The 144,179-nt window shown below is 40.7% G+C and overlaps 2 protein-coding genes across 10 annotated transcripts; one reads left to right on the top strand and one right to left on the bottom strand.

The window, feature by feature from the left end:
- Positions 1-12,403: 12,403 nt before the first annotated feature.
- LOC146386502 (caM kinase-like vesicle-associated protein) lies at positions 12,404-54,890 on the top strand. The gene is made up of 11 exons (XM_084927600.1): positions 12,404-12,698; positions 43,840-43,947; positions 44,045-44,176; positions 46,248-46,322; positions 46,811-46,949; positions 48,422-48,542; positions 48,640-48,715; positions 48,877-49,013; positions 49,212-49,290; positions 51,892-51,979; positions 52,176-54,890. The coding sequence occupies exons 2-11, from the start codon at positions 43,853-43,855 to the stop codon at positions 52,536-52,538; spliced, it is 1,305 nt and encodes a 434-aa protein (XP_084783726.1). The 5' UTR covers positions 12,404-12,698; positions 43,840-43,852; the 3' UTR covers positions 52,539-54,890.
- Positions 54,891-66,697: 11,807 nt separating this feature from the next.
- Positions 66,698-128,395, bottom strand: LOC146386501 (semaphorin-3F-like). 9 transcript variants are annotated; one of them, XM_084927595.1, is made up of 19 exons: positions 127,939-128,394; positions 125,827-126,006; positions 87,878-88,038; positions 87,475-87,537; positions 86,873-86,992; positions 85,517-85,606; positions 83,727-83,820; positions 81,557-81,676; positions 81,162-81,301; positions 80,056-80,170; positions 75,118-75,187; positions 74,872-75,016; positions 74,421-74,643; positions 73,270-73,358; positions 73,102-73,143; positions 72,303-72,460; positions 71,862-71,929; positions 71,475-71,623; positions 66,698-69,585 (listed from the first exon to the last, which is right to left on the bottom strand). In XM_084927595.1, exons 2-19 carry the CDS (start codon positions 125,942-125,944, stop codon positions 69,133-69,135), a joined length of 2,418 nt encoding a protein of 805 aa, XP_084783721.1. In that variant the 5' UTR covers positions 125,945-126,006; positions 127,939-128,394; the 3' UTR covers positions 66,698-69,132. The 9 variants fall into 9 exon arrangements, with proteins under 9 accessions (XP_084783721.1, XP_084783722.1, XP_084783716.1 ...); XM_084927596.1 differs by having other exon boundaries at positions 71,490-71,623; XM_084927590.1 differs by having other exon boundaries at positions 71,862-71,954; positions 72,304-72,460.
- Positions 128,396-144,179: the final 15,784 nt, after the last annotated feature.

Here is a 144,179-nt window from a genome sequence, read left to right as displayed (position 1 = left end):
AAAATCCATTGCAAGCAGAACTTGATGGATGGATAATGACAAAATAAAAGCGTATTTCCATAAAAATTCCATGTTTTCCATCTAACAATAAGGGATTGCTGCCTCTTTCTTCTCACACTCTCAATGAGTGCATGAAAGCAAGGATTAGCTGTCAAGTTATCAGAATCTTACTCCAGGGGATGTGTTTGTGAAATTGGATTTAGCCTGTTATTTGATACATTATCTTCTGTGCAATTTGCTCACACACTGATTCTACTTAGGGCCATATTGAATTTGTTTAAGTATGAAATATGTGTTGTGTGACAAGGTTGGCACTTTCCGGAACACCCAGTACGAGCTGAAATTCATCCAAATCATTCTGCAAGCACATGTTTACGTTGCTTTCCGTCTGTATCTGCTTTCTAATTAGACTCATCGGGCACCGTGGGATGCTCGTGAAGCAGTGTAGTACAGTACAGATTTGATGATCTCATAGGAATAGGAATCATTTTGAACTTCATCTCACCGTCAATAAAATCACCGATCACTCCCCACATCATTCATCCAGTGTTCTCCACTCACTTAGACTTTTGACAGCTAAACGGCAGCTTGGTTGAGGATGGGGAGCCTTCTCCAGCTGCTGAACCATGAATTGAAGGGGATGAGAAGAACTGCTGATCCATCGAGTCTATGGACACATCGTGTCTATGTGGCACATAACTTCACATATTGCTCAAAAATTCATGAATAGTCCTGGAAGTTGTTTGTCTTAAAAATTCCTGTACTTTTCACACAGTCGCATTATTAAATGAGAAAATGCCAAACAGGCTGAGGTTTTGCAACATTGTCCTGAACCAGGCCCACACGATCATCTTCTGTATCCCGGGAGACTGCTGGCAATTAAGTGCAGAAAAAGTGTCCTCCCCTTAGGTCAACTCCTCTGCTCCTTTGTTTTCTCTTTCTTACAAATAAACCCTCTTCATCTCTTTTGTTACACACACACACACACACACACACACACACACACACACACACACACACACACACACACACACACACACACACACACACGAGCAAAATAGCCTCTTAAAAACTCTATCCCCCATCGCTTGCTTTGTAAACTTTACATACACATAAAAGAAGAATTTGAAGAGACTTGATGAAAATGTGCAAAACTAGCTGTCATTTTCAGGAATTCCTCATGCTTTAGTGTGAAATCCTCGCACTACATCTGAAAAAGGAATAAAACGATAATCAGGTTTTAAATGGGTGAAAGGAGGGTGGCATGTTAGCGGAAAGGTGCTGCGTTCTGAAATGACATTTACTCTCCCTGTCGTTCTCTGAGTGCCCCTATTCCACACCGCCCACCTACCCACACACCCACAGCCACCAGCTCTTACACACACGCACACACTGTGTGCCGCTCTCTGTCTTGGTCTCCTCTATGGTCTGTAGTGTTAATGGACAAGCCAGCTGAAGAAAATATGACACAGTTCAATCGCATCTTATCAAAGGGGCGCCAGATGGCTTTAACAGAAGCTAAACTCTCTTTTGCTCAAGCTTGCATGGAAGTGCTTTACAAAGTTTTTTGGGCTGCTCTGCCATGCATGCAAACACAAACAAATTTCTGTGGTGACTGTTATCACATTTACCTTGCTGGGTTCTATGCCCTCAATCAGGGAGACGGAGCTTGATTTTTCGCCTCACCCTGTGCCTGCTTTGCCACTCCCACCATTTTTATTGCAATCACTTCTGCTCTGCAGGTACTGGGACATAACAATGAGCATTATGCAACCAGGCTGTCGAGACCCAACTTCAACAGCCTATAATGATGCTGGGCCCTGTACTGTAGGTCGCCATGCATGCATAAATAAAGTTGTGTCATCCAATCTGTAATCGTTCGATTTAATTGTTGGTGCTTATGAATCATGTCTAACGCTGGTATATATAGGATTAGTGAGTGATTTGTTATGGCAGATATGACAAAGATACATATAAATGTGGGTCATGCTTTCAGTGATCTAATGCAAGCATTTTCTCGGTTCTATGTAAGATCATAAATCATATTAGACAGGGTAAATAAGAGGAAGGGAGAGAGGGAGACAAAGGGTGCACAATGTACAATTTTCACAGCCTTGCAGCTGCTGGGTAAACTTATCTTGACCCATGCATTTTTTGGTTGAAATTCAGCCCCTCAAGTGAAAACATAATAAGCTGCAGAAAGGTAAAAAAAAGTATTTTTAAACTTCTGTTTTCCATCTAGCAAATTTAAATTACTCTGATTATCATTTATCTCACATATTCATAACTCTGATAACTTTAGTCTTTGTGCCATTTTTTGGCGGCGCATCAGTGGAAGCACCTCGATATGAGAGCTGTGTACACCAAATGCAATTGGATTTTGATTCACAGCGACATAATTGCCCTCCACCTGAATAAACCCGCTGTCATTGTGCAAAAACTGACATCCAAATTTCACAAAGCAGTGATAGAGTCGCACTCACCAGTCTATGACTTATTAAGTAGGTGGCTTTTTATTCCCCCTTTTGATCGCTTTGAGAGAGCTTATCAAATAATGTTGCCATGGAAACCATCCGTCTGTGAAGCAACCCTGTTGGCGAGGTAGCTGTGATTCAGAAGTAGTTCACAGTAGGGCAACTCAGATCATCTAACTATAATTTCAGACATGACCTCAGGTATGAGCCCAAAACTGTCATGCTGCAGACTTGATCAGAGTTTAATAGAAAATAAAGGCGCAATAACAAGATTGGTTGTATCAGGAGAAACTCACGACCTGAAAATGGCGATTCACGACTGTTCAGCCTTCTTATAGACTGTAATAAATTACACCTGCCTTTCAAAGCTTTATCAGAACCTGACCTCTATTTCAGCTTGAAAATGACACTTTTTTTTTATAATGCTGCCATTACACAGCACAGTGAGCATGACTCACTTTAATAGCTGCAACTGTGCAGGACATTCATTCCCCCGGAGTTTTCTTTTCTGAATTTTACAATTTGATTTATAAGAGATGCATCTGATTGGACTCAAGTCCATTTTCTCCAAATGGAATAATTATATTGCTAACAGAATCGTGTTTCTCTTTTACATCAGCAGCAACTATAATTCTGCTGTAACAGTATAATAGTCAGAACATAAGGGTACTAGTGTGGCAGCAAAAGGCTGATTTCTAAGTACACTGCCATGCAAAGGCTGCAATAGATGTTTGGGATAAGATCATAAATGTTCTGCAATAACAAGAAACACCACAGCTAATATATACTTGGCCATCTCCTTTGGCACCTCCAACTCTGCTCAAACAGGGTCTATGGTTACACTCAGAAAACAAGCAGATTTTAGTGTTCAACCCTGAAACGCTGCACATCAGGTCAGGACTACAACCATTTGTATATTCCTACTGTTTAAGATCCCTGTGCACTTCTTTTTGTCATTGCTAGCACCACTATTGTCTTGGGGGCACTACAAAGCCCAGCAAGTCGCCTAGCATATGCAGATTCAGTGTCACTGAAAGCTACAATCCTGTATGCACTGTGTATTCAGTCCCCCACCCCCCTCCTTGTCTTTAAGAAAACGCTGTCTTGAAAACAGTTTGACAACAGTAGCTCTTATCTTTGGATTCTCTGTTTCATTATTGTGCTTGAGATGTATTTAAGTTTCAGCCTCTGTTATAACACAAATACATTTGAGGGCTAATAACTGACGTTAATGTCGCTTGTAGTTGGTTATTGCATGGTCAGAATATCTGCTTCTGAGCTTACTAATTTTGTATGTTAGCAAACAAATAAGTAGCTTAGAAATGAGCATGTGGAAAACGATTATTCTAAGTAGAGTCAGGGTTGGCAAAAGTTAGCATTACACAATTACAGGGGATTCATGCTTCTGCATGAAATCTACGCAGTAGGTACGTTGTAGCCACAGACAGTTCTAAAACCATGCCATGACCTACACTATAGCCAAGCTCATCACATGATTGCACCTCCCTAGAAATGTGTCAATACAGCCCACAACTATTCTGATTGGCCTGTTCAGTAGCGTCGATTCCTCCAGTGCATTTCCTTGATTTCAGTGTGACAGAATAATAACAAATCAGCTCAATATAAGAACTCCCACATGTCTGCAAATTCTTCAATGGGGACCTCAAAAACTATTAGAATGGGTGTAAGGGAATGTGCAAAGAAGTGGAAAAACTTGAGGGAACAAACGTGCCAGTCACGTTTGCACTGGTTGCATACTGGTTATTTAGGCAAATTACCTTTGCAATACCATAAAACAAGCATCAGGCTAAACAGAGTATTGTGGTGGTTTGAGATCAGTAATATTAGAAAATTTTTCAGAAAAAAAAATCATTAAAGTTGCACTAAACCTTGAATCATTTGTTTCATTCATTCTGTTTCCTGGGATGCAAATCGGGTGTTAACATCACAAACAAACAAACAGGAATGTGTTTGAACTTTTGCCACAGCTGACGTGTTTTGAAATCCTGTCTCACAGTATTAACAGTGTCTGTACAAATTTGAGCATCTGAGAAAGCTTCAACCTCATTGATCTGTCATTCAAAGTGGACTTAATGGATTATACCTCGTGTTGCACTGCAACCTGAATCAGCACACTCTCACCATCATAGTTTACTGCATTCTTTTAACATGGACTTTGACTAAATACCTGCTAATCCAGTGAGAAGGACATTACTATGGAAGCCCGTTTCCGCCACTAAATAAAAACAAAAAAGCTAGTATCCATAACTCGAAATTTTGAGTTATTTTCTCGAAATTTTGAGTTAGCTCTGCCAATCAAAAATATACGTGAATGAGGTCGCTTTCCGGAAGCATATGGCGCAGAGGAACGCGCACTCAAAAACGGATCCCAACAAATTGGTGCTTTCGCGAGTACGTTTGCTGATAGTAACACCATGTGATTCAGCTAATAACACAGGGATTTCATCATTTGTGAAGCCAGACTGAAAACACTCAGCAATCTGTGTATTCACGACTGGATGTAATACCGGTAGCTTAGCTGTAGCATTTGTAGCTGAGGGCTTCAGCTTCCGGGTAACAAGGAAATGATGTCATTCACGTAGATTACTGATTGGCAGCACTAACTCGAAATTTCGAGTTACTTTTCTCAAAATTTTGAGTTAATAAATCGAAATTTCGAGTTAATATGTCGAAATTTCGAGAAAGTAACTCGAAATTTCGAGAAAATAACTCGGAATTTTGAGAAAATAACTCGGAATTTCGAGAAAATAACTCGAAATTTTGAGTTATGGATCCTTTTTTTTTTTTTAGTGGCGGAAACGGGCTTCCATACATTACTTCTCAATCACTAACAGTTGTATTCCTAGATAAACTAGGCTGAAGGTACTTGATAGGTGGCTCTTTGGCCCACGAACCACATGGACCACAAAGATGTCTCTTTCTGCTTGATGATACCACGAGCTAGGAGGTAACTGCAACACATGTGCTTCTCTGCCTTGAGAGGGGCATTAACAGCATGGCACTGAGAAACAGCTATTACTATGGATGACCTGCTCTTCGCCAGAGGCTCTGCAGATGGTCGCCCCAAGCAGCGAGCGCCCCATCCTTCTCACATGCTAGCCCTTTCCAAAGAACTCTTCATAGTCTGAAAGTTCAGTGTTGGAAAGCTGTTTAACTAGATCCTGGCAGTCAAAACAGAACACGAGTGGTAATAGTGGAAATGTGTGAATCCAGGGTTTTCTGAGTGGTTCAGTCCTTCAGTTAAAGCTGACTTGGTAATGACTGTTAATCAGGATCTGAGTGGCCATTCTTTTCATTGGCTGCAATAACTGCACAGTTTTGATTGCCCTCAAAAGATGACGATGTAGAGCACTATGTCTTTTGGCCTTTATTAGGTTTATCCCACAAAAACAGTATACAGTAAGATGATGTATAACACAATCAAACATCCTTTTATGATAATTTACATCCATCGGTTTGTTGGCAGAGGATTATTTCACCGTTTTACTTCCTTGTGCACAACAGGATTACAACAATGTTTGGCAGCCCTTCTGATCTCGTGGTATGATATCAGTCTGACAGATGGACCCAAAGAGTCTGGCACAGGAAACTGCTGGTGACTTTTACTGTAGCTCAGCAGAATTGCAGGATACTGTTAAAAATCTGAATGTGACTCATCAAGCCTTGTTCCCTTCAAAAGGACACAAGAACAATAGCTAGCTATTAACATCCCTACTAATCACTGACAGCAAACTTCGGGATATGAAGGGGGGGTCCTGTTGAAGAAGGAGCTTTGAAACTAGGGCTCCTACAAGCTGGATGAGCTTTAAAACATTTCCAACAGAGAATAATTTTTCTTTTGAATCCGAAAACTTAATCACGTTCATCTAAATTTTATTTTTGATAGATGAGAAAAAAATATTTCTTGGGAAGAAAGCTTTTCACTGACTGAATTTTGCCTCTAACCCCTGGCAGTTGGTTATAATAAAAATAAAAGAATATAAAAACTACTCTGAAAAGTAAATCCTGTCATAATTAATGCATGATGAAGTAACCCTCAGATGCTCTCTCTCTCCCTCCCTCTCTCTGTCTTTTGCAGACACAGGACACATCTTAAGTCACTTTGAAACACCATTGTTATGATAAAACCAATTGAAGCGCACTATCCCTCCCTGTAGTTTGCATGCCCCTGCATGGTAAACTTGCATTATTTTACTTTTTGTGTCAATTCAATCCTATGTTGCATCTATATTCTTGTTTCAAGCTGTCACTTCAAACCACTTTGCCTGGACTTTGATGGACTTTGCCTACAAAGAGAGCCCAAGGACAATGAATGCCAAATAAGAAATCAGCTGCAGGGCCTCTGCCTATATAAAGATGTCCACAGCTGGTGTTTTGTGATGACAACTGCTGTTTTCCAAAGTGAATACATTATACATGCATAAGGACTAAGGAAAGCACAACTTGTGTCAGAGGCTGGCTTCTTGTTGGAGTATATGCTTCTTTGAAGGAATGCCTCTGCAGACATATATAAATGCTTGCTGTGGACCATCTAAAACTCAGCCTCCAAACATGATGCTGAGTGTCATCCAAGTTCCCTCTCGGTGCTCAGGCTTCCTCCCACAGTTGAAATGCATGCTTATTTAGTTCATTGGTGATTGCAAATTATGAATATAAATGCGAATGAATGAATGAATGAGTGAGTGAATACAGGCAGCATGGTGGTCCAGTGGTTAGCACTGTTGCCTCACAGCAAGCAGGTCCAGGGTTCAATTGTGCCATCTGTGGAGTTTGCATGTTCTCCCCATGCCTGTGTGAGTTCACACTGGGTACTCCCTCCCACACGTAGTGGTGTTAGGTTAATTGGTGAATCCAAATTGCCCATAAGTGTGAATGTGAGTGTTGTGAATGGTTGTCTAACTCTCTCTGTGTTAGCCATGCAGGTACGATTCTGATAAGAACTTAAAAAATCACTCTCATGGAAAGCCAACACAGCTTTGGTTAAAAGGCGGTGCTTAAAAGTTAAACTTGAACACAAGTGGCAGAAACAGGGCAAAGCAATGCATCTGGCTGTCCAGGGAAGAAGAGGTGGGTGCACTGATGCCTGAAACAGGTTTGTGTAATAAAGTATGTTGAGCGTTTATCTCTATGGTGACCATAGTTTTCCATTCATATAATCTAAATGTGGCCCTCAAAGAACCTCGCAAAAAAAATGAGCTTCCTTTGTTTGTTATTTCAGGGGAACCAGAAATAGCACAGAGACTCTTGGCAAGTACCGATACAGTACCTGCCATAAATAAACAGACATGAAGACATTTGAATGCTGAACAGCTTCTCCACTTGGCTGTGTGCCTGCACTGAAAACCCCTCTGAGCTCTGGCGCTTAAACATTTGATGCCTGCACACTCACCTGCTGGAGCGTAATCAGCTTTACGAGAGAGGAATGGTGAATAAGGCTCCCCATGAGCGGCTTTTCATTTTAGCAAGAAAAGAAAAAAACAAAACAAAAAGCATCTTTTGCAGCTATCTAATAATTAAACTCTACACTACATCGCTCAGTGTAAGTTAAAATCTCTCTGCTTCTGATAAAATATTAGATCTAGCCTGGCACACTGGGATTTGTTTAGTACTCAGAGACATTACCATGTTGAAACCCTTTGAAGGATTAAAAGACACATTGCAAAGTCTCAAATTTTGATTTGTGCATTTTAACGTGAGCGGCAGAGGCACCTCTGGCTGAGTGTATTGAAAAGAAATGAAAAAGCCCTTTGAGGTCAGCAGGTTCTCTCATTGCTTCTTTGCAACTCAAATCATTTGCCATTGACATTATTCAAGAGTATCATTATGTAACACAGTGAGAACCAGATCCTATATTTACCCTCTGCTGCCTTTTGGTTGTTCTAATTTTAATTTCTTTTTCACCATTAGCTATGATGCAGGATGCTAAAAAAAAAATCTTGGGCAAGTGGATAAATCCACTGGCTGCAAAGAGTCCTCTAAGTGCTGTGATGGGCTGTGATGGGAGGAGGTAAAATAAAATAAAAAAAAGATCAGCTTTCCTCTGGAGAGATGTGATTTGCAATGACAGAATCCACAGAATTGTTTAAATTCACATGGTTTGCTCTTTCAATGATTTATAATGAGAACAATGCTTTCTTATCCAGAGAGAAAAACTGAGGACCTTAAAGCTTCCATGACTGGATTTGACATTAATACTATAGCCTGTATCATATTTGTTTGTAATGTTTTAAAAATGTAATACTGTACTCTATAGTACTCATTTATGACAAAATTACTTATAAACTATGTTTTGTTACCATATTGTTCCTCACAGTCTTCCCTGCACAAAATCTTAAATTTACTGCATTTCAAAGTGCATTGCAATCACCTTAACATCTGCAGTGCTTATGTTCAATTGCTAAATAATAATATAAAACTTACATTGCTGTTGATGCCTGCAGCTGTGACCTTTACAAGTGACAGCAGCACCCCCTCCGCAGGGGCCACACCGAATCACACTGCGCCCTTCATGATTTCGCGTCATCTGAAAAGCTTGTTTCAGGAAAATCTGTTCTGTGGCAGTTTGCTGCCAGAGGAACCATTTAATCATGGATGGCTACCAAAAAAATCACAGCGACATATTATACTGATTACATCAGATTCAGTGTCCTGGCATGTTTTGGAGTTAAGGAACAATAACAGGTTGACATTTATTACTCTGCAGGCTTTTAAAATGCCTGGCGTGCTGTGGGGTTGCGCTTGCACAACGCTATCAGGCTGATGACTGATTAAAAATCATCTTTTCCCCATCATCTCCTCAATATGTTCACAAACACAGAAAAATAACCCCTCTGATCACCCGTTGCTATAGCAACTCCAGCTTTAGCGCCGTGATGCTACAAGGCCACGGATGCTGTGGTGATATCAGGCGTTTGCGGCAAAACAGCACAGTCTGTGAGCAAAAGTACTTGGCACGCCGTGAATAACGACCGGAGAAGATAATTAGGGACAGAAATACAACAAAGAAAAAAGCGTGAGTAGGGAGGACACAGAATATGATAATCACGCTTCATGTGGACACTATGCAGGACAAACCCTTCATAGTTTCATGCTGTAAATGAATTAAAAGGCTACTTGGTCCTCTACCTTAAGAGCACGTGTCAGTAAGTGTGCACTACAATGAAAAGTATCATCAGAAAAAGAAACGATGTAGACTCTAAGACATTTTTTGAGACTGCAACACAATGAGGAAGAACATGATGTTGTAGTGACAGATCCCCGAGACTCTCGTCTGTCTCTGAGTCGAGATGACAGCTGAGTCTTCATTCTGCACTAACTACTGCTTTGCCTCATTACATCACAGGTGTAGTCGTGACTGACAACAAAGTGACTAACTGTTAAACATGTCAGATGTTGCTCTGTGCCACTCAGCATTATAAATCCTGTCTTTTTTTGCTTTATTCCTTTGTTCGTGAACATGCAGAGAGAGATAAGAAGTATATTAATGTCTCCTTAAACAGGTAAACTTTGTAGCAGCTCAGGAAATAATGCTTAGTTCTTGATGAATCCTGGGTTGCTTTCTTGTCAAAATTTCAGTAACTAGACTGTTCTCAGTGTCGTGTCTGCTAGAAAGAGGGAGTAACAGGTAACAGGTGTATCCAGAGGTCAAGCTTAACTACTATCACCTCTAAGTATAAAAATCAACATGTACGCTTGGTTAAAAAAGATTAGTGTTTCATAACACATGCTTCTGAGAAGGCTGAGGTAAAACTATTCAACACAGTGCACCGATCCCTGGAAATAAATGATCTCGCTTTGCTGCAAAGCTCCTCTGCCACGCCATCGTCAGAGTGATCGATGCTGGTGAGCACATCGTGAACAGCTGAAAACTCGTGATCCCAGTTGGCACTAGTTATAAATGACCAGTATGACATGTTGGCTTCTCTCAGTATTTCCAGATGGCACCCAGCAATACCGCGGTCAACGGTCTGTCTGCGACCCAGCGAAAATGTTCGTCCTGGGTGGGAAGCTTCAGGTTTATTTGGCTCAGCAGATTTCTGCTGAATCTATTTCTTTTTTGCACGAGGTGGTAGAACAGTTTGTAAAACAGTTTGTTGGGAGTCTTTAGAGTAATTCATTTAGATTAGTTATTAAAAATCTTTGTTTCTATTAAATATAATCCTGGACTCTTTTGGCCTTTTATTTGTGAGCACATATGGAGCATTGAATGTCGTCTCCAGCCATTTGTTGCTTCCAGTACCAGGTTTTCCGTTAGCCTATATGTTCCCCCCACACTTCATTTCTAATGTTTGTGGACATTAGGATGTTTCAGGATTTTTAGAATGTTAGAGCAACATTTCATCTCCAATAACAGTCAGATTCTTGAATTAGCTTCATATAGGTTCCTGCATCCCAGCGAAGAAAAAAAACAAAACAAGAAAAAAACAGATTTTCTCATTGTACTTGTGACATGGCAGTGAGCCAGAGAGAGCACTATACTCCAAAAATGGTTTGATGCAATACCTACTGAATAAAACATAAAACTTTGCCAATTGTGTCACAAAAAAGCCACAAAAAGGGATTATAAAGATCTAACTAAAACTCCACATGTTAAAATGCAATAACTTTAAACGGTTGAACATACAGAATAATCACGAGAATGAACTAATGATCTTAGTTCATTCTCTAATTAAGAGATTTTAAAAGATCATTTTGTGATGTGATGGCATTATTTTACTATAACTTCAGCTGCTTCTCCTCAGCTCTGCTAAGAATCATTAAAGTGATGGTTGTGACTTCCATTCAGTCAGTCTGTCAATGAATCTATTAAAACAGATTATCATGGATTTCAAAATCTTATTTGGTTTTCATTTGTACCTATTTTCAGTGATATCATCTTTAATAGCAGGAAATTAACTAGGCATATCCTTTCTTTTTGGACATATTTTTCAATTAATCTATATTTGACAACAGTACAGTATAACTGGAATTTGTATTTTTGGTGTGCCATCCCAGCACTTTTAGTCGCTCCCCACATGGCCACACTTATGAAAAATGTCTGGAGGTGCACCTGATTGTACAATACTTATCATTTATTTATTTATCATCATTATTTACAGATTTAAAAACAATTCGTTTAAGATTTTTTTTTCTTTTTCACAATTCCTCGTTTATGTGCTCATATACCTGTATGGGCTTTAAAGGCTATAAATGCAGGTCTCAATGAAGTGCATTTGTTGATTGTAAAAAAGTCAACCTGTAACCTCACAGTTGGATCAACACCTCTCTTTCAAAAAAGAAAGAAGGAAAAAGAAAAAAAGGAGAAAACATTTTAACAGAGAACAAGACACAAGCAAACAAACGATGGTACAAATGAGTTTACTTCACCTAAACGGTGTGGAGTCTGAAAGGAGGCACTGGAACATTAATTAAGAAGGCTTTTACAAAATAAACTGATTGAATCTGTATTTAAGTGATGCACTAAAAAATATAAAGATCATTAAATCTGTCAGTGTTGTTTCCGTACTCGGTAAATCAAGGTAAATCAGTCCATCACACTGAGCCATAGCAGAAGCTTCATGGCTCTGATTTGCTGCCAGCACATCGGTCAGAGTCATTTTTTTTTATTCGTGTCATTACATCACCCACACCCGGCGTTCCCTTCCGTTCTGACGGCTAAGTTTGTTAACACAGTTGCTGGTAGCAAACTTACACACGCATAATACATTCACACCGCTTTTATGTGTCAATCAATCACTCGAGGTTACAATGGTGTGAGCCTATCTGAAGGCTACATCTCAACTCGCTGAATCCGTTAACCCTAAATTCACTTTTTTCTTTTAATTTACTTCTTTTCTTTCCGCTTTTCTTTGTTTTATCAGTATATCTGAGATTAACTCCTGTCTCTGCGCCCCCCTCCTCCTCCTCCGTACCCACTGTGTCCTATTCGCTGTGCCGTGCGCTCAGGACCCTTCGCTCCCTTTACTCCCCTCCTCCCCTCCTTTCTCCTCCTATCTCCTCTCCTGCTCTCCGTGCAGATCGCACACGGGCACAACAGATGGTACAGTACCACAGGCTGCAGGAGCGCTAGAATCGGCTGTAGAAGTACTTTTTATTTCTCTGAACTTCACAGGGACGTAAAGTGTAATAGGAGTGGGGAGTGAGGACAGACTCGACTTTGACAGGCACTGGATCCTACGTTTAGTGGCGGAATTTGGAGTCAAGGTAAGTTGTGGTGTTTTTCTTTTCTTTTCTGAATAGCCGTCCACATTTAGGAATGGGAAAGAGAAGAAAAAGCGACCACGTACACGCTTTATTTTATCGATCTGTTTAGTAAACCCAAACATTTGGGCTTGTTCTGTAGAATGTGCTGAATAAACTGACTATTGCAACCTGACGATTTTGACTATATATATATATATATATATATATATATATATATATATATATATATATATATATACACATAAAGTTATGTGACATCATTACCACTTTTTCATTAGTGATCGCATCCACAAAAAAAGCTGGATTTGAATATGTAACGAAATCCGCCAATAATAAGAATATAGAAGAATGAACCGGAATCCTTACCACCTCTAATCCTTGTTTAATTATTTATTTATTCTTAACAGCAAGTTTCAATCTAGTTTCTATTCCCAGAGTTTATTACAGCACTCTATCTTCACTGGTTCCCCGGCACAAACACATGCACAGTACGTGCTGATGCTGAACGTGCAGGAGATGCTCTCACATCACCCAGATAAATTAAATCATAAAACGATCGGTGCTGGCGATTGCCACTCCGCAGAGCAAACGTTCACCGTGGGGAAAAAAAAGCTGGCAAACGGTGACATGTCAAAGGTCAATAATGTTCCTGTGAGACCTGCTGTTGAATGAGGTTTACCTTAAGTCATTTTGTCATTGCTCAGAAGCAGATGAAAACTTCCAGATGTGAATGCAAAAAAGTGACTTAACCTTCCTGTCGTGTTCGGGTCAAATCGGGTCAAATTAATCAACAAAAAGTTTTAATGACATGTTTTTCATTATGCCTCACATATGTCATGAGGGGCAAATGTTTTAGGTAGTGGTAATTTAAACCACTAAATTGCACTGATGACCTTTGTATTAATTCAATTAAGTTTAGTTTTGTTGGAAATCTTTGATTTTTTTTAATTTTTTTATGCTGAAATCAGGATCTCTCAAGAACAGCTAGCAATGGATAGAAGCCGTACCCTTGCCAGATGATTGAGTCACACTCAGAATTACATAGGAAAATAAATACTACAGCATTTCCATTACAGAGTCATGCCATTCATCATTAACTCATGTCCTTAAGGTACTTTAAGAAGGGTGATGCACTGGTGAGCTGTATGTAATGATTTGTTTAGTCCCAGAAGAGGTCCAGACCTCCGCTTAACCCCATGTGGCCCCAGTGGCAGCAGGAAAGTGCAGCAGATTACCACCTAGCCTTGCAATTTGTACACAATTAGATCTCCGGGGAGAGAGCTGCTCCAACTTTGCATTGCAACTGCTCTTGACTGTGCGTGAGCTTCTGGCACAATATAGATGTGGAAGGTGCAGCGACTGTTTTGAAAAAGGCAAATGCAAATGTACGAATCTGTTATTGTTGGTTTATCTACGAGGACAACAGTAACATTGCTAATTAATAGAAATAATTGGGAGAAGAGCAGAGCTGGTTCCCCTGGTCTGTAGAAGTAGCTGTGGGATCACTTTCACGAGGTTTGCTCATTCAAATCTGTGCTTTTTCTCAAAGTACTGCAGCACATTCAATTATGTAATATTACACTGTATCCTTTGTCTCTGAGATAGTTTATTTGTGCTCATTAAAATTTTTGTGGGACCGCTGAGAGCCACTAATGTGCAAGACCAACATAAAAAGCTGAGTTGTGCTGAGCGCCTGTACTGTGTTTAGATCTGAACACAGAGTGAGCCACAATATTGGTACATAAATTGGTATGTACTGCAGTGAGATATCACACAGAGGACCGGTGAGATTATCATATATATATATAGCATTTCTTTTCTGCTCTAACAAGTGGAAACAGTGATGTAGTGATGAGGAGGAGCAGAGGAGTTTGCTCATTTTGGAGGAGGCTGTGCTGCTTACACAGATGCTCCCAGTGTGGTATTTTTCATTACATTGTTTTCAGTGTTGTGAGAAAATAAACATAGTGGGCGAGGGGAGTTTAATGACTTAAGTCAGAAGAAACATCCACCGAGTGTGGCAGGGTTAGAGATAAAGTAATAAGAGATGGGACGGGCTGTTTTTATGAGGACTGTAGCGTGTGAGTGCGGTCTCTCCTTTTGAAGAGCGGAATCAAAAGGCATGTGGATACTCAGCCACTGCAGAGGCTGACTGTTGTATTGACTTTACATAACACAGATGTGAGGTATGCCTCATAGATACACATTTTTACCATTTAAACTGTTTATTTCACTTAAAAAAATATTTTTCCAGACTTAATAAGCATGCCAAACATATTAAATGCTACATTTCAGCAGAGAGAAAATTAAATTGCATGATGCATTGTTGCTCATTAGAAACCATTTCCAAACAGCCTGCAGACCCTCAGTTTCATAAATGTGGTGCCATGCAAATATGATGTGATGCTCACAGCAAACCATATACTGTAAACAAAATAACTCATGCTGACTTCCACTTCCATGTACGTCAAATGCTGCCACTATTATCTCTGATTCAGGGTGCCCTGTTTAAATTAATATGCTTCATTTGACGGCTTTCCTAATTTTGCTGCGGCTCCTGTCCGCCCATCAAATTGAAGTCGAAGCTGGCCTCACATGACTCAAGCGGCCAAGCAAGAATAAGTGATACCACCAAGTCAGAGACTAAATGCACAGCGGCTGCTGTATCCGTGCTTGTAGCACTCCATTTACAGTGAATCAATACCCCACTGTGACAAGTGAGTGAGAGGAAAATAAGGGGTATACTATAGTAAAAAATCCTGCAGTGATACCTGTGGCAGCTGTTAAGCACTCACGCAATGCAGCATCTAACATTAAGCTGCTAATCTCAACATGAAAGAGAAGACGCTCACGTTTGTGACAGAGAGGGAGGTTGCATTTAAAATGAGTACACTGAGCATACAGTGTATGCATACATTACTGGTTGACTGTAAGCTCCTACGGTAGAGCTCCTATAGTAATGAATTTTCAATACAAACAGCCTTCCAGATCATCCTCTGACTGTTAAAACACCTCACAGCAGTTATAATAATAAATGTTATTACTGATTTATTATTATACATTGGGAGGCTGATAAAAGCAGAAGAAGAAAATACATCTGTGGAATTGACCATCATCACTTTCACGAGTGGCATGCAACAGTCAGCGTCTGGAATTGTGCACCGATGTATAAAATCCATAAAATATAAAATCAGTCAGGTGGACTGTCAGCTGCACTGAGCATCATCCTCTGTTTTTAATCACGCGGGACATTTCATGTTTTTTTTTTCTCTGTCCTTCTATCCAGTGGGAAGTTGGGCGACTGTTTGAAAACGCAGATGCAAAAAAACTCTTTGTGCATCAATCCAGTATTTAGAATCTAATTATGTTCTTTTTCTTTTTCACATAGACTCTGTATGAAAGATGGACATAGCTTCTGTGAAAAGTAAACTCAGTATATTCTTACTAATCAGTGAGAGACTCCTCACAAAAGACCTCTTCCCTGATCTCTTCAAGTCTTACTACATATGACATGATGTTGGAGTCCAGACTGGTTTGACTGGCTTCAGAAACTAAGATGCAACGATTACAAGTTACTCTGACCAAGGCTTTAAAAGTCACAGTAGTTACGTCCATCTTTCATATACAATCAGTGAAATCCAATGAATCCACACCCACAGAGCTCTAATGATACGCATTAGATGAGTTTATTTAAAAAAAAAGAATTAATAAATGGAACTTCAAATATTTTGTGAAATCTGCCTCAGCTAATGTCTTTTTACTTGTGAGATCCTAGTCTAATATCAGAGATCAAGTTTTCAGAGGCTGTAAAATAGGCTCTGACATCTGCACGCCTCAAGAGTTGTTCAGTATAATGATACTTCCACAGCACTGAGCTACAGGCTGTAGTTGCACATGCAATATGTATCAGGAAACTATTTTTGTCCATGTTTCAACTTCCACACACCACTGACTGTGCAGTGCCTCACATGGATCATCGTTTACTCTCACCTTTACTTTTTTAAGATGCTTTGTTTGTTTCTCTCTTTAGTATTGCAGCTCTGCTTATTTACTGCAACGTGTTTTGTAATTTGGTGTTGTGAGGGAGGCGGAAGCTGATGGGAAAAGAAAAAAAGAAAGATGCCAGTGCACACTCTGTAGAGCAGATCAGCTGTGGATTGTCAGTCTCTCGCCGCTGCTTTCTTATTAGGCTGGTTTCTTCTCTGCAGGCACTTGGGACAAGTTGTTGACATGAGTCATTATGGGTCGTGCCAGGGGAAGACACGGAGCCTGGTTGTGTTGTAACATGTCACGCTGCCGGCTCTGTTTACGGAGAGGAAACAATTAAGAGCCTTATAAATTGAGAGAGTGTGTCCATGTGGAAATCACGCAGGAAGGAGTTGTTTCTATCCTCAAACCTCATCTTTAGAGAAAGGGTTACCACAGCACCACGAAGCTTCAAAGAGCCACCCTGCCTGGCCATCCACAAATAGAAAATTTAAAGGGGAATTTTAAATTGAAGCAGATTAATATTTCACCTCAGGATTGATTCGCTCTGCCGTTGTCTGACATTTTCATCCGCAAGTGAGTTGCTTATGCAAAAATCAGGCAGTGACGTTGGTGTGGTCCTGATCTGGCACATCTCCTCCTTTTCACACTGCATTAGAAGTAACAGGCTACCTGTTGCTGTCATTGGCAGTTTGTCACCCTACTTTGCCTGCTCTGTTATTTTCTCATTCACAGTAGTGAGAAGAAAAAGGGGAGTTAAAGCGATGTTGATTTGTGGTGTTGCATCTTGAAACAAAGTGTTGTTTCCATTAATATTTGAGGGTCTAAAGAAAATTTAGACGTTGACATTTTGCACATCAGTGCATGTCTGCAGTATGTTTCTGCCCTATAGAACAAAACACTGATGAAATGTGTTGAAATTTCTAGCGATATTTCCTTTTAATTTCTGAAATCAGTTAAATAAAAAAACTACTGTCGATGTAACAAGATTATTATCTGGGACAAAAAAATGAAGCACTTTCATGTTTGTTGTGTTCTGCGCACGAGGAATGTTATTGGTTTTTCTGTCTCTTTTAATACTGTCTTGCCTACATGTGGCTCTGGTCCCTGTTGCATGTTGCACAGTTGAAGTACAGGGGCAATCTGTTTTCATTAAAGTTGTATGACAGGACCTGAATACAACGGGGCTGTTGCGTGACTACAATCAATGGTCGTTTGTCACCATGGTCACGTGGGCAGAGATGTGCCTTGAGTTGCCCCCTGAATCAGGACTTAATGAGAGTCTGAATTCAGCCTGAGGGATAGAAAGTATTTTTTAGACACCTTCAAATGGAGGCGTATTTCAGCTTGAGCAGGCTGTATTGTCTGTGTGTATTTTCTGACTTCGCTCTGGATTTCAAGCAAGATGACAAGCTCAGATTTGTCAGTTTGCAGTTTTCAGAAGTGCAACACTGCGGCTTCGGCTTCTGGCAGAAAAGAGGAGAATGGGGAGGAAAGGCTCGGTGATAGAGCTGGCAGCTTTTAAGACAGTGTGCAATTAAATCAGAAATGTTAAAGGAGGGCAAGGATTTTGTTTTTTCTAAAGGAGGCAACTTCAATCATATGTGAACTGCAGGCTTAATCACTATTGTCTCATTGTATATTCTCAAATTAGTAATTTCCAAATGGAAGTAGGATTCTGATTTGTAATTGTTGTTTAAATAGCTTGGCATTGGCTACTTGTATGCAGCTGCCATTATCTTTATTGCCTCAATAAAACAGAGCATTAAACCTGGGTTATCTGAGGGGTTGTTGACCACTTTGGGGGCCCTGGAAACTGGTTGTGAACACAACACTGACCAGATGTCACCTTGAGAGAGAAAGCTAAAGCAAACAGTTGACACCAAGCTGTTACGCAACTTCATAAAAAGCTGTATAATGAACCACATGAGAGGAGGGCCTGAAAAACAGGACCCCAGAAGCAGAGGGCCAAAGCCAAAAGCTTGGGGTGATGCTCAAGTGATAGTTCAGCACTATAAAAGGAGGTTACAGAACAGAAACCTAAAACCACTAAAAAAGCCCACTATTCCCTCTCTTACCTCTGATCTCTTGAGGAAATTAGCACTCTTTTTAGGTGCTAAATGTACATGTTTGCCTATCTTGTGTGGGTGGAGTCAAGCTTTTTACTTTTAGAAGCAAAACAGAAAGTCATCTAACGGCTGATATCCTTATTAACCTTGTTATCCTTATTCTCAGAGTGTTTAAGACGACACAACCTTCTCAAGAAAAGTTATGTGCGAGATGATTTATATCATGCAGTGATTTATATCAATGCATATAAAAGCACCGCCTTGCATAGAAGATCCAGTGAAGCACGGTGGACAGCTTGTGAGAGGGGCTCTTACAAAAAATACAAAAAAAGTGTCCTTCCCTGATGAGCGCCTACTTATCTTATATAAAAGAAATAAATTCTCAGCATCGGGAGCTGCCATTTCATTGCTCTAAAGGTCTTTGTATGGTGATATAATCCTAAAAGACAGAGCGATTAGAGCTTTAAAGCCTTGCATTTGTTGACACTATAAGACCTGCAAGTAAGCCTTCATACTGTTTTGAATTATGACTATATATTATGCTCCCAGGATCATTTAATACTGTCAGGATTCCAGCACAAAGAATGAGGCTAAAACTGACTTACGCACTACAAGAATATATCAAAGCAACATATTTAATCACTGGAATACACAAGTGTGATTATTGTTAGATGCTCTTCTTGTGCCCTATTGATGGAACAGTTTGCCAGTTTTCTCTCGTGGCTTTGTATGCAGCATATAGCTTTGAGTTCTTGAGAGAAATACACAGCTACACTTGCCTCTTTCACCTCTCACAGTTAGATTCAGAACACCTGGGTTCACAAACAGCGTTGACAACACCCTCATGACACCGCTTAATGGGACTGTGAATTTTGGGTTGAGTAAAACCCAGGATATCCCGAACTTGCTGGCTCTACAGCACATATCCCAGCTGGAGTCAGTTCTCTTTCTCTGGTATTAGATTGGTTTGGGTTGATCTTGTGTTTATGTTTATTTCCCGTTACAATTAGATATTTGTTTTTCCATTTAAAAGTTTAAAGTAAATCTAAATTTGGATGTTTATGAACAGTGGAACAGTAGGACTGCTAACAATGGCCCAAAACAGTGTGTTTAGGTAAACAATGAGCCGAACTCAACAATAAGTTTCGATATGCTAAACAGGACCGCACATTTAGGTGATAGTTCTAAGATCATCACTGCAAAAGACCCATCTATCCTTCATACATGTTGTTGTATTATAACATCCTGATGGATTCAACCATATTCCAAGATTTCAGACAGTAGTTTTGTCTCAGTCTGTCCCATATATGAGCAAATTTGTATCCTTTGCTAATTTGACAACCTTCTTCTTTAATAAGAAGTAGAAATCTCACATTGAATGAATCCCACTCTACTACAGATAAGGGAGGAGGGAAACTGAGCCGAGGGAGCAGGTGGTAGACTTGAATGAGCAGATCTAATAAAAAAATCATTCAAAACAACTGTTCCTGCTCTTCTTGCACGAAAGGCAACAACAGAAGCACTTATCTGCGCTGTAATGTACATGAATATTTTATCTCTACTCGCTGTTTGGTGACATAAACAAACGTCTCGGACATCCAAACGATGAAAAAAAAATGTCTTCCAATTTTAGTAATATGCTGCGTGCAACACACACCCTTCTGCTCAGTGCGCTTCTCTGCATTGAGCAGGATCGGTACTGTACTATGATACCACACTGACTGTGTAACCAAGGCAACTAACAACAGGCAGAGTGAATGGTCAGATTAGCTGCTGAAGTGTGAAAAGGAAGCGTTTCAGATTTTACATAAAGAAAAATGGTCAAGCCGTCGTACATCAAAACAGCCCGTGAAAAGCAGAAATGAACAATTTCCAATAATGCACTTTATCTCATTTTCTCTGTTGCATAAACAAATACCACAGAGAAGATCTGGAAATTTTGCAGATTCTCACATTAAAGCAAGAATATTCAAACGCCTGGCTCAAAAGATGAAGCCCTGTAGCCTGACATTAGGCTGGAGATGAGCTAATCGCAGACTTCAGGAAGAGAGGAGTTGGTGGGGGTGGATGCCTCCATTAGCGATTCGGATTCACACCTCAGTCATTCATCTCACTGCCTCCCACCGCAATGACCCCCCTGTCACATGTTCTGAGTCACCTGGCCCCTCGCCACTCCTCCCTGCTTGTTTTCTCAGCGTGTATATACGCTTCTCTCCCTTTCATTCTCTTCTTATGGAGCGCAGCAGCACACAGAGAGGAGATTAACTGTATCACTGCCTAGACCAAGCAAGAAAAGAGAGGAAAGTATATTTAGGTACAGACAGCTACTACTGACTGGAGAAAGGCCTCAGAGGTAGGCTTTCTTCATTCACGTGGGAGGTAAAGAAGCACCATTTCTAGGGTTTTTTTGCAGTTAGCCTGTTCTTAACTTATACCAAAAAGGCCAAGCAAGCATAGGAGGACTGACCCCATGGGTTTTTAGTGTACCCGCTCCTGTTTTCCCAGCACACATTCGTATACATTCACTTGCCACCAACCATCATAGAGTTAAATGAGTCAGTCACTTCAGACTGGCTTTGTTGTGCCTCAACAGTTGCATGTTGTTTCTGCCAGGAACATTGTCGTCATGAGAGCATTATTAAAAGAGAGCCACATGTCAAGAAGCATGCATCCTTTTAAAGGACTCTGATACATAGCAACAGCAACGAGAATACTTAAATCTGCCGTACATGTTCAAAAAAGTGCCACCGGATGAAGAAGTGCTTTAACCTCAAGGGCCTTTTTGCAACTCTCTTCAGAAGCTTTTAGTCACATTACATGAGCGTTATCGAGTCTGCTCTATTTCAGTGGGCAAGTTATTACAATTGCAATACAATGTAACAAAGCATTAGTGTGCTGCTGCTTTCCCATAGTTGCCGTTATGTGTTTATATCTGCTTATAATTAACGTCGTGCCATCAATTTCAAATGCAATAGACAGGAGTTTTTTTTAACCAGCACATGTAGAAGTAGTGCTTTTCCAGTCATTTACAAAGGACTCCTCTGAGCCAGTAAGTGTGTTGCACTATGTTACTGTATCATCAGCTCATAGGTTACAGATTTACTCCGTCTGTGTGTGCATATGTGTTCAGTGTATTTGGCAAAAATCTCTTCTTATTTAACATTAAGTACAATGAAGACATTGTTAGTGACAGTGTTGGGTAAACAAGGCTTTAACCAAGTTAAGTTATTATCTTACTATAATGAGCCTATCGATATATATACACTACTAGTCAAAGGTTTGGACACACATTCTCATTTAATGGTTTTTCTTTATTTTTATTGTTATGACTATTTACATTGTAGATTCTCACTGAAGGCATCAAAACTATGAATGAAAACATATGGAATTATGTAGTAAACAAAAAAGTGTGAAATAACTCTAAACATGTTTTATATTTTAGATTCTTCAGAATAAACACCCTTTGCTTTGATTACTGCTTTGCACACTCTTGGCATTCTCTCGATGAGCTTCATGAGGTCGTCACCTGAAATGGTTTTCCAACAGCCTTGAAGGAGTTCCCAGAAATGCTGAGCACTTGTTGGCCCGTTTGCCTTCACTCTGCGATCCGTCTCATCCCAGACCATCTCGGTTGGGTTTAGGTCAGGTGACTGTGGAGGCCAAGTCATGTGGCGATCCATCACTATCCTTCTTGGTCAAATAGCCCTTACACAGCCTGCAGGTGTGTTTGGGGTCATTTTCCTGTTAAAAAAAATAAATGATGATCCAACTAAACACAAACTGGATAGGAGGATGCTGTGCTAGCCAGCCTTCCTACCACACCATCACACCATCACACCTCCATGCATGTAGAGGCCATCCGTTCACCTTTTCTGTGTCACACAAAAACACGGCGGATGGAACCAAACATCTCAAATTCGGATTCATCAGACCAAAGCACAGATTTCCACTGATCTAATGTTCATGTCTTGTGTTTCTTGGCCCAAACAAATCTCTTCTGCTTGCTGCTTTTCCTTAGTAGTGGTTTCTTAGCAGCTATTTGACCATACAGGCCTGTTTCGCTCAGTCTCTGCCTCACTTCATGAATGAAAATTTTAAGAATGGGTTTTTGCTAATAAAATGAATGCGATCATTTACTTTATGAATTGTTAAATTGAAGCAAATACTTAACAACAATGAATAAAAGGTTTAATGTGGTGTGAATTAACTGCTCATTGTGTTGCTTTGTATCAATATGCTGTGCGGAAATTCCACATTTCAAGACCTGCAGACTTTTGTGTACACAGAATGGAAGAGGAATCTGCTTAAATTAACAAGGTTTTTCCAGATATGTTTGATCTAATGAACTTCCTTTTTGGGTCATCCGTTAGTACATACAATAAAATAAGTAAGGCTAAGTTGGAGTGCTGTGCTGGATCTGACGTGGTTGGAGTGCACTCTCGTCTCCTTTCAGAAAGACAAATGTGATCACACTGTGGGTGTGAAACATGCATGAATGCCTAGAACAATTTAAGCATTGGCGGAAATGCAAACTGAATGACGTTTCTTGGGTGGCTCAGCGCTTGTCTGTGTACAACAGGAAGTATCGCCTGCAGAGAATGAGTTTTGCTTTTGGCTCTGCCAAGGACCAGGTGGGCCTGGGCTGGTGGGCAGGCGCGATTCCACCGGGGCTATCAAGGCCATATGAGACACAGCTCATCATCCCTCACTGGGTCCATATGGTGGGTCTCAACACGTACTCACCCCAGTCTGAGGTGTTAGAGTGTGTTCCCTCCAGAAGGCAAAGTTCTTTCTCCACCGTGAATATGTCATCTCTTACAGATCGAGCTCCTGTTCCATTTCACCCATGTGAGTACTATGTAACCATGGAGACTGCACTTAAGCTCTTGTGGAACTTGTAAGCCACAGCACTGTGATTCTGTTTGCAACTGAATTCTCTTAAAGTCGGTGTCTCAAACATCTGCTTACCTGCGCACAGTGAGAAATGTAGCTGCTCCACTCAGCTGCCATTTGTAAAGCAGCTACAAGTTCAGTGCAAGCCTGCTTCTCTTTTTAAGCATCCAAAAGCATACAGCAGTGACACCATCCTAATTTTCATGAACATTCTGTCAAGGGAGATTATGCATTCCTCATCCTGCTGCCCCCCCAGAGAGAATAGCTGGTAAATATGATGATGCTGTGGTGTACATTGCAAAAACGACCTACTTACTTAGACACTACACTGTATGTAGGTTTCTGTGTTACGAACTGGATCTTTGATATTTTACAGACAAAGACAAAAATGTTATTATCCCTAGTTTACATTGCACTAGTGATTACTGACTCTGCAGAAAAGCATTTTAACAAACAGTCTTTGCACAAGCATAAAGGCGATTTCTCTCAAATAGGACATGAAGGTTGAATTAATCTGCTCTGTGGCAATGTTTTAAAGACCTCGGCAGACATTCTGCATATTTATGACTGCAGCAATGTCAGATCTAATTATTGAATTTGTGGTAATTTACTAACTCTCTTTAACAAATTTGCCACTTAGGCCCTCGTGCCATATTTTTTTTTTATAACTGCTGAGCAAGAACTACTAACTTTCCCGCTTTTTATCTTCAGTAGAGATAAATTATCCTCACAAGCTCCATTCTGAAAAATCTACTGTCCACCAGAAAGTACACATAGACCAGCCTGTTTGAAAAAGGCATGCTTTCCTTTGTGCGTAGTTTTGTTGGGTGTACAGTATGTGACTGTCAGAACAAAGTACTGTACATGCATACTAATAAGGCCTCTGCCTTGAGCTGCCTGGATGATTCCTGGATTCCAGATGTAAATCAGTGTAAAGATTTTTTAAAAGGAAATTTTAAGAAACAGTTTTTGCTATCTGGACAATAATGAACTTATTTAATTTTTGTTATAACGATTTTGCCTGTCTGTGCACAAAACTATCGTAGCTGCCAGGTATATTGATTTTAATCATTATTAAATAGCCACGCGTCTGTTGTCCGTCCATTCGTACACAGTCCACAGTGGTATCACCTGTGGTAGCATCTGCTTGCACATAATGATCACCCAATCACACAATAATTTGGTCTTTACCCCATATTGTGCTCCAGGTGAAGGTCTCATTTGTCTTCTTGCAAGCAATAACATATGAATTGTAATTATTTCATTAGAAGGTTCACTAAACAAAATTTGAATTCTCTAGCAATTATTCCATGGTTCAGACTGTAGAGGGTTAACATTACCTTACCTTAATTACCCTAAAAAATTGTATCAGCATCTGTTGAAACCTACACTCCATTAAACTGTGAGTTGAGCTACACACTCCCACACAGCGTTTCTCATTTCTTTGGCTAATTAACCACATATTATTCCTTATAGCACTGACTGTGGAATTTATGCATTGTTCAAGACAATAGTTAAAATTCTTGCACTCATAATTTATACATTTACATGTACCTATACTGGATGGCATATAATTTCATCATGAAATCACTGGCCCCCTATCATCTTTTTAGCTGTAAACCATAAATGCTTAAAATGTGTAGGCTATGAACCATTTCTAACCGAATTATGTATGAACAGTGGAACTGATACTGTGACTGATACTGATCAATATTGCTTCCTTTTGGTGCACAAGTATTTGTATTTGGTTCACAAGTCTTCAAAAACATCAACAATCATTCCTAAATCAATCGTTTGCTATAGATTCTCTGGATGTGGATGCCAGACAACAACAGTACCCTTAGAACATGCAGCAAGGGAATGCATTTGTCATGTTTCGGCTGCGTGGCAGGCAGGAATTGGACCCAGATGCAAACTCACGGGGACAGAACTTGAACTCAAAAGCACAGCTTTATTGCTGGAAAACAGATCACAAACAACACAAAACTAAACTGGGAAAAGCTAATTATAATGTACACCAGGAGACACGGGGAGAATCACACACAGCATGAGGGAGATCGTGACACTGACACTGAGAAATACAGGGCTCAAATACACTGGGAAATAACGAGGGGAATGAGACACAGAAGGGGAGCACAGCTGGGAGAAATCAGGACTGACGAGACAAGGGAGCAAAGTAGGATACACTCACATGAGACACAGACCTTCAAAGTAAAACAGGAAGTAGCACAGACGCAAACTAGACTAGGGGAGACAGAGCAACTAAGAAACACAGAGAACAACAACAAAGAGACACAGAGGGCAGCTACTAAATACTCAGAGAACTAAACAGAATACAAGAAGGCCAAATTAAGACACTAGACTATAGAATAAACTGGGGCAACAAAGAACTAAGAGCATAATACAAAAACTCAGAGACACAAGAAACTCAAAAACACTGGGTCACCGACCCAAGACCGTGACAGCATTCATGTATTGTTGTCACAATGCAAAATACTGCTTGGGTCCTGGCATCCATGTGGATGACATGCACAACCCAGCTAAACATTGTTACAAAGCAAGCAGACAATTTGGCAAAGAGTTCATTGTGAGCTGAATCATCAAAGCAACAGCACCCTGCCAAAATCTGTCTTCCTGTCCTCTTGTTTTTGTGTCTCAAATAAAAGCAATGTCAAACTAGTGAAAGCTAGTGTGCTCTGCTGACTGACTCTGAGCCTAAATAATGAAGGAAAACTGGAACAGTTATTTCCTTTGTAACCAGATGCTTTTTAAAAATTTGGCAGGTTCATCTGTGTGACAATAAAGGGAAAAAAGTTTATGGTTCGTGACTGAAATAAAACCTCAAACCTTAACTAGAAGGCTGTGTGTATTCCATTTCAGGTGGTAAACATTTAGCGTTCATGTAATGATATGCTCTGACTGTCCTTATTGTACTTAACATCTCCCTGCAGGAGTTTTGCTGTAGATAGTCATCATTAACTGATATAATATCCCCGTTCCATTTCTAGGCTTTTCTCCAAAGCAGCGAGCGTTAGAAACGTCTCTTTGATTTCACACCAAAGCCTCAGAAAACAACAGTTCTGTAACACTCATCCCCATCAGTTTCTATTCCCTCCAAGAACCTAGTAGCACACTTCTAACAAGCAGCGGCATGGTGCCCTGACCACAAAGCCTCTTTATGCTGTTGAGTTTTATTTGCTCTCTCCAAATTAAAGAGAATTTAAATGAAGATGTGGATGGCTTTTAAGGCTGGACTTGGAGGGAGAGCTAACAAAATCTAAAACTGGTTAATTCTAGAAGAATGAGGGAGGCCTGTTTATGAGACTGAATCATTATCGCTGGGTTGGTTTTCATCCGTTATACTGCAGTGTGTGCTGATTTGATGATGGTTTCCTGCTGAAAATGAGTGAGCCACGTCGATTTCACACCTATGAGATTGCTTTCCTTTTACACAACAGTGTTAAACTTCCCACTGCAGCATTCCTGTTTTTGCTGACTCACTTTTTTTAGCTGAATACCTAAATCTATTTCACCAGAGCTGATTTATGGCAGTTAGACACAAATCCATACTGCTCAGATGCATTCAAACACTTAACAGCCTAGCCCTGTTTTGCAGCTGTATACAGTATTATTTTTAGCATGCTTCTATATATCATCTTGCCATATATCTATATATATATATATTATCACGATGGTATGTGATCTTTATGTATTTTTAAGGAGCATATTTTAATGTCAGTGTCTGCACTCTCTGTGGATTGATGCTATTTTGTCATCAAATTCATAATAATGACTCTAAATCATGCAGATTCCCATATCCTCATCACACGTGTTGCCTTTGAGCAACACGCTGTCATGTGGCATTCAGTTTCAGATGTGCAGGACTTAACACAAAAGCCTCCAGATCATCCTTGTTTTAACCATCAGGCTCTGGGTGTAGCAGGAGGAGCATCAGCACTCCCCACCCCCCGTCAGAGGCTCTAAACTTCCTATTTACAGTTTATCCAGTTCAGTGAAAGGATGATATAATGGGAGGAAAAGAATCCTCTGCTCCCAGATGGGAGAACAGGGCTGTTCAAACTGAATGAGAACAGAGAATAAAAGATGAAGCCAGCATGCAATGCTATGCAGAGATAGAGCAGGAACTAATGAGAGTATTAGACCCAAACTACTCGCCTTACACTGAGTAGAGGAAACAGCAGATTGTGAGAGGACACGGGGTGGTGCAGGAAAGAATTGGATTGTGCTAAAAAAAAAAAGACAAAAAGAAATATTGGGCTTTTCCTCCCCTTTTTATCAAGACCATGATATCAGTCACAGAGACATGCCAGCAGTACAGTCCAGGATTGTAGTGCAGTGCATTAATAAAGTTGTATCTAGGAGTATTTTAGTCTTTGTCTGTTGATGAAAACCCCTTGGAAATTGAAACTGAACTGGAGGGCTCCAGGCTAATTTGCGTTTGCACATTTGTCTTGAACTGGAAGGCTTGGTTCCTAAAAGATCACCCTTAATGACTTTGGTGATCCCCCTACTCTTCCTTTTGTACTATGATGAGATTGACGGTTTGAGTCTTTAGTGAAATGTCTCAGCAGATATTAAATAGATTTCTGGTGGTTAGCCTTGAAGAGCTGTTAGTGAAGTAGGACAAAAAAGATGTTTTATTTTTCTTGTTGGACTCCTATGTCTTTAATGTGGAACTATTAGCTTTAAGCCTTTGAATGAACTCAGGGCTGCTCAGGGCTGCAACGATTCAGCTGCTCATATTTCTCCCCACACTTCTCTTTATTTTCCCCCTCTTGTCAATTTATCAGGCAGATTCATTAAGCCTCAGGTTAAGAGAAAATTATCCAGTCATTTAGAAGCATTTTTTAATTCCTGCAGATGTATCTTCACTTGTGTCTGTGCTGCCCCAGGCAGGGTGCTTATATATGCATGTCTGTACTGTCTTTCCATGGACTGTATGCACCATCTTGTTATACTGTATACAGGCTAAAACTGAAGTTTTGTTTTATTTATTTTTTTTATAAAAAGCTTCAGTTTTGATGGAAAAACAAATCAGCTGCTGGAACTCCTAGAGTTCATAAAGTACTGACATTCTTGGTTTTAGCATTTCTTCTTCCTGAAGACAGGTGAAAGTAGATTTAGCAAAAGGATGAGATTAGAGTCAGGGGTGGCTGTCGCTCCTGGTGATGACTTGATGGATCTTGAGACTACGAGAGTAAGACGGGGCATACAGTGTGTTGGGTTCTGGGCCAAAGAAATAGCAGTTTTTCATTCAGCTAATTTGATCTGTTACATATCCAACTTCAAGAAAAGGAACTGCTATTTGAGGTTTTTAAGAAGTCTCTCATAACTGATCAACATTCTCCTTTTTTTGAAGGAAGCCATGTAGCAGGAGCAGCGTTATGAAACATACAACTGACTACCTGGCTGTGTTAATATAATGCTATTTAATTGTGGCTTCATTGTGACTTTAATCTACCTTTTATGTTGCCAAACAAAACAATATTATGTAGAAAAAGAAATGTCATGAATATCAGCCTGAAGTTGATTTTTTGCTGTGTTTGTCATAGAAAGTTATTTTTTCCACTGTTTTCTTTCTTTTCTTTTTTCTTCTTCTTTTTTAACAGTTGTTTGCTCTAAATGTGACCAATTTACAGTCTCGTCCGGTCAGTTTTATTCATGTCCTATCATAAATTTACTGTTCATAATTTGTGTCTCTTTTGCTCTGTTAATTTCACAGTCAGCACTCTAAGGGGACTTTCAATTAGTGTTAGCTCGACATTAAAAACAAGTCCACTTTATTTATCACTGCTTCTAGATGATATTTTTCATGTAATGTCGATTTTATGGGTAGCAATTAAAGTGTCTGTCCCATGAAGCAGCTTGCAGGAGCAAAGCAGTTAATGAGGTTGGCTTAGTAAAGACTTGGGTGTTGTAGAGGAGAAGTTGAGGAGAGGAGAAATCTCCCAATGAGTCTCCAAAAGGCACTACAGCTTTATTAAAGTTAATTTGTTTGGAATTGGCAGTCATGATTATTAATCTCATGTAATTTAACTTTTGCATGATTATGGATGGATGGATTGATGGATGATTATCCTCTAATAAATAATTTAAGTGGTATAACTTTTGTTTTAATGGAAATCATACAGCAATCATAGCTTATGATATCTTTAAGGGTGCAGGAGTCAGGAGGTAGAGTACAGCTTCTGCCAGTCAGAAGGTCGGTGGATCAGTTCCTTGTTTACTCCAGTCTGGATGGTGAAGTATGTTTGGACAAGACAAGTATCCTTGTCAAGGCAAGACAAGTTGCCCTCAGTGAATCCATCGGAGTGTTAGTGAGTGTCGGGAATGTTAGAAAGTGCTTAGGTAGGTAGAAAAAAAGTGCTTACATGAATGTGTGTTTAAATATATATGAATATGCTGACATCTGCAGGCAACATCTTTGGTACTGGGAGTGTTGTGGTTTACATTCGTTGTCCTATTAATGACTTTAGTTTTACTGACGACTGATGTTTAAGCAGGTTTTGGTTCAATGAAAATCTTGCTAGAGGTTTTGCATCAGATACCAAGTGGCTGGACTGGAAACCCTTTCAAAAATAGGCTGTTGCCCCCCGAGACAAATCACGTTAGGGTTCTTAATTCCTTCCACTGTGACCCGTCAGCCATAAAAGTCTAATGGGGTATTGCTGTCACATCACCAGGCATGGACACCGTGAAAATGCTTGAAACTCGGTGTCAGTTTCAAGCATTTTCAAAATGATGCCATGGGAACATCTACTAAAAATCTTGGACGAGTCCAAATCTTGATGATCAAGGTCATGTTTTCTGAAAACCTTATGAACACGATAACTCAAGAAAGAGGCACCTAAGATTTTAAAATGTATACCATAAGTGCATTTACTAGAAGGCTGAGGGCTAGCATGGGCGACAGCCAGTATCTTTATAGTTATTTTGGAAATGAATTGGTAGTCAAAACTGTCCCTGACTGTCGCATCTTCTTGTGAATCTACTTTGTGCAGATTTGTGTGCATATTCAGGCACATCTGTTTTCTGCACCAATGTTAGACATCACCAATCATTTGTGATAGTATTGCTAAGACTCTTGCATTAGCCTTTCAACCTTAAATTCTCCCCAAACTTGTATTCTTCTTATAATCTTTGATGTGTATCTACAAAGAGTACAGCCGGAGAAGACATACAATATGTTGTGATTCGTTACACTCACAATACTTTTGTGTATTGAATTACAAGTGACATAAAGGTACAGGAGTGTTGACAGCAGAGACATTTCTTGGGCTAAAATTAGAAATTGTGGCTGTCTCCAATGGAAATCCGAAAGGACACAAATTCTCATAGAGCATTGCACTATATGGTTTCACCGTGCATTGCACAATGGCAGGTGTGTATTCAGGTATGCACTCATATGTATACAAACAAACTATTCTCCTTCAGGTTGGATTGTCTGCAGCTGTTTCATCAAAAACAAGCCAACATTGTTTCTCACGCACTCTGTCCATAGGGAATGTGCTTATGAGCCATGTTACCTGAAGACTATTGTGCATACCGTACACTCATATTGGATGTCAAAAGTGAACATTTGGATTGCATTTCTAATAATACAGTTTGATCCTCTCAGTAGGACGTAGATATAGAAGTTAATTTTTTTATGTATGATATCTAACTCTTTGTCATTTACATACGCATAATAGAGATATAATCAGTTTTATCAGCTTTTATCAGCATTTTTAGCTGTATGCTTTATTGGAACAGCTGCCATCAACACAACTCTCACTACTTTGCAGTTTCATTTAGCTAGTTTCACTAGAGAAACTACACCTGCAAGAGACAGTTCTACATTTTCTAGTAGAATATATAACATTGTACAAAAGTCTTGAGCCACCCCCTCATTTCATTATAATTTGTTCCAAAGGAGTCAGAGTTTCTTATAATTTTTAAAAAGTGGTCTTGAGCAACATTTTTTCAGGGTTTCTGAAGCTTGTTTGTCTTTGGCTCTTTTTTACCTGTCCATTTTTTATAGGTCAAGATTAAGGCTACTGAAATGGCCTGCAAAAGGTGGCTGCAAAGAACCATTCAAATGAGGTGAACAAGGGGAAAAAAGTGAGATATGCCAAATTACACAAGAACTTGACTGAAAAGTTGTGGCAGCAACACATCCAAATTTGAAGTTTTTGGTTCAACTTGTTGTAAATATGTATGGAGGAGGTCAGGAGAGAGTTACCACATTGTCTACAGCCTTCAACAAAACGTGTTGGAGGCTCTGTCATGGTTTGGGGAGGCATTTCACCCGGTTGGTGTTGGAGATCGAAATTGATGGAATTATGAACACAGAATCTTTTGATTTACCATGTGGAAAGCATCTGATATGCAACTAATTCATTTAACATTCTTGAATGATCTCAAACACACTGCCAATGTAAAAAAAAAAAACACAATAAAACACTATTAATCATGGATGGCCTCCCCAGAACCTGAACCTGATCATTATTGAAGTCAGCATCCAAAGAAGAGCTTTGTGTGTTCTTCAAGGGGCTCGAAGAAATATTCCTGAAAGCTACTTAATGCACTGACAAGAAAACTGTCTAAGAGAGTTCAGGCTCTGCTGAAGAATAAAAGTGGTCATGCCTAATATTGACTTTCAACCTTTTTAGAACTGTCCAAACTGTTTTTGGCCTATATGCTGCATTTCCTTGAATGTTTGCACATTTTAATGAAGTGCTCCACCTATTTCCCATTGTCCTAACAAAAAATAAAGAAATGAGGGCTGGCGCAAACCTTACTGTAGTATGCACATAACTGTGCAGACTTTAAATATAGTAAAATAGGTATTGCATTCTAAGTAGAGCTGGACCGATCCGATATTACGTATCGGTATCGGTCCGATACTGACGTAAATAACTGGATCGGATATCGGAGAGAAATAAAAAATGTAATCCGATCCATTAAATATCAAAAAAGCACCTCACAAAACTTGCGACACGGCGTAACTCGGCTCATAACCGTAGCATGTGGGAGCAGTGTGCTCACGTGATAGAGCTGCTGTGTGTATTTGTAGCCTCGCTACCAAACCGGCATTTCATCTCCGAGGAAGTTATCCCAGAGAGATAACAACCGATATATGGAGCGACTGCCTCTTCTCTCTCTCCCTCTCCTGCTGCTACTTCAATCATGAAACTGATTAATGATCAGCTGATCGGCTTTTCTGTCGCAAGTCCGTCTTTCTTCTTTGTTTTTGGCCCACTTTGCACCAGAAAGAGGAAACCAGCGGCTGAACAACAGCAGCACGTTTAACCTTGATAAGCTGTTGTTAGAATTTATTTAATATTACTTTGTAGACCAGGATCTTTTTCTATGTAGCTGACGGCTGGTAACTGTGCAGGGGCGGATCTTTAGTTTAGCCAGGGGGGCCGATAGGGCATTAACAGGGAAAAGGGGGCACAAAGACATACTTTTCTTTCTTATTCTCATTTAAAATGTCTAGCTTTTAATAAATGATTATTTGAATCTTACAACCAAAGTTTTATTCTTATGTAAAATATATAGAAGTCCATTACTGTATATAGTAACTGTTAAGTCTAATATACCCTAGTAAGCTATACTACTAAAATATTTTGGGTGCAGTGTATTTTTTACATACAGGTATAACAGAATGGCTTTAGTGTTGTTGTTTATTTAAATCTGAATATGAACTTATACAAAATGCAGCAAGATATTAAAAAAAACATTTTATTGATTAAAAAACACACTATATCAGATTCATATGGGTATCGGCAGATATCCAAATTTATGATATCGGTATCGGACATAAAAAAGTGGTATCGTGCCATCTCTAATTCTAAGTACATTCTAAATAGGTTCCCACTTTTTAGGGAAATATGGTTAAATTACTTTTAATTCAAAGCTGGCCTATTTAAAAATTCTTTATAGTTTTCACTGAGTATTAAAACACTTCAAAAGTTTATCACACTTGTAAATGAACATGTATCATGAGTATAACAGTTTCTCTTGTATTCAACAACAACAAAATGGTCTATACTGTGTCATGATGGATGTGCTTCTTTTGTACATGGTGGGCATCAGATGTAAAAAGGGTTGTTTGCCGGTCCTGGAAGGGTTGGAAATACATTGACCATATAACTGTGACTCTTTGCTGTATGTGACACAGTCCTGTTGTCTCACTTCCTCTCTAGAAGCTGCCGTAAGAAGCAACTGTACTCTGATTTGTCATGTGACTCTTGTAAGGTGCAAAGTTAAGCTCGTGCTGTTGTTTGCTTAAAGTGTTTCGCCATGAAGCGTGGCTGCGAGAGAGCGATGGCACAGGATGACAGAAGGAAGTGGGAAGGAAGTGAAGTGCAAAAGTGCGCGTACTCTTGTGCTGATGAAGCCGCTGCAAAGTGTTCTCATTCAGAGAAGAATGCAGCAGTGTGAGTCAGATGCACAGCTTTTGTTTTGAATGAATGAAAGCACATCGTCACCTATTCTTTAAAGTAGAGATGGCACAATACCACTTTTTTATGTCCGATACCGATATCATAAATTTGGATATCTGCCGATACCTATATGAATCCGATATAGTGTGTTTTTTAATCAATAAAACTGTTTTTTTTTTAATATCTTGCTGCATTTTGTATAAGTTCATACTCAGGTTTAAATAAACAACAACACTAAAGCTATTAGTTATACCTGTATGTAAAAAATACACTGCACCCAAAATATTTCATAGTTCAGCAATACTGATCAATCAGATAAACTTAAACCTATGCCATCCTTCCTATTCTGGTATTTTAAAGAGTACTTAGCAGAAATATTAAGCAACCTAACTAATAGGGTTGCAAACTCCCAGCAAAAAAAAAAAATAGGGAACCACCCCCCACCCTCCACCTCATGATGCTTAATTGACATAATCAACTTTAATTTGATGCAGTGTGAAAAAAATTGCACAGAAATAAATTAAATCAATCAATCAATCAATAAATCAATAAATCAAGAATAATTAAATAGATTCAACATCTTTCTTCAACAGAATTGCAGACTGCACAGATGGTATCTTCCCAAAGGAAAAAGTAGTATAGCTTACTAGGGTATATTAGACTTAACAGTTACTATACACAGTAATGGACTTCTATATATTTTACATAAGATTAAAACTTTGGGTGTAAGATTCAAATAATCATTTATTAAAAGCTAGACATTTTAAATGAGAATAAGAAAGAAAAGTATGTCTTTGTGCCCCCCCTTTTCCCTGTTAATGCCCTATCGGCCCCCCTGGCTAAACTAAAGATCCGCCCCTGCACAGTTACCAGCCGTCAGCTACGTAGAAAAGGATCCTGGTGTAGAAAGTAATATTAAATAAATTCTAACAACAGCTTATCAAGGTTAAACGTGCTGCTGTTGTTCAGCCGCTGGTTTCCTCTTTCTGGTGCAAAGTGGGCCAAAAACAAAGAAGAGAGACGGAGTCGACAGAAAAGCCGATCAGCTGATCATTAATCAGTTTCATGATGGAAGTAGCAGCAGGAGAGAGAGAGAGAGGCAGTCGCTCCATATATCGGTTGTTAAGCTTAACGCGGGAATGCTTTACAAACATTCAGAGATGAACTTACACACTTGTTTTACTTCTCTCTGGGATAACTTCCTCAGAGATGAAATGCTTGTTTGGTAGCGAGGCTCCAAATACACACAGCCGCTCTATCACGTGATGCATACTGCTCCGACGCGTTTTGTGAGGTGCTTTTTTGATATTTAATGGATTGATTACATTTTTTATTTCTCTCCGATATCCGATCCAGTAATTTACGTCAGTATCGGACTGATACCGGTACGTAATATCGGATCAGTCCATCTCTACTTTAAAGGTGACGGAGTGATTAGGATCCAGGGCCTTCAATAAACCCTCAAAAACTTTTCATTCCTCTGTGATGCTACGCAAACAAACGAGAGATGTAGTGGATCTGGAGAGACTGGCCCTGTGTGAGACTGATGCAGACACCGTGAGCAGTATTGTGTACTGAACTAGGATTAAAAGAGGGCTGAGTAGAGAAGGCTTGTAATTATTATTGTACTGCCAGACCTGCCATGCTTCTGCTCCTAGCACACTGTTTAGCAAGTGCCCCAGGACACAGAGATTCCTCGATACAAGAAACACACGGATCACAGGCCCAGTGAGACACACTGTGTAAAATGAGACTGCCAGCCATGAATAATGAATTCAATTGTGAATTCGCCGGCTTTTTAAAACCTTTGCCACTATCTTTTTATTCTAACCCTGCTCTACACATGCTGCGGATTAATGCAACTTCCAGTCCCTTCCTGTGTTCCCTGTCTGCTGTTATTACCCTGCCTTCCTCCTCTTGTTATAGAGCTCTCTCGTCCATGTTCTTCAGCTAGCTCTCTAAAGGTTGAAACAGCAAGATTTATACGCTGCCTTGCAATTTTAATTAGTGCAGTAAAAAGCCTCAGAGACATAGCATGCAAACTTTTTTTTTTGGTCAACATTTCTAAGAATTCATTTCCCTTAATCAAAATGAAAGAAAAAAAAGATGTAATTCTTGTGCAGTGCAGTAATGAGGCAGATGTTGCTGATGCTCTTCCAAGTGAGTTTTGGAGAAGTTCTTTTATGAATGCACTCATATGCCACTCAGTTAATGCGGCTTGAACTGTATACTGTAAAATACCTTTGAACTGGTTTCCATCTTGGTTGGCCCATTTTTCTGGGAATAGTAGCAGCTATTATTCTGGCCTCTATAACAGAGGCACTACCGGGGTCACTTACTGCCGATGTAGATTTATTGCATACCATCAGTATTCCACCGCGTCTGCTGGCCTCTCCACACTAATGGATTGTCTCGGCTCTTAGCTGAAACTGTTTATAAAAGTTCACTTAGAGTTGGGCAGCTTTACATTAATGGATAGCAAATGATTTCAGTGCAGTGTCTATATTTGCCTGTATCTTTAATTCATAACAGCTACAAGGGTAAAATTGCACATAGGTTTTGAGTTAGAGTACCACGGCTGGACTGCCTTCATGTCATTTTAATGATTTACTTCCTGTAGCTTTCATACACCTGTTCACCCTTCACAGCCGACACATCCTTTTGTTTTATGTGTCTACACCCGACTTGAAAAGTAGCTGCTTCACAGTCTTGGTGTTGCTTAAAATTATTATTGCACCTTCAAAACTTCACACCTGCAAGTAAAGTCAGGTTTCTTTTTTGAATTAGTAACGTTTCACTTAGAAAGCAGACGTGACAGGTGAGATTTACAAAGCAATTGTTGGTCATTTTTTTAATATAGCACTCGTCTGACCTCTGAGATTGTGTTTAACACGTGACACGTATATGATGTCATCATAAACAGAAACAGAATACAGTGTATGCCACAGGTCGGCATAACAAGGAGCATAAGATTAGACAACACCTGGGTTAGTAAAAATGTTGATACAGTTATCGATGTGAGTTACAAAGACAGGTTGTGAAATGCTGAATTGAATGTCTGTAGACACTGCTTAGGACTGGAAAATGTGCTCTCTGTTTCAGTGCTTTATATTGTTCTACTGTTAGTCAGGAATGAATCGAAGAGCACCATGGTCTTTGTAGTACAGATGCAAATACAACAATTACACAACAGAAGCTACAGAGGTTCTGCGTATTATATCCCCCATAGTAACCAATCCCATCGCCTGACGCTGACAGACTGTGTGAATCTCAGTGAAGGTAGGATTTGAAAAGAATTTTGAAATCATTGTTTGAAAGTCGTGAAAACATGAAGGAGTCGATACATCCTTACTGAAACTCAAAGTTAACTGTAGCCAAAGTGTTATTTATAAGCCCATTAGTTGTCCATTGTTTTGGCACAGCTAAAGTTGAGGGCTTTCAGACCTGACTTGCTGCAATCCAACAGATGTGCTTTCTATTAGCTATTACAGATGTGCTTTCTATTAGCTTTCACTGCAAAAAGAATAATTTCCTTGCACCTTTCTGCAAAGGTTCTATTGCAGAAAGGTGCAATAGAACCTTTCTGCTCAGAAGGAGGCTTTATTAAGACTTACACAATTGTCACTGTGCCCATCTGTGCTGCCCTTATTGTCTCTTTTTAGCTGAAAGCAAAGTGCTCTCGCAGTCTTTTGGGCAATCCCAGGAGGAGATCAGTGAGGATGAAAGAAAACGAAGGTCAAGAATGTTTATTTCCAAAAACCTAGAGAGACGCGTCTTTTTAGACTCAGGCTCCAACCAGTCTTTAGGAACACAGAGAATGGAGAGATAATGAGAGACCGAGAAAGAGATGATATTTTATCTTAGCCTTGTCAAAACAGAATTAGTAGTTTGCCCAAAACACTCAAGTAGTGTGCTTGAGGGACTCAGCATGGATGGTATTTGTGTGAAAGATGAATTTTGACCACTTATTCATATGTTCTCTTGGTTATGTTTGCTACCTAAAATCTTCAGAAGAGCATTAATAGTAAATGATCGGACTGTGACTGCAGAGCTTCAGTGAAACATTATAAAGCTACAGTGTGTTTCCTTCAAGGTCTGATATGCCACACTGGCTGCGCTTTGGCTTCTTTAATAATACGGTGGCACACCAGTGTTCAACTATGTCACATTTAACCAGTCAAACGCAGCTAACTGCATGTAACGGTTTATCCTTTGGTTTCCATCTGCCACATTTTGGTGGCTATCTCTGGGTTACCCTCAAAGCGTGCCTGTGATCTCTCAGCTGTAGAAGAAGGCTAAATGGAGAATGGGAACTTTCCTGCTGTTTGAGTGAAACCTCTCTGTTTGTCCAAGGGTATCTTATTAGTATATTAGTCTAATTTTTTTGTCTTAGGTGCGACATAAAAGCTTTTTATATTTCTTGATCCTGAAAAATGTTTTCAAATGAGAAATGTGTGATATTAAAAAGATATGACACGGTTTTCAATCATGTGTTATGCTGTTATTCTTATATAAGATGAGCAGTTATGTGTGTAAAATGTGGTTTGTGCATAACTGTTGCAGTTTAGCACTGCTTGGGTTCGCTTCAGTGAAGTATGTAATGGCCTACAGTCAGCACAAGCGTAATGTATGGGATCTGATCTTTACTGTGCATCCTCATTTAGTAGCTACTGAGGCAGAGGGGGAGTAAGGGTGTGAAAGAACGCCGCACAGAGAGTCAACAACTAAACATGAAGTGAAACATTTCTTAAAAACAAGGAAAAATGGCTCACTTAAGTAAGCTAACTATACCAACTACTTCCCTGTGGAGTAACCCTGCATTATATCCCAGTAGTAGCTAAAATAATCCCCCCCTTACGTGCTTCAAAAAGCCCTTTCAGCACTGCCTTTAGTCTAATCCCTGGCTTTTCCAGGCACTGCAAGAGTTTCATCAAGCACAAAGAACTAAAACGACTCATTTCCTGATGGCCTTGCCTGGCTGAAGGAGGTATTGCACTTTCTTAATAAGCCTCCATCTTTTTTCACTATCCATCTTCTGTCCTGTAAATCCTCACAGCACTAGCAGAAATTCCTTGGTGATATAGCACTGTGTCCCGAGGTGGGCCCACAGCAGAGTCACAGCACACAGTGGCACATAAAGCATTAAGAGCCATTGAGTAGTGCTCCCCAGAGGCAGATAACAGTCAGAACACGGGGCGATAATGCTTGAATGTTGCTGATGCCGGTCGATTGAAATGGACCCATTATGCAGCCTCTGTTATGTGATATGGCAAGCATCCTGCTATTTCTGCTTCAAGTGCTTGACAAGTTCTTCTTCCATTACATTGCTTCATGAGTTCTTTGAAGAATTACATTATCTGGTGTTGAATTTTTTGCGTATGTTCTCCCTTGTGCTTCTTATGGCTTTGCAGGCTCAAGATAAACATTTTCAAAAACCGCAAAGGTTAATTTTCTGGATTACTTCATGCAATTCATTTCTCAAAATTGTGTGCCCACTCTTTTCTTCTCATGTGCATTTTTCCTAGAATGTCACGACTGTGGCTACTTGCTGAACGTAAATATTTCCTAGCATAATGTATTTTTCGGACATGTTTTGGCCTTTTTCTGTCTGCTAAACCTACTCAGAATGTCCTCCATTTAAACCACCATCCCTGCAGAACTTTCCTTTCATCTTTGCAGCGCAATTTTACTGAGCCACAGCATTGATATACAATGTACTGAGAGTGAGAGAAAGAGAGGGACCCAAAAAAGGTCAGCTCCTCTCACTGACTGCACAAGTCAGTGTTGTGCTTCAGTTAAGAAAAGGAAGTGAAGTGAGCACAAAGTTTTCTCTTCACAGTTTTCTCAGCTGAGCCTTGTTCATTTAGATTGGATATCAGAAGCTGCAGAAGACAAATTTCCTTCTTACATAGTAAGAAGGTTCTCATTTTCCCTACTACCCTGCGTCACAAAGTGACAATACAAATGGTTGCTTCATGGATAGGAAATTTATATTTTATACCGTATGTTCATCTCTAGAAAATGCTGTTTAGGCATTTTCCACTACTGCTTTACATTCCTAGTTTTGCAAAGAGAATATTTATGCGAGTCCAGTCAGCAAGCATGCAGTGTTGTGGTTGCTGGCCCCAAGGTATCTGCACTGGATTAATAAGTAGTATGATTCCTTTTTAAAAACACTAGTAGACACAGAGAGAGCCACTGTTTTCTCTCAGGATTTCTTGAATATATCAAGGGATTTCATCCACAGTCTTGCTGATTCCATTTCTTTTGGTTTAAAAATAAAATAAAATCACATTTCTCAATATGTTAGGATTCTCATACCATAGGCATCCTCATGACTTATGTTGATGCAGAGAGCTATTCTTTAATACTGTTTTTAACCACTGGAGGCAGTGTTGCCAATCAATGAGCACAGTCCTTTAAGCGTCTCCATTTCTCAGGTATTAAAGGTGCTAAATTAGCGAAACACAACACTACTTATGTTTTCACAAGATTTACTATCATGTGATATAGAGGGTATTACTCAGGCAGATACCGTCACATAAATCTATAGAGTCTATGGGGAATGGGGAAAATAATGATAAAAGAAGTTTCCATTTGTGGTCCACTTTTTTTTTGATCCAGGTAGTTTATTAAAATTATTTTTCCAACAGTTAAACACATAAGCATATACCGATAAATGTACAACATTGCTCCCACCTCTCAATAACAGATCTCAAGTGAAAAATAAAATAGTGATATATACGCAGAGTATACACAAAACTATAGGCATGTAAGACAATGGGCCACTGGGCTATATACATTCAACATAACAGAATCATGATTCCATATCACAGGATGACATTTTGTCAATATAACTAATGACCGGTTGCCAGGAAGGATGAAATTTTCCAGCACACCCTCTGATGGTGAACTTAATCTTCCTTAGATGAACATCACGTCTCTAATCCACAGGCCAAATGTTGGGGGCCGAGGGTCCTTCCACTTGGTGAGAATAAGTCTTCTGGCCAGCAGAGAGGTGATAGAGCAAGTTTATTCAGGGATGCTTCAGAGGGAATCACACCAAACATTTAAATCAGAGGGGTTGGGTGGATCGTTTGTCCTGTTATTTTGGAGTTAGTCTCAAAGGTTGAGCTCCATCCATGTAACTTGTGTAAAACATGTAAAACATGTGCAGCAGAGTGGCTGGAGCTGTCTTACCCAGGCTGCATGTGGGGTCCAAATCAGTGGAGATGATGTACAACCTTAAAATGTATAAGAGATCGTCTAAGAGACACTGATGAGTTGGAGATATTCATTGAAACCTGTAGCCAAGTTGTCTCTGGTATTGTTTCTCCTAGTTCCCCTTCCCATCTATGCTTAAGGCCCTCTAAGCTAGTCAGCTTGTGGTCATTAAACACTGTATACATTTTACCAATGATCTTTTTCGAGTCCGTTTTGTTTTTAATTATCAGGTCCAGCAGAGAAGTGGAAGGGTGCATAGGGAAACACTCAGAATTAGATGAGACAAAACATCTAATTTGAAAATATCTAAAAAACTGAAATCAATTAAAACTTTTTGAGACAGCGCTTCAAAAGAAACAAACCTCTTATCTATATACAAATTGTTGAAAGACCGTATCCCACACTCCAGCCAGCCGTGAAATGCTTTGTCCATAACCGAGGGTGTAAACAGGTGGTTTTTCCTTATTGGAGCACCAAGTCACAACTCAGTAAGATTAAAGGCTTTTCTGAATGAATAACAACACGGTTGTGTGTATATGATGGTTTTTAAGTGGTCCACTTTTTGCCCCAATTCTAGTGTTGAGTCGTTTTGAGCAAGTTCTGGTTGTGTTAAGCATTATGCATGGAGAGCAAATGAGGAAACTAGTCTGATGAAGTCTGGAAACCGTTGGGTTTGTTTGGAATTAATTTAGTTTTGATTTAGCTTTTTTAAAGAAATAGGAAGACTTGATTTAAAAAAAAGCCCAAATTCTCGGGCACCCCAAAACTAGTGAATGTGTTCCCAGATTGATAGGAATATTGATAAGCATTTGCTGCTGCATAACTTTATTTAAAAAGTACAACAGTTAGAAGACTTTTTAGTGTGTTGCCACTGAGCATCATGTATGGCTTTTAGTTTGCTTGAGTTTAGGTCCTTGTGGAATAAATGCTGTTGTTGTCTGGTTATTGATGTCTTTTTGAATGAGTTGGAGTGATAGGAGGGACTAGACTGAGGTTATTAGATGCCTGGCCTTAAATTCTAAAACTCTGAGTCATGTGCTTGATACACTGTTATATTTGTGACGATCCCTAATCTCTTTTTCATTACCAGTTTCATATGACGCAGAGATACATTTCTTGTTAAACTAGTGAATTTATTAATTGTGTGTAACAGCTTTCTCTTTTGTGTTTGATCTGTTTGATTTGTGTCTGATTTGCTATGAAGGTTACTGAGAAGAGTTAGAGTTGAGGTTTGAGATAATTAAAGACACGTAAAAAGCTGATTGAAGTCTGTGAAGTGTTTGAAGAAGGATTGGGAATTTTTGACTTCAGACACAATTTTGCATTTGGCCATAAACAAAAATACACATGCTAACCGCAGCGAACCATGAAAATTCAGAAACAGCTCGGCTTGTCATGGTCTTGGTCTTGGGTTTGCTGCTCCTGACTTTACTGTGCGGAGAGAAGATTACAAAGAAAAAAATCATTTTTCCTTTGAACTCTACAATAATTATAACACCTCAGCTGCAAATAAAACCTTTAATGTGTAGCAGTGATGTGTAGTGACTTTTGTAATAAAGCAAGCAGAGAGAAATACAAATAAACAAGATAAAATAAAATCTTCCATTACTTTTTATTAAGAAAGTGGACCACAATTAAAAAGTGCATGATTTTATGATGCCTGCCTTGCCTCTTTCTGTGTTATATAAAATATTATTACTTCAAAAGATATCGTCAAAATATTTATCATTAGCCGACAATGAGTGCTGGAGGATTTTTTAAATCATAGAATCCTTTACTAAAAATAGCAATAGAAAACTGTGAAAACTTGCCAACATAGTTAATAATAATTAAACATGTTACGCACCCCCCCCCCCCCCCCCCCCCCAAACGAGTTTGAAATTGAAACTGTTAAAGAGAGTCACAGAAATACTGTAACGCAATTAGATATTAAAGTGCTGATTTAGAGCTTAGAAAATACTTGAATTCCCTCAACACCCTCTCTGGGTGCTCTGCCGGTAATTGCTGGTTCCCTTTCTTGATTGGAAATGCTTCAGTTGTTGCGGGATTCACCTTACTGGGCTCTGTGTTTGAATTAACCGTTACTCCTGCTGCTCCCTGACCCCTGTGTTTTGTAAGTTTCTGCCCACGGAAAAGTGCTGGTATATTCAGTGCAGACTTTTCAAAATTATGAGATGTAACATAAAGGTAGGACTGTGTAGCAGTTATGCCTATGCCTTTATTCTTATTAATGCTGGATCATGAAAGCTCTGTTTAGCAAGTTTAAAACAATCTGTTGCACTCATACTGCCTCTGGTGACTCTTTAGTGCTCACACTTTGGAAATGCTTTCTCAGCATTACTGGAATAATTATTTTATGGCTGAGGGAGGGATATGTTGCAGCCAAGTCATCATCCAGTGTAAGATTAAGGATCTGTGTGAGGGAATAAATCAGCAGTAGTTGGAATGACCTGACAGATTGAAATGATTTTAATCTTTATTCTTATTTATTTCGCTCTGTCTTTTTTTATACCACAGGTCAGGAGTGGCCATGCCATTTGGCTGTTTAACAATCGGGGAAAAGAAGGATTACCACAGTCCTTCAGACGTGACAGATAAATATGACCTGGGTCAGATCGTTAAATCGTAAGTATCTCGGAAGGTTTTTGCTTTTGAACTTGAATTATGCTTAATTCCATTATGTTGTTTAAGAAAAACTGAAGTGCTGTGAAAATCTTTTCAGGGAAGAGTTCTGTGAGATATTCAGGGCCAAGGACAGAACTACAATGAAGATGTACACATGTAAAAAATTCCTGAAAAAGGATGGGAGGAAAGTCCGTAAGGCTGCAAAAAACGAGATTGCCATATTGAAGATGTGAGTTTTTCATCTGATTCATCTTGCTGTGTGACTCTCGCTTTATATTTAATTTTACTGAAATTGATTTCACAGAAAACATCTTTTTATGAAGAAGAAGAAACAGCTCAGTGCTCTTTAAGAATGCAGAAAAGTGAACTTCATTCTGCTGAGTGATCATATGCAGTCACTTTTTAAAGCCTTTATTATCAGAGATTTTCCTTCAGCTTCTCTTTGATGATCTGACTTTCTGGTAAAGCCCACATTAGCATAACCTGAGCCTTATCAAACAATTTGTCGCTGTCAGCAAGCAAAGCAGTAGAGTGAGATTACCATAAAAGTGCTTTTTTTTTTATAAGGAGCCTTTGAAAACACCGATTATTCCATTCAAAATTAGACTTTAATAACAGGGATGTGCACTGCATCCACATTTCATGTTGTAGTCATCAATGAAGGGGGTTGAGCAGTAAGATGACAGTGTCAAAGCCTGTGAATAATTGCTGGCAAAACATCAAATTACATTTTGAAGAGACAAATTTGGGCTGACATTACAAAAGAAAAGAATGAAAATGGAAAAAAAAGATTACTCTTTCAAGTTACCTTCTTCCATTTGTTTTGTTGTTACTCAAGATAACGTTCAGTTGTATGTTCTGTCAGTTTAGCTTCTTCTTGTTTAGTTTCATGTTTTGGTGCCCCTGCAAATATCCTGGATTTGAGATTTAAATCTCAGTTTAACATGTGATGCAGCCATAGTTTAATACGGGCAAAGTAACAGATCTAGTAGTAGATCTAGTACACATCTAATTGGTTTGGTATGGAAACATTAAAGAGGTATTAATGATCAAAGAACTGACCTCACAGGCCATTGTTCATTCTGTGGTGCTAGTTTCAGGTACTGTTTATAAGGTTAGGGAAACCTGCAGTCAGCTGAGACTGAAGAAGTCACTTGGACAAGTGGTGAAATGTTTCTCCCACTGAAAAAGCTAAATCCAGTTGAACAGAATTCTCTTTTTCTCTTACTTGGATGATTGAGTTTACATCAAGACATTGGGTATAGCTACTTAGATTTGCATGATCCAATATCATTTTAAAATATTATATACTATTTTTTGCCACTGAATTGTAGCCTTAAAATTCCTTACCAGAAATGCTCAACAGCATACACCTTAGTATCTTCTGGAAATATTTTTGTATCATACTGTAAAACATAAACTGTCACTATGAAGCTGGACATTGTTCATTTGGGGGTGTTTGAGGATTGTCTCACTTTTGGAACCAACCTCAGGTAGCCCTTCCAGGAAGTGCAGTTTTTAGGCATCATTGATTATTTTAAAACGAAACTAAATATTCCAGTCCTAAACAACAACAGAAAAAATAGTGTTTATCTGCTTTCATAAGTTGTTACAGTAGCTAATAGCTGGTCTGTAATATGCTGGACTGCATCTACTTTCTGCCATTTATTTCATGGCAGGTTTGAAAAAGAACATTTATATAACACATAATGAGTATGTGCTCTTTAAAAATTCTCCAGTACTTCACAGCTTGTGTCTGGATTCTGATTCAGACATGTAAATTATGGTTACGAAACACAACACCTGTGATGCACGATGAAAATCATTCATAAATGTCCCAAATCTCAATTTTCCATTCACAAAATTAACTTTGTGCTTGGAGTGATTGAATAGGGAAGCAATTAAAGACAGAGCTTTTTAGCAGACTTCCACAGTCAGCACTGTGGAAAAATGATCATGAAAATAACCAGTAGGCTCGTGAATGTCCTTCAGAGTTTCTTGCATGTTGCTGTGGTTGTTGAAGGCATAGTCAATGCTCATGATATAAATGTTTGAGATATATGCCCATATGGATACATCAGATTACACAAATCTGCGTATCTATGGGAATTTAAATATGTCTTGCAGTTTTTGTCTTTTCCTTTCTAATTGTTCCCTCTCTCAGATTTCAGAATGCATGTTGTTTATGTGCATTAAAATTAAAAGGTATTTACATTAGTCTTCTAAAAGAATGACTGACTCAGATCTTATCTGATATTTGACTTGATTCTCTTCTTATGTTTTTTGACACATCTTTTCAGGGTAAAGCACCCCAATATTCTCCAACTGGTGGATGTCTTTGAGACCAAAAAAGAGTACTTCCTCTTCCTTGAACTGTGAGTTCCGATGTCTGATGAGCCAAGGGAAAAGCTTTCTGCTTGACTTGACCGTAACTTAAACTTGAAATGTATCTGTTTATATTGTTGATACTTGTGGTGAATGAGCCCAAGGTCCTGTAGATACTTCCAGTCACTTGGTATTCATTGTGAAATTAGCTATTTCATGATTTTGTAATCTTATGTACTGTTTTCCATGGAATTCCAGAACATGGGATTCTTTTTTTGTGATTTAAAAAACTTTTGGTTATACGGAAATCTTTTATGCAATCTTGTTAAATAATAATCAAATTAGGATGCCTTTATTTCAGTTTAAATTACAGATGTATTTTTTTTCTTTTTTCTAAACTGTTAATAGTAGAGAGCAAAGGAAGAAAAAGAATAGAACAAGACAGAAAAGTTTTTAGTAAATCTTAAATTTAAACTGTTCGTCAAAGCTTTTACTACTGAAATTAAATTGCATTCCTAATTTCCAACAACTTCCACAGTGCAACAGGCAGAGAGGTGTTTGACTGGATCCTGGATCAAGGCTACTATTCAGAGCGGGACACCAGCAATGTGGTACGCCAAGTGTTGGAGGCGGTTGCCTACCTCCACTCACTCCACATTGTTCACAGAAATCTCAAGGTAATATGCTTCAGGATATCAAGTCGTATCATCAAATCAGAAGTATTCAAAACAACATGACTGTACTGGAGTTCATTAAAAGAGACAAGAATATACAAAGAATATCATTTTTAAACACATGTCCTCAGTTAATCGGTTAAAAGCTGTTTTCATCACATTGAAATAAAGAGTACGATGCAAAAAGGTTTCCAGCAACTTTCAGGCCAGTTTTACTAAATGGCTAAATGACTTTTTCCTGAAAAACCAAATCGAAAGACATTTCTGCACCGTTATCAGTTTTCTCAACAACAAACCTCAGCTTAGAGAAAAGGTGTGCAATCCAAAACATCTGCTTCTTGGAATTAATTTCCCTTTCTGCCAAGATACCTGCCTACTGTGCATAGTCGACAATTGTTCCACCCTCTGACAGCTGCCTCCTGCAGCGGGATGTTGCACACACCACTTTTCTTTCTTAAAAATGACGTATTTAATCTCATTACACTGAAAAATGGCGAGTTTCAGGTTTGTTTTCTTAAGAGAGCATCTCATGGGTTATGTATGTCCTTCACAGCATAGAAAGCAGAGAGCAGGCACAAACATCTAGTATTATTTCCCCCCCCAATGCTATGTTTGACTAGTTTTCAAATTCACATAGGCCACCTCGATGTGATGCTGGTACAAATGTGTTCATTTGTAGATAACACTAAGGAAACAAGGCTTTCAGGATCAATGACGCCTTTTTATTGACGTGTTTTTCTGTAATGTTGCTTTTTGGTTGTCTTTTATTGTTATTAAAGCTTTTGTTGTCTTTATTCTTTTATTTGAATTTTTTGTTTGTTTGTTTTAATTTCACTTTTAAGCATTGCAACTTTTTCTTCTTCATCTTAACTCACTAGTTTAATTGTGTTGTCTTACTTATCATAAATCTCAGACCATATGAGATAATGTTTAGTCCTTGTAGCCCCTTGTTGATAAAGTTAGCATTTTTCTACAAGATAGCAACATTTGCTATCTACAAGATAGCAAATTCAAATTCAAATTTTATTTGTCACGTACACAGTCATACACGATACAAGATAGCAGCACCTTAATTTCTCACCAAATACCTCCAAAAATAATGATTATAGGCTTCATAAAACTAAGACACTACAATATAGTAACCATGCCAAACATTAGCTAGTGTTATCATTATGAGCAGTGAGAGGGATAGCATTAGCATGTAGCTAAAAACCACTGTCTCGCAACTCATTAGTATGCAAATTTGAGACAATTAGAGAACGGTAGGTGTTGTATGATTTTGGACTTTTAAATGTGTGTCAGTGACAAATGCTGTGAAAACGGTTGAAATCCCACTTCGTAATACATAATTAAACATTTACATCGTTTAAGTCTTCTCTTTATTTTTGTTTTGAAACCACTGGAAATTTAAACTCGCTTTTTTTAATGCCTTAAATATGAATATTACATTAGCTGCAAAACGTCACTTTTCACAGTTGGAGAACCTGGTTTACTACAACCGCCTGAAGAACTCAAAAATAGTCATCAGTGACTTCCATCTTGCCAAGCTGGAGAACGGACTAATCAAAGAGCCCTGTGGGACGCCAGAGTATCTGGGTGAGAATATTAAATTTCACAACATGCAAATGAGGCAGTGCTTGTTCTGATTTACAGACGTGTAGAAATTTAGTGAATGTCTTTTTTTCTGGTGCAGCTCCAGAGGTAGTTGGCAGACAGCGATATGGCAGACCTGTGGACTGCTGGGCAACAGGCGTCATCACGTATATTTTGTAAGTTATGTTTATGAGACTTAAAGGCTTATTCTCAGTCACATGTGGAAATTTGATTGATCTGTAATGCTCTGTTACAGCATAAGCTTGTTTAAATATGGGATGAAGGCTTTTTTTTGGACTCCACATATTCACTCTTTTTTCACTCTATCCTACATCAGGCTGTCAGGCAACCCACCTTTCTACGATGAAACTGATGATGATGATTATGAAAACCATGACAAGAACTTGTTCAGAAAGATCCTAGCAGGAGATTATGAGTTTGACTCTCCGTACTGGGATGAAATCTCTGATTCAGGTACTTTTAGGATAAAGATAACATTGTGAAGCAACACACTGACAGCTTGCTCGGTAAACATTTCAGATTTGGAGAGTTTTCTCCTCTTCTTTCCGCTACAGTGTTCAAACATATGTCATATTTATGTTCTTGTCTGTCGGGGGAATATACCTGTTCTTTGTTGAGTTTCTTCTGTATTCTGATATTTTTCTTTGACAGCTAAGAGTTTGGTTGCTCGTTTGATGGAGGTGGATCAAGACCAGAGACTGACAGCCCAGGAGGCTATAAACCATGAATGGTAGGCAACGGAGCTTTGATAAATTGTGCATTTAAATGAGAGGACTCTGATCCGACCATATTAATTTGACCTGAAAGGCTTCTCAAAAGTTCATTTTGTTTTTTGGTAGAATCATGCAAAGAAACAGCTGTTAACATTTCCAGGATTGTTACTGTCCTGAGCATTAATTGGACTTTCTCAGTGCACTCTCTGACAGTCAAATTCTGCACAGGTGACAGCGACACATCAAGCAAAAATATTTATTATAAATGTTTTTTTAAGCATATAGATGTTCACTATAGGTGCAACAATATTTGTGCAAAGTTTGATTCAGATTAGACCACCCATTAGGGAGCAGATAGGGTACAGACAGATATATATATATATATATATACATATACATACATACATATACTACGACCATTATAGTAGGATTATTAGCAGTTAGCCAATTATTATTGGCTGCGTCTGAGACAAAGATCAGGCACAAACAGTCTTAAAACTTGGTTCCCTGAAAATATATTGATTAACATTCTTCTGAATCCCATTTGCATGTCTAAATGTGCTTTAATTGGAGTTACCTGTTACATTTCTCTATAAATATAATCTCATGTTATCAACTTGACTTTATTACCTGTATACAGCTTTTTAGCTTCCCAGTTACCACTGCTTATTTATATTTCACACGTCTAATCTATGAACACAAATAGACTGTCAATGCCAAAACTCCTGAAGAAAAATAGCCAAGATAAAAATGATCCTTAAAGGTTAGTTTGTCCTTAGAAAAGTTTGCCAATTTGGTTGTACTCCAACCCACCTCTGGCGCTGGTGCCCTACCCTCAATTTTAAATGCATTTAGACACTAAGGGTTTTCGGGAGGAGCCGTGCTGCTCTCTGAGAGGAAGCTAGTACCATGCTCTCCTGAGTTTTAAATGCACTTTAGAACAGAACACAGCAACACTACATATGAGCGGGCGTAGGGAGGTTTGAGGTCTTCACTCACCCCGGTTCTGTTAGCCGTCAGGGCTGGGGGGCTGGGAGGAGGTGCTGGCCGTCAGACTGGGGTCTGGGATGCGGGGCCTCCCTGCTACTGAGAATAAGGAGGTGGTCCGCTTGCCTCCACCCCAGAGAGAAGGGTTACATCTCCTGGGTCTAGGTGCGGCTTGCCCCTCTGAGGGCGGGGGTACCTGGACCTGGGATATAGAGTATGCTTGGGGAGTGCGACTGTCTGTGCAGTGTCTATTTGTGTCTGTCTACACGTTGGGTGAGTGCCGAGTATTTGGTTGTGCATATGGGGTGGGAATGCACGTCTGTGTCCGCGTGTGCCTGTTCGTCTGTGTCTATATGTCAGGTTGGGTCTTAGACTCAACCTCTCTGGGTACATCTCAGGCCCTCTAAAGTACGAAGGCCTATCTCCCCTCACCACACTCCCTGCCGGTGGCTGATGCCCTCAAACGTTGGTGTGTTGGTGGTCCTTGTCGTCTGGGGCTGGGCGCTCATGCATGTACCGGCTCACTCCTGGTGGCCGATTGGCGGGGCCGGGCGCCTGTGGCCCGGCTGGGCTCCTTCCGGGGGGTGGGATGCCCTCAGGCCTCTGGCCTCTGGGCCTGAAGCTCGGTCCTCTCTGGCACAGCTGGCTGCCGGCAGAGTCCGCGGGCACGCCACTGCAACCCCCTCTGGCCTCTGCTCCGTAGCTGCGGGGTGACCTCTCGTTTGGGGCTCTACCCAGCTCTTCCCAGGAGGGTGGCACGGTTCCCCCCCTTTGGTGGTCCTCCTCGGGTCCTTGTACTCTGGGGCCTCTGGATATCTGGGGCCTGGATCTCCTCCATACCTGCTTCATACCCTGGTGGACGGGGCTATGGCTCCCCACACTCCCTAGCAGATCGTTACATGGAGAAACCTTTGGAATACAAGCATGCTGATCCACACAGGTGTGCACACAGGTGTACACACGGGTGTTCACAGACGCGGACTACACCTTTCTTGGCTGCTGCCTCAAAGCACATTGTGCGCTGTCTATCTTGCGTGCTGCACAATATCGTTTATTATTAAGTATCTACTGTTATCTACTGCTAGCTAGTTTATTGTGATGGTGCTGTTTTTTTTTTATTATGTTGCTCTTTGTTGTTTGCTTTCTCTTCTGTTTTTTTTTTCTCCATACAGGTGATCCAGGTGTTTTGTTTGTTTTTTTTTTTTTCTTTCTTTCTTCCCCCCCTTCTCACCGTCTCTTCTCCCCTTTGGTTTTCTTTCTCTCCCTCTCTTTCTTTCATTCTTTCTCCCTGTCCTATCCCCCATTCATGTCTGTCCCGTTTGTAGCAACCGAAAATAAAATAAATTCATAATTATAATAAAGGTCAATCAAATGGACCAATATGGCAAGGCCATGATGATCCACTTGGTAAAATAAATCCGCTTGGCATCTTTCTTGGCCTTAAGACAACAATTCTGATGGCTAAAGATCCAAACAGGACACAAAAAAAAAGAAAAGAAAAAAAAAGTTTGCCAATCGATAAAACAAACAGCAAATTGAGTTATACTGTGTGTAGCAGCCCGTGGCACACGAAGGTAGGGATAATGTGAATCTCTGTTGTGAAGTTGTATTTCTCCTGTTTTGTGCAACAGGATCTCTGGTGGTGCAGCCTCAGATAAGAACATCAAGGAAAACGTGTGCGCACAAATAGAAAAGAACTTTGCCAGAGCTAAATGGAAGGTGAGCCCTTTTGTTCTCTCTTTCCGGAAGCTTTTCTTTTTTTCTTTTTCAAAAATTTCGACAATAGTTCTACTGTCTTTGAACAAGGATATACAGCAGCACGGTACAGTGTTGTGCAACTGTGAGTTGCATTTTTTTGGGGGGGGGGGGGTTATAGCACCAATTTGAGTTCAGTTTGATCTTAATTCTCCCACAGAAAGCTGTTCGGGTCACCACCATCATGAAGAGACTGAGAGCACCTGAGCACAGTGACGCAAAGGCGGCGAACCCTGCAGCCGGGGCCCCAGCAGACTCCACAGCTCCCCAGGCTGCTGCCGACCCTCCTGCTCCTTCATCTGCCACAGCACCTGAGGGTTCAACCGCTCCGGTCACAGAGCTCCCCGCCGGAGCGGAGAAAAGTCAACCGGCACCAGAGGCCTCGGCCGGGGTGGCGCCCTCAGCCGAAGACCAACAGCAGCCCAGCCCGGCTCCACATGGGGACGAGCCCACATCACGTTGCAACGGTGAAGCTTCAGCTGCCCTTCACACACCTGATGAAGCTGGTGATGAGCAGGGTTAAAAACCAACCTCCCACCCCCGCCCCGTGTTTGACTTCTGCAGTCCCCACCAACTCCTGCACACTGTACATTAGCTGCTAGCATGGTGACACTGACTCTGCTTCTCTTTCACTTGCAGCATTAGTATCATCTCATGGAAGCTGTGTGCTACCTTTCCTGAGCCTGACTGCTACGTTGCCTTGGCTTTTTCTGTTTTTTTTTTACCCATGTACGGTGCTTTTTTCCCCTGACCTCCCCCAGTGTGCGTCAGATTATATAAACACTAACTTCAAAATCTTTAGTTTTAGGGCTAAAACAATTTGCTGTCAAGCTGTGGCTTGCAGCTAACATTTTCTTTCCATTTCGTCTCATAGTGATAAGAGAATAATGGAAGACATAATTGTGCTGAAGACAGCTTTGATTCCTCTTTAATGAGCCGACTTGGGAAACTTCTCCCTGCAGTTATCCTCGCAATTCCAGTATTTGTTTGTAGAATCGGTAGAAAAGTTTTGCTTCTTAACATTCGCACCTGAAGAAGATCACGAGCACTTCTCTCACTTGACACATATGGCTATCTTTACCGTCTGTTGTATTCTCCACTTACCAGTTAATGGGCTTTTAATCAGCGACTGGGAGTTTTTAAGCCACTGTTGCGTTTAGAACGAGGCAGCTGCACACATAAGCACACACAGACACTATGTTTCTTTGCTAAGTTCCTGCTCAGGAAAGAACCTCATAGCTGTAAGTGTAAAGATTCTGTACATAGAGACCTTTGTAGAAGTAGCCAAAACAGCATGCTTTCTCACTTTTGCTGTTCATTTTACACCCACTTGGTGGATAAAGATGTGCTACAGCCAGCTTTGTCTTATCACAGGCCACAGCATTGTCGTCTCTTGCCACAAGCCATGTGAAGGCTAATGTTCTTTTCAAAAGCATACTGTACATTACGCTATCAGCTGCTGCTGTTCCTTTGGCGCCCCCGCTGTTAATGTGAAACAACCCCACCACTCTTTTCCTCCCATTTTTACATAGCAGTTCTATGCATCCAAATTTTTTTGTAGCTTTTCTTTTTTAGACGCCCTCGTGACATCCTCGTGACATCTTTGACTTGTTCAAAACATTTGTGTTCAGATACCGACTCAAAATACTTCATGCACTGTGGTGACTTTGCTGTAATTAGGGCACCATCACTTACTCTTTGTTGACCTGTATTGTACTGAGATGTGCAACCACATATTTACACTGTGTTTTTTTTTTTACTATTTCTATTATCTATTTATTTAAAACTTTATGTACATGATCATTTTGCTTTTTTCTATGTTTCTTTTTATTTATTTGGCTCTTACTCTCTCTTTTTATTTCATAGATTTTTCAGCTTATACTTGATAAACAGTATTAACAATCTCATCTTTTCTTATCACTGATCCCCTTGAGTTTTAATAATGAGCTACAGAAGGAAACCTCTGTGATCACTCTAGTGGAGTTAGAGCAATATTTGACTGGCTGCAGAAACTGTGATTCCTGGTGTCCTTTCGATACAGTCCACATACCTGTAAGTAGAAGTCTGTAGTCCTTTCTCAGCTGTCAGGCCCATGAGGGCCACTGACCTACATAGACACTGACATATGGCTGCTGTCAAATTCATATGTGTCTCAATGGGTGGACTGTAAGTTCCCATGAGCCCGAAACACGGGCCACATGAAGACAGTAGCCACTCTGCCAGTGCTATGACTTAATTCAAGTGTAGTATGTCATGGCTTATGCACAGCCAGCTTGTCTGATTTCCCCACTCTGTTGTCAAGAATATTTACTGTGCACACCTGTCAAATTATATAATAAAAAGATATATTTCTCTATTTGAAACTAAATGGGAAGAAAAAAGAAAAGGTTTACTATAGAATCTCAAGTTTGACCTTTTTTTGTTACAGTCGTTTACTCATAAAAGTATCTCTTTGAATGTGTTTAAAGTAGATTAGTCGAAGCATCGTTCAGATTGCATCACCATCTTTCTTACATTGTTTAGGATGAATATTTCATCTTTAAGAAGATGCTTAGTCAGAAAGATATCAGATTTTTTTAATGTGAATAGATTATTTCATGTAGTGTGTTCTCTTTGTTTAGATGGCAAATAAATACTGTTCATATACTGTTGCACAGTTTGAAGCAATGCTTTTTTCCAATACATACTCATAAACCCTGTATTTAATAACCCATGTCTGTTCATTTTGCCGAGCACTTCCAGGTGTATTCGTAGATGTGATGTTGCTAGGACCAGTGATCATCTGTAGGTCCTGTCCTGCATTTGTGAGCTCTGTACTGTACTCCTTGACTGAGTTGATGACTTTGATGGTAATAAAATTGGATTCATCTGTTTATCCATGTGCGATCAGCTCTTATTTCTCGTCCAAGCGCAAAGATTGTGTACAGCATCTTTCAAACCAGTGAAGATTATTTTGAGAAAATGTGGGAAAGAGCCTGCGTCATTACACTCTGCTTTCCCCCTAACCCGGAGGAGAGCATCTGTGTTACACGCGCTCAATTAGCACCAGCTTAGCACCCATCCTCGTGGGGTGTGAACTCGTGTTTCGAAAAATCCCAGCAGTGCCATTTGGTGACACTTTCCAAGACACTTGAATTGCATCACACTGGAATAATAATGCAGAGAGCTCACTCTCCAGGCCCTCCGGGGTTTAAATAGGCTTCCTCTAGTGAGACTTTCTCTTTTTAATGCCCATTTTGCAATAGTATGCAGCCATTGATAGAGCCATCAGGGCTCAAGGGGATCCTAACTCTGTCTTTTTGTCATTGGATGACTTCATTAAGAATGGTAGGATGAGAGACGCGTCTTTTTCCTCACTCTCTCAAGCAGTTGCGTGGAGATGAAATGCCAGTGATCAGAGTCCGTCCTTGCTGAGAGGAGAAGAGAAATTCATATGGAATACAAAAAATGTTCTTCCTCTGGGCAAAGCTTACATATAAGCTAAAAGCTAAGACAATAACTGCATATTGTGAACTAAATTTTGCGCAATTAATGTGCAATTACAGCAACAAGCAAGAATGAATCTCTTCTTTTTATTGATGGTCTTTTTGGTCTTTTTGTCGATGTTACTACCTCTTCCTCAATCTGGTAGTGATTAACAGATGTGCTGTAGACTCAGTTATTGGCATGCAGGTTAAAAAGAAAATCAAACAAATCATTCCCATATGAACTTGCTTACCTCCCTCTCACTCTAAAATCCTACAGAATACACATATATGTTTCAGTTGTTATTATCTGTAAACAGTCTATAATAACTTTGACAGTAAATAATGTTAAATAAAAAAAAATGCATCTAAATTAATGCCAAGAAATATTTTAGTAATATGTTTTTACAGTCTATATATGATATTTCTAGGGCAATAAGGACGCTGAGTATAATCTGTGGTATTTTTCCAAGATGAATCAAATATATACTGAAAAAAATTGTCAAATGGCAATATATAATAATTGATACATACATATTTAAATATTGTCAAAAATAGACACTTTCACTTAAGTGCTATACTTCTTATAGACATGGTTTTACAAATTAGGTCCATAACTTATAACTTATCAAAGACCTATTTGTTTTAGTTTTGTCTCTGTACACCACCACAGTGGACTGTAAATCAGTACAGACTTGAATTTTGAATTGTACAAAAAGTTTGCACTGATAGTTTTGGCATTACAGCCGTTTTTACACATAGTCCGCCATTTTCAGAGGCTCTCTATTAAATTTTGTTTAGTTTTAAATACAAAGATTGCTTTTAATACTTTGATGAAAATTGTTTGCAGTAAGTGATTGTCTGACATCTGGAATCCATAGATGTCACCAAATGCTTTGCTTCCTTCATTGAGATGCTTTTCCAGAATTTTACTGCTACTTTATTTGCTCCAATCACTTTTAAACTGTGATGTGCTGTCTGCTCAGTTTTGCAAAATGTGGTTTAATCTGTGCAGAGAGCACAGCTCTCTATACTTCACAGTTCATCCTGCTGCTCACACGAGCAGTCACATGATCAGTAAACATCAGTTCCAGTGGCAGCTACACATGCTCATGACATAACATCTTTTTTTGTTTGTTTTCTGTTGTTTTTAAGTTTTCTGGGAAAGCCTGATCTCATTCTTCTTTTTCTAGAGTGTAACCAGTCCTCTGCATTTCCATTCATGAAAGTATCTCTGGACTGCAGATCTTGACAATGACTGGCTTATCTCAGTGTTCTTGACTTTGCTAGATGATGCAAGGTTGTTTTTCTAAACCAACAAAATTCTTCTGCCACCATGAACTTTGTCTTGTGTGATCTTTCAGACATTTCGGTGTTGCTGAGCTGTCCAGTTTACTGTTTCACATCTATGATTCTATTGTTTCACAGTGCTTGACTGATCTACATGAAGCACAAGATCTGAGGTACTGCCTTAAAAATATATGGATTTTCAGGTATTTCAACAATGGTCTAATCACAGAAAGATGATGTTGGATGTCGAAAGAAAGAAAGCACGAACAGTGTAATCATTTACAAATGCAAATATACCTGGAGTGGAAAAACAGTCTCCACACTTCACTCCAAATACTTCAGTCATGCTGTAGAGAGCTGGTATGGTATATGAGAGAAAAGCTGACACTGCCCTCTGGTGACCAGGGTTGTTTCTCTCAGCAGTCACGTCAGTGGAAGGAACAGCAAAATGCCTGCAATGCAAACATTAAATACATATGCTCACATTGAAGTACCGGCAGTATAGAAGTTTCTTGAACATACAAACGTGCATGTGTGAGCTAAACTGATAAGGATGCAACATAAAATTCAATTAAGTTAATTTTGAAATACTGATATTTGTCAGTAGACAATCTCATAGATAAACTGACTGAACCTATTTAGTGTAACTGGAGCCGTGAATCACTCCTTGTACTCTTATTTATCTTATTTAACTATTAGTATTTCATGAAAAAGCATTTTAAACAGAGAGTAAAGCTAAATGTAAACAACATGTTCCTTTTATGTTTCCCACTCATTTTTATTTATATGTGAATGAGTGAATGAGGCTAATAGGTTAAAACTATCCAGTTTCCCTCCCCAAATACAAAGTATTATATACACAAATATATACTTAATTATGTTGTGCTTCTGAATTTTTGGGAGGACTACGCCAAAGAGCTCCGAGAATAAACTAAGGTGCCTAACAGTAGCTCAGCTTGACCACTCCAACATCCTTAACAGTTTATCGTTATATTAGTAGCAATGATACTTTTTTATTGAATAGATTTAGCCAATAATACCTTATTTAATTATAGGGTTTAGGAATCCAGCACTTCAAGTAGCACTGGGGGATTTGGTGCGAGTACCTCTACCACAGTTATGTGATTTATTCAGCAAATGTTGCAGGCAACATAAAATCATAGAATAAGTTAAAGTGTTATAGGTGTCATGTGTTTTTACTTATTTTCTAAGAAGTTGATCCCCCATGAACAGTACTGATGACAGCATGCCACCTGCTGGCTGATAGCATGAAATGTATGTGTGAGCAGGACCCCTGCTATGATTGCATAGATGCAGCAGAGAGCAGTGGTGCTCCCTCCCATTCCTCTGCCTTACTTTGACAGGTGATGTTTGTCTGCAGCGGTTGTTTCGCACTTTCCCCTGAGCCTCCTCTGTTTGTGTTTAGCGTATACGAAGGTCTGACAAAACGACGGCTGACAGTTTACAAAGGCCAAAATACTGTGTAAAATAAAACTGCCAGATACTTTTAGAGGTGAATTCTTTAACACGTTTATGACAAGTCCCAGAAAGCGACTTTAAATTGCTGTCAGTTCATCATCTCTCCAACAGACTGGCCTTAGTTTTTAATACTGCTCCGTTGGTCCTCAGGAGGATGCTTGTGAACAAGAACACAGTTTCGTGCCAGACTTCTGCCTCTCAGACTTCTGGGTTTTTCCTTCCTGACAATGCAGGCACTGTCCGACAGCTCTCTCTGTGGGAGCTATCCAGAGAATGACTCTCCTGCCTCTGAGCTGCAGAGTACCAGATGAGACTCGCTGATAAGACAGAGCCGAATTCCACATCTGAAAAGTCCACTGAATGATGCCATAGCTTGGCACTATGTCATGTGATTTGACTCTTTGGAGATAATTCCCTACAGTAACACATCCCTATTGTGTTGTAAAGAATGGAGCACAGAAATGTCCAATCAGATTGTAATAGGTCATCCTTTTGTTGTCAGTGGTGCTGAATTCCCAACATGTAGATCAGCTTCTTGGTTTTAACTGGTTTATGATTCAGAGGCAGAGGTGGCTGAATCAGAAGTGATCTGCGTGTTGATGACATACATAATTTTGACAGCCACAGCACAGGAAGCTGACCTCAGTTACTGGTGTCATCTATTCAGCACCATGGGACTCCCAACCTAACACCCCTTACATCCTCCGCTGTACGCTGGTAGGAATCAGATAAGCAGTTGGAACAGAGCCCTGTCTATAAGGGGAAAAAGAGACGTCAGAAGTCTCTAGAGCCCAGACGCCATCTGATGCTCTCTGAATGCACTGTGATGGTTTTTCAAACAATCTGATATGTTGTTCCTTGTATCCTGAAACAAATCCACCCTGTTCTAAAAAAAGGAGCAGGCATGTTGTCATTGTCACTTATTCAGATGTGTCATTTAGTCTAAACTGAGCAAAGAAAGTTCTTTTTGTAGAACAGTCTCAACCACCTTTGTGACGAGCACTAACAGTCAAATGTTTTAGAGCGCCCCAATTTTTCTAGTTATTTATTGCAGTTCAAGTTGTACAAGTCCAGTGAATAGTTTGAAATGGTACAAAGGTAAGTGGAGAACTGCCAGCAGTTCTGCAGCAATGAAGGTTGATCAAGCCTTAAAAGGTGGTGTTCCAACTTTTCTGGAGTTCTTGCGATCCCCTCTGTCTGCATAAAAGCAGTGGTGGAACACACTGTAGTACCATAGCCTCGTGAGCATCCGTTGAACATTATTGTACTGCAGAAAGTGTTGTGTTGCTACAAAAATGGCAAGAAAAAGGCAATTAACAATGGAAGAGAGACTGGCCATCATAACACTTAAAAATGTAGGTCTTTCCTACAGAGAAATTGCAAAGAAAGTCAAGGTGTACAGTTCCCTTCACCATCAAAAGGCACTCAGAAACTGGGGCAAACTCTAACAGGAAGAGGTCTGGTAGATTCAAAGCCACAACTGAATCAGAGAACAAGTTTCTGAGAGTTAGCAGCTTAAGCAATAGGCAGCTCACTTGCCAACAGCTTCAAACACAGCTTAATAGTGGTCACAGTAAGAAAGTCTCAGTTTCAACTGTGAAGAGAAGACTTCGAGCTGCAGGTTTGACAGGACGAGTTGCAGCAAGAAAGCCATTGTTAGGATGTCAGAATAAGACAAAGAGGCTTGCCCGGGCCATTAAACACTGCCATTGGACTACTGAAGACTGGAAGAAGGTGTTATGGACCAATGAATCAAAATTTGAAAACTTTGGTTCATCACGCAGGATTTGTACACCATCAAGTAGGTGAAAGGATGGCTCCACAGTGTGTGGCACCAACTGTCAGACATGGAGGAGGAAGTGTGATGGTCTGGGGCTGTTTTCCTGGATCCAGGGTCAGTGAGAGGCAAGATAATGACCCAAAACATAAGTCCAAGCTATGCCAGAACTACCTCAGGAAAAACACGATGGTCTCCAGACTTAAATCACATCAAACCGGTTTGGGATGAACTGGACAGAAGAGTGAAAGCAAAGCAACCTACAAGTGCCACATTTATGGGAACTTCTGCAGCAGATATGGGAAGAACTTTCTGAAGAATATTTGATTTCTGTTGTGGAAAGAATGCCACGGGTGTGTTCAGCTGCTATATCTGCTAAAGGCTACTTTGATGAGTCAAAAGTTTAGAATACATTTTGGTCTATAAATTCATTCCATGATTTATTTTTTTTATTCCAGTTGCTTGGTTGTTTGCTTTCATTTCAGAGAGCAACAAGACATTAAACTGCAAAATTTTTATTTAAAAAAATTGAAAAACATTGGGTGTTTTAAAACATTTTACCTGTAGTGTACATGTATGCACTTATGTATGAACATCTGAGAGCAAGTGTTATCTGCATTCTGATCCTTTTTTTTTTTTTAAGTCAAAGCAAAATCTTCCACATCACTGACTTTGCTTGTTTGCTCATTATGATTTAGCTCCCATCAATTATGAACCCTTTGAGTTTGTCTGAGCATCAAAGGGACATGAAGCCTTCTTTATTTATTTACCTCCTTGCTTGTCTTAGTATTCATGTGGAAAACGTTCATACTTAAAGGTGTGCTTGTACTGTATAACACTGGCTGCCAGAGAACAACCGCAAACATCAACCAGGCTTTTAATTAGTTAAAGCTCACTACGACCCTCTTGGATATTCTTTTCCCTTCAGAACTGCTTTAATTCCTCATGTCAGAGATTTAACAAGGTGCTGGGAACATCCCTCAGAGATTCTGGTCACATATTAGCATGATAGCATCACATAGCTGCTGCAGATTTGTCATCAGTTTGAGGTTATCTGAGCTTTGTGACATGGCCCGCTATCTTTCTGGAAGAAACCATTAGCAGATGATTACACTGCGGTCATGAAGGATGGACATGGTCAACAGCAATACTGAGGTTGGCTATTGCATTTAAATGATCTCAGTTGGTACTAAAGGGCTCAGAGTGTGCCAAAACACATGCCCCACAGCATTATAACACCAGCAACAGCCCGAAATGTTGATGCTAGAGATGGCACAATACCACTTTTTTTTTATGTCCAATACCGATATCATAAATTTGGATATCTGCCGATACCGATATGAATCTGATATAGTGTGTTTTTTAATCAATAAAACTGTTTTTTTAATATCTTGCTGCATTTTGTATAAGTTCATACTCAGGTTTAAATAAACAATAACACTAAAGCTATTCTGTTATACCTGTATGTAAAAAATACACTGCACCCAAAATATTTCATAGTTCAGCAATACTGATCAATCTAATAAACTTAAACCTACTCCATCCTCCCTATTCTGGTATTTTAAAGAGTACTTAGCAGAAATATTAAGCAACCTAACTAATAGGGTTGCAAACTCCCAGCAAAAAAAAAAATAGGGAACCACCCCCCACCCTCCACCTCATGATGCTTAATCGACGTAATCAACTTTAATTTGATGCAGTGTGAAAAAAATTGCACAGAAATAAATTATTTTTCAAGAATAATTAAATAGATTCAACATCTTTCTTCAACAGAATTGCAGACTGCACAGATGGTACCTTCCCAAAGGAAAAAGTAGTATAGCTTACTAGGGTATATTAGACTTAACAGTTACTATATACAGTAATGGACTTCTATGCATTTTACATCAGATTAAAACTTTGGGTGTAAGATTCAGATAATCATTTATTAAAAGCTAGACATTTTAAATGAGAATAAGAAAGAAAAGTATGTCTTTGTGCCCCCTTTTCCCTGTTCATGCCCTATCGGCCTCCCTGGCTAAACTTTGCTAGATCCGCCCCTGCACAGTTACCAGCCGTCAGCTACGTAGAAAAAGATCCTGGTGTAGAAAGTAATATTAAATAAATTCTAACAACAGCTTATCAAGCTTAAACGTGCTGCTGTTGTTCAGCCGCTGGTTTCCTCTTTCTGGTGCAAAGTGGGCCAAAAACAAAGAAGAGAGACGGACTCACAACAGAAAAGCTAATCAGCTGATCATTAAGCAGTTTCATGATGGAAGTAGCAGCAGGGGAGAGAGAGAGAGAGAAGAGGCAGTCGCTCCATATATCGGTTGTTAAGTTTAACGTGGGAACGCTTTACAAACATTCAGAGATGAACTTACACACTTGCTTTACTTCTCTCTGGGATCACTTCCTCGGAGATGAAATGCTGGTTTGAGGCTACAAATACACACAGCCGCTCTATCACGTGACGCACACTGCTCCTACGTGCTACGGTTATGAGCCGAGTTATGCCGCGTTGCAAGTTTTGTGAGGTGCTTTTTTTGATATTTAATGGATCGGATTACATTTTTTATTTCTCTCCGATATCTGATCCAGTAATTTACGTCAGTATCAGACCAATACCGATACGTAATATCGGATCGGTCCATAGTTGATACAAGACAGAATGGATCCATGTGGTCATGTTGTTTAAACTAAATTCTGACTCTATTCTGTCACAGCAGTGACTCATGAGACCAACATTTTACTAATTTTCTGTTCTCCAGTTATAGCCTCAGATTCTTGATCTTTGCTGGTGCCCAGTGTTGTCTTCTGTGGCTGGAGCCCATCTGCTTCAAGGTTTGATGTATTATGCTTTAAGAAATGCTCTCATGCATACCTTGGGTGCACTGAGTCTTTATTTGAATTACTGCTGCTTTCTATCACCCCAAAGTCTGGCCATTATCCTCTGGTTTCTGGTATTACCAAAGGTTTTCACCTAGAAAACTGCTGATCAGACCAGATTCTCTGATCAGCAGTTTTCTCAGATCTCTGTAAACCCTAGAGATGGCTGTGTTCAAAAACTGAACTTCAGCAGTTTGTCCTCAACTTGTCTACATACTTTAATGCATTGAGCTTCTGCCATGTGGCTGTCTGATTAGATATTTGCATTAGTAACCAGTTGAATAAATGCACCTAAGGGTGTCCTAGGTGTCTAATGCATGTATATCTAAAGCCCAGTATGTTTGTTCTTCTTAACCACAGAGGTCCACTGTTACCCAGAATAAATCCCAATGCTAACCCTGACCCACAATCACTAAGTGACAGTTTCTCAGTACATCACAGTAAATGACTTAACTTCACAAACCAAGTATATAAAACATAATTCCTTAAGTGTGTGATGTTGGAAAACATTTTCTGTCCTTTACAAAATAAAATGTTGTTTCATGCACTTTCCATGTTTTATATATTTAGCATCAAAAAGCAGGGAAGCTGAAAAGAGGATGGATGGATGCAAATCCTGTGAGGATGTATGTGAGAGGTTTTCATCATCCAGTTATTGTATTACTTGCTTTTACTTGTCTTGTGTTTGTTTGTATAAACAGTCATTTTCTGTCGTGGGTTTATTTTCTTGTCTTCTTCTATTATATCTACTTCCAGCTACCTGCCAGCTCCTCCAGTGGCTTTTGCTCTTTGTCCTCTTTTATCTATCTCTGTTTCTTCCACTGCCACTTTATTCTGACCAAGATTGTTGAGAGAAAAAGTGAGTCACTGTTGGGCTGATCGGAGGTCAGCTGTGCCATTAAGGCTTTTATGAGGTGCAGAAACTCTGGTCTGATGTAACTGACACCGCTCTGGCCTGTTCCCCTTGGGTGCTGTGGGTCACAGTTTGCCTCCATGAACTTCCATTAGCTCGTAACATCTGAGTCATTATATGATGGAAATATTAGTGCTGAGTAAGGGGACTTGAGAGAGCTGCGATTGCACAACAGATGAACACAGAACAATGGCAGCTCATAATGCCCTCATGCGGTCTGAAAAATAAAGGGTAAAATTCTAGATGAAACCTTTTCTCAAAGGGCAAGAGAGTCATTTCTGATTATTGCTAGTGACCAAAGATTTCATATCATGTCATATGAATATGTCAATATGAATAACGGCGTTACAAGTAACGACGTTACTAACTGCGTTACTTTTTTCAGTAACGAGTAATCTAACTAATTACTATTTCTATCGTTACAACGCCATTACAGTTACTAACAACAAAATGCGGTGGGGCCGCATTACTATTTTTCAACAAACAGACGGTTGAAGCTGTCTTCAGCTTACCGCACTTTATATCAGTTAAGCGGAAGTTGCTGTCTATGTAAGTAATCCGGGCGCTACAGCTTTAAGCAGCTGCGTGCGCTCCCGTGGACGGCAATCGCTTTCTGCCTGACGATCACTTTTTGGCACAACACCTGGAGCTAAGGGGGCAAAACAATCGCATGAGTGCTGCTGTTTGATTGAGGAAGAATAAAGTAGTCGTGGTAAGCCAATCACACGACCACTTTAAGACAAAGCAACAAGGTGAGATGTACCAGTTTTTAAATTGTGTTGATAGGGCACATAAAACCAGAGTCATGATAAACAATATATACACGGAGTTTTTTCCTCAATAGTTTCGTCACGTTTACTGTCTAAGGACAGCGCTAGCAAGCACGCTCTGATTATGAGCAAAAAAAAAAAACCAAACCTGCCCTTTCGTGTTGGTGGAAAAATGCACCATGTCGACCAATCAAAAAATGGCAACATGACATTTGGCTGTTTAGGAAGAGGTGGAAGTTTTAGGAGTGACGTGTTGTCTTGTGTAGTTAGTGTGTAGTGTTGTGGATAGTTTTGTGTTGTGTGTCAGAACAAGGAGGCGACTGCTGTCTCCAGGTAGAAACAGGAGGAGTGATACACCTGCTGCTGTCAGGCCTGCAGGTATCAGGCTGTGATGTTGTTTGCAAAACTTGTGCATATAATTTTAAAATTGTCAATTTATATTTGCATTTAAAGTTATGAAATATGATTCATTAAACATGTTTGTGGTTGTTACAGTAAAAAATATAACTTTTTCTACTCGGATTTTATGTTTTTTTGTCTGATTTTCGATCAATTGTGTTAATACAGTATGTCAAAATGAATGTAAATCGTTTTCAAAGGTGAAATGTAGAGGTAAAATCAAAGTAGTTAAAAATGGCCAATTATACCCTGGACCCCAGAGGGTTAAACTTTTTTTTTTTTTAAGTAACGCAATAGTTACTTTTCAAGTAATTAATTACTTTTAGAATCTTGTAACTCAGTTACTAACTCAGTTACTTTTTTAAAGAAGTAACTAGTAACTATAATTAATTACTTTTTCAAAGTAACTTGCCCGACACTGCTGAAAACACAGTTGACTCAAACATGATCTTATCAATACATGATGAGCTCACTGTATAAGGTGAAATCTTGCTGCAACTTATTTATTAAATAGAAAGTAGTTAATAAAAAATAAAAAGGATTGCAATATACATTCTTAGGTCAGTTTTTATAGCAAACAGCACTATGTTACAGATATTTTAAGTCCTGAACAAGTTCATGTTTTGAAATGAGAGAAGTTAGCTCTTGGCTCTCATAGTTTTTCTGCCATGCCTTCCTTAACCCAAAACGTTTTCTCTCCATCCTCCACTTTCCACAATTTTAGACATGAAGCAAGATCCAAGCTGTTGTTTAGAAGAAAAATTATGATGACATCTGTAAATTTTTGTCTGTTTTCTCTTCATATTTCATATTAGTTCAGTTTACTTTTGCTTCATAGTTTTGTATTGATCCATTGAGGACTACAGCTCTAAAGAGAGAGACCCAGACCCACTCGGTCTCTGCAACCTTCTTGGATAAAGTTGGACTAAGCCTTTATCAAAGCAGGTATTTTTGTTCAGCTCTATTTAAGCTTCTTAACTCAGAGCAGTATCATAATGAGCCGCTGAATCGGCTAAATAGAAAGCAGCCATCATTAAGCTGTTCACACATCTGCTTCTTTCTACAGTGACGCATCAAAAGCGCTATTTTAAACAAACAAATTGGTGGGTTTTCTCATTTAAGTTCAGATATTATTGTTTGAAAATTCTAATTTTAGTTTACTGGTTGGTTTCAGTATTAGTTTCAGTCTTTTTACTTGTAATATGGGGGGTATTTGTTAGTGGCAGATTTAAGAAGTTCAGAAGCCATGTTACAATACAAATAGACACACTTTGTAAAGGCAGTTGACTCAGAGTCATGCAGGCTTCCTCAAGTCTCAATAAACAATTTCACCAAAGCCTCCTCGGGTAGGTTGTGTTCACAGATGTGACCAAAGCCTAAAGACCTAAAGCTATTTCTGATTTTCCTCTTTCACCAGAATAGATTACATTTTTATTTTTCCTAACTTTAATAACCTTGTTTTGGAGCGTCTGTCTTTCTCAGGAAACAAGCATTGATTATCAACCCCTTAAGGCGCTTGCAGTGTTGTTGACTGTCTAGCACTTTGTTAATGAGCCTTTAAGTACTGATTGAGCCTGGACATATTAACCGATGCGGATTAGGAACTTGCATAATCCATACTTATTAGGCCCTGAGGTACAGATGCACAGATATAAACAGAGAACAAATGTACTTCATTGCAAACTCAAACGAATTGCGTACATTTTATAGAAATGTGCATACATATCTCTTTTACAGGTACAACTTTATTCCAAGGATCCAGAGGGTTCTAGGCAGAACATGGAAAACATTCAGCATCAAGCGAATCACAATGAAGGGGGGGAGCATTCCATTCTTATAAAATATAGAGCTTTAATTTATTAGTCAGCAACAACAATGGAAAGGGAGGATAAGAGTAATTTACACAAGTCATTACAATAACATCACCTTTGTGCATTTTCTTTTTCTGTTTTTGTTTTGCTTATTTTTTTTTTTCATAAAGTCTGGATGATGCAGAAAGAAAAAAAACATACAAAACAAACAAAACACTCAAAAACTAAAGACACTTTTAAAAAAACAGAAATACTCAACAAAAATGGTACAACCTTTCTTTGCATTTTTTTTCATATTTCGTCTCCTCTCGTTTAAACAAGATGATCAGGAGCTTTGATTGATTCCTGGGAATACAGACAGATCCCAAATTAAGGAGCAGATACGGATACCCATGTATGAATTATAGATGCATCTTCCCCGAGGCATCCACACTGACTTTCACACTGCCTAAAAAGAAGATATACTGGAAGCCCCTTAATGTTAAAGTAACATGAAAATAATATATTTTAAACTTGTTCCAATTTTTTTTTTTTACAGAGGAGACTCCAATAGTTTTACTTCCTGTAGATGTGCTGTATTAACGTTTTCACCAGAACTGTCTAATAGAGGCTCTGTGTAATTAATATGATGCTTTCTTTCTATTCCCATTTAAATGACTCTCACACATATATCCTATCCAAACTTATGAGCAACATAATTTTACTTTACATTTTGACAAGATCTATAACGATGTCAATAAAAAGATGTATCGTGCTTTTTACAGGGAATATCTGAAATGACGGCATCTTTAAAGCATTTATTTTCCCCATTTTGCTGTAGTTAAGTTGGTCAGACTGCACTGTACACCCACAGAGATGAAAATAAAACAGAAGAAAAAAATCCAAAACAACCACACACTATCGTATTATCTCAGAATTACAGTACAAATACAGGTTCATGCACACAATGAAAGCCAGCTTCCCAATATTCAATATTTTGGTTAGTGTCACAACATTGTTACAATGCTCTGTTGTGTATACGGGCTATTACTTTTTTTTTCCACACATGAATGTCAAAGAGAAAAAAAAAAGAAAAAGATGTCTTGTGTGCCAAGAACTGCTAACAACTGCTGCCTGATCCGGGCACTTTCCTCTAAATGCACTGCAATTGTTTCTTCCACAATTGTGCCGTGCCCGAGTGTGCTTGTTGCATATGGCCCCAGCCAATGTCCCCTGAAATGTAAAAGAATAATGCCCAATGTGCAAAATCCTCAACCCCGTATTGCACCTCGGTCTCAGTTCAAAGGAGGTTTGCATCGGGAAGAAAAAGTATTTTTATTAATAGACTTGCAACATAACTGATCTGATTTTTGCCTTGTTTACTTTAAAAAAAAAACTTGGATTCATAGCCAGAAGAAACTGCAGGTTACTGAGAGTAGAGTACAGTAAGATTGTTATCACTGCTAAACAAATGGAAATCATTTTCAGCATGATCAGTGTCTCTGCTGGCGTGTAGCAGTGGTGCTGCAGATATTTTACAATCCGTCCTCCAAGGAAGAAAAAAATAGAAGAAAAAAACAAAACAAAAACAAAAAAAGGGCAAGCACAAGTTTCCTGTAAAATGACCCAGTTACAACTTTGATAATATTCGAGTAGTCTTCTGTAAGTCTGGGTTCCTATGGAGAAAATACTGTTTCTCCACAATGACCGGGACCATAAGTCAGTGGTCCCCTTGCAATATGAAGTCTCTGTCTGCGTGCAGCCACAGGGAGCGTGCATCACAGGTGTTCCTGCAGTGTCCGCATATACAAAACTCCCGGTACTTAGTCAAAGCAAGCGAAAAAAACAAAAAAACAACAGAGATCCCGTCACCTCCCGTCAGGTAGCTCAATTCCCCGTTACTCAGAGCTGCCTGTAGCTCTACCCTAACAGCTCAAGAGCCTCATAACACGTTTCAAAGAGTTGCCAAAGTCATACGATGCTGGCAGATGAGTTTTGTAATGACAGTAACAGCAACAATAAAATTAACAATATCAATAATAACAATATTTGCCCCAAAGGTACCTATACACAAAGAGCATGTTTTTTTCTGTAAGTACAAAGAAATCCACAGAATGATACTATATACAACCTACAATAAATACTGTGTATCATATATCTTACTGTTTGAATGGATGTATTGGGTGTAGTGGGGTTTACTCGTAAGCCTCTTTTTTTGTCAGTTTCTCAGCTTTTTTTTTCCGGTTTGTGGATTTTTTTTTTTTTCACGCTGCTACTTTCATTGAGTCGCTCCCAGTTTTCATGGGGTGGGGGAGGGTTGTGTTTGGGGGTGGGATTGAGGGGGGTGCTTCAGACACAAAGTCGGGCTCCTCATGTCTCTACTCCCTGCTGCTCCCTTTCCTCCTCCCCGTCCCTGTGATGTCGGCGGTTGCGGGGCTTCTTCTGCTCCTTGAGCTCTTTCAGGTCTTTGGCCTTAAGGGGGCCCAGCAGCGGGTCTCCAAACTGCCAGTAGTCCTGGCAGTACTGATTAATCAGGCTCATCTCTGGCTGGCTCAGGATGGTCAGCAGGTCCTTGTACTGGCCTGCGCTGGGGGTCCACTGCGTGCTGCTGGAGTGGAAAGAAGATGCCATCAAACCTGCACCGCCCTCCACCAGTGCACTGTTGACAGCCCGGCTTGACAACACCACCAACTGCAGCTTGATCAGCGTGTGTTTGAAATTCTTTTCTGTGGCCGTGCATTGGTACAAGCCAGAGTCAGAGGGCTGCAGAGATCGCACGAGCAGACCTTGTTCTGTCTTCAAAATCCGACCATCTGAGCGCATCTGCAAAGGAAGGATTACAGTCCATTAGCAAAAGTAGTGCGATAACCTGTGCAAAGATACATGTGTATTTACTTGGTTCACAAAAATAGTGCTACATATATCTTAATGAGGTTTTGTTTATGTAGCATGTTTAAGTAGATGTAACCAACATCATCTAGATTGTGTCATTTGTAGTCATCATTCTTTTGTTTCATTAATAACTGTAGCTTAATTTTTTTCCCCCATTGTGTTACTTACATGTCTAATTGTCTAATTTGTAGGAGTAGCGACATGGCCAAGTGCCAAACATGCAGTTCCTCTAGTGGCCACTTGAGGTTGTCTACAAAAGTGAGTCACCTTTAGACCTTAGCTTTTTTTTTTTTTTTAATTTTTAAATAAATGAAATTAAAATTCTTTGAAAATTTAAAGTTTTGCATCATCTGGGTCTTTTCAGTAACTGTCTGCCAGGCTTCACCTCGGTTACTTCAAGTCACTAAACCAGATCTTTTGAGTGTATCTGTGGTGTTGATGTCCTTTGAAACAATTTTTCTTACAATTAAAAAATAAGTCTATGCGCTGGCTTTGGAGGGCAAAACTCTTGTTTTATGTTTGTTTGTTACTTAGCAAAATCAATACACTAAGTTTTCTAATAAAGCCTGCTAGCCTTAGCTGATAACAATAATCACAGAGGCCAAAATTAGAAAGGCTTCAAAACAGCAGTCAACAAACCAATGGGAGACAGTAGGTATGTTCATATCAGTATATCGAACAATTTGATCTCCATCTATTGCTCCAAACATCTGCGACTGCTGGAGGTAGTGCTATTAATGTGCTAGTTTTAGGTTTTAAGATAATCAGCAGAAATGAAGACGCTTAAATTTGAAAGCATGTTATAGTGTCACATAATAACAGCAAACTCATCTTCCTGGGACTAATAAGTATAAAATTGAGTATTTGATACTCTCAGCATAACTAAATATAGGCTTTTATCAAATATTAATAGAAACAGGTCTTATCCTTTAAAATGTAACAGGTGGAAACGATCCATTATGATATGCTGAGTCTATCATGTACAACAGACATGATATCTTATTGATTTAATTGCGTTATTAATTGCATTTCTCCCTTTTGCACTTCAGGCTGAATGTGTGAAGCTGATCCTATTTATTTGTTCCAGCATTTGATCTGAGCTTCACTGTTTGTATTTTTATATCAGGTGTCTTCACCATTAATCCTGGTCATGAGGTAAAAAGGAAACAAAGCCAGCAAAAATTGTGAATGAACTGTAACTACATCTGTATGTGTATCTACATATAGAAATCTGATTGGATGAGGGGAGCTTTGTTTCTTTTCTTTTTTTTTTTTGCTCACCAGCAGCAAAGACTGCTCTGCTTTTGGGAACAGACACCATCCAACAGAATAGTCAATAAAAGAGAGGCAGCAACATTACATAGCTTCACAATAAAACTTTAACTAGATCCTGAGGGTTGTATATCACAACAGAGAGCTTTTTTTCCACAGCTCCCCTTTATGTGTCCTTCCCTCCGTGCCTCAGGACAGCTGGAGGCCTGTGCAAGAAATCAGGCATCGTTCAATCACAGCCCAAAACACTTAATCACGTTAACAGATAATCAAGAGGAAATTACACTAGAGTTATTTTTCAAATGTGTCACACTGCACATAAATCTCTCCTCTTCTCCACAACAACATAGTGAAGAAATTAAACATTGTGGTGAGCATATCGAAAAGGAAATCTGTGGAACTGCTCATGTGTTACCAATGAAGGGAAATCCAAGCAAATTCAGTGCTTCAGGAAGTCTATGTGACATTAAAAATGGATAATTATGTATTTGAGTGAGCTACCCTGTAATATAATCTACATGTATAACAAGAAAAATTGAGAAACACACTGTTAGGCCGCTCACTTCTTTCCTGCGGTCACTGTTATCCCTCTGCACGTGCCATTTGATGAGAGCGTGTGGAGAGCGGGCCTGACACTCCAGGAAGGTACTGCTCCCCTCCACCCCATACTGCACCATCTCCAAAGTGTTCTTACTGGCTGCAGGGCACAGAGAGAGATTTCCATGGCAACCAAAACACTCATTACCATGAGCTCCGTAGAACCAAAATCTCAGTTGTGGCAAATTAGAAAAAAAAAAATCCTGCCTTTGTAATTACTTTAACAGGTGCCGGGATACAGTTATACAGTTAGCAGCAAAAATGAGCCAAAATGTCAACTGTCTAAATTTATTAATAAGGTAACAGCAACCCAGGAGGCACAGGAACACATGTCTTACCCTTGGAATTGAAGCCTCTGCACTGGCGGATGGGGTTCCCGTACTTGACATCCTGCCTCCGGCTACGTCTAAATGGGTCAGACCAGTATTGCCAAATAAGGAGAGAAAAACATCATAAAGCAACTGCAAGCCATTCAAAGCTGTTTGACAATACAGAAATGCAGTAAGGTACTCAATGCACATTGAAATTACCACAAACCATCGTCATGTTAACATCTTTAACATCTGTGTTGTGTGTTTTTACTTGTTAAAAGAAGATGATTTATTAGTGTCATCAGCCACAAAGACCAGGACATGAACACAACTGATTAGGAATGCCACTGAAACAGCCATTCAGCCATCCAGGCAATCTCAACTGAGCGTCACTCAACACGCACGTTAGGTCAGTCAGTTAGTTATGAAGTTAGCGTAGCTCATGCTAACAGCGCTGTTGGTGCTTACCTTTTCTGTGAGGCGGAGTAACGGGAGCAGGACTTGCCATCCCAGGCGCAGTAAGGATCTCTGGCCAGACAGCAGTCAGCGCAGGCCTCGCCGTACATGTCACAGCGATGCAGAGCCAACTGGGTCAGCCCTACTGCAGATGACACATACAGCTGTTGCTGTTGAAAGAAAGAGGGCAAGAGAGGTATTTAGACTTTTATAGGAGAACTGCAAATCACACACATCAGGTATGTTTTTTAAAAAGTGCTCTATATTTAGAAAACTACACCTCAATGTAAATGCTGCTGAAATTCCAACATTAAAGCATAAGAATAATTTGTGTGACAGCGTTTATTTTCTTTCACATAAAGACCTAAACCCAGCTGGATGTGATGAGCATCCATCCCACACTAAAACAGCAGCAGTCCCTGGATCATCGGGGGCAACACTGAGCTCATCTCTATCAGGTTGCCATCATAATTTTATGATCAGCTGTTGACATTCATCAGTCTGGCAGGCTTTGTGTAACCCTAACTCCATCTGCAGACTCGTGTCATAACGTGCAGAAGAGGCCAAGTATCTGAATCATTTTGAAAGAAAATACGGAGCTTTTAATGTCTTTTCCATCTTTTCTTTCTTCATTGTCTCCCAGACTTTTCTATGAATTATGAGGGAGGGGGGAAAAAATAACGGGACTACAGCTGTAGACATGTAGCTTGTGACCTTTTTCGAATCACATCATTAATTTCTTTGGAGGGCGGGTTCCTTTTCTCCTGTGTGAGCAAAGGTTAGATAAATCAGTTAGTGCAGACAGGCTTACCCTTTTGGACGAGATCTTCATTGTAGTTATAGGAGTGGGGACCTTGATGTAGAAAATGAGAATGGGGAGCACAGTGTGTTACAGTCAATTTAAGCACAACAGACACACATAGCAAAACAGAAATAAAAAAGGAGGGTGACAGAGAGAGAGAGAGCAATCAAAGCTGACCTTGAACACCTCGACTTCCTCCAGGACCAGCTCCTCTGTCTGAAGGTCATCTCTAGGCAGCACAATGACTTTCTGTACCGTTCCCTTGTCTGTGGACCACAACACACACACGTCAGTTACACACCGACATCCTCACACCCCCGCTGCTTGTCAACGGGCCCTTGGATTTCCATTTTATTTTCTCAGCAACCTTTAACAGGAGATAATCCTCATATCAACAGGCTGCACTGTACTCTGTGTTTCTGTCACACGGCTCTCTTTGGTTCCCTCAGTGACACGAAGCTCTGTTCTCCTTGGAATACTGACTGCTGCCGCCATGACAAACCTTTCCCGTCATTCTTGCCTTGACCTATTCATTTGGATGCCGTGAGATGTTCTACAAAGAGTTCCTGTGAGAGGGGACACCTGAGATTTATTATGACTTCTGCTCTAGCCCCGGTGCAGGACTGAAAGGCTGCCTCTGACAGCAGCTGAAAGGACACACATTCCTCCAAAGTGGCTGCCGTCACACGCAGGCCCATTAGTCTCTTCCTCATAATGCACAGACGCACAAAGAAACCGGTTAGGAGGTGTTGCACACGACATGTAAAGGCAGCATACTGAGCTGTGGCGGCTGTCACACAGGGGCCTTATTAAAGGCTCACAGACAAATCTCTCTGACACCAGTGGGCAAGATTAAGGTGATGCGTATGCTCACTGTACTCCTCCTTCCTCCCTACTTTCTGTTTCTCCGCTTTACTCCCCCCCCACCCCCCTCACCCCTGCTGATGATCCACCCCCGCCCTCCAGGTACAAATCTCCTGTTGTTTACTCCATGAGAAGACAGCGAGGTAAAAACCCTTTGATTGGTTAAAGTTCCACTCAAGCACAAAAGGGGAAGAATGCTTTTCTCCTAATGATAAATGATTGCAGGGGAGCCAAGCCCTCCACTTACATGAGATTTATTTCCAGGGGGCTGGGGCATTCTGTTCTCCATTATTCAGTGTCCCACTGACACTGTCAGTCACCATTCCCCGACTCTAATCAAAGGGGTCGCGGGTTCAGACTGACTTCATTTATACACATTCGTTACAAATGACCCACAAATGGAGAGCTGGCTCCACGGATCATTTCTAACACATAAAGTTATTGCACTTTTAGAAAGCACTCACCAGTTCCTAAGAAGAGCACTTCATAGTTGCCGTCTGCAGCTGCCACCTGGTCCACTGTAATAGTGGTGAACTCATAGTCCACGTTGGTCCGAACCACCAGGGGGCGCTTGTGCACTGGGTACACTGCGTTGTGCATGGCAGGGTGATTCCTCATAAAGTTAATCACTTCATCTGGATAGTCCTTAGTGGACTTCATGTTGGGGGTGAACGTACCTCCGGGGCACTGGAAGGGAAACATTAACATTCTCTGCATGAGTACCACAAGCCGAAAAAACTGATGTGAATAAATAAAAAAATGCCTGGTGAAGAGCCTGTCCTGCAGTAATATTTTAAGTTTGCTTATGCTGATGCTTGCATCTAACTCGAGCGGTTTCTTAAGTTAGATAGAAGGCCCTGTTATGCCAGCTTGCCATGGGATTTATGTCCAGGGTCAGCGAGAGGTGAAGCTTACCGTGCCAGGTCGAGGGTAAGGTATCTTCCCGGTGTAGGCCACCCACTGGTAATTAGGTCCCTCCTTGTGGGCAAAGGGGCCATTGAAGACCATCCGGATGTCAGCCATAGAGTACACACAAACTGCTGAGCCTTTGAACACGGAGCTGTGGAGGAAACACAAAGTGAGCCAAAGACAAAAATAAAAGGGTAACTTAAAAAAGAAGCAGGAACAGAGCCTGCTCAGGATCTGGTGTGGTGCACTAACCCAGAGACAGAGAAGACTCCATATATGACAGGATTTTTTATATCCTGTGTTGGTCGTATGTAAACATCTCCTGTGATGGAAAAAGAGAGAAATCAGGTCAGTGCAAAGCGCAAGCACTCTTCTTTACTAATATTTACAGTTGTTTCAGTGAGTCCAATCACTCTCAGCTAGTGGGGGGGGGGGGGGGGGGGGGGGGGGGGGCGACGCCTCCCCGGAAGAACCGATCCCCAAAAAAGATGAACTTTCAAGCAAACAGTACATGCTACAGGATTTGAAACCAACCAGCTTGTGTTAAAAAAATACACAACTGCATTTTTAGGTCTTAAGCATGGCTATAATAGTTGATATTAAGACATCTATAAAATCCATGTTAGTAGTGCACATGATGTGTTATTTTTTTATTGCATAAACCTGGAAAATCTGTGCCGGTGCCTTATATTGCATGCATTTACACATCCAGCCTTTACGTAATCAAATAAAATGACACACAGGAAATGAATCTACTGTAGTATTTACAAAACTGCGGGAGCTTTTTACAGCTTCAAAGAACTTTAGCAACCACAATATTATAACCTATCACCTAATCATCCCATATGAAGCAATCCAAGCCCCAAACAGGCATTTAAAGTCGAGCTGTGAAAGCAAACAGTCTGGATATCTACAGTCTAGACTGGAGGATTGCTAAACCCCGAGAGATTTCCCAGTAAAATTTATACACGGTTTTCTATCCTTTTCCAGCATCCATAGCTCACGTCTTCCAATTTTAGAGAAAGGAAATATCTCTTCTCTCCCAAAGGAGAACTGCATCATACAGTATGCGTTCAGGCCAGTTTTAGAGGTATTTAAATCATAGATGCTCACCTCCAGGCCTCTGACAGCAACAAATAGGAAGTAAATGCATGATTAGTGATGAGTCTCTCTGCTCTTTAGTACCTGGCCTAAATAACAGTCCCAGGAGGCATATTCAGTCTACAATAGCAAATGGCCTTCAGTTTGAAAAAGAGAATGCACTCCCAACCTAGCTGAAAACGACCAGGAGTAAAACTGAGAAAATCTTCAAATATGGCTGTTAGAGCTTGCAACGTGGGAGAATAAGGGTGAACTATAGAAGAAGCTATACCAGTCAAGATTTATGCACTCTCAGTTCCATATAGACCAGCATGAGAAATTAGCTGTCAGACTGTTATGTAGATAGAATGATACATGGGTGAGATAAGTTATCTTTGAATCTGAACTGCAGGGTTTTGGGCTTGTCCACATTAGCGCGGCTGTACAGTCTTCCTCTGGGGACTGCGTGCAGCTGTGAACTCATCTCAGGAGGAAAAGGATACAGCTCAAAGATAGCGGGCACTTTGCCCTTCTTTTTGAGTGGCTACCAGTTTCACACCCATCCACACACCCGCATCACCACGCCATCTTCCACAGCTGCCAGAGGCAGAGCAGGGAACGGTCACGGCTTTAGCGCGTTCACAGCACGATGGGTCGTCACGGGTGTCACACAGCAGATGATCCTTGTCATGACACCCAGCTGGTGCTGTTTTACTTTCATGCAACGAGATACAAGTGCGTGCACATGTAGACAAGACAGCACCGAGGCCAACATACAGTAGAGTTATACAGTCGCTAAAAACAGATCAAGGCTTCAGGGGAGAAAAGCTACGTGATTTCCAATAAAAGCTAGTCTGACAGGACAGGGATGAGTTTGCTCCAGGGAATGTAGCATGTTAATAACAACTAGGAAAGGATCCACATACCACAAGCAGCTCTTTTTATTTTCATTTGGCAATAATATCTCAGCCATCACGCATCCAATTTTATTTAAAAAAGAAACAAAACAAAAGAAAAGGTTTTCTGTTTGAGTGAACAATTACTATTCTTCTCTAGCATATCTCACTCCTTCACTCGTTTCCTCTTGCTCTCTGGCTTTTCTTCTCCCTACCTATTGATAAGAAATGCGTTTTAAAGCATTGCCTGTATAAAACATAGAAGCTTTATAATGGTTAACACTATTTTAGATAATTGTGGGTCATTTAGGTACAAGCTGAAAGACAGAGCAAAGAAAATGTTACATGTTTCAACTGCAAAAACTCCCAAGGTCTCAGACGTGATTTGCCAAAACGTTCTACATCAAAGACAACAGCTGCTCTGGATGTTTGAAAAACTCCTCAGTAAATGGAACGGTACTTACGCGGGGTAATAATAAGTTATACATTCATATTTTAAAGACTCTTAGAGAATGGCAGGGTTAAGAGTCTCCTCACTCAAGGATATCTAGCTGAACTGAGAACGTGTCCCGGCTTGAAACCATTTTCAGATGCGCAGTTACAGTACTGCTTTTATTCGACACGATAGTGGATGTTTGTGCAAACTTTGGAAAAAGACTTTTGGCCCAATACGATTTCATGTCACACAAGAGGTAGCCTCAACATAGGTAAATAAACAACACACTGCACAAAAAAGACATTGTTTAGATGTTTATGTTGTAGTCACAAACTTGTCTGGAAGACATTAATAATACAGTCCAGCAGTCATAAATAAAATCTGGATCTGACAAAATGTTAACAGGGACTGAATGAACTGTGGGTTTTTTTTCTTCTTTCTTGCAGATGTTTGTAGGAGTCTTTCATCTGAGTTTATTACATAACTGCAACTGGATCTGTAGAGAAGTCATCTAACTAAAAGAGCTGTGCGGCAGAGTTTCATTTACTTGAGATTTTTAGATTTATGTTCTGAGCTCTACAATAAAAGGTGCTGGGCCTTTCTAAATGGAAACTACATGTTCTCCCTGTGCCTGCAGGAGTTATCTCCTGGTACTCCAGCTTCCTCTAACAGCCCAAACCTTAACTGTTGGCTGTAGGTGTGAATGTGAGCGTGAATAGGTGTCCCTCTGTGTTAGCCCTGCAACAGATGAGAGGTGTCCAGGGTCTACATGACCCATGAAAACTGAAGAAAATGGATGGGTTTAGTATTTAGTGGTTCTAGTAAGTGGATATTTGGGCAGGCTAGTTACTTTCCCTGTTGTTTTTTTAATTATTTATTTTTCACGATTATAGAAGATGCCTGTTATAGAAGTGGATGTCATATTCATTCATGAGAGTTGCACAAATGTTCTCATCTAACTTTTAGGAAGAGAACATTTTGTTGTATTTCCCAATGATCTCCATTGTGCTCAGTAGTTAAAGGCCCTCTTAACATCCTAAAATTGCCACTTTTGTCTGCAAAGACTAACTCTCCAGCTAAAGAGCTTTTCAAACATTCAAACTAGACAGTAAATGTGATGCCATTTGCATGAAAAAATTGTGTCCCATTTATTGTCTCCTCTAGGAGTCCTTGGCAGGGATGCTTGCTTTGTGTAGCCGTTCCTTCTCTCTGGGCTACTCTGGCATGCCTGTCCTTGTTCATTCACCAGCCTGTTCCATTAAACATTTACAGCCTTATTCAAGAAATATCCAAAAGATTCATCATCGGCGCCAAACACTGACAGCTCCCCGGCTCTCTCACAGAACCGCTCTACAATGCACAGTGTCTGTTTCAACACCGACTGAACTAGGTAGCGACAGAAGCCTTGTTTGTAATTGCAAAGGCAGCTCATTCCTACTTGTGATTTGTGGGGAAGAGGCTGCACAACACAAAAAGGCCACCGGGTTTTCAAGTGTCACTTTCCAAATCGTTCAGAGGTATAAAATAAATGTCAACTTTTTTTTTTTAACTGCAGTCAGGTGATGATAAAAGCAAGGACTGCAACGAAGAGAAAAAAAAAACTATCATGGCATAGCACTGTTCTTTCTTAAAATTAGTTCAAAAGCAACAGCGGGCACACAGAAAAGCTCCCTATCAGTCTTTGTCTCCATTTCCAACCAGTGGTGACAGACAGAGGACGAGTTTCCCTCAGACAGTCTAATAGTCTCACAGTCACAGACATTCCTGCTCGGTGACCCCATTCGTCCACCATCAGGCCGCCGCCTCCTCACTCACACACATGCACACAGATACACACACTTACTTTTGCTTTTTAAAAAAATCTCGAAAGTAAATGACAACTACAGTGGTGGGGTTATGGGTGTCAGTCCTATTACAATACGGTGAATGGGCCTACCATATGGTTCAAAGACTGATGTGTGTGGGTGTGTTTGCACTCTTGGCAGGTGCTGCAATAGAACCAAACCCTGCAGAGAACTATTGTCTACTCACTATTTCAGTTGCGATTGTACATGACAGAAAATGAAAATGAGCACGTCTCAAATAAATCCAGTCACGCCATTTTTTTCCTTTGCCATTCAATACCCACTGTCAGAATGATTAACTGCACAAAGAAGAGGCATGGCTTCTGTCAAAACGTCGGGTGTAACTAAAGTTGTGGGAGGATGCGTAAGTAATGCTAACCTTTTTCTTTTTTTTTTTGTTGAAAAAGTGGAATTTCTGTGTCAAAACGACTACATTTAAACACACACATTTAATTTTTACAGTGTGTAATTAGAGCAATTACAACAATTGCAACTTGATTTAATAAATCAGGTGCACTAACTATTTCAATCATGAGTTAATGACTTCCCTCATATTACTTGAAAAGTGCCAAAAGACTTACGTGAGATTTAGGAAGGTGATCCAAATATGTTTTGTTTTTTTTTACTTTTTTAAATGTGTTTTTCTGATTCACACAGCTACACTGCTGATAGAGATGCTAATCTGCAGACTAATTGCTAATAAAAAATAACTGTGAGTTAGCAGCCCCAAATGTGTAGGATGTAAACTGAAAAATAAGCAGTGAGCACCACCGCCCACAGAGAAGGCATTGCGGAGCTTGCAGCACATCTGATTGACAAGGAAGTCTATAAAACATCACCCCACCCCCACCATGTAACCTACTCATTTCCACATCAACAAAAAACAGTGGAAAGAAACACAGCACGATGCGGGTTTACAGTCCTTTGTACTCACTGAGCTCGTCGAAGTGTGTCTCCATGCCGTCGGCCCCGGGCACAGAGCAGATGAGCCTGGCCTTCAGGAAGGTGCTCCACTTGTTGACCAGACAGCAGTGACCTCCGTCGTCGTTCTATTTTTTGGGAAGGGTGGGGTGGACACAAAAATACAGTTTCTCCATCAGTTGCATCCTCATTAGCCCTCACCCCACCCCCTCCTGATTTAAAAATAAAAAAAAGCCCAGGTGGAGCCACCCACACATACATGTCTCTGATTTGCAAAGACAGGAAGCTAAGGGGGGGTGCTGATGGGGTTAGGTAAACACAGTTTCCTCCTATTTAGGCTCTCCCATCTGCGATGGACTGAAGCCAGAATCCATACCAGGATATTTCGAGAATGTGTCACACTTTGTAAGAAATTGTCTTTTTTATAGTAATTTTTTAAGGGTGGCCATAACCTTCACTCTCTTTATGCTTTCCCATTTGGGAAGTTAAAATGTTTTCATACTCTCTACCATAAATGAACCAAGTGTAGTTTTGGTGGTATGCACAGTGCGAAGAAATGCAAAGAGCATCCAGATGTGTGGCGAAGTAAGAGTGACAGGCCGGGGTCTTCATAGCCCACCGAGAGGGGGATGAGTGTTTGTCTGTCGGGTCAGCACCTGACCCCAAATAAATACAACAGTGAACAACTGAGGCGCACATTTTGTACTCCGAACCATTCTCATATTCCTGCTGTTAGGCTCACACGTGCACGCAAACTTGTAAGACAGGAACGTTTAATGTGTAAATACAACCAGCTCAGTAAGATGACACAGTGTGCAGGCCTTGTGATCCTGTGTTTTAGGACTACTAGTGACAATATCAGTGCAGAGGGAGATCCTGTGATCAGAGGTCAGAGGGCAATCTGACATACAGAGGGATCCATTGTTAGCATGAAGGTTAAAGACACATGTGGAGTCCAGCAAGTTAACAAGAGGTAAATACAAGTCCTTAGCCCATACACATTTAAAGACAGTGGGTGCTTCTCACTGGGAGACTCCAGACTTTTATTAATCACGCTGCAGTTTCTCTTTTCATCAGGATCACACCTCAGTGGAAAAATGCTCCTCAGTGTATACACACCAGGCAGATACGTCCGATACGGGACTGGGTCACAGGAGTCTGGCCCATCTCAGAGGACTTCTCTCGGAAGAAGAAATACAGCTTGTCATCATTTCTCTCGGCACTATCCGGGATGAGGTGTATGTGGACAAAAGTGGGGTCTGTGGGGAGAAGAAGTGGTGAGATGTTTATGTGGACAGTGATCTGGGGAAAACATCTGGTTTGAGATCTTTTCTAAACTTTCAGCCTTTCCTGTTTATCACTTGCTGAGGCTTTCTAAACATCTTCAGAAAACAGCAATCTTTACATTTTAGCTATATTTTATAAGCTTGTTTGGATAGCACGATAAGGAGCTGTGCACAAAAGGCCGCGATCAGAGTCTTGTGTATCATTTATAGGCTAAATAGGACTGTTACCGTTCAGCCATCTGGAGTTGTACTGATCTGTTCGCATGGCAGTCTTTGTCCCCAAAGTACGGAAAATGGCAGAGTCTGTTCCCATAAAGTCAACATAGACCCCAGCGTACAGTTCTCCATCTGAGAAAGAGAGAAAACACTTGAGTTTCGTGAGATTCCTCGACTCTGACATTATTCCAGCACCACCCTTGGCACGAACCACCAGCTTTTATTTCAAAAAGTATATTTAGAAAAATCATGACGCTCTTCAGTTTCACAACACAGAAGCTAAGCATAACAAAGTCATCATCTGCACATACGAGTGGTCAGGACGTGGTTGAAACTTGAGACGTAAGCAACTGACATTTAAATGGCTGATAAACAAGGTAAGCCTCCACTGTTCTCATTGCCTCCTAATAATATGTCAGCATTTTGGGGCTGTACTGCTTTAAAACACTATAAGTAGCTTGTATTCTTGTACCAGTACAAAGTGCTCGCTTAAAGGATTAAGACAAAGAAAATTATCTTATGACACGAAGGAGATAAAGCTACTCAAGCGTTCAACAAAATTCTCATTTACATACTTTTGGGCCACTTGTGTGGTAGTCAGACCTCAGCCCACTACAAATGTCTTTTTAATTCTCTAAAATTGATGTGCTCTACAGCTTTTAGCAAACATCACTAAAATAGGAGTATACAGTTCATTTCTTGGGGATTTTTTTCAGCTGCAAATTAACAATCACTTTGCTGATCCGCTGAACACAAACAACAATCGACACTGTCATAAATGCAACTGTATCAATGGTGGTCAGATCCACTATAAAAATTTCTTATTTTTAAAACATTCAATTCATTCATATTTTCTCTTATTTCAAGGTATTAACTGTGTGCTCCTATCAATACAGTGTATGTATACAGGAACATTACAGTGCACAAAAAAATACCAACAATGGCACTCAAACTTCCTGAAACAGCCATCAAATGCACTTCATTAAGACATGAGATATGAGCACTCCCGTGTGTGCAGACTGACAAATGTATAAAAACAGCTTTGTTAAGCCACAGGGAGGAAAGGTGTTGGTCTTCCAGCTGTTGTGTGGGCCCCACTGGAGAGCAGGTGTGCCTCTCAGGGCTCTCAGAGATGGAGAATGGAGACAGTAGGAACAGGAAACACTGTTGTACCACCATTAAACTCAATGTCATGGTCCCCGGCAGTACTATAGGGAGATTGATGATATATCATTAAAATGTCCACGGATGATAGGATGCCTAATGCGGTGGCGCATCGAGCAGTCAGCGGTCAATGGTGAATCTATTGTTGTGGTACAGGGTTCTTAATCCTTATCAACACTAACAACAGTGTCCCTTACATGACGCTAACTGGTGGATGTGGGAGGTAAATCCATCTTGGATGACAGTACTGGTTCCATACTGGTCATCTGGCACTGCGCTAATGCGGGAAAACAGTGCCAGTGATTTACACCCGCCGCCTCGACCCACAGAGAGAAGATCGCCTTTCACTGGTGGCAACTGTGCGGCCTGGACCTGACTAAATGACCTTGGGCAGTGGCACAGAGGACACTGGCTTCATGAGTGAAACAACAGATGATAAGACATTTCATCCAAACCTAATCTCACTGAAAATTGAAAATCATCTGACGGCTGAAACGTGAAAAAAGCAAGAGCAGACAATCGTTTTGTTAATATTTTGCTTCACTGACTTTGTTTGAGGCATTGATCCCACATATCAGCACACTGCCAAATTAAGTCAAAGTTTTAGTTTTTCAAATGGTAATACAATAACTATTTTTTTATTTCTGCATGTCAGACGTATTTAGATTTGAAGCCACTAATTCCTCAGTGGAGGATATAAATATTAATAGTCACATATTACTGAGCCCATCGCAGTCCTAAGAAGGAAAAATTCCTAGTGATTCAGCCCATTCGGCTAAACTGTGGGAAAAAGGCAAAGTGACAAGGACACTTGACCTGACCTTGTGGTTATCACTGGCTAACAATAAAAAGCTCTTTACAAAGTATGCCAAACATAAGCCCATTGAAGATCATATAAGGAGAAATGGAAGAAAAGATGAAGAATCCATATGAGATGACACTGCTGTGGCTAGAAGGAACTGTGCTGGACCGTGCCTGTGCCTGCAATCCCATGTGACCAAACCCAGATGATACTTACTGATCAAAGCTGACACGCTGTTGAGCTTCGGGTCATAGGAGCACTTTCCTTTCCCAGATTCTACTTTGCCCGGCTCCAAATGGAAGATTTCTTCCTGAAATGGAAAAAAAAAATCATACAGAGATGGCAATAAATTCAACACTCTCCATCTTGTCACTGTGATTCCCTTGTGTAGGGAAAATGAGGCAGCATATGCGCTGCCTCTGACTCCTGCGGGACCTATAGGTCCTGATGGGGGATGAAGTATCAAAATAATGAGTGTGTGTTCATACAGAAAAAACACATGCAGGAAAAGCGATGGATTTCTAATCCATCTCCATGCCACTCCACTGTAAAAAACAATGTGCTGCGGTGCTGCTTCTCTCGGCATAATAAAGCTGCATGCCAAATATCTCTCAGCTTCTCTGTGCCTATGGGTGTACAGGTCGACTCGTGACACCTGCAATCCAGCAAAGTGAAAACAAGTCTGCGATGGAGGCTGGATGACTGATGCTCACTGCTCATGGCATCCCAGCACGCAAGCACTGAAAGGTGATTAGCAGGAATTTGCGTATGATAGTGGGGAAAATGAAACAGTGGCATGCAATGACATGTCCTGTAGCTCCGCTGCGAAAACCAGAGCACATCCAATCCCTATTTTTTTACTCCCAGCAGGCCGAGATGAAGACATCTCTGTCTGTGTCCATCAGCACTTATTTAGGAGCACTGTGCCAAACTCCCTTCACTAGATCATACATGCAACCCTTTACATCCTCTTTGATTAAAATCACCACTTGCGCCGATAAGTAGATGGCAGCTTACTCAAAGCCATTCTGGAGAAAAAAAACCAAAAACGGTCACAAACATTTATGTGTACCGGAGGGAAACTGTGCCCTGAATGTGTTTTTACAACCCTGCTATAAAATATGACCCTTGAGAAAAGGTTGAAACACGTGTAGAAAAAGAATCGGCCTGAAAAAAAAACCAGTTGAAACACTTTCAAAGTGTCCCACTTCACATAAAGCCCTGTTGTCCTTCAAAAGTCCCTCTCTGCTTTTTAAAGTGCTTGGAGAGCTCAAACAGAGAAGACATGTTGAAGTATGTGACTCTTTTATTTCCTCAGCTCCATAGCTAGTTGGCTACAGATGGCTGGTGTTTGCTCTAAGCTAACAGAGCCTGCTGTGGGAGTGGGTCAGATGCTGACTAGTCCTGTCGCCTCTGTGGGAGAGCCTGAATAACATTCCTACAGAAGGAATGAGAGGGCTCATTGGGGTGAAGAACTGCTGGGTGTGACACCCTCGATTGTCTCATATGATGAAGAAGAATGATTCGGAAATCTGCTCTTTACAGCTCCAGCTAAATGCTAAATAGAAATGACCGTGTCATGCATTGAACAGCAGCAAAGGCCTGTTTAATTAAACGTGGGCCGTGTATCTTTTGTTTTTTTTACAGCCTGATAAGCCATTTCCACTTGATTAGCCAGCTCTCATGCAAAATGTGGCATTTAACACAGCGGCAAAGCACCAAAAGGACAAAGGCTAATGAGACAGGGCGCTCAGACAACAAGACTTACACAAAGGAAATGTGAATGAAACATGGAGAAAACGAAGCGACGTGAAATGAAATGCATTGTCAAATTACACTAAAAATGTCGAGATCGTGCAGGGACTGAAAAACAGTGCATGGAAAATATTACAGAGATGAACAAACGAGGGCCAGGTTAAAGATGGTATCGACAAAATGGGCACAGACACAAAAAAGGGGAGCATGCTGCTGGTGATCGGTTCGTGCAGACAGGGCCCGCATCGCACCTTGAGTCCGAGTGTCTCGTGCACCGCGCTGGGTTCAGCTGCGCGGTTAGCCCTTCCTCTGGCTTGGGCCATCTGCAGATACATGGACGTCTAAAACAGGAAAAAGCAATACATTCTCGGCGTTACACTACTGATGAGGAGGGATCAAGGCCTTTCATGACCTTGCTGCAGATTGCTTGAGCCTGTTTTGACCTCCAGACATGAGACATGAGAAACTCCCTAAACCCTGAACTCCTGAGATCAATATAATGCAAGCGCGTAGGGAAAGGATAAAGAAATATGGACGCGAGACTGTGCAGGGAATGCGGGTTTCTTTATTGGACCAGATGGTGGAAAAGGCAACAATAGCAGTCCTCTATTCTGTGGTTTAGTCAGTAAAGGCTGTCACAGTATGCCGCATACACACCCCTAAAATCTGCTGGCATTGCAAAACATTTAGTTACGAGTCTTTAAGCGCATCTTAGGAATGTTTCTTGCGATGGTAAAATCTATTGATAGAAATCCATCTGAATTAAGAATGACAAGTGTTCCTACAGTATGTGTGTCAGGATATGTGTGTGTACATGCGTCCGTGCAGAGTTTACCCCCTCTTGTTTTTACAGTTGTGGTTAACTCCACAGACCAGCTGAGAAAGGTGCTCAGGGGTGTATGATTTGGACCTGTCAGTGTGACGGAGAAAATAACAGCCCTCTCATTAATCCACTAGAACTGGAACATTCCACTTGCACCCCATAATGGGAGCTCCCACTTGCAATTACCCAGCATCTCACATGGTAGAGGCTGGCGGGTGGCCTGGATGGATGCATGAAGGGGTGGAAGGATAGGTGAGTGACTGGGTGGAAGCCCTTCATTAGTAACAAGCTGTATGCAGCAAGGGGCTCGAGCAAGCTGTGCTCGCTGTTGCGATTTCTCTGTGATCACAAGGGAAAGTCAAATGGGAAATTTACTTTTTATTTATTGCCTTTTATAAAAGTCCCCTGGTCACAATTAGGGAGCGGGTGTGATATTTAAAGAAAAGTGAGGTGTTAAAGAGGAGTACGGCAGCGTAAGCGGCCTGGCTAGGTTTATGAAATTCAAGAGGTCCCATTAAAGATTGAGACTAAACAGAGTAGCTCTAACGGCACACTGGGGACAACAGCTGTGTGCTGGTGAGGCTGGTGTGCTGGCTGCTTCGCCATATGGGGACACAGGGTACCACAAGCAAGCTTAATGATGGAGCAAAATCATCATAAAGGGAGCTTAGTGTAGGGCGGATGGAGAGTAAGGCAAACCATATCATTCATGATGTAGATGGAGGAAGCTTTTAATGCTGCTAAGATCAACTTCTCGGCCTCTACATTCCTTTGTAATTCTAACCTGAGGTTTGCGTCCGCGGTTGACAAAGGTGCAGACCGGATTGTAAGCTCCTGTCCCACAGACGTACAGGTGAGTCCGGTTCCATGGCTCAATTAGACGAATGAAGTTTGCACACTCCTCCTGGAAACACAGACATTGAAGGAAATTAAATAGCAGTTCATAGTTAATCTTTACTGCCGGACCTCCTGCTGATTTACTGAATACTCACTGATTCTTATTAAAACTTAAAAATCTGCCAGTAATAATGTGCTTCTATTTGTATTTGGGCAATATATCAAACTATCAGCCAGCAGTGCTTGGTTCCCGAACTCAAGCTGGCACAAAGAAGGATTCTGGGGTTCTCTGCTCCATTCCTGTCTCATTGGCTAGACACGAGGGAACCAGAATTTTACTGGGCCAGGTCCAACTCCGCAGGTAATTCCATTTAACAGGTTCATCACATTAAAACTGATGGGAACAGATGAGGGAATTATATATTTTAAATGCAATTTATTTTAAAAAAAAAAGATATATTTTATTTTTTCAAGCTATCAAGTTTAAGGAAACAACTTTACTCGGGCAATCCTGCTCTTGGTATGTGCATTTTCAACGCGCATACTTACATTGGCATCTTTCCCACTCACGAGGCACTCCATTCTTCTTTGTTCAGGCACTGGCCAGTGGATCTGCAAGAGTGGGAACGCGGGACATTTTATAGCTCCAGCCCAAAACGTTATACATCACTGGCATTTATTGCATATTTGGATTAAAATTTTAAAAGGGATATCCACCAAGGCTAATATAAGTCCTGTTGGGATTGTCATAGCCCAGTTACAGTGTTTTAATGAGCCGCACCAGAAACAAAAAAAAAGAAGAGCAGTCCAACAAAAACCAAAATGTCTGCTGCTGGGGCAAGAGTGGAGAACATTTCACTTTGGGCAAAACTGCTGTAAAGGTGCTGGCTTTATCCCACGGTAACAGCCCATTTTAAGGCCCAAAGGGAGAAAAGCATGGGAAAGGTCTTACAATACGTGGGTTCTTGTTGATGTCATGGAGGTCCAGGGACAGGATGTGGTCCTTGCTCCCAACATACATTCGATCATGGTCCTCATCCATACGAAGGATCCGATAGTCAGATGTGTTGATGAGGTAGGCGAAGTGATGAGCGGTACCAGTGGATCTCAGTTCTGTATGGAAACAGAAATGCATTGGTTACCGACAGCTGGAGCTACATGTGCGCATATTCGCACGCACACGTGCATGGGCAACTGACACATTCCTCGTGCCACTCCTCCGTGGACTTATCTGATGGTTTTTCACCGACACTTGTGTAACAGAACACCACTCATTAGAGACAAGTGCTACTGAGTGTCTGTCAAACAGCACTGATGGCTTAATACCTCCTGAGTGGATCAAAGGATCTAGAAAGTCACTCGTTAGTGGCAGTCTGTGGGAAGCCAGCAAACACAGAAACAGTAGACCGGCAGTTAGCTATGACGTTCATACTACATAGTTCATGGAATAGGGTAAGGCACAACATTTCATTGCATGCTTGGACACCATTCTCTGAAGGTCAGACAAGTGTGCGCTTTCAGCAACACAATGCAGTTGACACGTCCTCGCATGTCTACAGTAACCCAATCTCCCTATAGACTCTGTGCTGGAGTGTTTGTTTGATATGTTCTGCTTCGTTCAGCAACCAAGTACAGGCAGAGCAAAAGGCCACGGCTAAGACAGCAAAGCCCCGTGTCCCACCATACATAAACACACTCCTTTGCAATCTATAGGGTAAGAGGCCTTAGACGCTGGCATTCAGATGCTGTTGGACAAACAGAGAGGTTTCACTCAAACAGCAGGAAAGTTCCCATTCTCCATTTAGCCTTCTTCTATAACTGAGAGATCACAGGCACGATTTGAGGTTAACCCAGAGTTAGCCACCAAAACGTGGCAGAAGGAAACCAAAGGATAAACTGTTACATGCAGTTAGCTGCATTTGACTGGTTAAATGTGACATAGTTGAACACTGGTGTGCCGCAAACGCACAGCCAGTGTGGCATATCAGACCTTGAAGTTAACACACTGTAGCTTTATAATGGCTAGTTTAAGATTTTTTTTACTTTTTTTTTTTAACATGCTCTGTATGTGTAGTCATGTATTGTGGGTTTGACGTTACTACGAGGTTGTTAGGTGTTTCTGAAGAAGAGGTCTGGCCACCCAAGCATGCAAAGACATCCACATGTCCACCACTGGTCCTTAAAATAAACACCATCTAGAGACCTTTTTAAACAGACTCCCTATGGAATCTGATATTGCCAGTCTTTTGAGCCAGATCTAAATTTAGCACGGGGGTTACGTCAATAAGCAAAGATTAATAGCATTAGATATTCTATATTTATACAGTTTGATTTAATAACTGTGCCCACCAATGGAACGTTTACAGGTCAGCAGAGTGATTGGCAGCTGTCAGCCCTGTGTAGAGGAGCTGCAACATGTGGCTGGACCCTGTGATTATTTGTGTTGAGTCTTAAGTTGAATGATGAGTCCCCATACACTCTAGGCCAAGTGCACACTGGATAAGAATGCATTGTGCGCACACACGCACACATATACACACACATTCCGAGGGCCAGTCGGGGCGCCCCCCTTCTGAAGCAGGTTGTCAGCGACTTCTCAGTGTGTGTTTGTTGTCAGAGAGAAGCTGGACGGGACCATCTGTCAGCCGAATAGGAAATGTGAACAGCGCAAAGCAACAACACGCCCTATTGAGAGGCGCACATTAAGAAACAAACACGTGTACTCTAATCTCATAGTTATCTGACAACATGCAGACAGGCCAGACTGAATTCTATGTCACAGGTAGAATTTACCCCAAACGTTGTGCCTTTCCTCGTGACTTATCCTTCATATTTGCATGTAATGTGGTCTCCACCATAGACATCACCTTTTAGAAATCCAGGCGATTTAACTACAACAGAACCTGGTTACAAAAAGGCGCGCCACTCCACCTACTGGATATCATTGTCTTTTCTGTCAGTCCCTCTTAACTCAATCCCAAAGTCAAACTTCACCTCAGGCGGGGCCACATGGCATTGTGCTCGTTTGACATGTTGATCAAGGACGTATAATGGCAGCAGACTGAGCTTGGCTGCAACTCTGCTCCAGAGGTCAGGCCGCACAGCATGTCTCTGGGCTGAGATTGGTGCCAAGCAAACACTCAATCACAATCAGCTCGAAGAGACATGCAGAGAGGCTACACTTTTGAAGAATGCCAGTTTGGAGTGTGTGTGCTTTTTCTTTTTTTTTTTGTTTATGCCCATACCTAAAACATGAAGGAGAATTTGTGGGGTTGGGGTGTATTTCCCAGAGAGTAACAAAATCTTATGTTTGCTACACGACTCATTTGTCTTAATTTTCTGGCACTGAGCTGAATCTAATTTGCAGACAATCCCCCGATGTTTTTCAACCAGTCACATTTTATTGAGCTCGGATATATTAGGCTGCACACTCAATCAGCTGTTTTCCCAGACTTACTTACAGATTTGCAGCCGCAGATTACAGTTTCACACAGGACAGGCTCAGAGAGGCTGAACTACTTGTGCTCTTTTGTCAGCCACATTAGAGCATGACAGCATTTTCCACATGCAGACTTATCCGAGAGATTTAAAGGCTGGGAGCTGAGTGTGAATATGTCTATCAGAGCCAGATAAACTCTTAGAGTAGCCCATTACTGCCTGTATGGCTTAGGCCCACTCTGGGGGGTCTGCGCACACACACACGCACGCACACACACACACACACACACACACACACACACAGCAGGGGCTTTGTTTCAGGACCACACTGCTTCTCCCTCGTGAAATTGCAATGGCTCTATTAGGAGGTGAAAGTAAGCCGGTGGGGCAACCTGATCCTCAAGCTCAGTGTCTATCCCATACCTCATTCACTTGGGTTTTTACAGTAGCATGCCTGCACCTGCGCACAAATGAGAGGTCACTTTATGACATTTTTCCTATTTTCAGTCTTTCTTGCTCATGAAAGAAATGCAGGTGTAGCATAAAGGCAGAAAGTTAAGCTATTTCACAGTAGTGACCTCAGGCATCTCGGTTCCTTTGTGCGTGGCGTTCCGGTCCACACTCTTCAGTCTGCTGAACACAGACAATCCGCTTCTCTCTCCAAGGAACCCAAGGTGCTCTTGGCTCAAACAGCCCACTGCCCGTTTCCTGCTACTCGCTGCACTCTGGCCTCAAGAAAGCCCTTTGCTGATCTTTGAGAAACTGGACGCTGAGCTGAACGAGACCTGAAGAAATTCTAGCTTAGTGGCATCAGAGCAACCTGCTAAAGATGCTGGAGATCTACCAACAATACAAGGCCAAAAATCTACCACAAAGCTTTTGGCAAGTTGATATGATGTATATCTTGACACGAGTACTACACTTAAACTCAGTCACGACTTAGTTGTACTGTCCCCTCTTTTTTTACTGCTACTATATTTTAACTGTAAGGGAACGATGTACTTTGTACTTCACGAATTGTGTGAGACAGCTGTAGTTACTATACTTTACTTTACTTACTATGATTTGACATAAAGTAGCAAAGATATCAATATAGATAACAACCTTTTTTGCATTTATACATTTATGTTGGAGCTAAAAATGGAGGATAGAATGAAGACTTCAGAACCAAATGAGATTACACATTGACTCTAAGCGCTTGGGATTACTGGTTTCTGCATTCGCACTGGAGACAAGCAAGATACAATCACAGCCAGTTATATCTTGGATCACAGAGCCATTATCCTTACGCTCAGTATACCAAGATCAATATACTTGGTCTACATGGCATATTACTACCAAGTAGACCAATCACACTTGTTGTGGTCATGCAGCTGAATTTTACATGCTTGCACGGGTGAATGTCAGGCTATGGTGTAGGTCGAGTCATATGGTATGCAGCAACATTACAGCGACAGCACAGATTGAACGCAGTGTTAGAAATTAGGTGGCAACCTGGGACGTCTTGTCATGTCAAGTCAAGTGGCTTTATTATCATTTCAACCATGTGCAGTTGCACAGTACACACTGAAATGAGACGGCGTTCCTCCGAGACCATGGTGCTACATATAACAGACAACTGGCACAGGACCACATAAAGTACAACTGTGCAAAAATGTTGTAGATACAAATTAATTATTAATTATATTTTAAATAACTGAGGTAAAGCTATCCAGTTTACAAAAAACAGAATAAGACTTGAAAATGTCCAAAGATTTTTGTAGCAAACTTTAGTTTTTTTTTTTTAGTTTTGTTTTAATATGTTCTCCTCTCTCTGGAGGGTCATGACCTATGGAAAACTATTGTACTTAAGTACCAAGTATTTACTTAAGTATTAAAAATATTTACTTCTACCCAAATCAAGAAAGTAAAAAGTATTATTCAGTTTTGTGTGAATTTGACATAATCAGTACAACCATTCTTGTCAAAACTCAAATTCTGTGACCATTCTGCAGATTAATATACCAAACAATTTGCCACTAGCAGTAGTAGCACTGAAGCTCAGTGCTCAGTGAAGCTCCTGTTTGAACACCACTGGACTTTAAACAGTTGTAAGTTTTAATCTTGCTGTACATTTGTCAGTGTCAGCCATTTAACTATTAGCAATTACCTGATACCAAAATTAACCAGCTGTTACCATTAAGATAGTGGCAAGCAGAAAAATGACTATGACTAATAACAAAATGATTTAGCAAACATTATCACTGCTGGTCAGTAATGTTAATAGTCAGTGTTAATTTAACAGCAGAGCACAATTATTTGTGCCTAATAAGTGTTCAGTTTCTCTTAAAGTTGTAGTTTGAAGCTGAAAGTGTGAGCCTTTCTTACCAACTCTGTTTTAACAACAATGCCAAAACCTGAGCAGAAGCTCAGCACTACCACAGACAGACAAAAAAAATTCCTCTGTTTATTTTTGTTTGTTTTTCTGCACTACAAACTGATATCGAGTTTATAATTCTAGCATTTTCCTGCAAAACTACCATTGTTCAGTACTTACAGTTAGAAACAGTGATGTTATTAGCGGTTGTTTCATCATGCAGTTCCCATCAGACTCTACTGTAAAAACTCAAAACCTTAAAGAGCACTTCATTTTCGAAACCCATCTTCACTACCAATGTGAGTCCACTCTAAAATGGGTGATTGGCTAGGAAGAAAATTGTGTTTCGTTGCACTAAAGTGCCAAAGCAAGACATATATCGAACAAAGCACAGATTCTTTATTTCTTTCTCTTTGCATTCATCAGGTTAATTAGCCGAGTTTAAATGCAGGTTGCTGTGACTGATTACCTGAGTTCCTCATTCACTCAAGGTGACTACATGTTCTGCAGACTGCAATACAACACAGTTGTTGTTCTGGAGAATAGTGGATGTACCTTGACCGCAACCCTTTCCTCAGACCATTAGAAGTACAAATGTATTTTTATAAGCTTACCTGGTTAAATGAGGTATAGAAACATAGGGGGAGAAGCATGCCTCACTGTCAGACGGAGCCAGCCCTTTTCCTCCTGAGAGAATACTTGGCTGCTGACGGTGATCTCCAGGGCTGCAGGCTTGCATGTTATAGCGTATCTCCTGATCTTAAATTAATAGCCAACGGGCCGAGTTTACTTTGGAAATATGTTTGGACAGGCATGGAGCGCACTCACGAGAGTTCATCTCCAGAAGTAAGAAAGTAAGAAAGCACAGTGGTTAATGCCGACTTATATGAAGTGATTTCCCACCATGCCGTACACGAGGGAGAGAGGAGACGGGATTTCACATATCATATTCAGCTTTTAATGCGTCCTACCTCGCAGTGTGCTTCGGTAACATAAGAACTTCCTCTCATTAAAGCAGCGATTACTGTATCCAGCGTAGCTTAACAGTACGCGGCCCGTCCCACTCATAACTTTCCTGGCAAATTCGCAGCAAGCGTCGGATAAGTGATTGGATCATGGAAAACTTCAGACTGTGTGTTTAAACAAAACAGTGACAGTGAGCGAGAGAATTGAGAGGGCCTAAATACACATCCTGGCACTTGACAGCGCAGTGGCCACTCGCTACTTGACACTGATATGGGTGTTCCACCCCACTGCATATTTCTCTGGTTTCAAATTGGGTAAATTAAAAGTGGAGGCCACTGTGAGTGTCAGTGCATGTTGCTGCTTGAAGCCTGCAGTACTCCCTGTAGAGAAGTATGGGAGGTGAGGAGGAGGAGGAGGGGGATGATGATGGGAAAAGACAAAACTTTGCAGTCCGTTGCTTTGACACTGAGCAGGAAGGGAGCAATGAACAAAGCGGACGAGCGTTGTGTGGAGCAATGATCTACTCAGTTCACAGCTCAGTGGTTTTCAATTGGGGAACATTTGTGGCTAATTAGAAACTATTGCGGCGGCCTGTGCTTCTGTCTAAGGAGCGATGCATGATTAGAGATGGAAAATGCTGGTTATGATCTATGCAGATCAAACAAGTGTAAATTAAAATAAGTAGGGTTAAATAGGCTTGGATTAAATGTTCTGAGGTAGTGCAATAATAGGTAGTGCAGAAATACCCCAGTAGCTCCTGGCATATCACAAACAAGCTGCACTACCTGAGCATTGCCCTGAGGTAGTTTCCAACCCGTCAGAAAGGTGTGTCGGTTCACACACACACACACACACACACATTGGTGATAATTAGGGTGATTAAGAGGGGGTGGGAGAGGTTGCATGCTCTCACACATCAAAGGCAGCACTTGTCAGGAATCCTAGCCAAATATTTGAATGCTGTCAATGCAAAGAAGGAAAACTCCAGTTAAGACACTCTTATTACTCCTCACAAGGCACGCTTCGTTGCAATGATGGAGCGGCACAAAACAGCTTCAGAGACTTTTCTGGGGGGTGAAGGAAAAAAATGCAGGGTTTCCTAGTTGGCAGTTGGGTCAACTTTTAACAAGGCGCATTAATGAGTTGAGACGCCACAGGCGACAGTGCCACAGGTTTAAGAGACTTCCTCGACATGACACAATTCTCATTAATTTGTATGAGTCTAAGTTACTGAAATATTCATAAGAACCACTCCCCGCTGAGCTGCATAAAGGTGCATTTTATTCTCTCGGGCATGGTTGTGCACCTTGTTTATTATGTTTGCCAATAAAGTGGGGATGAAGCTGAGAGTAAGAGTGGAGACTGGGCAAACAAGCTGCTATCTGTCTAAGAGCACTGTGTCAATCTATGCTCATCCTGCTGTAGCATGACCTCCTAATGCCGCTTCTGCAGATTTCTGTTTATCTCCTCAGTCAGGAGAATATGCTTGGCTTTTCTATGAGGGCGTTCATGTGTTTGGAAAGAGTTCAGAACACTTTCTGCACTTTATTTGAGCAATTACCTCTAAGCTGGAACATTACTGTTTAACTATTGACTTACGATGTGGTATTTAACTGTTTGGTGAAAACGAATTGGCACCTCTATGCAAAATAGCCACAAACAACACATTCAGACTTTTGTTTTACGCATATGTTTAACATGGGAGTTTTTTCTGTAAGAAAAAGTCCAAGAAATGATTGAATTTGCACAGTTGTGAACAGAGTTGGCCGATATCCAGATGCCTGTATGCAAGAGCGGCCGTGTTTCCTCTCTTATCTTAATCTAGCACAACTTTCTCACAGCGATTTCCTGCATTTATAGAATAAGGAAGCCTTGATATAGGGGCACTAACATAGCGATGGAGATTAAGAAACCCTCTTCTGCTTTAGAACAAGCGGGTGCCCACTGGAGGGCCTGACTGCCGTCTTTTCAGCAGACTCACTTTAAATCAGCAACTTTCGGAGCCCAGAGCGCCTTCTCTCTCTCCTTCGACAGCCTCTTTCAACTTGCCTTCATGTCAAACATTTACACGACTTATTTGGGTTTGCGTGAGCTGCATGCTTCAAAGCCAGCAGAGGAGTGACAGAGTTGTTAAAGAATGCCTGTGTGATTACTGGAGAGTGGGACTGAGGTGAGCTGGGCTGCTAAATGAAAAGGAACGATAAGAGCATGAGAACGCACCAGCTGCTCGTCTTGGCTCCGTCACTGTGAGGGCAGAGGATAATAAAAGCGGTCAAAGGCTTGGCCACTGTGTCACATCAGATAGGACATCATTCAGCGGATAGCAAATATGCAAGGGCACAGAATCTAGAGATATGATCTGACCCACTGGTAATGCCAAAGAGTCTGACCCGCAGAGGAATGGTAATCTATTGTGATGGCCTCAAAGCTTCACTGCCCCCTGTGCGTGTGTGTGTGTTTGTGGAGAGGCAGGCTCTGCAGCTTGCTACTAGGAAAGAAAACACAGACATAACAGCGTGCCTGTACAAACACCTGCCCCATATGTGCAAAGCATCACCAAAAGCGGTTATGCTTGCCGTCACCTCACTTCAAATTTGAAACTGACAAGGCATGGCATTAAGATGACAAATCAGTCATTAGCAGTCATGTTATTGTTGCCTTGTTGTCTTGGTTGTCTTATTTTCTCGTACATGTTGCAAACACCAAAACATTTTGAAAATTCTCAGAATACTTTGCACACGATCCCCGTATCATCCGATCAAGCTAACGGCAGAACTGGAATATGGGTTCAAGTTAGGACAGCAGAAGAAAATTACATACACAAATTTTCTGCACTCATGTTTATAGCGTTAAATCTATTTGTGGATACAAAGACCTCAAATAGATGCAACTTTAAAGGAAAAAAGGGAATTTAAGAGACAAGTTAAAATGCATGGCTGCCTATCGGTCATGAAAGCATCTGGATACAAAAGCTCTGAATCCTTGCTTCCTCTGTCTGGAAAATCAAAGTTCTGCAAGTTTTTTGGTGTTCTTTTGTGAATTCAAAAGCTGTTACTGTAAGCACTGTATTTGAACAACTTGATTCCTGATAAGCAGCATTAATCCTACACCGTAAAAAAAAAAAATCCTAAAAAAACAGTAATATTCCAGCAGCTGGGGCGCCAAAATAATACCAGAAAATAACAGAAAATAACTTTCTCATGAAAATACGGTTATTTTAAGTAATGACAATGCAGTTTGTTGCCCTAATTTTACATGGGATTTTGCCTTTTTCAAGTGCTTTTTAAACATTAAATTAGGAACATTTTAATGTGATTAAACAATGAAATTACCTGTAAACAAGGTCAATGAATGCGGCAATATGAATAATAATACTTAAATGTATACTGAAATATACAGTTAACAGTTGGTTTAAATAACAATGGATTGCATTCATATAGCGCTTTATGAGACCCTCAAAGCGCTTTACAATCCCACTTTATAATTCCCCTCTGGCCATCACCAGTAGGTGGCAGGTGAAGTGTCTTGCCCAAGGACACAACGACCGAGAGTGTCCGAGCCGGGGCTCGAACCGGCAACCTTCTGATTACAAGGCAAACTGCCAACTCTTGAACCACGACAATAATAATAATAATTATTTGATGTAAAAAAAAGTTTATAAGAATCATTTTATATATTTTTCCATAGCATTACATTTTAATTTAACAGTTCAATCTTTCAAATAACGGACAAATATTTGTGAAATTATGATGCATTTGTGAATGTATTTTAACAATCTAAATATGCATATGTACAGACAAATACATTTAAAAAACAAGAAAATTATGTTTTATTACATTTACAGTGATTTTATGTTAATTTACATTTGAAATGTAAAATCACAGTCTATTTATATAAATTTAATGGTATTCTAGAAGAACAGTACAAAACTGTAAAATACACAGTGAAGTACTTTTATATTACAATTTTTTAGAGTGTAGAAACAGGAGTGTGCACAAAAGTATCTGATACTCCCTGAAATCATTATTGCCATAAAAAACAAAAACACACAAATGAGTGTGTGCGGAGCTTTGTCGTGATTCCATGCCAGGGCCATTAAAACCACAACAAAGTGAAGCTACTTGGCTATTCATGGCATGCTGTTTGTATTCTGTTGCTGCGAGCTCCCTCGCTAGGGAAAAGGTGTGCCCCCCTCTTGTCTCGACATACGTTGAATGTGATCCGTCATAATGGATACGCACTAACAGCGATCCCATATCACACATCATTAACCACCACGTCTGTCCTCACAGTATCCAGAAATCGCACCGCCATCGTCTGTGTCGGCGGGAGCCGTGACACCCCACCGTCGTCACCTCGTTACTACCGTGCCCCGTGCCCCTGTCGACCTAGGGAGGCTCACCCACTATATAATTAGGAGCCACTGTCGTGCCCCACCCCTCCTACATCCACACCCCCTCCTCGCTAATGGCATCAATTTGTATTCACTGTCAGCTCTGATGAGCTCTCATGCGGAGAGATGGCCTTATCACAGAGCCTCTGGCTCCCGTCACCTAAGCCTCTCTCCTGCTCCCTGCCAAGTCCGGCGTGCTGATGGACAAGCAGAACGGGTGAGGGAGGGGTGAGGAGGGTTGTGGTTGAGGGGAAAGAGATACACATTTATCTCCATTCTCATGTAAACCCTTGTAACAGCAGACAGATGTGCTCACGGTGCAGAGGCAATGAAGAATCCGTAAGTCTGACTCTCTGTATCTTCCCTCGAACTAGGATCTGCTTTTGGACCCTGCGTTCTCTCTCCAAACAAATGAATGTCCTTCCCTCTCGGTCTAGATGAAACACATGAAAGCAGAGCTTTGGCTGAGGATGATGTCAAATGTGGAGAACTAGTAGGGAAGGAGATCCTCTCTGGAGAGCCTTGATCTAATCGCACACATCTGCACAAACATGGCTCTGTTTTAACAGACATGTGTTTTATTATCAGTCTCTACCTCAACGGTGACACATCAATGCGCCTGACCCATCCTGCGCGTCAGTTCCTGCAATACTTTGGCAAGCTCTGCAGACCTGTTTTGCTCCAAATAAACTAAAACTGTCACCTAATAACTTACTGGTTACTTAAGTAGTCTGGCTTTCTGAGTTATCTCTGGGGTTATTATTCAGCAGCACAGATAAAGAAGCCCTCGTTGGAATATACCTGGCTAAAATCTTTGCAAGCTCCTTTTAGCAGTGTTGCTGCAGCCTGAGCTGGGAGACGTGCAGAGGTCAGAGGTCACTGGACAGCAGTGGCAGTGCTTTATGTTCGGTTTAATCTGGGATTAGCTCAGGGTCAGGGTTATCTCTCCTCAGCCCGAGAGGAATCAGGAAACAGGGATTGCCTCGGGTAAACTGGCATTACTCGATGGCCCGTCCAGAATCTCAATGAGTCCGTTGAACGGGAGCAAAGGAAAAAAAGGGAGTGTGTATGTCGAGAATGGCTCAGTGGGCTCGGGGTTGTAACCTCTCTGCCATCACTCCAGCTTCAGCTCAGTGGAGATAAGAATTGCAAAAAGCTCTGAATTACTACACCCGGAGAACCACTGAATCACAGGGTTGTGGTCTAGCCACAGTTATGTGCATACCTTCTGGTTTCCTGAGGACATTTAGCATGGTAAATTCATTTTAACACTACTTTTTGTACAAAGGCCAGAGGAGAAGGCAGAGCACACACATTTATAACAGAACAACAAAGACAGCCCACTGCAGAATTAGCAAAGGAATTTAGGGCGAAGCAGCCACAGAGACTAAACGTAAAACCCTGACTGAAGGAGCCTCATTACCTTTAGCCTTACCGTATCGTAATCTGCCATACCTCAGATTCATGTCAGCCTATAATCCTTACATATGGTGCTGGACACACTCAAAAGGCAGAGACACACTCTGCCTGAGTGTTCTACTGTCTGCGGCCAGACGGTGTGTGCACCTGGGAGAAACAGTCAGCTACGAGACCAGAACAGCCTTAATGTAATGGAGATGGATCTGTCTCAGTCTCACTCTCACTCTCTGTTTAATGTTGTAGAAAGTCTCTGTGAGAAGGCTGAAATTAATTTTACTGAATGTGTGTCACGCTTCACCAAAAGCAGAAGTAGAACAGAAACAGGTACGGTTAAAGAACAGCAGCCCATCGAAACTCAGGCTTCACAACACTCAGTTCTACAGACTGAAGTTCAGTTCTGATCAAACATCCTGAAAGCTGCTGTCAAATTTACGAACAAAGAGATTTTTTTAAAGCAGCTGAATCTGTGACGGATCTGTCTTTTTTGTAAGAATCTGCTCAGAGGTTTCACTAAAAAAATATTTACTTTTCTTGTCGTGAATGACACAGTTCCTCATAAATATTATTAAATGCTTATGTGTGTAATATTTTGAGTGTGACAGGCACAAACAGTTGCATCAAAGGGCATCAAAATTCAGGTTTCAGCTGCCATGGGCTGACTTCCAGCTAAGAGGTTCTATTTTCTTTTTGTTGCTGATGTTTTTCATGCCGTGCTATAAAGTAAATCTTCTGCAGATTTACCATTAAATATCACAATCATCAGATTAAGAATAATTTATTAATACCTGAGGAAATTATGCGGTCGCAGCAGTTGTTCCAAGACAGTAAGAACAGTAAGTCACTAAACTAAATTATATAATAGAATATATTACAAAGTTACAAAATATAACATAATAGCTCTATTATATATAATAGCTCAATTATAAATATCCAATTTATAACCCATATTTCCAAGTAGTTTTCATCCAGTGAGCCAATAATTTGATTTGCACGAGCAGGGGAACAACTTTGTCTTGAAAAGGGCTTTCAGAGCACAGCAGGATCACCACATAGAAAACTGTCAGAAAGACGTCTCAGTGCAACAATTTGTCCCAGCTCTCTCAGGTGCATCCTGACAGGCTACATGAAGATTCACAGTTGAACAGGCACAGGATATAGAAACCTAATGTATCTGACACCAGTGTCTCGCTGACATGCCCCGTGGTTATGAATGCTTTATTTGTCGAGCCAGTGTGGGGTCACCGTGTGGGAAGCCAGTTGTTCCTGCCCCTTCCTGAGAATGACATGAAGGCAGGACAGATTGTGACAGCAGCCATTGTGGCTCTGCTCCAGGTCTCTTCCTCCCACCAGTCTCCCACTGCTCCCTCATCCTGGGTAAGTGCGCACGGTGCCACCTCAGTGCTTGTCTTCCTGTTTCTTGGGTGGGCAGGCTTAAACAGAACTTGTAGGCAGGAAAGCCTTTGCCATTTTCTTTGCCATTTGGAGCCTGTATAGTCATCAGTCACCCTCGACATGAGCCACATGATGTTGATAGAAGCAGGACGTCCCCCCTCTCCCCGTCGCCTCTTTGAACAGGGGCAAATGATCAGCTGAGTTCCAGTGTGCCCCTGATTCCCAGGCCTTGGGGACAGGAAGTGGGATTAGTGAACAAATCCCGTTTTTCCACATGTATGTCAGCAGCTTCATTGCATTTTGCCTAATCACTTACTTTCTCTATTTAAAGGGCGCTCATCTGAAATGAAGGCGATTAGCCTTTATAAACAGCTTTGTGTTTTCGGCTGCCACTGCCTCACTGGGACCGTTCACTAGGCTAAGCTTTAAATGAGCTGTACCCCAAACACATGCACCCATGGGAACCAAGGGTCACAGGGCTAACTCCTTCTGAACTGAACTAACAGTTTGTTGGCCACTAAAGGAAACCCGTGTAGAAGTTACAAGTCAGCAAGAAGCTAAACTGTGACTTCATTATGCTCTCTGGTGCTATAAGCCTGCTGTTCCTAAACCGTGTTGTTTTAAAGGGGCTTCTAAGGCTCTGCAATCTTATCCTGCTTCTAAGTCATAACAAGATAATAGGTTCCCTTAAGACCCTAGGAATCAGTGTGGTGGGTTACGCTATCCCCAACTGACAATTTGCAATTTACATCAAAAAGGCAAAAAAAAGAAATGAATAAATAAGTAAAACAAGTTATTATGATATCAGGAACAGTTCATTTCACGTCGCCTGGTCAATGAATTTGTACGGTATGCATGCCTACTTGGCCTGATCGACTTTTTTAGGGAGTTTGTTCTTTGCAGTCTTCTCCTGCATGCTTCCTCTGAGCTTTATCTGTGTTCAGACTGTTATTTTGGCCAACCGTGCTCTATTCCCATGTAAGGTGGTGTTAAGGAGATAGTGGCTCAGAGGGTGGGTGGTGGTTTGCAGGGTCAGCGAGTTTACCAAGCCGATTTAGCCATCCCAGTTTGTCACTGGTAATCTCCCGGCAGCTAACAGGATGTTAAAATCAGCCTGATAACTGCTGAGATGGATAGAGAGTGAAGCAGACCGAGTGGGTGCGAGAGAGATGTGTTCAGCCTCCTCCCTTTGTATCTTTCAAACATACTGATAACATGTGTAGCATGCACGTATACACGATGGGCCACAACTTTGACAACACCTGGCTCAAGTAGTGTAGGTCTTCCTCTTCCCCACAAAAAAGCTCTGACCCTTCAGCGGATGGACACAAACATATCTCAGGGTGTCCTGTGGTGTCTCTCATCCACTTCACTGGGATGTTAGAAATTGATCTTTTGGTTTCTGGGGTTGCTGTTTGGAGCCCCAGAAGATCAGATGTGTTCTGAATAATTCTGTGCATGCTTGATCAGACTGAGATCTGGGGGTTGTGGAGAGGTCAGGTCAATAGCCTTGGTTATGTTTCTTGTGTTCTTTGAGCTGTTTCTGAGCAGTTTTTGCAGTAAGGGGAGGTGCCCTGGCCTGCAAGTAGAGGCCACTCCTGGTGTGTCATGTTGTTTCAAACATCACTGCACACAACATAATCAAACGATGCAACAACGCTGTAATGGATACAGAACCAAGAGTCTCCATTAGAGCAGTTTCTCTACACATGCAAAACCACAATGCAAACTAAGGATAAATGAGGTAACTCCAGATGGAAGGTGCTGATTAGGCAAAACCAAGAAGTGTGTGAAAGGTTCACATCGGGTCCTCTGTGGTGGAATATGGAGGTGTTTGCTTTGGCAGTGTTGACCAAAACCTCAGCCCCAGAGGCGAAAAGAGGAACGTGAAGCCAAAGCATCTTCGTACTGCTCCTCCTTTATAACCCCCCCTCAGTGCGGCCTCTTTTTGCCCCACCATAAACACTTCATTTCTTTCCGAACTCAGGAAACATGCTTTCTAAATCAGGGGAGCCTTCTCCTGTTTTTCTCACATTCCCAGCCAAACAGAATTAATCTAAAGAGCTGGGATGTTATGAGCATAACTCTACCAGTATGTGACCTGTAATAAGGAGCTAATAAGCTGTGAACTTGAGTGGTCTTATGTTTCGCTTCCAGCCCAGCAGGACTTCATTTAGAAACAAGCTTTTATTTACACATGCTACATGAAACGTGCTTGTCAAAATATATTTAATGACTTCAGGTGCAACCAGGTTTAAAAATCACATGTAGAAACTTCAGGGGGCGAAATTCAAGTCCACAGGTTGTCTTGGCTAAGCCCTGACTACATGGCTATACATCTTCTTTTCAGCAATAGGTGTATAGTACAATAATCAAATGGGTGAGAAATACACACCAAGAAAGGGTGTTTTATAGATTCTGACTGAACTGAACTGCAAAGAAAACCAAAAAAAAAAAAAAACCTGTGGTGTCCCAGTTGAATTAGCTGTAGCTGTAATTGCAGACCGAAAAAGTCCATCCCAGCAGCATTACATGTCTAGCGGAGTGCAGATATGCTAGTGGCACACAGATCGATATTCCCTTTTCTTCTTTAAGTTGTGGTCTACCGAGCTCTCGCAGCTGAAGTACTTCTGTGATTGAAAGTCGTGCTCTGCGCTCAACCTTCCTCTGGTAAAGCCAAATCTGAAGAGACAAAACAGCCTCTCTTTCTCACATCTCTTGATTGTCCTGCAGCTCTTCCACACGCTGAAATTGGCAAGGTGACCTTGATGAGGGGAAATGCCAACTGTCAATCATTGATTACCAGGACTTTTTACACATTCACTTAAGGGCTCCCCTTTCAAGTTTGATCAATATCAGCCAAAATGTAGTCAGAGAGTAACACAGAGGACTGTCAGCACTGTGCCTCAGGTAAGAGTGGGCATTTAAAATGGGTAGTGGAAAAACCACAAAAATGGGATCACACCACAAACCAAAACACACTAAACTGCACCAACATATTTCTTAAAAAAATACTTCTTTCTGAGGCTTTGCCGCAACTATCAATATAATAAAATCACAAGTGAGATAGATAATGTTGTTTTTTTGTTTTGTTTTTGTTGTTTTTTACAACCCCAATTCAGAAAAAACGTTGCAGTAATGCTGCGAAAAATGTTAATTAAAAAAAAGATTCACAAATCTCACAAACCCAAATTTTATTCACAATAGAACATGGAAAACAAACCAAATGTTCAAACTGAGCTCATTTTGTCTATAATTAACCTCCAGGATTTTATAAGAGTTAAACTCAATTGGAGAAAAATGGATGTACAATATTTTATCTTACTTTAAGAGCTAAATCTTCTTCACGTGAACAAAGACCTGAGACCGTGAAGCATTTTCACAGAACAGCAGAATCCATAAATGTGTTGCTCTGGAGATATGAAAATGTGTCAGGTGAAAAGGTTCTGCCCTGCCTCATTATTCTTGGATAGAATATTTGACATGGAATCAACTGTTAATCCAGAGAAAATCCTGCAGGTTTTTCCTACCCTGATGGTCGCTCCACGGATTGGTAGGAAGTGGTTATGGGAATGCTGGGCCGTCCTACTGCTAAGCCATGAATGTAACCATCCCACTCGGGCCACGAATCCTCTGCACTCCCCATAATGACTCATTGATCTCAGCCTCTCAATCCCTACCTGCCTTATCTCAGTTAATGGGACGGCATCGTGTTCTCTGACAGGGCTGCAATCTCTCCGAGAGCCTGAGTGCACTCAGAGGTCGGCGCTTTTGCGCTCTTGCAGCCCCGCACCACAACCGGGAGGAAGAAAAATGTAGAATGTGAAAAGTGTTGTTTCTGAAGACACCCCCCTCCTCATTTGAGAAGTCCACAATCCCTCAAATACCCTTTGTTGTGTTTGTTGAGTGGGATGATATACAGTCCCTATAGGACTTCCTTTATCGTTTCGATTACAAACTCGCACTTCACACATCAACAATTCTTTTGGTTGCTTTGGTTGATAGCCTGGCTTTGACCCCAAACATCTGAAGCTTACAAAAGGGACTCCCCTACACAAACCCATGAAAAGGCTGCAGAATCCACAGTGATTTATAACTTTTGAGGCTGGCATGACAGCAGAAATCAGCAGGGAGTAGACGGGAGGGGAGGAGAAGAGTGAATGAATGGTCTAAATGGAGAAAACAAGTTCACTGTACTGCTATACATGCTCCTTAGCACGCTCACTTTGCCTGTACTCCCTATGGGCCAATACTACTGAGATTGCAAAATTGACAAAAGAAAATCTGAAACTTATAAATCTCATACTGTACGGCATCAGATAAAAACTGGAGCAGGATTTTATTTTCCATATTATACTCCTTTTGGGGTCTCTTGACCATGAGAATAAATTTCTTTTAAAATCATTTTATATCCCGAGGTTGTGGAAGTTTATTTAATCAAAATTTCTTTTCATTCAGCCAAAAGTCTGGATATCAGTCCCATATATGGGATACGTATTGGGAAACACGCCTGGGAGAGTACAGTGAGGTCTTCTATAGAAGAAAAAAACAACACGGAAAAGAAGAGCCGGTCACTTTTAACTCATCTATATCCCAACATTATTATATCCCTTCCTCATTAATCCAGAGGAAGCCTGTTTCTCTCTTACTTGACTGAATAGTGCCTGAGGTGACATCTCCACAACGCAGCAGACATACAGACACCTTGACAGCTGTTGAAGTATACTGAGCTTTGGCAAAACTCAAAACTCAGCCTCCCTGGGAGATTTTTAATGACCAGTCAGGCTTTCCCCAATTTGGGTTTAAAATCGGAGACACCTGACAGCCTTGACGTTTGACTGACATGCAGGATATCCTGTTCTGTGACCCCGCAGTTGTCCTCTTGAACAGTCTTGGCAGTAGGTAATAAGCTACAGGAGAGGTCGGAGGTATGGATTGCAAAGTGGCTAAAATACTGCACTGTTGAGAGTGAATTCCTAGATGGTAAAGACAAGAAAAGCAGAGGGGAGGAAGCCGAGTGGGAAGGCTTTCACGGGATTGCTGCGAAACAGACACAAATAATGGGCGAATAATCACTGGAATAAGAAAATGAGAAAAATAAATTATGGTAGTTGGAAAACATTTAGGGGCCCAGTGTAACCACGACATGTGTAGCTAGCAACAGCTGATTCCTGTTTGAGGCACCATTCACCTTTACTGAGTTTGAGAGCTCCTGTTTTGGAGGTTCAGCGTTTGTGAATTCAGGAATTAGTTTGAGTGATGGGTCTTCGGCTTGAAGGTTTTTATCTGAAAGCTTGTTAGTTCTGTAACACAGACACTGATATTACTACGCTTCTTAGAACCCTAGACAGTTGTTCCTTAAGGTGGCACTTCTTTTGTCTTGCTGAGGTTTAGGTAAACATCCTTTTTATGGATTGAAGCGACTGCTACTTAAAGGTTCCAGACATGTGGTTAAGGTTAGGAAGGAGCTCGGCCAAGCTTAAAAAAACAAGTCTTGGATGGGCCAAGACTGTAACGCAGTCCATCCATCCAGCTTAACGTCCCCCATACACAAACTCTGTCGCTCTTTAATAATGTATTCTGACTTCCTTCATTGCTCAACATGATTAACGTGATAGCTGGAGCACTACGTCACTCGTGTCATTTTTGGTTCATGTTACATGTCCTGATGCTGTTGTTCTTCATGGGAGGATGCTCTCAGCCGGCATATCTGTGCAGGAAAACGGCCTTGTTCTCACAGTCATCTGTGGCCCTGTAGCACCCGGCAATTACCCGTTAATTTCGTACGAAGCCCATCGTGGGTCACGTCCTTCATGTCCCAAAGGAGACCACATTAATATATTACACATCGCCAAAGAGAACAAGATTCAGCTCCAATTATAATCCTGTTAATATCGTATGTTGTCATTGGCTCCACTCTTAATAATAAACTCGCAGAGAGCCATGGTGATTATATTAACATAATTTAACATCATTTCAGTCATAAGGCTGCAGCTGATGCTTTTTGTATTTAGGTGACTTTTTAGTCTATTTCTTTCGCTATAAAGCCTAACTACATCCCAATATTTGTGTTTACATTTTGATAACAGCGCTCGTTGTTTACTGCGGGCAGGAGCGCGCACCTTATGCCTTTGTTTGGCTGCTAACCGCTTGAGCTCCCCGGCAACTCAGCCTCACTTCCTCTCACTCTCCCTTCATCAACACTGCAGGCAACGCACAGCTGTGAACAAGCCGGAGCCTCTAGCAATTCTCCTGGCCCTTGCCCAGCTCACACAGTGTTTCTGAAAAACATTTTAATTGACGCAGCAATTAAGCCAGACAAGTCAAAACAGAGCTCTTGCGGAACCTCTATATGAGCAGAGTAATCTGCTTCCCCGGGCAAGTTTATCTTGAGAATGTGGAGTATTCATCCAAGATGTATTGCTTGTATCGCAGCCAGGGAGAGTTCACTGCAGAGAAAATATTTGGGAATAATGTGCAGTTAACTGCAGTGTATCACCGCTGGGAGTAGTGGGAGATTAATTAGTGTACATCAGCATTAAAGGGTCATGCCGGATTTTAACCCGTATAAAACAAATTATGCATGTTTGACATACACATGAAAAAAAGGCAGTTAGATTATTTTGTATTTATCAGTGCTTCTTAAACCTTCTCAAGAAGGTTTTCTTTAAGTAAGAAAACATGAAACAATATTATGTGAAAATTACTACGCATAATGCTCAGTTTATATTTGAAAAACATTCAACTTCTAGATAAACGACAACCAAACAGACTTGTTTCAGATCAGCAGGTCAGCTGCTGTAATTGCTCTAAAACTGAGGCTACGTCCACACGTACCCAGGTATTTTTGAAAACGTAGATTTTTCTATGTGTTTGCACCTTTCGTCCACACGTAAACGGCGTTTTCAGTCACTGAAAACGGAGATTTCTAAAAACGCCTGCCAGGGTGGATAATTTTGAAAACTCAGTTTTTGCATTTACGTGTGGACGGGAAAAACTGAGAAAACGCAGCGTCAAAGGTAGGGATGGGTATCGTTTCGGTTTTATCCGATACCGGTGCCAAACCGGTACTTTTGAAATGGTGCCGGTGCTTAAACGGTGCTCAAACCGGTGCTTAAAGAATGGAGAACACAAAATTGGTCCAAAAACCTCTCATGTTCAGCTGTTTTTTTGTAAAAAGATAACAATGTTAGCCTTTTCTGCAGCTATGGGGCATATATGGTATCACTCTTGGCTGGAAGCAGTGCTTAAGCAATGGAAAAAACACAAACTTTGTCCAAAAACCTCTCATGTTTAGCTGTTTTCCACTTTTTCTTTGGTCATTTTAGCCTTTTTGGCCAGGGTGAAGGGAGTATCTGCCACCAAACAAGAAGACAGCCGCATGTAACTATGATGATGTTTGCTAGTTCACCTTACGCGCATTAATGTAATAACGTGGTTAGCCTACTCAACGTAAATTACACACGAACAACATTAAGCTACTGACCCAGAGAAGAACGGCTGCTGCTGCCATCATCATCCGTCATCATTTCTGCTACACTGGCAGGGCTAGGGGCCAGGACTCTCCTCTTCGGGTTTTTGGGGGATGTTGCTAACTCCGGGTCCGATAACAGGCACCACACCCGCAGTAGATGTGCTCGGTGTGAGGTCTCGCAGCAAGCTATCAAATACGGCGCATTTTCCGGCTTTTAAAAAAACGCTATGCGTCGCCAGGTGTTTCATCAGATTCGAGGTGTTACCTCCTTTGCACAGTATCACCTCAAAGCACTTGTTGCAGGCTGCTGAGTTTGCATCTTTTGCTGTGAAGTACAGCCAGACTTTTGACCGCTTAGCCTTGGGCATTTTTAATCTGTAGCTCTGCTCTAAAAGAATGTATGTACCTGGACCCGCCTACTATCCTCGGAAACGTAAAATGATTGGCTAGAATCTAAAGTGTATCATAGCTCAGGGAAAAAAAGTACCGAAATAAAGCACCGAAATGTGCGCTGCTTTTCGGTCTGGTTACTACCGTTTATGTCAGAACCGGTGCCATGATGGCACCGGATACCGGTACCCATCCCTAGTCAAAGGTGTGCGCCTTTTTTGATGTCACACTGTGCGCCACGTTATTGTTTCGGTGAAATGAATTTCTACAATACTGTTACGGTTAATTGTACTCTCTGCAGTGTTTAAATGCTTACATATACACACACAGTTACTGTCCCTCCACACATACGACTCGGTTCTGCTTCTATGCCCCAGCTTTGTTTACCATTTCCCGCCCAGGCTTCTAGACTTCTGATTGGCCAACATTTCTACACGGTTAGGAATATACGTGTGGACAAGATTATTTTTAAAAAGAAAACGGAAAATCTCAGTTTTCAAAAATACCCGTGTACGTGTGGAGGTAGCCTGAGGCCGCCAAACAAAAATCTTTTGTCAAGATTCGTCTCATGTCACATGTTGTAACCTTTACTTGAAGTTACCAGAGCATGAGTGTCACGATTATGTGACATTAAAAAACAAAGGGGAGTAATTAAGAAAACAATTTGTGTCATTGTAAACAGCATGTTTTTAAAAAGTAGGGTAAAAAAGTAATAAAAAATAATTATAATAAGGATAAGGATAAGGATATAAGGATTCTGGTTAAAGCATACAACTCTGGTAAAGCTGCCCCTGGTCCTGCTGGAGGCTTCCTGTCAAAAGGGATTTTTTCCTTCCCACTGTCACCATGTGCTTGCTCATGGGGGAGAAGGTGACTGTTGTTTTAAATTTCACGCCCTGTAAATAAAACTGAATTGATTGAAATTGAGTGAAAGAATGGGAAACTTACAGAAATATCCATCTATCAGTTATCTTCCCCTTAACCTTGTCTAGGTTGCAGAAATGAGCACACCTCATTTTGTCAGATGTTATTTCTCACAATAAACCTCAAGGCCCTTTTTAAATCAAAACAAGCAAGAGTCAGATTGAGAACCAAGGCTGCAGATGGAAGCTTTACTAAAAAGCGGTGTATTTCACAGGCACACTTCTTTTCATAACATCCACCTCTCGCCAAACCTAATTTATCAAAATATATTTTGAGCCACATTAAAGATATGAACATTATAAAGGTTTAGTGGCACAGTTTGGTAACTTACATCTCTATTGGAAAACATTTAGATTAGGGCTGTGCGATATGACCAAAATCTCATATCCCGATATAAGAATTCTATCGTCCCGATAACGATATAAATCACAAAAATGTAACATTTACTGTAAATTCTGTTAATCCCGGGCAGCTAGACTTGCGGGAAGTGTTTCCAGCTGCGCGTCATGTAGCTGGAGTCGAGTGTTTTAACAGATGCATGAAACTATACATTTTTAGACATAAGTTGTAACGGCCGCCGTTTTCTTTGTCAGTATTTATTAAACAGCGTGCTGCGGGGAAAAGCCTGTTCTAACGTTTGAGTCTAAGGTTTATTTTTTAGCACCTGTCGGCTCTTTTTTAATTCTCATCCATAAATAATCTGCTCAGTTTATTTTGAAAAGTCTCAACAGGATCTTGAGCTTTATTGTGAAAGGTTTATGTGGAACATAAACAAGCGGACAGGCGATGCTGTTACCGTTGTTGTTGCTAACCACAACACATAAAAACAGGCGCTTGTCCGTCCGTAGTGTGGTTATATTAAATATAAGAGAAAGAGAGAACTTTAAGAAATTAATATAGCCTCTACAGTGACCATCAAAACGACGAAAAAATATTGCCGTAAACAGTTTATTTTGCGACACCACGAAACAAACGATAGCGTAAAATGAAACGATAGATGTTTTTATATCGTCATCCGATATATATCGTTATATCGAACAGCCCTAATTTAGATGACATTATTAGAGAATGTTAACAGCAGACCTTGTGTGTGAAGCCCTAACGGCAAAAGGACAAAGTGTCTGCAGGCATATCAACAGACATTTAACAGCACATGAAAGCATCCTTCACAATGAAGGCACGGCTCATGAAGGAGAATTAAAAAGGAGAGGAAACCCTGTGACAGTTAAAGTATCAGGTGTGTCAGTGATTGTTTGGGGTCATGACAGCTCTTTTCAGAGCTTGCTCAGACTTCCCATCTGATTAATGCATGAAAGTGAATTTTCTTGACATCTCGAGAGGCGTTGCCGAGCAGCTGAAGCACACTGCTAAGCGAAAGAAGTGTGGATGTGTTAAACCTGGAATGACACAGAGGCAGAGGTAGGCTTGAGCTGTGAAAAGACTCATCGCTGCATCTATCAGCAACTCTGGTGTCTGCGTGTTAAAAGCTGTTTCAGAACTTGATGTAACTTGGTTGTTAGATTTTGCAAGTTTCTTTGGCAAGAATAGAAAGAGAATGGAAAGCCGATAATGTGCAACTTAAACTAGGTATAATTTAAATATCCCAGGTTTTATCATCTTCTGTTGATTTTATTTCACTGAGCTTTCATGTTCTGTTGCCTTAGTTTTAGCCAAAAGACACTCCTGCTTTTCCCTTAACCATGCAAATCATAATAAACTGAGTCATGGTGTAATTACTTCTGACTGCGATTTTAGTCTCTGATGCCACTACGGATTTTTTAAGGTGCAATATGAGGTGCAACTACAATACCCTATGTCCAAACTGATGACCACAACCACCACAATAGCACATGTGCAACAAGTGCCTCCCACATCATTGCCAGTCTAAGCAACGCCCAACTTTTTTTCTTATTTTTGGCGTAATACTTTTGTGGAAACAAACTGCATCCCCTAAAACAACTCAAACACTTTGCTTGAATGTAGAGTAGATTTACAGATCGTCTCCACAGAGTCCAGCACTACTGCTAATACGGCAAACACAGGGGCGAGCTTTACCACGGGCCTCAACGCAACAGTTAATTATGCCCAGAGCGTATCACCAGAAGCCCAGCATCTCACCTAGCCATAGTTTATCTTTCCGCTGCTAATTTGTTCCGATCAATTACCTTTGGAAAAAGGAGGCTTCCAAATTTACGGGGACAGGAAGGGGCTGTTTATTCATTCCTGCGCTTTTTTGTTTTGTGCCAATCTTTTAAATATTCCCTCAGGTTGGTTTTGTGCTGGGAGGCCTCCATTAAAAACCCATCGCTCACCACGGGGTTCAGCATGTGACAGAGAAGGGCGCCTGGACCCCCTGGAACCTCTCTCTCTGGAACCTCTTGGAACAAAGAGGAGGTTAACTGACTTAATTACAGGCTTTAAAACAGCAAACACTCATCACAGTTGAGCAGGATTACTGAGATCTGTCTGACAGCGTTTTGAGTGAAGAGAAGAAACACTTTCAAGGTGGGTTATGATATCAGTGGTGACCCACCTGAGGTGGACCTGAGAGCTTTGTCTTTTTTCTCTAGGTGTCAACTACAGTGACACAGAAATGCATTCACTGCTCCCTGAATCCACACCACTGAAGCTCAACTCCAGTTAAATGACAAAATATGGACACATCCCATGGTGTATGATTACTGACTGGGTTTTCTGTGTTTATGTTTTTTTCTGTGTCTATCCTGGAGAGCTCATCCAACAGACTTTCTACAACTCTACAGGGAGTGCAGAATTATTAGGCAAGTTGTATTTTTGAGGAATAATTTTATTATTGAACAACAACCATGTTCTCAATGAACCCACAAAACGCATTAATACCAAAGCTGAATGTTTTTGGAAGTAGTTTGTAGTTTGTTTTTAGTTTTAGCTATTTTAGGGGGATATCTGTGTGTGCAGGTGACTATTACTGTGCATAATTATTAGGCAACTTAACAAAAAACAAATATATACCCATTTCAATTATTTATTTTTACCAGTGAAACCAATATAACATCTCCACATTCACAAATATACATTTCTGACATTCAAAAACAAAACAAAAACAAATCAGCGACCAATATAGCCACCTTTCTTTGCAAGGACACTCAAAAGCCTGCCATCCATGGATTCTGTCAGTGTTTTGATCTGTTCACCATCAACATTGCGTGCAGCAGCAACCACAGCCTCCCAGACACTGTTCAGAGAGGTGTACTGTTTTCCCTCCTTGTAAATCTCACATTTGATGATGGACCACAGGTTCTCAATGGGGTTCAGATCAGGTGAACAAGGTGGCCATGTCATTAGTTTTTCTTCTTTTATACCCTTTCTTGCCAGCCACGCTGTGGAGTACTTGGACGCGTGTGATGGAGCATTGTCCTGCATGAAAATCATGTTTTTCTTGAAGGATGCAGACTTCTTCCTGTACCACTGCTTGAAGAAGGTGTCTTCCAGAAACTGGCAGTAGGACTGGGAGTTGAGCTTGACTCCATCCTCAACCCGAAAAGGCCCCACAAGCTCATCTTTGATGATACCAGCCCAAACCAGTACTCCACCTCCACCTTGCTGGCGTCTGAGTCGGACTGGAGCTCTCTGCCCTTTACCAATCCAGCCACGGGCCCATCCATCTGGCCCATCAAGACTCACTCTCATGTCATCAGTCCATAAAACCTTAGAAAAATCAGTCTTGAGATATTTCTTGGCCCAGTCTTGACGTTTCAGCTTGTGTGTCTTGTTCAGTGGTGGTCGTCTTTCAGCCTTTCTTACCTTGGCCATGTCTCTGAGTATTGCACACCTTGTGCTTTTGGGCACTCCAGTGATGTTGCAGCTCTGAAATATGGCCAAACTGGTGGCAAGTGGCATCTTGGCAGCTGCACGCTTGACTTTTCTCAGTTCATGGGCAGTTATTTTGCGCCTTGGTTTTTCCACACGCTTCTTGCGACCCTGTTGACTATTTTGAATGAAACGCTTGATTGTTCGATGATCACGCTTCAGAAGCTTTGCAATTTTGAGACTGCTGCATCCCTCTGCAAGATATCTCACTATTTTTGACTTTTCTGAGCCTGTCAAGTCCTTCTTTTGACCCATTTTGCCAAAGGAAAGGAAGTTGCCTAATAATTATGCACACCTGATATAGGGTGTTGATGTCATTAGACCACACCCCTTCTCATTACAGAGATGCACATCACCTAATATGCTTAATTGGTAGTAGGCTTTCGAGCCTATACAGCTTGGAGTAAGACAACATGCATGAAGAGGATGATGTGGACAAAATACTCATTTGCCTAATAATTCTGCACTCCCTGTATTCTTGACTGTGCAGCCCTACTGTGCTTCTTTTAATTCCACCCTGAAAGATAAAACATAAGCATGTCAAAACTTGGGAAGGTAGGAGAAGACAAGCGGGGGTAAAACCTGATCCACACTGTAGCCCATGAGAGGAACTTTGGACTGATTCAGAGCTCGGAGGGAAAGAAGTGGGAGTGAAATCCTAGCTCACTCTGTGCCTGCCTCTCTTCCTCTCATCCCCTTTTCTCTGTCCCGGCCTCCCTCTGTCAGAGTGCTTCATCTTGGACTCTAGGCCCGTTTGTCTTCTCGCAGAAAAGAAATGCAAAGTAGGCTGCACCGAAACTCTGGGAAACGCCACAGGACGTCCCTCGAGGGGGGTGAAATTAAATACGGCCACTAAGATCCACACAGTAAAGTGGCAATAAAGTATTCATTAACCCACCATTGAAGGGCTAAGCAGGAAAACAAGCAACTGAGTTAAGAAGTCAAACAGGGACTTAGAACACACAGTAACACCACGCTCTTTCATCTGAAGATTTACAAAACAATAAGAGGCTTGGAGAGCTCATGAGCATGTACATCTCGCCGAGAGAATCAAAGAAAAGGATGACAGAACAAAGTTAGCAACACCAGGGCATTACCAAATAGTTTCACAAATATTTCCCTTACTACTCATAATCCTCTCTGCTTTTATATTGCAACACATCTCCCACTGTTGGTCTGGCAGCGTGCCAGGTGGAGTGCAGGATGTAAACAGTCTCTTTTCCTCTTGTTGATTTTCATTTTCCCATCTGAGGACCTCATTTTTCACCTCCACTCTAAATTGCTGTCCTCCCTTTGGAGCGCCACAGCGGTGCTCCTCGGACCCGGACTGAGGAATCCTATAGGAAGCACGGTAAAAGGCCTGCGGGGATCCTGTGTGCGGCATTCATTGACAAAAAAGGCCTGATGCCAGTTTGACGTCCACCCCCAGGTCTCCCAGAATGTGAATGAACTTCTATGAATAAGAGGCAAACCTACACAAACACCCCTGCAGCTATAGGACCTTCACAGGGGGAAGAGTGTGTGGGCGACGCCAAACAACAACAACAACAAGGGGACTTGCATGCCAGGGTCCCCCCTTTTTCATCTCCCTCACCAATCAAGAGGACACAACACCGCAGGGGGGACATTTACAAAAAAACAAGCCTATCAGGGGGTCACTGCCGGCCCCAGCCCATCCTCAATGGGTGGGATCAAGAGTCCATCCCCACACTCTGCAATTAACACCTACTCCACTAACATGCAAAAGAGAAATCTCCAAATCAGCATTTCAAAACCACACCACAACAAAGACATCAAAGTGCATGCATTGTATTATGCCCGAGTGCTCTTATGGGTTAAACTCTTCAGTGTGTCTTCCAAACGGCCTCATTTCCCCTTACCAACGTGGAATAATGTATGACCTCATCAGTGATCGGATGAAGAGGTGGGAAGCAGGGTCTAAACATGGTGAAAGGTTTTAGGCGGGAGGTGAACTGCTGACTGCAGTTTATGAGCTGAATAGCGCACAGTTTCTGTGTTCTACACTCCAATCTCACAGACGACTTTCTCTACTTTGTCCTAGCAGTATGGGTGACTGGTGATTGATAATGAACATTTGTTTGTCACTAAATGTGAATCTGAAGAGGTCAAATGTTGCCCTGGATTTACTTACTATCACTTTTTTTAAATTTTCTGAAACCCCAATAAAAAGTCACAGCGCAGCAGAAATAATCCAGTTTCATCACTGCAGCCAACTGCACTGATACACAGCAGCTAGAAACATCATGAATGGAGCTGGGGCTTCAGCTGAAAAAGATATTTATGGATGTATGCTCTTCTTGTACACCGCACTTTAAAAACTCTGTGTTATGACTTAAACTACATGGCAGCGATTACGTCAGCTTCACTAACATGACCTAATGTGTGCAAAACCCTTTTTTCAACATTAATTTCTATCAAGATTATTATGACAAAGATTAAGTGGGAGACAAATGTAAACACTTTATTTAAAACTTTACTCAGAAAGTAGCCGCTTGCTTGTTGAACAGTCTAACTAATCCTCATATGATCAAATGTAAATATAGCGTATTGTTAGAAAAATAAATTGGTGAAAAGTAGCCACCTTTAAATATATTTGCAAACTTCATGGTTTGTTCTTAAGTTGGAATTTGAGCTACTTCCACTTTCACAGCATTTCAGAAATAAACATTATTTTCATTCCAGTAGATTTTATATGACAGCTTGTGCTACTAGGTGCTTTTCAGATTATTTAATTTACATGCAAAACACACAAAAATCTCAAAATATGCTGTTTTTTTAAAAATCTGTTCCACTTCAGCTAATTCCAAGAGTAAAATGCTGCCCAAAGTCAATGAATGAGTAACAATAATCGATTTGCAATCACTTTTGATACTTAAAATATTTTTACCTTATCATGGTTACTATACATACTTTACCTGAGCACTAACTGCATGCTATCAGTGCTTCTACTTAAATAAATGGTCTACAGTATCTTTTAGTTGTAAAACAAATCATTTCATACTGTACATAGTAAACCTATGCTTGTCCAAAGTGCTCAAGTACTTGGACCGACCTCACACACAGAGAGCTGCTATGAAAGGTAGCGGCCTGACCATCGGGAGCAATTTGGGGCCTCATTGAAACAAGCTGTCAGATATCACAGTAAATATGTTTACACAGCAAAAGAATAGAAAACATACCATTAACATTATCAGCATTTCTGTCGTGACAGTTAACAAACTGATGGTCCAGTGCAGCATTTAATCTGTACTGGCAATATGCAGTCTATGACGTCACAGTGCATTGCACCATCTCAGCTATGGTGGATTTACTGCAGGGACGAAAAAAGAGCTCATCTTAGGAGTTCCAAGTCTGCAAGAGGCATCTGAAATACTACCCCCCAGCGTCAGAGGGTGAGAAATAATGTTGAGGTTGTAGATCAGAAGGTGACAGTGGCCTTGACCTCCCGTGTCTGGGTCACCCCCTCCCACTTGACCTTCCTGAGCAACTCCTGTATACTTAGCGTCTTGATATGAGGGTGATATGAGATACCTCGTGAAGAGATAACGTTAAAAGCCTGCAACTACAGACATGGACTGATTTTACTCTTTAGGCTAGAGTGAGGTAACCATTCGGAAGCCTTAAGTAAGGAACAAGAGCGAACAAGTGATGATTTGGCTGTTTGCAGCAAAAAGCAAGCCAAGTATCTTTTTGCAGCTTACCCCGGGGAAGTTTGGGGTGGTGTGCAGGACTAAAGTCACAGACCAGGAGGTACAAGGCAGGAGAGGAAAGGGACTGTTACCTTCAAAAGCTGGTATGGCAGAACTGTGCTTTGAATATGATATAAACGTCTACATACAGCCCCGGTAGGGGGTTGGCGTTGGGGGTGGCAGGGTGAATTTGCAGAGGTTGAAGACAAGGTGGTTCAGTGTTCTGGATGAGCTGCAATGAAAAGAGTGCTTTGACAGGCTGGCTTCAAGGGAAGCGTTCAGGAGCAGATAAATGACTCAAACCTGAATACCATCCACAGTTTCAAGTCTCAAAAAGCAACGACAATTCTCTGTCTGATGATCTAAGATAACAGAAATTGGTGAGTATTAGACCATCCATCTGCCAGATGACAAGACAAAGAAGCACTTCACAGCAGGTGCCATTCACCTGGGCAACCACTGAATTCATTTTACCCGTCTCATTATCTTACTCCCACACCTCTCTGTACAGCTTCCTGTCTTTTTTACCATGTTTCTCTTTAATTACGTTTTCCTAAAGGAAAACACACAATGCCACATTCGAAACCGTAAACCTTTTGTGAAACTTGGGCGCAGGTTGAGCTGGATCCAAGAACTTGTGTAAGCCGTCTGGACCATTATTCTCCCTGACACCTTAATCTGCCACAAGAGAAACACTGGTGCTAAGAATATACAATGTTCAGCCTCAGCAGCAGTGCAAAGACAAAGCTAGTCTGAGTCTTCAACCTGTTCATCCAGTCTCCGCTAATGCCCTGTTTTCACAAGCCAGAAAAGACATGAAGTCCCACAGGAAGTCTTAATTATGCCACCTGGAAAGGACGAGCCTAGAAGACTGGCAGGTGTGCTAGATACCAACCAGGTTACCAAGATGTCAAGGCTGGGAATGCTACATCATTATCTATTATCAGTTTCCTCAACAAAGGGAAAATGTAGTACAATGACAACAAAGGGTGACTGATGGTTTTCTCCTTTGAGAAGTTTTAGGTTACTGTTGGCAGTAAAACCTTACCCTGGCAGCTTGTTGTGATTACAGGAACTAACAAAGTACATCATCTAACCTCATTACTTGGTTTCAACATGCAAAATAATTTACGACTCCAACACATTTGTCCATACTGTGACATAACCACGTCCTCTGCTCGGTTTGAGATTTCTAGTGCTCTAAACCTGCATAATTTGGCAATTTCATAAAAAACTGGAAGAGTGTACAGTTCCATAAATAGAAAACATATGTGCAAAAGATACTGGTGGAAAGAAAGAAAAAATTACAACAATATCTGGACAGTTTGGGTGGTATTTTTCAGTCTTGTGAGGAGAGTCAAGGTGGCGGCATTGGGTGGCGGCATTAGATGCAGCAACATGCCCTTGAAAGACAAGATGGAGAGACAACACTGGGTTCTCATTCATTTTGAGAGACCATCTCGGTTTCACTGGCGAGTCACTGACAGACCGCGTAACCTGACTCAGAAGGCTGCTCCACAGGTGAAACCCTGACCAATATGACAGATCTCATACTGCAGATGCAAAAACAGAGCGCCGCTGACACGCCAAGAATCCAAAACACCCCAGTCCCCGTGCATTTACTGTAGTTCTGATGCCAGAGAAAGTTAGCTAAGTAGTAGAAGGAAAAAGGACATCAAGGCATAAGAGTTCAGCTGAGCTGAAATTAACAGACTATTTGGCAGCTATTTTCATATGTTATGGTTAGAGTGGAGTTATTTACCAGTTCAGGCTTCTAAAATTAGTTCAGGCTTTTCTTTACCCAATATGACCAGTAGCTAAACTGTTAATTGGTTACAGCAACCATTTTTAATTCAGTTCAACTCAACTTTGTTTATATGGCACCAAATCACAACAACAGTCACTTCCAAGTGCTTCATATTGTAAGATCCTAATCAGACCCCTACCCTAAAAACAATGTTGTTTATTCTCATAAACATGAAGCAATAATTTTAAGAGTAAAATTCAACTGAAATATATCAAATCAAAAGTTTATTTATTCAAATAATAATAATAATAATAAATAAACAATAATAATAATCAATATGCTTGGAAAATATGCTTCGCATAAACTGCATACCAATCAAGTAAATTTCATTTGATCAGATTCCATTAAATTAATTAATATTATACAGACCTATTGTAAAATAAATTATGTATGTATGTATTCAACTAACTGAAAGAAGAAGAAGAACAGTCCTTTATTGCGATTATATGTTCACACGTAAAGAAATTTCATTTGGTAATTCTCGGCACACATGAAAAGAAGCACACATATATATATATATATATATATATATATATATACACACACACACAACCAACACTATAAAACAATTGAATGCATACTATCCATATGTGCAGGTGTGCAGTATAAATATGTGCAGAAAGTCACAGATAGAATTTGGTAGAACTGAAAGTCAGCATGTTGGATATACTTTTTTGAATGAATGACCACTTGATGACAGTGGGAATGAAAAATCCCCCTTTTAACAGGAAGGACACTAAATGAGAGGCAGCACAACTGGTTGTGGATGGGAGTGGTGCGTGGGGGATCAGCTGTCACCTTCAGTGGTTGCCCACAATCATCAGAAGCATAAGAACAATGTTCTCTCTTAACAACTCTGCACCTGCAGACACACACACACACACACCTGCACACACACACACACACACACACACACACTACATCCAGTAACCATATGCTGAAGAAAGAGAATCCCAGCAATGATACTACTCCCTCTTTTATCAAACCTTAGGACCACCCAAGCAGCATGTGATACTCTTTACAACCTCACAGCCATATGGCATTAGAATCAAGCAGAGGTGCCAAGCGGCTATATTCAATAACACTGAAACACAATGAGTCAATTCATGGACCATCATAAAGAAAAGCCTGTGCGCATTTAACAGCGATTGGCAGTGAGAGGATAAAACACATATTCCAGGAGGCGCAGCATCAGCGCCGGGTGGGAGGCTCAGACAGAGCTAACGGTTGGCTATGAGATGACACTGTGAACGCGAGTTTATTTGCAGAAGGAAATTGGCACCGATAGAGACGGGGCATCAGCTTACTGCTGGATTCAGGGGCAACATGCTGAAAGGAGCCAACAGACTCATCTTTTCAGGGAATATCACACGTCTGTCCCACACATATACCTGACAAGTAGAGGGGTGAGGGTGGCAGGAGCACTGTCTCCTGCAGTACTGCAGTCTATGGCCAACAGATGAATAAATTCAATTGCAAAACTTTATGAAGATAAATTCTTAGCACATTTAAAAGCTATTATGCATTACAGATTACATTACTTTTCATTACGGATGTGAGTAAAACTTGAAGAAAAGAATAATTAGAACCTGCAACACATATTGATTCATTGCGAATCACATTAAAATATTATCCACAGACACGAATTCTAATGACACTGTGCTTTAAGTGAAAAGTACGCTGTTATTTTTCATCTTCAGTGCATTCCAATCAAAACAATAGACTCAGTGGTCCAGAAATAAAATGTAATCACGGTACTATCAGTCATCCACCAAATAGGGGGCAGAGTTAAGGTTGCAGGGGGGCAGAGACAGACAGATAATCGATCCCAGAGTCTGACCTCTCAGTCTGAGGCCGTTGGACGTATACCGCTGTGAAGCGTTCACTGATTACCTGTGACCAGACAAGCATTCATGCCTAAAGTTGGATGAGGACTGCTGCAGACCAGCAGTCACATTTCATTTAAGCCAACTGCTAAAAAGATTTAAATGAAGTTCAATGAAGTGAACATAAACCATGCTGTGCTCAGAAATTAGCTTGGCCAGAGAGATAAATAGATTTCAGGCTGAGCTGCATCCCATTTTAACATGAACTCAGCTTTTAATTGCTTGAGCACAAATCCCCACTTAATGTGTTTCATCACACGTGTGAAGTTATAGGAAAACCACGCAACAGAAGTTATGTCCATAAATTAAAACAAATGTGTGAATTCTAAAGTCCTCAGCAGTGATTATAAATGAGAGACAAATTTTCCCCATAAAGTTTAAGGAGCGGCCGTTACAAATACAAATGTTTTGAAGTCATGTACACCGCAGCGGAGGATTAACACCGTTTCCTGGAACACCGGGCTCAGCCTCATTTTGCTTTAATATACACACTCTTCTCTACACCCACTCCATTAAATTAAAAGTCAATGGTTTCCAGGCCAAGTTGGACGTTACAATTAAGTGACACTTTTAACAGCTGGATCACAGCAGAGCACAAGTTGCTCCGGACCAAACTACACTTGCACTTAAACCACCGTCACCACTTGGCCGTTTGCGTTTAGTGGTTAACCACAGCGCCACAAATGACTTCTGTGTGGCTGCCGAGGGAGAAGAGAGTTTTACACTAAATATAACTGAGCTTAGCTGCTGTGGAGACAAGCTGAGGTCTGGGACGTGGCCAAAGTAATAGTGGTTTTCAGTGCTTTTTCAGTCATTACTCTACTGCCGTGGGGTTATATGGACTCAGGCCTCGCAAACAGTAATTAGAGATCACAGCAAAACATCAGCAGCAGCCCCAGACGACAGGGTCAGTGGTTTCGTGGCTTCTGCATGCGGTTGGGCACCATTGCAATATTACTGCGAGGGTGAAATTCTACCAGTATGCTTGAAGCAAGTCAGACGTGCATCAAGAAACTGAAAGGGAAGCTGCAGGTTGTTATTACTGTCAGCAAATACACAAGTAATAATACAAAAGATCAAAAGTTTAAACGGCATTTGTCACTGAAAGAATCAATGCTGAATAAACACTTAAGGCTTCAGACTCAAACATGCACGCCGATAAGCCTGGGTTCATTCGGGCCACTAATCTATAGCTCCAAAGAAGAAAGTGACCATGGGAATGTGTTGTGTGAACAACAGCAATAACAGATTAAACATTTACTAGACAAGTGACAGGCTGGCTGTAAAAGGCCGAGCCCAGAGTCGAAGCGATACCAAACTACTGACTTATCGAAGCAGCTACTTCCCTGCTACGCTGCTTTTTGCATGACAGTTTCAGATTTGATCCTCATCTGTTGTTACTCGATGGAATTAAAAGCTAAACAGAAACATAACCACCCCGTAACACGGGTTGACACATACCAGAATGCCTGGCATTTAACCCCAAAGGGAAGTTTCTAACCCTCTACGCTGCCACCCACCCACCAAAACACACATGCACTCTCACCCAATATAGACTACAGACTTTCCTGGGGGGTAAAAATAGTAGCCCGCTGTTTGCCGTTCACAGGAGGGCGTGCAGATGAGAAATATGTGGCTTAATGATGAGCCAGAGTGGCTTTCTCTTACTGCCACCTGCACTGCCTGTGGCGAGCCTGTTTATTGTAGCGGAGCTGACCCACATTCTGCCGTTATCCCGGTGGCTTTGGCCTCATGCGCAGTCAGAGGGAGGAGGTGGGGGCTAGTGTGCTGTAATCCTGATGATGTTATGGCATTTAAAGGACTTTTTACTTGTACTGACGGGCCAGAGTGGCATTGCTGAAGTTAAGTGTGAGAAGCTTGTTTCCAAAAGGTGATAATTCTGAAGTGCTCTTTTGTGGTGCAAGACATGGCTCCACCCTCAGCGGTACATTATGCTGGCCTGACTTTTCAAAGTGAAAATTTGCATGGAGACTCTTGACCCCTTGCCTCTGTTTGTTCTGAGCTGACGTTTGCCGTCTGCCTCAGCAATTAAGCAGACTAAGAAAAACTTTACATTAAAAGGCTTCTTCTTCTCTCTTTTTTTCATAATCACCGGTCACGCCCGTTATGTCAACAACTGCATTTAAAGCATTTGAAGAACACAGCACAGCCTAAGTGATGTTCTGCGATTATTTTAAGCGTATGAACTCACAGCAGCCCAGATGAGGCTAAAGTTCATGTGCCCAGAATAGCACAGCCATTAGTATGGATTTAGATTTGGATCTACTTTATGCAGGAACTGAAACATGTCATAGCAGAAATGTGGGCCAACAGAAGCAGCATGACTTTTTCCCTCCTCCCAGGAGTGTTTTCCCCATTTAGAAAATGCCATGTTTTCTGCAACACAGCGTGATATAAGCAGAACATTTAAAAGATAAAAAAAAGAAAAAATGTAACTCTTAAAAACGCAAGATCTGTTGAAACTCAGATCTTGCGTGACTTGGGAGTCTCAGAGAAAAGGGTAGAGCACATACACAATTCTGCCCATCACTGCACTGTATCTGGTGTTAAACGAATACTGGTTGCTTTATTTAAGATAACTTAGCTCAAAGATGCCAGAAAGTGATTATTACAATAGACAGGTTTTCATCTCCACAGGATGCATGTCTCCATTAAAATCATTAAAACTGAAGAAAACGTGCATTACTGTGTGTTAAAAACTGTTATTGAAACCATAATTGATTTAGTCCCCAAACAGGAAGATATTTTAATATCAAAACTTTCACTGTGTAAATTAGCTACTTATCTGATATGAGTCTATCATGCCAGTCAACTTTAAAAAAAAGTCACTTGATTAGTTGTTATGGGTTTGCTTTGTCCCCAATTTGCTCATCTGACACTGACTACAGCTTTTTGCTGTTTAAAGTGAGGAAGGCTTCTTCAGCCAGAGTTGCCCTTTCTCCTCAGCTGATAAGCCTGAACAAAGTCTACTTGCAAAGTTTATCCGTTAGATTTTTTATCCATTAGATTTTGCAAACACAAAATATTTTATCAAATGCATATGAGCAGATACATTGTTCAACTTCCCGTGTCCTCTAAGTACACTGAGAGGGTTATTTTAGCATCGCCGAACGTGTTTTCCTGCTATAAAAGCTGCACACGCGACATGGAGGAAAGGCAAAAGCAATTAGGTCCCATGATTTACTCTACCTGCTTTAATAGGGAAGTGAGGGCCTCCCAGACGGAGGTCATGGTTCTTAACCTCGCTGCTCTGCTACCAAGTTAATCAGTTTGAAACATGTGTTTAGTTCAGCACAGACAAGCAGCTTTATAGCTGCAATTTAAGATTTTTCTTCACAGGGTGACTCACTGGCATAATGATCAATAATTATGAAGTGGGACCTGAAAATTAACTCATACCCTCCTGCAGTCTCACCATAAAAGACCTGCATATTGCCCATACTTGTCTTCAAGCTGTGTTCCATTTATGCCGCCGCTCAGAGGCAAACCGCCTTCCCAAACAGCTCAAGCAAAAAACTTTACACATCATGATGCATCAGGGGAAGTGCAGCCAGCTTGCCAAGGTAAGGACTACAAGGCCCCTCTCAAAAAGCAATTAAGGCAGAGGGAGTCATAATATTGAATGGAGAGGGGGGTGCATTCCTCTGAGAGAGGCAGTAGCAGTAGACTGTGAAATTCATATTGACTAGAGAGGCAAACATACACAGGTAAGCAGCAGTGCCCAGCTTTTTCCTTGTCAGCCAAAGAACAGCGCCTGTAGTCTGTCGCTTTCAAATATATAAGTTCAGCCATCCAAAGATGAACCTATACACAAGCTGACTGGACACAGAACAGCTTATAGAGTAAAAAAAACCAACAACACGCACACAAACAATTTGCACAGTTCTCTCTAAAACAACACAGCACTAAGATGATATCTGGAAAATGAAAAAACTGCTGAACTCGGGATGTGAGCTCACTGGTGTGTTAAATCCCACTTGATTAAAGCAGGAAAACGCCTTCGACAATGAACTGTGCCAGTCCACTTAATTAAGTCAACTTGTACTACCAGGGAGCGCTGGGAAACGAAGAAAGCAAAAGCAAACAGGGGAGCTGCCGCTTGCTCCCCGAGCTTTTCTCTGGATGCTAATCAAAGGCTTGATCTGCGAGCAGGACAGGCCCCGGGGATGTCGCTCTGCTTGGCTGATCCTGGCAATTTGCTCTTGGTAATACCCTCTCTCTCACTCTGCACCCCGGAGAACCCGGAAGACCATCTCACCTAATCTGTATGGCCGATGGAACGCACAAATACAACCTCCCCCCGCCTCCCAAAGTGCATCTGCTTCACCAGAGAATAATCACATAATGGCTATGGAGTTATTACATGCTCCTTATTATCCCATCTCTCTTTGTGGCTCCAATTTAGAGATTCAGTACTAAAGAAGATTGAAGATAAAGACACTGCATTTGATTAACTAAAACAATAATCATGTATATGCTCTCAAAATGAGCGAGACGTACACATTTCTCAATATGTGCATCTGCTCCGTGTTTGTATTTGTGCAATACAGGCCAGTGGGAGCATCTGGTGGTTATTATGATGCCTGGAGGTCTGAGGAAAGGGGGCAGCGTGCGTATGAGAGTTGCATGATTTGTTTGTGGTCTGCGCAGCGCTGCTCTGGTGATGCTCTAAGTTCTTCCTCTGAAAAACCCTCAAGAACTTATCAAAGCCACAATCACTCCAGTTGCACAACTGTCATTTCATCAGTCAGCCGGTGAGCAAACTCATGGCAGAGGAAAAACCAGCACTGACTAAAACACAGGAAAGCCAGGAGTAAACCAAGAATTAGAAGCAAGAGGGAAGGTGAGGGTAGAAGAGAGCAGTTCAGGTTCCCACCTTTAAAAGAGATGAAGACACGGGGCGCGGCCAGTGGCTCATTGCTCACTTGGTTCCCAAAAGCCAAGCCGCACAGTGCCAGGAGGGTGTGGACCGTCCACAGACCGTCCAGCTGCATGGTGGACCAACCTCCTGTAGCTCCAAAGGCTGCTTTTTGTTTTTTTGTTTGTTTTTTTAAATCTGCAGGGACAAAAAGAAACACGTGAGAAGAGAAGATGCTGACTCTACTTTACACTTAAAACCAAAAAAGAATCTGCCACCGTGAGCCTGTTTTTCATTTATGATTTTATGTGACGCGTCAAATCTGTATCTCCCAAGGGCCCCATCACACTGCGAGTTTTGGGCGACACAGCACCGAGGTGCGGAGTTTACGCCCAGATTTCTGGGAGCTTCATTAAACTGATGAGTCCTAATGGAAAGGAGCCAGACTTTTAGAGACTTGCACATTGCTTCCATTTGGTAAAAATTATGTTTGTTTTTCAGAGCGCGACAAAATAATGGCAGGATCGCGCTGACTCCACTGAAGCTTTTCTTCTGCTCCTCTACACGCAACCAAAATGCATTCCTGCATCATGACACCACGCTGTAATTACTGGGTTCACCTAATGCCAGGCTATACCACAACTTCACACTTACTTAAGGAAAATAGCACAAAAATAACATTGTGATTGATGCATCTCAAATACAGGTCTTAGCTGTTGATAAAAAAAAAAAAAGGCCTGCAAGTAATGACAGCCTCAAAGCTGAACAACTAAAGAAAAAAAGGCGGTGACATTAATTGTTAATGAAGTATAGACACCTTTAAGCAGCTGATGTTTCACACATATGTGACTGACCATAAGAAATACTCGTGTATGAGGCTACCTCTTTACCTGCAAAACTTTTCTTTTCCACCTTTGTTCCCATAAAGCCTCCCTGAGCTCACTGACCGGACACCTACAGCCTGCATATCTCCTCTCCGCACAAACCACCGACACTTCAAACATTGGACGAATTTCCACCTCAAAAGCACCTTCAGAGACCTCAACAGAGCAGAACAGTCTTCAGACTGGTTGGCTGAAGCGAATTTATGAGTAAAAGCAGCTGTTTAAACCTCGGCTGTTTACAATTTGTAAACCATCGAGCTGTTTATTCTAAGAGAGAGGCCAACTCCTTCGCACAAGCGCATGAAATCAAACAAGGCACCGCTCACAGATGACACCGAGGATTGCGAAAGACACACCGTACCATGAAGTAAAAAATACAAATATGTATGCCATAGACAGTGATATGAAATATTAATACAAAAGTTTACAAAAACAAAAAACAAAAAAACAAAAACCCTTTTAGTCATGGGAACATCATATTAGTCCAAATAGCTTAAAAGAAGAAAAGGTCAATGCGCTCAGCTTCTTCACAGTTTATTAACTGACATGTGTTGAACAAATGTAACGCAATCATTAAAACTTACATACGGAAACCAGTAAAATCTGGATGGACAGGGCTCAGTGGCTACAGCGCTGCTTTAATCCAGCAGACAAGAAAATAACCATCTGCATTTGCTGCAGATTAAAAACATTTTTTAAAACATTTCACAGTTACCATGACACAGGGAAATACCTCAGTGTTGTATTGTATGTAAATATAAATAAAACACTATACAACTTCATTCACGTGCATGTATGAATGTGTTCTTCGGCAATGAATAATAATAATAAAACAAATTTCATGCAAAAATGTTGAATGTTGCTGAAACACGCTGAAATGTGTGTAACAGACTGGCAGTCTTGGCCACACATGGACGACAGAACTGTAAACAGTCTGGTGCGGTATTAGAGCGCACGGTAAACTGCACAGCTATTAAATAAACAGTGATAATGATTCGCGCTGGAATTGATTTTCCGATCAAAAGAAATTAATAATGATCATAATTTGCTGTTTCTGTTTCATTGTTTCAAAAAGAAAATGAGAGAGTCGGTAAGGCGTGGTGCCAATCATAAATTCAAGTATTTGACAAAAAAAGCGCGATCCTGTATGCAGGTAACATGTTGCGTGATATTCATAATAAGGAAATAAAGTCTAAAATAAATACATAGATACATAATCACAAAGGAACAGTCCATACAGGCTTACCTCACGGGTCTCCGGATATAAGTTCAGCCTTGCAAGTCATTGAACAAACCAATTCCAACAGATCGATCACTCTCCCTCTCTCTCCAAGTTGAAAGCAGTAATAACAATAGAAAATCCCGGCGCGGCTTTCTGGTCGAACCCCGTTCAGGAGTGGGGTGGAGGTGGGGTGGGGGCACTTTGTACCTGTGCGCACTGCGTGTCTATTGGCCCCGGAGTTGTCAGTGAACACAATGAGAAAAATTGCAGTTGCGCGAAAATAACAAGGGAGAAAATGTTCCTAACTGAACCTTGTGCGTGACCGAGAGTCGATTGGATGCTGTGGTCGCACGACTGCAATCAACATCTCGTGGGGGGGAAAAGCCGCTCGATACAAGAAAAGTCCCCGCGGTGTCCAGACGCGTAGCGTGTGCTCCGTCGGAAAGTTGGGCGCTCCTGACTGTAGGGAGGCAGGGCGCTAGCAGGTGGATGCAGAGGCCCATTTGCCTTAAACACACCCACAGGGCGGGCAGCGACAAGCCGAGCCGCCCATCAGTGAGCCTGCCAGCCTGGGGGGGGGACGTGATTTACTACCTTATCATACCACAGTATGCTGTCAGAGAATAGACTTTATACTGTGCTCTGGTCTCGCGTAGCTGACTGAAAGTGTATTTGTATCACCATTTCATCATGGAACATTTATTATTACACAGAGATCAAAGCAGAAAGTTTTAGGATCATCCCCTTGTGACGATTTTATCAGGGGTTCACACCTTATTTAAACAAGATCAGGATTAACGCACTAACAGAGACAAAGTGTTCTGCGCCAGGTCCCACTGTCTGCCGGTCTTTATTTGTTAACTATGGGCTTTCAGTGGTGTTATGGCAGTGTAATAAGTCATCAGTCTTTTTTTAAATAATAATCCTTTCATCTGTAAAACAAAGTAGAAAATAACGATTAGGGTCCTTTTTATAGACATACGGTCATACAATGAGACAGCCGAAAGTGTTCACAAACTGGCAATTCAAAGGCTGTATACCAACCAGAAACAGATGTGTAAAATAGAAAACTAAATCAGACAACAATACTTTTCAAATCATTTCAAATTTAACTCAAAAGACAAATGTTGAAAAACAGCCTTTAAAAAATAGACATGCATCGAAGCTGGAGCCAGTTTCATGCTTCAAAAACAGATGGGACAGCGAAATACAAGACTGGGGAATTTGTGCAGTGCTCAAGAAAAAATCTATGAAACACCTGTTTCAGAATCTGTCAGTAATTAAGATGATAAGTGACAGACTGGGCATAAAAAGAACGCAGGGGGCTGAGTTTCTTAATATTAAATTTAAACTGTTTAAAATAAAGATTTGTTCATCTAAAGTTGCCAAGAATTTGGGGGTTTTATCATATATGATGCACTGCATAATTAAAAGATTCATAAAGTGAATAACAATCTCTGTAGGCAAGGGACATAGCCAAAAAACAAAACTGTTTTCATAACCCACAGAGAGGTAGGATTATTTTTGGAAATCCCATAAGAGGCTGAGAATCACTTGAAAATCACGTGAAAACTAGAAATGGAGCTGCTTTCTCCAAACTTGTCTAACACTGAGGCAAAGTGGGGAAAATGTCCTGTGGGATGACCAATCAAAAACTGAAATTCTCTTTTCCAGGTTAACGAGAAGAGGGAGCATTTGATTTACTATCACCACACAGTTGAAGAGCCATCATCCATGACTGCATGAGGCTTCATTCATGTCTGTCCTGGGTAACCTGCAGATTCAGAGGCATCAATAATGTTAAAGAGTGTACATAGTTTTTGGAGCATCACAGACGGTCATCAGGACAGCATCTTTGGTCAGGAAGTGTCTTGGCTAGTCAGAAAGATGATCCCAAACCTCTTACTACACATACTACAACATTATGGATTTGAAGCTGAAGGGCACCCACCGAAGAGTTCTGGCACAATTTCTTTAAAAAACGTAATAAAGGAAGACCTGACCAGCTAAAATCTCAAAAAAGTTAGATGATGACAGATATGTTTTGATAGGTTTTACATTCTTTTGTCTGCATTGTGTTCTATGTTTACTTGGAAACTGTGTTTAATGCATGGCTGCAGAAAGTTATTTGATAATCATTAATAGAAAGCAGTGGTTAGCATTTAAAAGCTTTATTATTAAATGCAGGTAGATGTGAGATTTGCTGCTTTTTGCATGGAATTTAAAGCTACATTAAATGATTTTGGGCTCAAAACTTGGCATACGTTATAGTTAATTATTCCACTGGTCACCCTGAATGCTTAATTTTAACTTCCAAAGCAGGCAGTTGTATTTGTAAATTAAAAATTAGTCGGCTTTTTTTAATGACCGCCTGGGTTTGAGGCACTCTGCTGGGCTACTTGGAGTCTGTAAAACACACTTGTCACAGGCCGTAAATACAAACCAATGAGATGAAAGAAAGTGAGAATTCTCTGTGGGTTTGTCACTACAAACAACACCTTTCATAGCACACAAAGTCATTTCGTCAACTGTGATATAAAATTATAAATTATGTCAACTGTAATGCCTGAAAATAGTACAGGGAAGAAGATGACAGGCGCGTTTTTAAAAGTGGCAGCAGAAGCAACAACAGTTTGCCAAGAAAAGACCAAATGCTAACCGAGGTAAGCAATTGTCAAGTATGATGATGTAAAGCTTTTGATACCACTTCTGTGTTTATTAATATGCAAATTAGTTAGCTGCACATGACGACTCGGAAAAAATATTGTTGTGTGAACAGCTCTGAGTCGAATTTCCCATCTCTTCAACAACCGCTATAGTACAGCAAAGAGTCTTACACAGAGGAGCTGTTAGTTTCCTTTAAATCAGTCGATTGTATTTCCATCTTCTATCTCTCTGACAACCAACGAGGCACCATCTGCCACCCACACATGAGGTGTGGAGGGAAAATTTTCAAGAGGAATTGGCCTAAATGGTGCATACATGTCTTCTTTTTTCTTTCAACAAGTGAGCGGCTTTAACTTAAATCCTTTTCAGATTCTTCTTCACACCCAAAAATTCACTTTAGCTCACCTTCCTCATACTTTTTAAAGTGTTTATCAAAACGACACAAAAATCACTCCTATTAGTTTCCATTCACGAGCTAAAAGTTTTGTGCATGCAAGTTTATTACAGGGTTACACTGATTTCTTTATACTCAATATTTGACCCGTCAAGTCCATTTTTTTGTGACTTAGAGCACAGACAATGTCGCGATTGTCGAGTCTGACTTATCAGAAATTAAAACTCTTATCTTCGTTATGTACCCATTGATTTGAAAAAGGGTGAGTAATGTAATTCATTTGATGGTACATGGAAAATGACATTAAAATGGTTAATTTACTCCTCTATTCAAACACAGAGTTACCGCCTGTGAAGATATTCTAAAGCTCGTTGAGAAAATTAAACATTTTCCAGTTTTTAATCATATTCCATTCAGTGTCCTTTCACACCTGCATTATCTGCCTTTCATTCAATCTGGAGCTTTAATGGCGAGTCACCATTAAGCCTGTCGGGGAGTTTGAAAGTTTGCAAAAGAATTCAGCTGTTGGCTCAATGCTGTCAAAAGAAGCTGTCCCGCTCGACTTTTCTCGCATATGAAGCCGTGGCATTGGCTCTGCAGCCTTCATTTTGCAGCCTGACTCAACATAAAGGTTCTTTTTTAAAGTGACTTGGCAGAGGTCAAATAGAAAAGGATCAGTCTGATGAGTGCAAGTAGACTTCTTCCTCTTCAGAACAACTTCGGTATTCAGTAAAGACATGGCAGATTTTCTACGAGCCAGGACCTCATGCTTCTCCAAAGATATCCTACACAAGCTATCCAATTTGTTGAAAGGAAAAAACAATCATCTGTCAGCTTGATTATTATGCATGCATACCATCGAGTTTCATACATTGTTTCTAAGGGAGCCCTGAACTCCAACATTTGTGATAAAAATCTTGACAGTGCCTGATTCCAAGCTGCTGCTGACATCTATCTTAGAGATGCATGAAGTTGTTTTAAAGTTCTGGAGAAGACCCTGCATTTCAGGTGAGGTGTGAACAGTGCCTTTGGTGGTTCTGCCTGCAGGGCAGGAAGACATGCCAGGTGTTATATCAGTATTTGTTCAGGGGATCATCTGTAATGCAATCTAAAGTTCATGTGTGGAGAGATGTGACACACCGAATGCCCATAGACACTTCTTTGTGGTTTTTATACTTGTTTTGAACCGTAAAAGATCTGAGGCTCCATATCTGAGATTAAAAAAAATGTCGTGACTGTTGCTTTTACTCTGTTTTGTCTACTTTGCAAATCTTTGACCATAAATCTTCTTTTTAGTTTTATTGTGATGTTCTTATCAACCCAACATTCGGAAAGGTTAAATACTCATCACATAACATAATGGCATTGAAACACATCAAAACATGCTACATAAAGTTGATTTACTTTATGTTTCTCACTCAACCTATAAGTAAGAGACTGTATGACTCAAAATATTTCTAAAGTTTTCACAAGTGCTCAGATCTTCTACCTCAGTGAACATAGAAATACAAAAAAAAATCCATTACAAGTAAAAAAAAACTAATATTATAATTCCATAAAAATTCTACTTATGTAAAAGAAAAGCTAATAAACAGGTAGTTGAAGCTAAAAGGAACTCTACTTTTTATACAAACAGGACTGGTTTAATAATTTATACTAATACATTAAAATGTAAGCAGCATCTTGACGTCGTGGTTAGAGAAGAAGCTACTAAACATTTGTTAAATGTCATTTACGACATCATATTTGCATCATATTGTATATACTCAGATGTATTTTGAATGCAGAATGTTAGTGGGTAAAGTGCAATATTTCTAATATAATACAGTTTCTTTTTAAAAGAACTGAGTGCTATAATATGGAAACAATACTCAAATTTAAATTCAAAATTTAAATTGATTTAAAAAGACATGCAAAAAAATATTTTCAAAAAAATTGAATTTTGTAACTTATCATACATACAGCTTGTGCATTTTTCTTTCAAGACTAAATGGATTCTGTGGTGATTTTTTTTAGTATTTTATATAGCATTTCTTAATGCTGCTTTTTATTTCATCTGTCCATTCATTTTCTTTCGTTTACCCAATTCCTAATATCACAGGGAGACTGGAGTGTATTTCAGATGTCACTGACAGAAAAGCAGGGTGCACCCGGGACATATAATATGGCAGGGCTAACACAGATGGCAACCACAGTCAATTTTGAATCACCAGTCTTTGGCTGGTGGGGGCGAGCTGAAGTACCTGGAGCACCCACACAGATACAGGGAGCGCATATTAACTGTCACAGAAAAGCTCCAGCTGGACAGTGGACTTGAACCCAGCACTTTCTTCCTGTGAAGCATGAGTGCTAACCGCTACATTGGCTACCCAGTGTTATTTGCATTTTTAAAAATATTTCATAAATTGTTGGTAGATTTTTAGATTTTATTGACTTAAATCATATAAACAACACTCATGTTGTTTTCTTCTTTTTAATATTGTCGCTCTACACCAAGATGCTCATTATTAGTGTTTTTTGACTTATGTGTGCTGTCAACATATGCAGAGAAAAATGTGTCAATATCAGTTCTTCCCTGCAGGAAAAACAAACACGCTGACCACCAAATTATTGGGAATATAAACAATGATGTAAGTGCATCGTTATCACATTATAAATTGTCACTAAGTCACATTGTTCTGCAAACCTGAAGTGCTGTTCCTCTTGAGAACAAAAAGGTAATGTAAATTACAAAGTGCTCTTTGTTTTGGCTACTGCTACCTAATTTTAGGGGAATAATACTGATCCTTAAAAGTATTAGGTCTGCAGCTAGCACACAGTGTTACAAACACACCCACATACTTGTACACGTACACATGCACAAAGCCCCCGAACTTAAACTGCCTTGTTTCTCCAACAACACGACTTAGCGATATTTCAAATTCAGCAGACAAGAGCTCACCTTGTGTTGCAGCCAGATAGGAGAAAAGCTTTGCTCCCAGCACTTTCTCTAGATGATGTCCTCAAAGTTATTAGCATTTAAATGAGAAAGGAAAAGTATCATATCTAGATCACAGAAGAACTCTCAACAGAGTAAAACTTGTTCAACAACTGGAAAAGTGTAGACTAAAGTTTTCTCATCTCCTGAGCTAAATGACTGAGTGTGAGTCAATTAGTATAACACGTACTTTGGGGATGGAAAGAAGGGGATTTCAAACTTTCTAATCATAATGAATACATGGATTTGACTCCTCAGACTGATGATTAAAGTTCAGTGTTTGGACCACCTTCCTCTTCCCCTACCTGTGTTTGGTGGCTTTGAGTAAAACTTTCCTCTGTTGTTTTTGGCTAACTGTGGAACTCCATCCACTTCCCAGACGCTTTGGCCCTAACGACGCTTTACTGCCAGTGTCGCCCCTGCTGCCCCGGGGAACCACAACCCACAGCAACCAGAACGAAGGAAATGACTTTGATTTCCTTCCACTTTTCACACATCAAATGGGCAAGGGAAAGAAACCCATACACGGGGCTTGACCTAGCTGAATAAACAAACTTATGCCACAGTATATGTGTGTGTGTTTGTGTGTGGGTGTGTGCACATTTATAACTGTGTCAGCTGAATTGTGTGTGTGTTGGGCATAATATAATGTGTGCGTTGAGGAACAGGTGAGTTCATTTTTACACAACACTGCTCTACATCAGTGTTGACATAATGTGAAAGGTAAATATTCTGTAATTGAATAAAATCACAAACCGACACATCGGCCCGAGGAGAAATAGCCAACCCAGTCTAAGATTCTCAATACAGCGTTGTTCTCCAAGACTGCCTGTCTGAGGCAGGCGACCTCTGTAAAGTTGAGTGTCAGAATTTGAACAAATAATCCATCTACTAAAGTCTAAATGATGATTTCATTCAGTGGAGTGCTGGGTTTGATTATGAAAAAAGAAACACAAGTTCTAGGTGGGTCAAACATGATTCATACTGTGTCATACTTCCCCTTCACACCAACTTTCTGGGAGGTACCATACTAGGACAGAGTTGATGTTGTGTTGCTGCTACCCGTGGGAGAGGTAAAAGCAGGACTGAATCACTGAACCACTGAAGTATTGACATGTGCGTGAAACGGCAATCGTTTTCACACATACGATGATTATATCTCAGAATCTGCAGAACTGGGAGGTCCTGCTACCATCCCAAGACAATGCAGCAATAAAAGCTACAGAGACAGGGGAACGGGCCACACAGATTGTCAGCTACCTCTGACTGATGTTGCATTACCCAATACTTTGTCAGAGTGTTACACCACCAAAAGGACTATTGCAAAGAGTTTCTTATTTGAAAATGGAAATGAAGCTTGGGTTAGTGTGAAATTTGTCAGCCACTGAACTGATGCAAAAAAAAAATTACTAAATTCTTGTGCTGCTCCACATAAAAGACACATTGTTTTGAGCTCCTTATTGCTGACTCTAATCCTCTCATATCAGTGCTCCACTGCTTCGTCCTAACTAATGTGATATATTTAGACATACAGTGCTTAACAAATTTATTAGACGACCTATGATAATAAAAAAAAAGAAACATTTTAGAAATGTGTCAAAAACTTATATTGTCATTCATTAGGTGAATAACAAACTGAATTAATGTATTTGTGCGCAATCAAATAAAACATTCAACCTTTAAACTAATTTTCCTGTTTAGAAATGTAAATAATTGTGATTTGGCATCTTAATCATACTTAAATACTCTATTAAAACAGCAATGTGCATCAAATTCAGCTTTTTTTTTTAAATAGAAAAAACATTTAAATTCATGGATACGAAGAATATTTTTATTTTGACATAGCATTTTTTCTAGATGAACATAATCAGCTTTTTGTTATGTCCTTACCTGGATGACTGAGCAGACATCAAGACATTAAAAATATCATTTTGATCAAAAAGTTTGTGTGTATGTTTTATGGATAAATAACAATGCAGTTAATTTAGGGCAGCTGTAGCAGAAACATTAATTATTTTTTACTTAGTTACTCAAATATAGCTAAAAAGACAATCGACCATCCTGTAAAAAGAAGACAGAACATTTTTATTAATTAACAGAAAATGTTCTGTTGTTTGTTTGTTTATTTTTATAATAAAAACAGGTGAAAAGTGAAAAACAGCTGTTAATCTTTTATATACTTTTGTTATATTTTAAATGGCCATAAGCAAGGTCTTTTCAATACGAAAGCTGTAAAACTCTAAAATATAGTTAAAAGTTCAAAATGTATGTCTTCCTTCACATTTATCACAGCTGTCCAGTGGGCTGAATGGGAGTCTGTGCAGGGCCAACAGCCAGCTTTAAAGAAATAAGATAAGTGCTTAGACAATAAATAGGTAGCTTAGTCTTGAGCAGTGTTGCTCAAGTTACTTGAAAAAAGTAACCGGATTACAATAACGCATCTCTGGTCTTGAGTGCTTGAAATTCAAGGCAATTGGACCTGAAGTGAATTTCAATGCTGAAGGCTGCTACAACCTGCATGACCCAGAGCTTCCACAGACATTTAGCTCAGTCAGCTACATTAGCTTAGGGGGAAACAGAAAACCTGTTTATGTCCAAAGGCAGCAATATTTCCCTGCTAAACCGAAATAATTTTTGCTTTTGAATTCATAAAAGCAAAAGTATCAATTTACTGTTTTATAGGAGGTATGTGTATGTGCATCTTGGAGTCTCAGTCAGACACTTAACAAGTGCTTCCAGGCTAGAAACAGTCCCACATTTCACAACATGTAATTTTACACCTTTTTATGAGTTAAACAAACAAGATATAGCAAGTTAACTACTGAGTTTTAGAGGAGCTGGTAGGCTGATAAAAGTAATGTTCTTAGAAGATAAAAAAAAAAAAAACATTGCTACATCTCACAGTTTTCACTGTTTTGCAAAGCTAAGTTAACCAGGTACTGGTTCCAATACATGCATAATACATACAGACAGGTAAATAAATACTTGTTGTATTGATCATTAATTTACAATTCAGATTCAGGACATGATCAGTTTGTGTCTTCATATTTTCTGATTTATTGAAATTAAACAGCAGACAACATGACACTTACTTTGCTGTGACAGTTGCATTATTTGTTAGCATAACTCTTTAATACGTATCAAAACTCATTACACAACCATCCATGACATCCAGACAAGAAAAGTAATAACAAAACTATATTAAGTGTGTCTGATGTAATAATGGACGAACATGAATGCACTAAGGGGTGGAGACCAGCGATATGAAGAACAGTCTGTGCTCTGCACCTTCTCCCAGTGTCTTGCTGTCTACTGTGGTGTTTACTTGGCACCAATCTGTGCTGTGGTCACTTCCTGAGGATGTCATGGGACTCCTAGTGGGCTCATAGCACGATATTTCCTCTGGGTTGTCATTCCTTCCTTTCAATAGGATACGCGGGTCATCACCTCATCTGCTGCACTCATCTTCTAATACCAGCTGATTTCCTGCAATGCTTTAATTTCAGGGAAAAAAAAACTTTGAAATAACTGTAGACTTCTGAAGATGAAGGAGTCCATGTGGGAGGGTGGAGAATACAGGACATGGCAGTGGAGACAGGCAGCTATCAATATCCAGTGACTGAACTGACACCAGCAATAATTTACAATAATTTACATTTAGTAATCTCAGACAGTATCACTGTTGTCCAACAGTGTCCAGTCAATATAATTGATCCACAAAAATTTAATAGATGCTGTTTCTTACTATGGATCCTGTTTCCCTAACACACTAACACCAACAACAGGTCAGTCAGCATCTGATTGTCAGTAATGTTCTGTGTTCTTCTACCCATCAAGCAGGTTACACCCAAAACAAAATATCACCCTTTATGAAGAGGGGTAAAAAAAGGAGACCTTTTCTGGATTCAACGTGAATCAATTCAGGTTATTTATATACAACCAAATGACAACAACAGTGGCCTCAAAGTGATTTAGACTATAAGCCAAGGAGAAAAATCCAACGATCAAAGGATCTTCTTAAGACAGCCATATGCGACAAGCACCTCGAGGTGAGGGCAGCAAGAAAAGAAGAAAGAGAAGAAAAGAGAAGAAAACAGAAAAGGAGAGCATAGAGAGACGGGACAAAACACAAACTCAGGGAGACAGAAGACAGAAATGTACTGACATGCAGCAATGGTATGTAGACGTGGGGAGTGAGAATAGATGAGTGGAGAAGGATCAGTTAGTGCATGAAGTCCCTCAGGTATCTGAGCCTTACTAGCTTTAACTATAAGGTCTATGGCTGAGGTAAACCTGCATAGGGATGGGAATCCAGTTCAGTCATGCCATTCCTTGGAATTGTTAGTCTGCCTGCCTATCGATCCCTGTTATTGGTTCAACTTGCACTACAATCAGTTTGTGCACGGTTGGAGGAATTAGTGTCGCAATCTACAGTCTACATCAGGGGTCCCCAAACCCAGTCCACGAGGGCCGGTCTCCCTGCAGGTTTTAGATCTCACCCTGGGTCAACACACCTGAATCACATGATTAGTTCATTACCAGGCCTCTGGAGAACTTCAAGACATGTTGAGAATGTAATTTATCCATTTAAATCAGCTGTGATGGATCAAGAAGACATCTAAAACCTGCAGGGACACCAGCCCTCGTGGACTGAGATTGGGGACCCCTGGTCTACATCATGGATGTGAACGTTACTTTTGTAAAGGCACTATTGTAAAGTGGAAAATGCAGCAGGAGTAATACAGAGAGAAAAACTGTTTTATGCTTCTTGCACAACTTCAGATCTTTGGAAGCAGCTGCATCAAGACACTAATGCTAAGCTAACCAAGAACTCATAATGATGTTAAAGCTGAGTGAACGCTGGCCCCAGCCAAGCAACCAGACCCTGAATTTCAGCAGGTATCAGTGATTGTCAGTCAGGCTGCAGCCTCCGTTTCTATCTGTTCATGTTTCTAAAATAGTAGAATCACTGTGGTGATTGCTTTGAAGTCTCTTTGTGCTGGTTTTCATCTTTGTGAGTGTGTGTGTGAATGGGTGGATGACTGGATGTGTAAAGCGCTTTGGGGTCCTTGGGGACTAGTAAAGCGCTATACAAATACAGGCCATTTACCATTTACCATTTTGTGTCATGCTATCAGCTTTGTGTTCATATGTAAATACTGAGAGAAAGATCATATTTGTGTCCTCCGTGGGATAGGGATTTGTGTTTGTGTGTGAGGCTGTAGCCTATAGGTTTATAATAATGGTAATTATGAGGCAATGTGTTTTAAGTCATATTTCAGAGTGAAAGTAATGTAAAGAGTATTGTAATAAATTACTTTCTCCTGGGAGTCATTAAGTAATATATTGCATTACCCCAACACTGATGACAACCAAGAGGGGAAATACCTCCAACATGAATGAACATTTGATCACACAGTGTTGCCACGTTAAGGATTTGATACGCTGCTTAGCAATGGTAGTAACTGTCAAAGCAGAGCCAATGAGAATCAATAGAGAAATTAATATCAATGATGAAATCGTCATTGCTACATTCTTATCAATACCCATCTCTACCTGTGACTTCTTCCAACTGGCTAAATTCACCAATACATTTAGAAGTTGTCATTTTTTTCTTTTAGTTTTTCAGGTCAAGTACAGTTTTGGAAATTGTTGCACCCACCTCTACATTCTGCCTCCTTAACAACAAACTGGCTGGGTTTCATTTACAAAACATAATGAAAACACAATACTCAACCACCAGTGGAATGAATCCACCCAGCAAAACCACAAACTTTGTGCCACTTTTGTTCCCTTGAGTTGATACTTTTCTGTTTCACCATTTCCATGCCAACTACGTAAACCTGGTTGTTGAGGTGGTGCCACTGCCAGAGCTGAAGGGTTATCTTAAACTCCCTAAGAGAACTGATCCTGCAGACTCTTAATACTGGCTTGTGTAACTTGTATTGTTTCTGGAGAGACAGGATACTCCCTTCCTCTCCCACACCCTTATCCTCACCTTTCTCACCCATGAAGTCAAATACACTCCCAGTATCTCAAACTACTTTAGCTGACTTGAGTAGGCCAGCTCAAGTTAAATGCAACATTAAAAGACATTAAATACATGGCAAAATTGCAAGCAATTACAGCTATCATTTTAGAGCAGGATTTAACAGTCTGGGTACCGAGACATTTCCAGATCAAATTTTTTTTCAGCTACATTCCACATGCACTTTAATAGACCAAATATTAGTGTTTATGGGTGGATGTGTCAAGTGTTCACAGGTAAACTATTTGCTGTTCATATTGCTGCCTCCATCTAAATGCTGAGCCCCTTTCGAGGAAAGGTTTGATGCAAGAGTTGGTGAAGGGCAAGAGGAAATAGCTAAACTGGATAGTTTAGGTGTTTATTCTGAGTAATGTAGTGTGATTCCACAAAGAAGTGTAAAAGATTTCAGTTCATAATTTAGTAAATTGAGTGAATTAATTAACAAAATATAGTCTATATTATCACTTATTGCCATTTTTTAAACATTTTTGAGAAATCACCAAATGTCCCTTTATTTTTTTTATGAAGTATTTTCCATAGAATAATATGTAAACTAAAAAAAACAATACTCAGGCAATAAACAGATCTGTAGGAATAGGCATCCATAAAACAGAACAAAATTGGTATAACATCCAGCGAGCTACCTCATTCCCTAAGGAAGACTGTGACTCAAAAAAGTGACTCCATTAGTCTTGCTGGCCTCTACACTGCAAAGTGCAAGCAGAGTTAAACGGAATAAGCCAGAGCAATTAAGCGATAAGCTCTTTAGCCCTCATCCTACCAAATGGGGTTCATACAGACCCCATGACAAATGTCATAGACACTGCTTCTTTAAATATATGTAAAAGAATGGGTCGCTTTCAGGAGCTCAGCTAATTCCTATGTGGTACCACGATAGGATGCCACCTGTGCAACCTGTGCAACAAGTCCAGTCGTGAAGTTTCCTCACTATTAAAAATTCCACTGTCACTCCCCACAAAGTGTGGGAAGTGGGAACGACTCAACTACAAAGTGGTGGGCTGCATAAAACCACCGAGTGGGCTCAGTGGATGATGAGGCCCCAACTTTCTAAAGAGTCAGTTGCTACAGACCTCCAGAGCAGTGGAGACTGATGGACAAGTCCGGATTTGGCGATTGCCAGGAAAACAGTGCATCAAGTTAAACTTTGGTGGAGGGAGGATTATGGAGTTGGGCTCGGCCCCTTAGTTCCAGTGTCAGAAACTACCGAAACATTTTGGACAATTTCATAGTCCAACTTTGTGGGAATAGTTTGAGGAGGACCTTTCAGATTAATTAGAGCAGAGACTGTGAGCCAGACCTTCTCTTACAAAGTCAGTGTGTGCCCTCACAAATGCACTTGGTCATGGTCATGCCACACACAAAAAGGAGAGCAGTTACTGCTACACTGAAAGCCTGAATCTGAAAAAATGACCTTTCTGGGAAGGAGCAAAACTCCACCTGCTTATGTAACTTGCCTGAAATATCTACTTGTAAAATGTGTTACCTTTGCTCCTGAATCACAGACAGGAAGGTTGCAACTGTTTGTTCCTCCTGTCACATGGCAGCATGTCCTGAGCAAAGCATGAAGAGATGTGTGAGCTATAACTGCCGTGATGTATTTTTAACTTTGGTTGTTTTTAGTTGTTTCCAGTCCCTGTACAACAGCAGTGGATTGCTGGTTTGCAATGCCAGCAAGATGTCAGATTCATATTGCATTCCATTTGCTTTGGAAGTTAGACGCCGTAACTGGGAGTGATGTCACTCCCAAGTTGACAGCGTTCCAGTAGTTAAGTGGGAAAAGCAAGGAAAAATAGGATTTGCTTTGCTCCCTAGCAAGGTAAAGTCATTCATGCATCACCAACAAGACAGCACAATGCTGTGGTTTTTGCACTTTAAAACACAGCTGCAGCTCGTTCATGGTAGAGCATGAAGCATATGGTTTTTCTTAGATAGTCACAAATACACAACAGTGGCAGCACAGATTAAAAGTTTTACGTATGTTTACATTCACTGTTGCCATGTTGGATTGTTAAATCAAGGAAATCTGAATTGAGGCATCGTTCTGATTGAAAATTCTACCTGGGAACTCAGAAATTCAGATTTTCACTTAACTTCACTTAAAACGTAGTATCATTCTCGGGCTCCCCTTTATCACACTCTTTTTAACATTTTTATGGACAGAATTTCTAGAGAGGATCTTATTTCTGCTTTTTGCAGATGATGCGATTCTGTTGGCTCATGCCTCTTAGATTGCACTTTGGTGGTTTGGAGCTGAACGTGAATCAGCTAACATGAGAAATAGCCTGGATGCCCACTCCAGGTTTGGAATGAGTTGCTGTCCCAGGTGGAGGAGTTTAAGTATCTCTGGCTTTTGTCCCAAAAGAAGGCAAAAGTGAACACTAACAGACAGATTGGTGCCATCGTGGTACTGATGCACATGCTATACCAGTCTGTTGGGTGAAAACTTGTCGATTTACAGGCTGATCTTCATTTCTACACTCACCTATGGTCACAAGCTCTGGGTAGCAACTGAAAGAATGAGATCAGAGGTGCAAGCGGTAGAAATGAGGTTCCTTTGAAAGAGTGTTTGTTCTCAGCCTTAGAAATAGGGTGCTTGGTCATTTAGGATGATTTCAGAGTAGAGATGCTACTACACCTGACCAGGATGCCTTCTGGGACCCTTCTAGGTGAGGTTCTTCAAACGTGTAATGAAAACCAGGCAGATCCTGGACATGTTGGAGAGATTACATATCTAGGATGGCTTACTGTGGGTTCATTTAAATTATTTTATGACCCCAATTGGCTTCATCATATACATAAAACACAAACAAAGTTTACTTGAAATTACTGAAAAGTGATACCACAGTGAAAAGGTGTTAAAGATGTTTTTAAGCAAGAGACACAAAGGATGTTAAATATGTCGGTAGGATTAGGACTGAAAGTAATTACAAAAACTTTCAAATCAAATGTAATCCAGTGTAGAGGATAAATCAGGGGTAAAGTTTCCAGACCAGTCTATTCTGGTTAAAAGCCTTTTTGTAGACAAAAGCTGACAGGGCAGGCTCAATGGCTTCCGCTAGGAAAGAGTCTTTCTTGGTACTTTGGGAGAAAAACTGGTCAAACAGTGAAGTGAGAATGCTGTCAGGTCCCATATAAACAGATTTTACTCTTCCAAAAAGGTGTTCAAAACACAAAGGAAGGATGCTGAAGCACCATCCTTGTTTCGCTTCTCCCTGTTGACGTTTGTCTCTTTCCTTTTGCCAGCTCACAGGATACGACTACCCTGGTGAAAGGTCAAGTGTATGCCTTACATACATGTGAGGGTGATACTGCCTCGCACACCACCCAGTAATGACAAGAACTCACTTGTTATTCCAAAAGAATATCTTGTTATGACATGACACCCCAAAAGCCAATTTCTCTCACCTGTGCCAAATCCACATTTGCTGACTAATTTTATCTCTTAGTTACCGTGCTACTGTGACTGGAATACAGTAGGTCTGAGCCAGAAGAAAGAACAAAAATGCACATATCAGCATGCCCCTTATCATCCATAAATATCTCAGCAAGATTCCAGTGAAGACTGACAGGAAGGATGTGCACAGTCATGCTCAAAATTATCTTAAAACTATCTGCAACTGTAGCGTTTGCAGGGTGCGTGAATACTTTGATGTCCTTCAGCTTGAGCACAATAACCCCCCATTGCCAAAAGTGTGGAGAAAAGTTTAGAAACATACCTGCATGTGACTATAAGGAGACTTAGTGACATTGTGTTTTAAGTACTGTTAAAATTCCAGCTCTCTATGTGTGGTACTTGTGTTGTCTGCCATAGTGCTGGAGGGGCTATGGGTCCTGCATGTCTGGGCTGCGCAGCTTCTCAGTTTGTAGACTACACAGCGCCAGGAGGCCAAAGCCTGGATTGAATTAATTTTCTGGGAACTAAGTAACACTGTCAACATCGCCAAATGATACACAGCTTCAAGATTGGATTCGTCCTTAATCAGTAAAATTGACTTTTGCAAAGTTTACACAAACACGATCAATCCTTTTTTACACATTAATCTTTAGCTGCTTTTGGGTGTGAACTGAGCTCAGTGGGATTGCATGATGTCATGGGAGTGGCTGCTGGGTTGAACATTGTGTGCCCCTAGATGTCTGTAGCAACATTTGTGTTTTTCTACAAATGTATAGTTCACAGT

The sequence above is a fragment of the Perissodus microlepis genome, chromosome 5 (assembly GCF_051167445.1).
Source record: "Perissodus microlepis isolate ML-2025 ecotype Zambia chromosome 5, ASM5116744v1, whole genome shotgun sequence".
Classification (NCBI taxonomy): domain Eukaryota; kingdom Metazoa; phylum Chordata; class Actinopteri; order Cichliformes; family Cichlidae; genus Perissodus; species Perissodus microlepis.
Note: the sequence above shows the minus strand (reverse complement) of the source record. Positions and strands in the feature narration are given on the sequence as shown.

What these genes read in the sequence shown, in the direction of transcription:
- LOC146386502 (XM_084927600.1), top strand. Translation starts at nt 43,853, where the DNA reads ATGCCATTTGGCTGTTTAACAATCGGGGAAAAGAAGGATTACCACAGT. An exon ending in GAGATTGCCATATTGAAGAT is followed by an intron (nt 44,177 to 46,247) that starts GTGAGTTTTTCA and finishes ACATCTTTTCAG; the next exon opens with GGTAAAGCACCCCAATATTC. An exon ending in GGCGTCATCACGTATATTTT is followed by an intron (nt 48,716 to 48,876) that starts GTAAGTTATGTT and finishes ATCCTACATCAG; the next exon opens with GCTGTCAGGCAACCCACCTT.
- LOC146386501 (XM_084927590.1), bottom strand. Translation starts at nt 125,944, where the DNA reads ATGCAGCTGGACGGTCTGTGGACGGTCCACACCCTCCTGGCACTGTGC. An exon ending in CTTACCCTCGACCTGGCACG is followed by an intron (nt 74,644 to 74,871) that starts GTAAGCTTCACC and finishes TTTCCCTTCCAG; the next exon opens with TGCCCCGGAGGTACGTTCAC. An exon ending in TGAAGATCTCGTCCAAAAGG is followed by an intron (nt 72,461 to 73,101) that starts GTAAGCCTGTCT and finishes TTCTTTCAACAG; the next exon opens with CAACAGCTGTATGTGTCATC.